The 144,179-nt window shown below is 44.9% G+C and overlaps 1 pseudogene; it reads left to right on the top strand.

Annotated features, from left to right (window-relative positions):
• The first annotated feature begins 105,103 nt into the window (after positions 1 to 105,103).
• Positions 105,104 to 105,212, top strand: LOC138285976 (5S ribosomal RNA; annotated as a pseudogene).
• The last annotated feature ends 38,967 nt before the right edge of the window (positions 105,213 to 144,179 follow it).

Here is a 144,179-nt window from a genome sequence, read left to right as displayed (position 1 = left end):
GGTTTTCGTTTTTTATCCTGAAAAGTAACACTACCGTCTGCAGTTTTACGTTTCAGGAAAATAAACAAAAACCTCGAAGTTCAAATAAAGACAGAACTCACGTTAAAATAATAATAAAAGAATGTACGGCTGTGGGTCTGAGAAGTGTGGGTCAGTCGTTCCTGCACACAGAGGTCAATTGCCTTATGTTTTAAAAAGGCACAAGGCTTTTCAAAACACACGATAAAGAATACCGTTGCAGCTCAGGCTGCACACGTTACACAATCGGTCCATGTTTAACAAAATATATTTTCACATGTGTCTGGCTCACTAAGTTACTTTTTTGTAAAGCGCATACACCGTTTTCAAAAACCTTGGCAGATACATTAAAAAAATAAACGTTTTCGTACCCATACCTTCATCTCGTAAAGAACAATGGCGGCTGCTGTTAAGTGTAACGGCTCTTTTCACACTCTGTAACTTGAATTGGAAGAGGTGTTACAGAGTTCATTTTTCACTTTACTTAAATAATTTCCAGGGTTCACCCACCTTGCTAGGAGACAAGCATCTGTTTTATATTTCAATAAAGAGATTGGGTCCTTTTGCTGGGCATGTGCTTCTGAGAACAGAAGTGGAGATTCTGAAAATAAGCAAGAGCCCACCCACCATGTTCATTCTCTACACGATCTAGAAAGCAGTACAGTTTTTACCAGAAATGTGGTATGTGAGGCACACTTTGACAAAGAATAACAAGGCTTGTAAAATGTCAGTTTCATTTTGAAAATATGACTAAATAATTGGAAGAATCGAAAGAAGCGTAAAAAGGTCTGACTTTTTAACACATTTTAAATTTCAGCAACCAACTGGGAACAAAAGGCTTTTATTATATTACTAACACTGCCATGAACTTCATTGTACAATAAAAGTACTAAAATCCTGAAATAAAAAGTTTTACATTTACAAGTTAAACATGCTCACTAATGTGTTTGAGGAAAAACAAGCATTGCAATGCATTAAAACAATCAGGACTCATCTGTACTAGTAAGATTTAATTTCAATAAAAATTGTACATTGGCGTTAAATGTGATGTTACAGTGTGAGAAAATATGTGCTGCTCCCTTGTACCCTAAATGAAGAACTGTCTTCTATTTCTACACAGGGTTGTGCTCCATTTACGTATTTTTCAGATCCATCTTTCTTGATACTGTCAAAAGCATTTGCTAGTACAGTGGACCAAACAGTTCTATCTTCAGATGAAGCTTTCCAGTAATTTTGCACAATGATTTCGCTTTTGTGGCCAGTGACTGCCATTATCTGATGTGCTTCAAAACCATTATCTGCAAGCAATTGCACAGCTGTAGCGCGCAGACAATGGTTTTTGTAAATACGATTTAATCCTGCTTTCCTGCTGATTTCTTTCATTAGTCCTCCAATTGTATTTTTCCCAAGAGGCTTATTGAAATACCACATAGAGGCACTTGCAGCATCCGCCACCGTAAGTTTATTTGGTTGTACATAGAAGCAACTGCATTCTCTGGGCAACTTGGAAAGGTACAATTTCAAAGATGTCACAGGACACATTGCACTGTCTGGTTGGGCATAAATGCGCCCTCTGTTTTGATATCTAAGTTTATCATTTACTTCCTTATGATTTTTTGTTTGTTCATTGAAGGTTAACGATGCATACTCTCGGTTGTGTTCATCTACTAGGGATGTGAAAGCATTTTTAGGCAACTCTCGCAATCCTTCCCTGCCGCATCTTGCAAGGTGAAGTTGGGTATCAAAAAAAACTTTGTACTGCAGTGAAATAGGTCCATCACAGTTCAAGATACCACAGTGTTTTATCCGTGACAAGTCCTGTGCTGATATGAATTATTTTCTAATACTGACATCTTTGCCTTCTCTACGTTGTTTTTTTAAAATTGCAACTAACACATTGTTAGCGGGTGCAAACACCGCATCATGCATGATATTAACAGCTCTGGTAAAAGGAGGATTATTAATTTGTCTATTTAGTCCAGCTCTTATTGATATTAGGCTTTGATTACTATAGCATTCCCCTTTAGCATTTCTTACCTCCGCATAAAAATGTCTCAGAAGGCTGCAGAGTTCAGACAGTGGTTGCATCTCAAAATCAGGTGCGTGCCTATTTTCTACCAACAAGTCTCTGAATATTTGAGTTGCCCATTTTGTTGCTGTTCTAGTCTTGCTTTCAGCCCTCTGCTCTTCAAGTACATCCAGTTCATGTGCAGCAAAGATTTGGTGGCGTTTTCCAGGCTTCTCTTTTAGTACTCCAGCTGATTTATTTTCCCATTCATCAATGGAAATATGTCCAAATAAATTGAAAGAAATGTGTTGAGGCTTTTCCAAAAACAGAACATTCCTTGGAGGATTTGCCATAGCTACTGCTGAGCTCTTCACCTGGTTCTGACTGTTGGGTTAACTGCACTTTAAACTGTAGAATGGATTGCTAGTGTCAGCTTGTGGAGTTTAGAACACTCAGGTGAGAGGGCCTTTACCAGTGAATACAGATCTCTGGAGCTGCATTGTCTTCAATGGAGTTCTCAACATTTCAATGCTCTAATAAGTCATCTTTCTAATATCAATTTTGCCTCCTGTGTCGTAACTCTCACTTTGATGTCCTTTAGAATGTTTCCATAGTCCATGTCAAAAGGTTGACACATATTTTTCACAAGTTCTTTGTATTGAAAATATTGGCAAATGTTGACATTGCCAATACTTATTAGTGAGTTTTGAGTGTCATCATGTGAGAGAGTTTTAAAAACTGGCTGTCCTTTTACTTGAGTTAGCTGTAGTAGGTCTCCACAAACTTTCAAATGCTTTCCTCCAAAAAAGGTGTTGTATTCTATTTTTAAAATCTCCTGCATTCACATGTGAACAAAGGCAAGCATTAGGTTTGAAACCATGCTTTCCTCGTCAATAATCAAATGTTTCATCTTCTTCAAAACTCTTGCACCTCATGACAAGCTTCCCCAGATAACTTCATGTATTCCAATTGATTGTCACGTTTTACTGGTAGCATTAGTAGTCTATGTAATGTTATTTTCTTGAGTACCCTCCAATAGGTGCAGTTACTACACATGATAAGTTTAAATCTATGATTTTCTGCAAGTAAGCAGAGATAACTTTAATTTAAAAAAAAATCCATTACTAGCTTGACCACTAATGTATAAGAGAATTGGCTCGAATGATGAGCAACTGCAATCCTTTTTCTCATGTTGTAATCCATGTTCTATTTTTATTTTCACTTCAATGTAAATGTCTTTCTGCTCATTGTTTAGTTGTCCAACTAACACCTCTAGGTCTATTGATTGCAGTCTAACTTGTTTCATGGTGGTTTCCAATTCATTCATAGCTATTGCAGCTTCATTTTCAATAATAGGCTTTCCAAGAGGATCCTGACTTGAAGGCGCTGAACTCTGGCTCCTTGGAAAACTATCCTTTACTATCTCAGCAACAATCATTGCTTCTTGCTGTATCTCATCATTTAACATTTGTAAGTAGTTTTTGAACATGGGACACACAATATTAGCTTTTACAGTATTAAAATATTCCTCATAACAGTCATAATCTCCAGGTAATTCCAATTCAGTATGCCATGGTTTAACAGTTGAAGTGCTAAATAAAAAAAATCTGTATTCTCAGGAGTTTGACAGCTAAGTTTTTGATGGTTAATTACATTTTGTTTTTCATGTTTGACTAAACATCCATCACATCCATGAACTGCATATTTTCCTTCTTCTATATTTTCAGTTACATTACTTCTATATCTGTAGTTTTAAAGTCATAAAGAAATTTCTCTTCTAGATGGGTACTTCTTTTTCAATAGTATGTATCCAACATACAATACTTGATTTTACAAGATCTATACTTTCAGGGTCAACCTCTGCCAGCTACTGAATTTCAGGGAAAGATTTCAGTACTCTCTTTCTTATACTAGATAGGACAAGACTTACTGTCAGCGACTAGGAAAACAAGATCTCTATATTTCCCTCTTATCCCCTGCAGGACGAAGACCATCACTGTAAGGGAAGTTTACATTCTTAAGAGGAGGAGCAGCTAGAGGATAACTTATGAAGAAAAAAGGGGTCAGACTTGGAGATGGTGTCTTCACAGTGGCAACTGGAAGCAGAGCCAAGAGAGAGCAGCTCCAAGAGGCCGGAAAAGGAACAGCTGCTCTGATTCTTCAAGGGCCGACTGGAACTGAAGAAGACGGTGGGAACTGCCCCCTTCGCTGTGACCCAGATCAGGGGATGACAGAAGGGAATCAACCCAAAGCAGACCAAGAGTCGACTCAGAAGGCTGTTTGACTTGGAGCTGCATCTTCCCGCCACGCTTCAGGAGGAGCGTGGCTCCATCAGGTGTGTGGCCTGGTGCGGGGACTGGGATAGATGCTTCCGGCTATCTGACCACCACAGTAGTTCTAATGAAGAGAAAAAAATTACAAGGTGGAAGGGGGGGAATTCTGCCTTGCATGTCGAGGAAGGGTAGAGCATAAGCCTTGCTACCCCATTAGGGCACCGTATACATTTCTTTATCTGTTTCTTTCTGGTCCCAGACCTAAAAGGGAAACAAATGTTTTATTCTTCCCTGCCCATCTACCCCTTTGAGCTTTCAATGCACACTTATGGTGTTTCTGGTGATGGTATTAAACTAAGGAGAACCAATTGCCTATAACTACTTACTGTGCTTCTCTCAAGGGAACGGCAAAAGGACCTCCTCCTTGGAACCTAAAAGAAAGAAGGAAAAAAAAGAGCAAGCATTAATCTTCATCTGATGTTTATGTTGAGATACCTTGTGAAAAATAAACATAAAAAGTGCAATCCCTAACTAGAGTGTGACTAATTCCTGAGAAGCGCTACCAAAACCTCACACTTACCCAGACAATTCCTTTTGAATTTGAGAGCAAACTTGCTGAACCAAGTCTGTCAGAGGCCTCATAGGACCTCATTTCCAAATGGGAAAGCATTTTCAAGCTAAAAGAATCAAATTTCTTGTTAAGTGTCTTCTCTACCTTTTAAAATAATATTTCCTTTGGGCCTGTATGTACGACGACAATACTTTCCACATCTATGTGTTCGGAAACACAGTACTTCCTCTCTCATACCTTTTCCAGCAGAGTGTTTTGGCATACTACATGTCACATATTGTTCTATAAAAGACAACACAGACTTGTCAGTCTCTGAAACAAATTTTAGTGCGTCTTTATTCCACAGCAGCATGTGAATGTGTAGAGCACCTCTTGTCTAGCATTCCTTGCTCCAAAATATATCACTCATTTCTCCAAGAGGAGGATTGCTCTTGTTGCAGATAAAAGCAAGAATAGCTTGAAATCTGTGGTTGAAATACCTACGCACAGTAGCAGGATCTAATAAGCACAGTTCTCCAAGTGTTTTTACACTAATATCTTTCATATTAGAGTTTGCTTCCCTGAAGAAATGAATAGAGTAATCCCACGCATAGTCTGCACAACTAAATGTAAAAAACCAGGCTCAAGGTCCTTGGTTCCTGAGCATACACTTCAGTTATCCATGATGCCAGAACAAATATTCCTTGGTTCCCTGTAGGCACGCCATTAAATTGATCAAGTTGCACTCTAATTTCCCGTCCTTTTCATAAACTTTGTTTACAAAATCTCTTGCAGATATATTTTGAAGACCATTTCCTATTTTTAGAATATGATTTACTGCATATGAATGTCCAGAAAAGTCACTAGCAAAAAGTAGATAAAATATATATATATATGAAATACACTGTCTAAATCGTTGGTCTTCCGAATACAATAGTGTAGATTGTCATTCAGCTGCCGGTATTTGCATGGGTCGGCCATAATACCGACCTCGTACTCCACTGGGAAACAACTGTGGAAAACATCGAGCCTCTTAAGTTTTTTCCACACGTTATTAGGATCTCCTTTAGCTTGCTTCATTTGGAGAAAGTCATTAGTATCTCTGATGACTTCTTTGGAATGTAACAGATGGATGCTGTAGTGCATATATATTTGTTCTGTTCAGGATTGATACATTTTTTCTATTTGCCCACTCCCTGGCAAAGTGTCATCATTAACATTTGGCACGTCAGGTTCAACATTAACATTCTTATAACGGGGCGTGGTCAAGATGGCGGCCGTGGCGGATGCTTGAAATCGGGCTCCGCTTCGGGTCTTTACAAATATCGTGTTTGATGCCTCTGGTGCACCAGACACATGCCATAAATGGTGGCGGAAGTGATCTGGAGGTGCCTGGAACGGTTGGTGTGGTGTACGGTGGACAGGGCGGTGTCTGGGGGCGCGAGAAGTGAGAGGCCTTCCCCAGGAGCCAGGACCTGAGAACTGGGAGACGCGTGCGTGGGCGTGGCATGCCGGTGAGGCACACCGCGCTGAAAACAGACTGTGAGGGGAAGCAGCGCTGAAGGGGGATCAGCTCTGCGGAGGCGAAACGCAGTCCGACTGCGGCTGTCTGGGCGCTCTTTCGCCTGCTGGGCATTGCCCTAGATGCACGACTGGAGAGAGAAACAGTGTGTGGTGAGGAGTGAGCCCTGGAGGTCCAAAGATTGGTGGAGGCTCGGTGCAGATGTTATAACTGAGTGGCTGGCTTCCTCCCTTTCTTGTTTGTTTCCTGGGCCTGCCCTGTAATATTGTTGTGTGCTTGGCTTCGGGAGTCTATCTACACTACATCTTGTGCCCAGGAAGTAAAGGGCGGTGGCACACAAAAGACCAGGGGACTGTATATGGAGACTGCACGTGGATGAGGCTGATCGGAGGCTCAGAGACAACTTCACAGTGGGTACAGTTGCTGAAAGCCCAGGGATATTGTGCTAAGTGAAACAAACCCCATTGGCTGCATGAAAAAGGGAATTTGAACATTGCAAAAGGGTGCATTAAAGAGCACTGCATAATGATACCAACACTCTGAACAAGCCTGCACTTGATGGTTGCCTGCCTGAGTGGTGACAGTATTGGTTTTCTAGGGTACTCATGCACATTTGAAGTTAATTTTATTTTGTCCACGGGGATATTGATCTATCTGGCAGCGGTGAGTCGAATGGTCTTTTCAACACGGTGGCGAAGTGGAAAGTATACTGGGAGTAGGCAGCTCAACCTAAAGGAGTGACATTTTGCGTGGATAGAATGATGGGAAAATCTAAAACACCCAAGCCCCAGGTGCGATCTAATCATACAGCTCTTCCATAGGCACCACTTGCGGTGCTGAGTCTACGCTCTTTGGATAACACTTTGCAGTCACACTCGAGTCAATTCCAGAAGATCTTGCAAGCTATCATGGACAATAAACTATCTTTTGAAAACAGAATAGAAACGGTTTCCCAGGACCTTAAACTACTCAGAGTGGATCACCGCAGCCTGGTGGAGAGGTTGGGGGTGACGGAAACCATCCTGTGCGCCATAGATCCTATGGTATCTGACAACCAGAGGCAAATACAATGATTGGATTTGGAAGTGAAACGTGTGGAAGATGCTGAAGGCAGATCTCGTCAAAATAATGTTTGGTTTTTGGGGTTCCGGAAAGAGTGGAGGGGAACAGCATGGAATTGTTTGTGGAGCAATGGCTCATTAAAGAGGTGCTGAATGGCACAGCACCAAAGTTCTTCTCTGTGGAAAGGGCGCACAGAACTCCGAGTAAGCAGCCGGCTCCGGGACTGCCGCCCGCCCGCTAATTGCATGTTTTCTCAACTACAGAGATCATGATGCGATTCTGCAGCACTTTCGAAACAAAGGCCCGATACGACACAAGGGGGATTCTATAACTGCCTACCTGGACTTCACAGCAGAAGTGCAGTGCCAACGTTACTCCTACATGAAGATAAAACAGCACCTCTGTGAGCACAATATCAAATACGCCCTGATGTTTGCTGCTAAGCTCCGGGTGATTGCTGAAGACCGCACTCATGTCTTCGCCGCGCTGGCTGATGCCTGGACGTGGATGCATGCCAAGGGTATTGCCCAACCATCGGAGGCAGGTGGTGAATACGGAGAGTGACTGACTTTGTCAGCTCGCAAGAGATCAAGGAGGAGACCAAAGGCGCAGCCCATGAAAACACAAGCAGCCTGAGAAAGAGCGAAGGTGCTGAGGGACACGACGCTGCACACTCATAACTCTTTCACTATGCTCCGATCCACTTCTCGGGAGCAGACGGACTCGGACTCTGGTGGATCCGACTCGACCATCAAGGACATGCTGAAGGCACCGGTGGTTATGCCCAGTACTGCAGATGAGTTGTAATGATTGAACAGCCTCTTCCTTATCGAGTGGTGATGTATCATGGTCTGAATCTGAGTCTGAATGTATTTGTGGTGTCATGATATGGGCCCTGGGTCATTTGAACAAGAGACTTGGGAATGTGAATGCCACTTGGTTGGCCTTTGGATGGAATCCCTGACACTGTGATGATTGTTTTGGCTACTTGTACTGGTGGCGGTCTCCTTTTCGTTCCATGGACTCAAGGGGTCTTGGTAGTGGTGTGGCTGAGGCTGATGGAGGCGTTACTATAGACAACTTTTATCCTGTAATAGGGGCCCTAGTAACGGGCTTCCACAGACAGTTACCATGTTCCCCCAGATGGTATCCAAATGGACAAAGTTTTATGCAATCAATGCATGTTTTCTTTTATGTTACTATTGGTGGTGTCAAGAGAGGTGTACGTACATCACCATTTTGAGGGGCTGTGGGTATTGTTGGGGGGCGGTGGGTTTTGTTCAACATGTTTAACTGGATCACAATGCATGTTTTCACAATTACCAGACAGATACCTTTTCCATGGGCTACAGTTGCATGCCCTTATTGGGGGTCGGTCACAGGGCAAAACTGGTGCCATACACCAAGCAGGACTATAAAATCATAACATGGAATGTGCGAGGAATGGCTGCACTGGGTAAGAGGCATCGTATATACACTTATCCTAAGCGGCAAAGGGTACATTTTGCCATACTGCAGGAAACACACTTGTTTGATGGCGATTTGCAGGCTCTGAGGAAACGCTGGCGAGGGCTGATTTATGGCATGTCGTCTTCGGCATATAGGGGAGTAGTTCTGTGGATAGCTCCTGGGGTACCATACGTTCAGCATACGCACAGGATAGGTGAGAGTGGCAGAAACATAGGGGGTCATTCCGACCTCGGTGGTCTTTTTTGCAGACCGCCGAGGCCGGGGGAGACAGAATACCGCCATTGCCGGCGGTATTCATGCCTCCCTATTCCGACATTTCCGCTGGGCCAGCGGACAGTAACAGCGTTACCGTCCGCTGGCCCAGCGGAAATGGCACATCAACATTGCCGCCGGCTCGTAATAGAGCCGGCAGCAATGTTGATGTGCAGTGGGTGCAGTAGCACCCGTCGCGCATTTCACTGCCTGAAATTCGGCGCGACAGGGCTACGCCTGGGGGCCCCTGCAGTGCCCATGCCAAGTGCATGGGCAGTGCAGGGGCCCCCAGGGGCCCCGTGCGTCCCCTTACTGCCAGCCTTTCCATGGCAGTGTCTACCGCCACGGACAGGCTGGCGGTCGGGGACTCATAATCCCCAGGGGATTATGCCCGCCAGGCAGAAACCTGGTGGGAAAATGGAGGGGCCGGCGGTATGGCCGTGGCTTTTGCGCCACGGTCATACTTGCTGACGGGACACCGCCAGCCTGTTGGCGGTGTTCCCGCCAGCAAACCGCCGGCCGGCAGGGTCGGAATGACCCCCATAGTGTCAGAGGGGCAGCTGAATGGTAGACCATTATCTATAGTGGGGGTTTACGCCCCCAATAGCGCATTAAGTGAATTCCTACAAATACTGACCCCCACCCTGTTAACTGACCCTGCAGTGCCTGCCATCTGGGGTGGGGATTTTAATTGTGTCCCAGATGTACTGATGGATCGTTCGGCGCTGCCCTTGCAGGGTGCAATGGGTAGGCGCAATTCTAGTTTGCTGATGGCTTGGGCTGGCGAAATTGGGATACACGACATGTGGGAGTATTCCTTCTACTCCTCACTACACAAAATACACACCAGAATAGACTTGTTGTGGGGAACCTCCACCGTGTGTTCCTTGATAAAAGACTCGGAGTACCTGGCTAGAACTCTGTCCGATCACTCCCCATTGCTGCTGACTATACAATGGGGTAAAAAGCATTCCACAATACCCAGATTACAGAGGGAGACACTGTTGGACCATCCCTTTAGAGAAGAGCTAAGCACCTGTATTAAGCAATATTTGGGACTTAAATAATGGGTCCACTGACAAGAGGGCTATGGAGTGGGACGCACATAAAGTTGTGGTGAGGGGACATTGTCTCTCGGCCTCCTGTGAGGCGCGTCGGTCATTGCATGTTGAGATTGTCACCCTGTAAAATGACATGCGGGCATTGGAAATAGCAGTTGCACAAAATAATGGGTACTTTGAATCCCTTCGCGCTAAACGTGAGCTGTACAAGGAGGCGCCGTCATGATTATAATTATCACCTCATGTGACTACAGGTGGAGGGTGATAGAGCGGGGAGAATGTTGGGATGGCTGCTGACAGAGGTCCAACAACAGACCATAATTGGGGCTATACGTTTGATTGATGGAACGTTGGTCACCTCGCAGGAAGCCATTAATAATGCTTTCACAGAATATTACATGGGGCTGTACCGTGGGCGGGCGATCTGCGAGGCTCGCCGATTAGAGGCCTTCCTCTACGGGGTGCCTTTTCCACAGTTATCAGCAATGCATACGGCAGCATTAGATGAAGCCCTCAAACTCGAAGAAATTGGTGTAGCCATAGCACAAATAGCCCGCAATAAGACCCCGGGTGTGGATGGCTTTCCGATATAGTACTATGCTATTTATGCACAGCATTTGTCGCGGCACCTGTTGTCAGTGTTTGAAGGGGCGAGGACCCGTGGGATGCTCCCACTGTCTCAGAGAGAGGCGCTGGTAGTGGTGCTCCCCAAACCTGTTCGTGATCCCACAGATGTGAAGTCCTATAGGCAGTTATCTCTTCTTAACTTAGACTGTAAAATCTTAGGCAAGGTGTTAGCAAATAGGTTCGCCCCTCTGATACACACTCTGATTCATGAAGATCGAAATGGTTTCATACCGCGGCGTAACCCGTTTTTGAATATCCACAGACTATTAAGCATCATCAGCGATACTCCACCAGAGGCATATGGTAACTGTAGGCCCACACACTAAGTAACTTTGCACCCAACCTTCACCAGGTGAAGGTTAGACATATAGGTGAGTTATAAGTTACTTAAGTGCAGTGGTAAATGGCTGTGAAATAACGTGGACGTTATTTCACTCAGGCTGCACTGGCAGGCCTGTGTAAGAATTGTCAGATCTCCCTATGGGTAGCAAAAGAAATGCTGCAGCCCATAGTGATCTCCTGGAACCCCAATACCCTGGGTACTAGGGAATTATAAGGGTGTTCCAGTATGCCAATGTAAATTGTTGAAATAGGTCACTAGCCTGTTAGTGACTATTTAGAAAGCAGCGAGAGCATAACCACTGAGGTTCTGGTTAGCAGAGTCTAAGTGAGACAATCATCACACAGGGAACACATACAGGGCACATACTTATGAGCACTAGGGCCCTGCCTGACACATAGACTAAAACAACCACATCATATCGTTCTATGAGGATGATGCATTGATTTACCTGGAGGATGGTTGGACCACACTGCCTGCAGTGATGTCCCTGCTGGATGCGTATGGAGAGATCTCAGGACTGAGGGTTAAATGGTCTAAAATGTGCTTGTTCCCTCTGGTTGACTTGCCTGCGAGGATGAGAGAGACGCTTCCTACGGGAAGGCTGAAGTGGTGTTTTGACACCTTTAAATATCTGGGAGTACATATATAACATAAATCTGAGGACCTGAGGGATGGTAATCTGGGCTACGCGCTTTGCTCGATGAAGGGCTCGCTCCGGTTTTGGTGCTCGCTCCCTCTCTCCCCTCAGGGCAGGGTGGCAGTAGAAAACATGCTGGTGCTCCTGCGACTCCTATACTACTTTGCGGCTTGCCCATAGTTGTACCTAGGAGCTTCTTCCTTGAGCTGAACATATTATTGTTGGGACTTATATGGGGGAAAGACAGACCCTGGGTGGCACTTTCCAATCTGCAGCGGCCACTACGGGAGGGGGGCTGGGCGCCCCAAACTTCAAACATTACTATGCTGCAGCACAGCTACAATGGGCATTATACTGGATACATAGGCCTGAGTCATCAGAGGCAGTGTGGGTAGGTACACAGCTACAGGGCATTCCTATTTACACGTGGTTGACGGATCGTGCAGTGAAACATAACACTGGTAATTCTTTGTTGACAACAGCACATATCTGCTGGAGACAATATGTACAGAAGGGAGGAACTGGTTCCCCATACTCACCCTTCATTCCCTTGGGCCACATACCAAGAGGCGCACAATTGCGTAAGCCTCACTCCCTCACACCATGGGCGGAAGCAGGGATATAGACAGTAGGGGATTGTTTTGATGATGGTGTTTTGATGTCATTTGAGGCTGTCAGGGGCCTTACCTCGGTGGGATCTGGACAATTTATGTCATATTATACCATATGTCACATGATTAAAAAAGCATGGGCGGAAGGAGACCAGGAGCCTGTAACCTCTCCCACACTACACTTTATGTTCTCAGACAGCGGCCTCTCAAAAGTGATTACAAATTTGTATAAAGCCCTAACAGACACAGATGGAAATAAACTTGAGGTTTGTGAGACAGAGAAGGAATGCAGTTCTCCCTGTGCCTTTGACCCCTGAGACATGGCTAGTGGCCCTTCAGCAGGTACAACGAGTGTCACGTAACCCTAGGTTCCACTATTTTCAGTTCAATTTTGTGCACCAGACATACCTGTCCCCAACCCGTATCCACCGCATGTACCCTACATCTAATCTGACATGCCCCCGATGTGGATCCCAAGCAGCTCACTTTTATCATATGGTGTGGGATTGTGGACCCCTTCATAAAGTTTGGCATGATGTAGTTACAGATATCACTGACATCACGGAACATGTGTTCCCATTGGAACCAAAATCTTGCCTTTTGGGGATAAGAACCAGAATCAAGCAGCATACACATATCTACAGGTTCGCCAACCTGGCATTCATTATGTATAAGTGATTGATTGCTATGAATTGGAAGGTGCCCAGTGCAACGGATATACATAAGTGCCGTGCTATGACACTGCGATAGGCATGGATGGAGTCACGAGTGCTACGAGATAAGGGACAGGCGCACACAGACCATGACATTTGGGAGACACTTGTTGCCCAGTTGGAAATCAAAAATGATGAGCGGCCGCCAAGAATCAAGGAATCAAGGTCACTACATCCATAAAGCAATAGGTTTTGGAGGTTTCCTGTGAGTTGGGGGGTGATGGGAGACTGGGGAGGACTTTTGTATACGGGAATGTGATAGTGATAAGCACACGAGAAGGTTAACAAAATTGATTTTACCTAACTGCTTGAATCCGTGTTTGTAACCAGCAGTGCACTTAATTGGAGGCACGCGACTACACGCTTGTGATGTGTTGTGAGAATTAACTCACTGGGTGAGAGGTACAACAAATTAGTCGCACTCAAAGCATTCAAGGGATGGCACATGGTATTGTAATGTACTATGCAGCTGCTTCTTGCATATATCGCTTGTTGCTCTTTGATAGATCTGTATTATGAAACAGCAAACAAATGCTCTGTTGACCTATGAGCAATGGTATGCATTGACCCAGTTTTTGATATTTTGATATCTTGATATTTGAATTTGTGACTGAATATCTGTTGGAAATAAAAAAAATATATATATAAAAACATTCTTATAACACACGATATTTTGTACCAGATATAATGCTGCTTGTTTAACTTTATTAACATCTACTGACTTGTGCCAAATTGTTTTATTCTTTGTTGGTACACCGTTTACCAAGATAACAAGTGGCTCTTCTTTCTCTTTCTCTATTCCTACAGTCTCAACATTTTTTTAAAGTCTAATGGAAAATATACTACTCTTCCTTTAAGGCCTTTCACTAACTCTGTTGGATGCAATTTACCTGTTTTTGGTTCCAAACGTATGATCACTTGACATGGATGTACAGATTGTATAAGGATTGTATACTTTTAAGTCTTATAGTTTTTTTTTTTTGTCCTCATAAACCCCGATTAAATCAACTCCATATCATTCAACCAAGCAGATGGTCACTTTCATATATGGAGATACACAACACCCGGGTGAGGGGGTGGGGGGTAGCCCGTGTCTCTCTCACTGATCTCAAAACTAGACCATTTGAGAGTTGTATTGGCCTAACCTTAATCATCGGACAAAACTTGGATTAATAATACAATTTTAACAAACCATATTATACATCATTGTCCCATAGTCGTGACCATACCTCCACCTTGCCTAGCCTATTAGAGGCTTTAGATATTACCTTCCTCCTCGAGATCCCATTAAGTGCTTCCAACCAATCCCTATATGAAGGGGGGGCAGAGGACACCCATTTACAACATATTTCCCTCCTAGCCAAAATTATTGCATAACATATTAATCTTTTCTTAACCCTACTCCTGACCTCACCTTCTTTCGGTACACCAAAAATAAAAAAATTACCAAGGGGAGACTCGGCAAAATCTGCTGTTCCACTACCCTCGTAATAACTTTACAGACTTTAATCCAAAAACCTTGTACCAATGGGCAATCCAAAACATATGAATATCTGAGGCTTTGGTAGACCACATTTTGCACAGTTGGCCAAGTCCCCTCCTCTCATCTTTGAGAGCTTCGCTGGAGTAACAAAAATCCTATGGACAGTAAAGAGGTGATTCCTTAATAGGGGTGCTAACTTAGCTTCCTCATATACCATACACATGGAGTTACCCCACCAACTTTGAATTTGATCCGCAGGCATGTCCTCCCCCCAAAGAGAGTATGGCAACTTAAAATCCCCATCCTCCGTCTCCACCAAAGCCCAATACCAGCTATAAACCTTCCTTGCACTCGTCTGATTATTTATTATATTGTCCACAAACTGGTTTTAGGCTTGCTGCAAGCTTCTGGGACCAATTCCTCAATTGTATATACTTCAGTCTAAACAAATTCCCATCAGTCTGTTCTATTAGATCTTCCCAAGCAAGTAATAGACCATTACCGACTAAGTCCCCCCAATATTGAAACCCTGCTCTCTTAAGAGGTAACTCTAGCACATCCATAAGACATTCAGGCGTCCCTGGGGAATCCCAAAGCGGAGCACAAAAAGTGTAATACTCAATTCCTGACATTCACCATACATTGTACCATACTTTAGCTGCATCTTGCAATATCTTCATCCTCACTTTATTAAAGAACTTGGGGTCACCAAATGTATACAAAAAATGTGTTGCTGCACCCTTTACTGTTGTTACCATACGATGGAACATTTATCCAACTGCTGAACAATCTGGGTTGGAGAATAGCATTCTAACATTCCTGAGATGAAATGCTTATGCGTAGTATTGTTAATCAGGAAGAGAGAGACCTCCTTTTTCCTTCCTCCTTCGCAGTTTCTTCCATGCAATCCTAGAACCTTTCTGTGCCCTGATAAACGAGTTGACCTTTTCTTGAAACCTGCTCAAGACTTTACCATCCATTAATAGAAGAATAGAGTTAAAAAGAAAGTTCAACTTAGGCAGGATCATCATCTTAACCAAGTTTACCCTCCCAGTCTTGCTGACTGGAGAAGTCAAAACGCTCCTCTATAAATAAATAAGCAGCAAATTCTTGCCATTTTTTTCTGTTTTCTCCTTCAGTTTTGGAAATTACATCTACTTTCAGTGTTTGACTGTTATAGTGAGTCCGTCTACAGCAAATGCAAACACATTCTGGCTTTTCAGAACAGACTGTTTTAATCTTTATAATCTCTTGTTAAAAGTTGTCAGTAGCAACAGCTGTGCTCTCTTCCTCAATACCTGTACCTACAAATTCCTAATTTTCCCTAGACTCCTCTTTAGGTCCAAAAACCCAAAACTGCACATCATCACTAACTTCCCCTACCTCTTCTTTGGTACCATGCAAAAGTACTCTGTTTATTTCCCCTAAACATAATGCCAGACTCTTCACAAGGTAAAGTCTCCTTACAAGACTTCGCGTTTTTGAATGGTGCCAACATCCTAAAGTGATGAAAGGTGCTTTGGCACACTTTCCTTGACAAACGTGCTAATGAATGTCCTAAAGTGATGAAAGGTGCTTTGGCACACTTTCCTTGACAAACATGCTAATGCATGTCCTTGTAAATTGGTATTCTTTCTTACTTTGCAAAGATCTAATCCTTGCAAAAATTTTATCTTCTGCTTCAGACTTCTATATGGAAAATCCTGTACAAAAACCCTTAATAAAGCTATAGATTTCTGCTGAATTCTACAAATACTGCTACAATTCCATTTGTAAACAGGGCCCTGTATACGCCATCCCTGAACCTCTGCAGCTGTTACCTCTTCCATATCTCTAGAGACCAGTTGAATCTACTGCATGAACTAGTATGTTGTCCTGCAAATAACATTCTTCATTAAAGAAAGATTCTGAACTGGAGGTATGGTTAAACTCACCAGAGCGTTTTGCAGAAATTACTTTTATTGATAAATTATTTCCTTTGGCTGCATCTCATCATCCAGGACACTGTTTTGTCTAGAGTTATCATTCTTTTAAGTAGAAAAGCTTTCACTTTAAGGAAAATGCTTTATCTACCACATCCTCAACACATTTCTTTTGTTTCAGCATGTCTATTCACTTTTATACTGCTTCATACTTTTCAGTAAGTTCTGAATTACTCTAGCACGGACCATTTTAGCTCTAATTTCTTCGAACTGTTGCTGTCTTCTGCTCATGGTACGTGTTTTCTTCAATCTGTCCTTACTTTTCACTTAGTATGATTTTTTCACATCCTTGCTTGATTTCAAATCTTTCTTTTTACACACCTCCTAATGCACACTTTGTAATTTTTGCAAACAAATTTTAGAAGTTTTTTTAGTTTTATTACCAGTAGCTCCTTTGTCTTTTCCTACTTGTCCACACATTCAACCTTTACTTTTTCTCTTGTACGTTGATAATGTGTTTTTCCTCTGTTTTTATGGCCTTCGTTTTTTTCAGCATTGTAGATGTATGTTTTTAATACACATAGATGTCTGAAAAGATAAAAAACATGAACATATTTACATTTACGTGGAATACTGCCCAGTGATACCTAATTAACATTTAATTATTATAGAAACAGAGAAATCACTATCTTGGAGAGGTAGACACTCTGCATGTGTTCCTTTTCATGTTTAAAGCACACCATGAAATCCTCTGATCTTATTGACATCAGAGTAAAAATCATTGCTGTAGTGTATGCATTAGTATTTCATTGAATATCTCACTGTTTTAGTAGAAAAATCGATCTGCCCTCATTTTCTTTTTGGAAATAAAACTCCATCTCTGGCCGTCACTTTATAGAACAGTATATGCAGATATATATCTACATACACCGTTCTAGAAAGTGACGGCCAGAGATGGAGTTTTATTTCCAAAAAGAAAATGTATGAATATATGTATATTTGTATACCAATGTACATACAAGTGTCCTTTTGCATTTCTCATTGTGCCCATCATTTTCATCAGTTTACCTATCACTTTTCAAATTATAGGCATGAATGAATCTCTATCTCTCTCACTCTAATTATTATTACAAACCTGAAGATATGACTGTTTGCATAAGCGTTTACCTGGCTGTATTATTGTTACACTCCGTATCTACATACATATCCTAGTGTACACAAGACTGTCTGCATGCTTTCTAAACGTCTATAATGCAATGATACTTCTCATTTATCTTATTTGGGAAACAAAATATTCCATTGATGTTTCGTGGGATAGTCCCATGCAAAAGATGTACACTACATCATAATTTCTTGCATTTATTATTTAGCAACCCTGGAAATATATCACAATGCTACAGCACCTCATAACTAATGTACAAGAGGAAGAACAGTGACAAATCACATTTCTTTCTTGATTTACTCATGTTTGTATGTCACATGTATTATACACTACACATAGAAATAAGAAAACACCTTTAATTATGTTTCACATATACATAAATTATATACCTCTTAAATAGTTGCTGCTGACAGTTACAATATTCTCACAATATTTCTTTTACTGTTTTCTTTCTGTAATCATGAAACCTCAGCATAAGAATGGTACTCTACTCTCACACCAAGGGTTATTTTACCATGGCGTCCTGCTTAGTCTTTGTAATATCTATGTGAGCTGCTTATCATGGTGTGATGAGGTGAGAATGATTTTAAATGGTGAGTTATTATGCATAAGAAGATCAAGGGTAGCATTTCACCAGATGGCCTTTTGGCTTTTATACACTCAGTGGGCGTGTTTTTCCTTGGTAATAGGAAAGGATTAATTTTCGAGTTGCTTGAAAGGTGACTAGATTCAAGCAACTGAATTAAATGCTAATACTCTCAGGCTTACAAGCTATGATCTTTGTATATTTATAAACTGAGTGGGTTTGTACAAGGATTTATTTTCGAATTGCGTGGAAGGCAACTTGATTTAAATGCCTGAATTAAATGCTAACATTGTCAGGCCCATATGTTATGATCCCTGCGAAGAAATACTTGCCGGATGATTGTGGCCTATGTTCAAGCCTTTGAATCTTGTTATTAGTTGAGAAAGAGGTTTAGAGAACAATTAATTCTACTTTTAAGAGGGTTTTTCTCATGAAATATTGCCTTGTGATTTTATGAGCATTGGGATTGAAAATTATTATAGTGAATAAGGGAGAATAATATGGATGTTTATATTTGATATAATGTCTGGTAACACACACACACATATATATATATGCTTTTTCTTCCTTACTTCCTTAAGAGTTACTATACACTGTTGAGAGATGTTTTATGGTACGTAAATGACATGGGGGTGTGAGGATATGTTCATTAATGTTATTGATTAAGATTGGATTTGGGGTGGAGTATTGTTAAGCAAAATTTATGGTAGCAACTTTATATAAAAATACACGATGGCACATATTTTTCTTTGCCCCCCCCTTATTATAGAAATATATGGCATGTCTAATAAAGACAGTCTTCATAACTTTGGTTGGCCCCCACCTCCTCCACCCCCCTCACTTTTTTGTTGTTGTTGGAAATTGTTGTTGGATAGAGATTAACTATAACATGTGGAAGATACAAGTCTAATTATTGATGTCCATATTAAAAAATGTTCTAGTAAACTGTTAGTTATCTGGTGTAATTGGTTACAATAAGGTTACTGAAAAAAGGAGGCATATAAGGATCCATGGTTAAAAAGCTCTTTATGTTTATGCCTTAGGTAAAGGCATATGTTTATTAGTGATTTGTATGTCTAAAGGGGATAGTATATATTTAAATGTTTTCTTCATAATTCTATGTAGATGTAAGTTGATACTATTTTTATATGTTTTATAATTGTACATATTGTCTTTTTCATTGTTGAGTGTTAGTCTCTGATGTTGTATTCTACTGCAAATACAAACTATGGATATATGTTTGTAATTTACAGCCCTGTGGAAGTTCACAGTTGGTGAACGAAAAGCGTTGCTGTCTTCGTGTTTGTTGAAGAAAATAAAGGCATTATTGGAAAGATATGGTGGACGATTCAAATTTGATTTATAAAAAATCTTGTTGGTGCCTGGCCAATTACAACATATACTCTTCTGATTCTCACCTTAGGAGCAGCAGAAGCTTTGGTCGGGGCAAGACTCTATAAAATAGTTTGGGAAAAGGGGGAGGTGCGGTTGGACTACTTGGCTCGCTGCTCTGGTCGCATGATAAGTGTTTACATTTTGTCCACAGATTGACAAAGCTAGGAAACATGTTAACAAAACAGTTTCAGCACACCTCAGAGACCATAACATTGGTTGTATTTACAATAATAATCTATGCTTTGACATGCCAGCAATATATAGAAGAGATGGTGTGCATTTTACAAATGAAGGCAGCATGGTGCTTCTGAGTAACTTCTAACACGGCATCAGCTCTTATCTGAATTAATCATATACAGACAAATTACACAAAGGCTCTTCTAAAAGCCACCGTAATTTTTTTAACTCTAATTAATGACTTTAAATACGTAGTTCTTTTTTTTTTGTTGACAAATTTTGAAGCTGTGACTCCATCACAGCTTTCTGCTAGTGCAGCAACGGGGTCACAACACCCAGATGATATGCCCAAAAAATGTTTCAACTTTTTGTAGATGAACAAGGGATCCCTCAGACATCTTTTAAAACCCCCATGGAGTTAGAGTACATCAACTCGATCCCCTATATATCTCTCACCCCTATTTTCATCCTCCTGGACCATGCCAAGCTACATAAATTGGGGGCCACAACCTTAACAACAGGTTATGGCCAATCAATTACAGCATGTATATGTCAACCTTACGCTGTCAGAGTAGGTATGAGAGTGACTTCATGAGTGTATGTGTGCGTGAGTGAGTGTCTGTATCTGAGAGTTGCTACATTAGTGTCTGACTCAGTCTGTGAGTGAGTACATGAGTGCCTAAGTGGGCCTAGGAGTGGGTGCATGAGTGTCTGAGTGGGTCTGTGGGTGGGTGCGTCAGTGTGGGTCTGTGAGTGGGTGCAGGAGTGCCTGTATGGGTTCATGAGTCAGTGCATGAGTGCCTGAGTGGGTCTGTGAGTGAGTAGCTCTGTGTCTAAGTGGGTGCATGAGTGTCTGAGTGGTTCTGTGAGTGGGTGCATGAGTGTCTAAGTGGGTCTGGGAGTGGGTGCATAAGTGTCTTAGTGGGTCTGTGAGTGAGTGCACACACACCCTTTAATGCCCCATGGGGTAATAGTACCTCTAGACTGACCCCTTCTATTATTATGAGCCCATATTTCCATGCCCCTGGGCCATGCTCCGGTTCATAAAATGGCAGCTGCAACTTTCTGCACAGGTTGCAGCCAACCAAGCACAGTATTCCTTGTGGCGCGCGGATTGGAGTAGGGGTCGAAAATCCTTTGCATCCCTAGATATACAAATTTGGAATTTCTTGAATTTCTCAAAAGCCACTGAACTGATTTACACCAAATATCAAAAAGGGCTCTTTCTGGACCCAGAGCTACCTTTCTGCCAAATTTGTTGTAATTCCGTCCAGTGGTGTTTGTGCTATCACTGTTTAATTTTTCCTATGGGAATTAACATTGCAAAACGCTCTCAATTTCACCCCCCCTTTATCTTGGCCCCCATCTGCTACTAGGTTATTTTTATATATATATATATATATATATATATATATATATATATATATATATATTCACTCTCTTCCTTCTTTAACGGAAGAAAGGCACTTTTTTTTTTAATTCGCTTGTGGAGTGCCATTCTACCGTTAAAGAAGGAAGAGAGTGGAATACTAAGACACGGTGGCACGCGTCATTTGTTTGGCACCACCGGCGGTCAAACGCAGAGAGGCCACGCTGCAATAAGTATATATATATATATATATATAGAGAGAGAGAGAGAGATAGAGAGAGAGAGAGATAAATATATATACAGTATATATATGGATATAGATATAGATAACAGTCCTTAGCATTTTGAATCTATCTTCGAGACTGATTATCATGGAGGTGCCGCTTGCTTTCTTTACGATGCATTTTGATCGGCCAGCACTCGGGGACACACATTTCATGTTAGTCCCTTAATCAACCACTGGCATATTCATTTTTAATACTTGTTTTTGAACCCCTTTCCGTTTTTCTTTAACTTAATTTGCTATATGGGAGGATAATTCAATATTCCCAGTATCTTTCTTTCTTTAAAATACGATTAGTGGCTTCTCTTCTTGACCATACACATCGACATTTATTCCCTCTTTTTTCTTATTAGGCTTACTATACGCCTTTGTGCATTTGCACATTGTAAATAGCTTCCGTTTCAATTGGACACTACTCTGGTATGTTTTTTGACCTCATAAAAATGTTTTCTTGCTTATCTTATTTTGTGATCACTTATGGGAGTTCTGACACTTGGTAGAGGGATTCTCTATTTGAACTTTCAATACTTCATGTGCACTTGTTCTCTATGAGGAATCTGCTCCATCACGTCCTTTTCACGTCTTTTTATTCATACCTTCTTCACGCTGTATTTTTGGACTTTTTCGCTGATCCTTCGTATTGATCTTTTCTCCTTGCCGGTTCTTTTGATCATTTATGAATTTATATTGGTTTAGAATAATATATTATTCATATACTTCCTTATTGTATTATTGATGTACTTCTACGTTATTCTTTACAAAGCAATCTTGTTTTGTCACAAGAATGTAAAGTAGTATTTTGTATGTCAATATGTTGTGATTTTGGTGCCTCGTTTGTGTTACCATATTATCCTTTTTTATGGCTATATGTTACTTTGCAGCCCTGAAGAAGCCCATTGATATAGGGCGAAACACGTTGGCTGCTTCTTTTTCATGAACTTCATGTCGTAACAAGTTCTCTACGTCAATAAAAGTCTGCGAAAAGAAACTGACAGAAGTCTTGCACCATTATTAATTTAACAGTATTGGACTCTTTCTGCTTACTGTGTTCTATGTGGTGTTTTGGAGTGGTGCACCCCCTGAATGTTTTGTATTGTTGGGGCCTCATTTGCCCCCTAGGCTCTTTTTGCAGCAGGGGCCTTGGTGGAGTTGCACATCACAAATACTAACAGCTACTATTTTCTATATTGTGATCTACTGGACACTCATAGGGATTGATGCGTTGTCTCTGGGCCTGCTTCATCCCGTCTTTTTAGCAAACCAAGTACACTTTGGTCTTTGATGATGTAAGCTGTGGTAATGGAGAGAGGTCATTGTTTTTCTCTTCAGGCATTATATTTATTGATGCACCACTGTTGACAATGAAAGATATTGAACATCCATTTATTTTCAATGTAATCTTTGGACAGGGTTTGTATGATTTTGTTGCTTTGGTATGTCGACCTTTCTTTGACTGACAGTTTTCTTTACATGCAACCAGTCCAACATGTGAATGTTTGTCTGAGGTAAACATCGATATGACACAGTCACTGTCTTAACTTTCACTTATTATTGAAGTAGAAGAACTGTTTGCCGTGATATAGATGACGATCAACTCCATTCACCATCTATTTGCCTCAACTGATGTCACCGCTTGGCCTTGTGGGCGTGTCTTGAATGTTGCACCTTGAACGTTCTAGTGGCCACTTTGTCGTCGCGCCGTGACTCACTTCTTCCTTTGCTTTATAAATCGTCACAAAATGGTTCTTTTTATCACAGGCTTTAAATAGCTGTCCAATGGCGGGCCATTTTTCTTCATGCTGAAACGAAAATCCACACATCTAAAACACAACTTCTTTTTACGTGTAGACATACTTTGTGTCCTTCGGTCTTTTGTTTTGAATCACTTTTCACACTCATGACTGACTTGCTCTCGGCACCTCCAGTCTCCATGTCAGCAGCTTGTTTCTCCACATGTTCCTGAGCTCTAGCAGCTATCAACACTCGCTCCAGACTAGAAGTTTCTCTCAGCATTCTGAATTAATTGGACAAGCAGCCATCAATAACTGTATGCCACATGTCTTCTTCATTGTTAAATTGATTGAACTTACAGTGTCTAATGAGTGTGTCAAATCTTTCCACAAATTCATCAATTGTTTCACCAACTCTTTGACAATGTTGAATGAAAAACTTATTATTCATAATCAACATGTGGTACTGGATTGAACTTGAGATTCAACTCTTTCTCAATTTGACGGTATATTACTTCTCAGTTCTCTGCATTTTCTTTATGACTTCTTTCACACCATCACCAGCAAGATTTGTGAGATGTTTGATAATCTTTCTATTAGCAGTCTCTTCAAGTGCATCAATGAAATCTTCAAATGTCTCTACCAGGTATTCCATCTATCACCAATATTTTGCTTTTTGGCGGTGGTTTCAGGAAGGTGGTAGCATGGTAACTGTCCATGGGAGTCGCTGACATTAAGGCTGGAGCTCTGTCAAATGCTGATGGCTTTCCTTAGGAATCTGTATCATCACTGAGGACTGAGGATGGTTCAGCCTCCAGGTCATCCAGGGCAGTCTTTGAAGTTTTGACCTTCTTCTTGCTCTCCGTCGGGGTCCTGTCACTCTTGGATACCTCTGGAGTTGTTCTGGGCTGCCACCTGGTAGCTTTGATGGTGTGCTGCTGCAGGTATAGGACAGCTCAGTAAGCACAACCACATTGTTTCTTCTCGGATCTCCCCACACGTAGCTGAGGTTGTAATTCGTTACTTGTTCTGTCAGCCAGTGCTATTATTCGTAATAATGTATAGCAAGTTATGATTGTCTTCAACTGATCTTTGTGAACCTGGTTGAATCCACCATCAGCATTAACGCTCCATACAATGTATAACTTTATTTTGTGTGGCAGCGGGGTACCTTTTTTTGTATGATCTTGGTTGTTGCTTCTTGGCCAACAATGCATAGACTTCTTAGTCTTTTTAACAAAGCTTTCTCTACATTCACATGCTGGAGTAGCGCTTAGAGTCCATAAACCACAACCATCGACTCAGCACTTTCACAAAGGCACACATGGCACACACAAGCAGTTTGCCTGGGCCATGGCAAACTCTCCAGGATAGAACATTCTTCTTTGGGTTACTCATCCCTTATCTCATCTCCATTTGTAGCATCTTCCCCAGCCTAGGTACCCGCCAATGACTAGGCCATACACGGAGCTGTAAATCATGTCTTTTATTCCTCTGCGTGTACCTGTGAAATCCAACATTCTAAACCAAGCTTTCATTTCATTACATTCTAGTGACTACGTCACACTGATATGGAGTTTGATGGGAGCCAGAAATGTTCCATTCTAAAGCATTCAAGATACAACACTTACAATTTGCTCAAGTGAGGAAGCTGTAACGTAGTGGTGAAGTTCAAGTCAAACATCTGCGCTTACACACTAAGCCTCAGGGCTGATTGACAAGTGGGTAATGAAAAGTGGCAATCAGTGCTGCAAAACTCCGACATGGAGGTTTGGGCCATAATGGACAGGTGCCCAGTGGGCAAGAAATATGTGCGTGATGCGCCATACACCAATCTAGCACAGGCGTGAATCTAACTCTTCCAAAAGTCATTGGTAGGGCAGGCATTAGCTAGTGTTGCCCTAAGTACACCTCCCCATTTTCAGCCTCAGGCCTGCAAGCTAACCAACCACCTGTGCACTGTAAGACTGCCCCCAAGATATAAAGGCCTAATAAGAGTTAAGGCAAATCATGAACAATTGAAAAATAGCACATTAGATTAAATCATGACCACTATTTGGGCAATCATAGGCATTATTTTGTCACATGACTGTACAAAATACTGTGAAGTGTGCTAGAAAAACCCAATTAAACAACACCCAGACCCTCATTACAAGGCTGGCAGTCATAAGACTGCCAGCCTTGCCATGGCGGTCCTCCCGCCACAGTGGAGCCGGAGGTAAGGACCGCCACATTACGAGTTGTGAGGCTTCGCAGACGCCAAGCTTCCACAACTCCGCCTGGCCCGCCGGTGCGGTTGTACCGCTGTGCCCGGCAGTGAGCACTTCCAACCCAGCAACAGGCCTCAGCCTGCCATCTGGATTACGAGGCTGCAAACCGCCAGGCTTTCCATGGCGATCACCCCGCTACGAAAACCCTGGCGGTCACACACCCAGCGACAGAAATCTTTATTCCTGTAGCCGGCGCACACATACAAATATCTCCACACATGCTCACATCCCCCCACTCCACAAACACCCCCACACCCCTTCAAGCAAGCATGCATTCACATACACACCGATTCAGCAGGCCCATACTTGCACTCAGACACCCCACTCAATAACATTCATCCACAGACAATCCCACCCACTCGCAGACATGCAGACACCCCCCATTCATGTGCACATACACGCACACTAACATTCACATTCAAATACATGCACACATGCATTCACCAGCCACCTCCGCATTCAGGCAGTCACAATACCCCCCTCAGCATTCACGCACTCACAGTACCCCCTCCTCATACTCGCACCCACGCACTCACATACAGACACCCCACTCATCTGATATCATTCACACCCCTACCCCTCCACGCATGCATACATTGCACACTTCCCACTCTGTGCACATGCAACCACACACACAGGCAGCCCCCCCACTTTCGGATGCCCACTTACCTTCTCCATTGAGGAGGGCATCGGGGAGGGGATGGATCCTGGCCGTCTTGCACTGCCAGCACCACCATGTCAGCAAGACTCCGCCAAGTCGTATTACGGCTTGTAATACAGCAGCCAGAGTTATGCTGACGTGGCTGTACTGGCAATGCACCCGCCTCTGCAACGCAAACCTCCAGCACGAGCGCTGACGTCTTTCTACCAGTAACATGGCGGATGGCTTTTAGCACTCGTGATATGGTGGTCTGCTGCCGGGTTTGGCTTCGGCGGTCTGGCAAAAAGACCACCGAATTCAAAATGAGGGCCCCAGTCTTAATTTTCAAAAACAAAAGGACAAGCTTAAAATTGCTAGATGGTGTGCCTAAAATATGGCCATCTTTGAACACTGAAATCTATAAGTACAAAGAAGGAGACAAATGAGTGAAACTAAATATCCTGCCATAAAGTTTAAAAGCATATTGTGTTGATTGACAAGTCATGCTCTATGATATTTACTGTGAATAATTTCCTTTAAAGTATTTACAACGGTTAAATGATTAAAGAGAAATGCTACTATTTTCTGGTTACAGCATTAAAGTAAAGCTTTGGGGCATGGCCTCAACAGGTATGAAGTGAGAGGAGGAATTGCTGGCTCTCAGCTAAGCACCAGCCTCCTCGTCCCGAACCAGTGTCCATTGAGTCTCTGTCTCTCCATCATCAAATGAGGAGGGGGGAACAACAGTTAATGTTGTGCTCAAAAGCGACTTGATGGTGACGCAGAAACATTGGAGCAGCAAGATCAGACATTGTAGTTAACATAAAATGGTGTTTTATAGATGAAAAGACTGTTCTGCCAGAGACGAAGTGCGGTGAGGCCCAGGAGTGTAGAGAAGAATTGGTGCCCTGTTAAACATCCGAAAATGGGTAGTGGCAGTGGAGAAGGATAACATCGAAGCAGAAAAGTGGCCCGCAGTATAAACCCCAGAAGAAGTAAGCAGCCGATTCAACTCAACAATAAGGGGTCGGGGAAGTAGGGAGATGGTGCAGGAGGACCAAAGACGCAAACAGAAGAAGCAGTTGGTAAAAGGGACTGAGAGCTTGGCACCTATGCTGGGAGAGCCCAGGACAAGGAAGTGAACTCAAAAGTGTGATAATCAAGGATCCCAGCCCAGACGGCAAATCCAGATCTCAAAGGGTCATGCCAGGGTTCTGCCAGGGTTCTGGAAGGAAAGCCAACTTGGAGACAGATAAAACCACAGCCATTGACTCTGCATGCAGCAAAATGGTCTGTGTGCAGAGACAGCGACAACTGATTGGTGAGAGGCTGAGAGGGGACACCCCAGTATTGACACTAGGACACTAGAAAGCAAAAGCTGGCACTCACTATGGTAGTGGGGATTCATTCCCCTCTTATAGACATGACAGGGGTACCATGGCTGCCACCTAGTCAGAAGCAAAGAATCTGACCCCACTTCTACAAATGTGATGGCATCCATTAAGGGTTGGAAAAGGGACACCAAGGTTTAGGACATGTTCAAAAGATCTTCCAATCGCAAGGGTGACCAACAGCATAAGTAGAAGATGGGCTGTTCCCATAGAACAGCCCGCAACCAGCCATAGCTATGGCATTAACAGAAAACAGCACAGCAGTGACAAAAGACTTGGTAGAGACTGTGCCATTCTCTGAAAGAAAACCTTGCAGCACTCAGAGCCAAACTCTGACTGGACTTTCAAGAAATGTAAACAGACATACAAAATGTGTGAGAGCTTTGTACCAGAAAGATTCAGTTAACAATAAATCACGGAGTTGGAATTCCACCTGCAGGAAATGTTTTACCTGCAAGACCGGAACTTAAACATACAAGAGACGTTTGCCGACCTCAAAAACTGCTCCTGCTGCATTAATATTTGAACTAGGGAGTGCATTGTGGAGCACAAGGAGTGACTATCAATGTCTATGTCCCTATAACAACTTCAAGTGAACAATCAGGAGGAAATCCAATTTGACAGGAGCCACTGGGCCTTGAACTTAGGGCAATCAGGCGGTTGGATCTCAGACATCTTAACAAGGGTCTACCATTTTCAGGTGAGAGAAATAATTATGGCAGCTGCGAGAGACACCAGAGACTTTTACTTTCAGGGGCTAATGACCACACTTTCTTAGCTCATGCAATACAGCATACATATGGGGCCATCCATTTCATATCTTCTTTGAATGTAATAAATAGTCTATCATGTCATATCACTCAGAGAAGCTAAAGAAATATGGAACTTGGAGATCAGCCATTGGGAGTTGGCAGTGCATACATCCAGGAGGATTTTGGGCCCACCACATCAACAGAGACTAAAAGGAGAAACAGAACTCTGCCAAGCCCACAAGAGAGACTATGAGTAGGTAACAGATGGCACCAATTCACCAAAAGTAGGTAGCAGGTCTCACCTTTCCTACGGGAAATGGAAAGGAGTCAGTGTTGTCTACAAAAACTGTAACTAAAGAGCCAAAGACGCATGTCTGACCAGTCCCCGATGACATATATAGTTTTTTCGGTTATTGATACAAATAGCCAAAGGACAAAAATACAAATGTAAAAAAACATATACATAAATAAGTACATAGATAAATATTTAAAAAATTCACAGAATTATGCGAACGCATTGCAATTTTGAGACATGATTCCACAGCAAGACAAACTGAGGCATCTGCTACCATATGCAAAAAATAAAAAGCTTTTCTGCACTGTAAAAAGCCCTGTTCTTTTGAAATGGGCAATAAAAATCTTCACCTGAAAGGTTACTAAAATTCACAAAATAATGAAAAGTGCAACAAAGTCTGAAAGAAAACGCCATGACGAGCCCACAAGAATATTTTTCGGATAAAATGGACCCAAAGGTGAACAGAGATTACACCTAATAGTGCCCGATCGAAATCTTGTGACAAGTGCCCTTTCCCTCACGTTAATAACATGTGATGGGTAGGGCTCAGTCCCTTGGTACATCTTAATCATAACAACATCTCAAACAGATGATTTCATCAGTTCACTTGCTTCTCTTTTTGCCACAACCAGTTTCTTAAACTCACTCCTAGCCCAACTCTTCTCTTGTTTGTTTAATGACTGCAGGGAAGTGAATAACTCTAACTGATCCAGGTTGGTTGCAATATTTTTAATATAATTTTGCCATGGGATTTTCAACCCTAGATCACATGACAGGCAGTCAGTTATAATTTCCCTGTTGAGAGTTGTGGGCTCACTTACCCAAATAGAAGTCCAAAGGAGCAAAGATGCAAGCCTAATATCATCCTCTACATAGCCTAATCCTAGTTCCTCGTGTAAGAACAAGTGTGGGCTGCTAGACCCATCTCCCAACAACCACCTACAAATATTTCTTCTTACAATTGCAGTGATGGGCTATTCCGGTAACCCCAAATGGGTGCCCCCTATGTTAACACTGGTAAACATTTTAACATGTACACGTCAAGTATGGGCAGAATAGATTTATTGCCTACCCTGGATGAAAATTCAAAGACTGAGCTCACTGCTGCATTAAATCAAGTACATTGCTTGGATATACATGGTAACCAGTTTCCTTTGTCATGAAACGTCATACCCAGATAGGGGAACTCAGGACCACAGCTAATGTGCTGGCCTTTAATTATTACCGGACCTGGTTTACTCTGAGACTTACCACATACTATATAGGGGGATCTTGTAGTATTAAATTCCAGGTCCAGATCATCCATAAATTTCACCACAGCATCCACCGCCCCGTAAGCCGTTCATGGTTTGCGACATTAACACCGTGCCATCGGCATAGAGCAAAGCTGGCACACACCTTCCATTGACAACTGGTATGTCCTTACACTTGTCCACTAAAAAAGCATACAGGCCATTAGTAGATAAAAGTAATACAATTGGAGCTACAGCACGCCCCTGACGGACCCCTCTAAAAATATTTTAAAATTCTGTGCAATCACCTTCCAAACCATATCTTACAGAGGCTTTAGTTCCACTATGGAGTACTTATAGGACAGCAACTATGGAATTGGGCACACCCATTTTATATAGGATCCCCCAAATTTAAGTACAGTTGACTCTATCCCAGGCACAACTAAGGTCCATGAAATTCAAGTATATGGTACCTTTCTTAGCAATCGTATATTTTCCAATTAACAGTTGTAAATTTAGACACTGCTCCTATGTCCCTAGGCCATCTCTGAACCCAAACTGCACTGGACTCAGAATGACCTTTTTCCCAGCCCAACTCTCAAGTCTTCACAAGATAATACGGCCCACTATCTTTAACACTGAGTCTAAGAGGGAGATAGGTCGGTAACATTCACCAGGAGTGAGGGATTTCATAACTTGCACCAGCATTTAAGATGTTAACAATAATGGGAGCCCAAAAACTGTAATTTCCTTTATAAAAATCTATAGGTATACCATCCGGCCCGGTGCTTTATTTGCCAGTGATATACTAAATTAGAGGGAGGTACAGGAGGAGGCAGTGGGTGTGTTAATCGGTCGATGGGATGGTGTTACAGGCAGTAGATCACGAACCACTTTCTATTAGTAAAATGGTGAAGTTACAAATGGAATTGCAAGTGAGATTGTTATTGGGGTGTCTTATAGTTGGTCAGCTAGGGAGTTCCACAATGTGGACGTAAGCCATGCTACAAGGTTAGTGGGTGGATTGGGTGTAGGATATTGCGGAACACATGGTGAAACAATTGTCAGAGACTTGAAAATATAAATCCTTGATTCACGCGGGCGAGCGCTCCAGCTAAAGGTCTCAGGGGTTATATGTCACAATATTGACCACAAAAACATAATAATGCAAAAATATCACTTTAAAAACAGATAACAACAGTACTGATGTTTTAAAACCCCAATGGAAAGAAAAAAAGGCTCAACTACAGAAATATTGCCACCCAAAACACTGGAAAACCACCAATTTTGAAAACAAAAATAGAGAGTATCAAAATATAGAGGAAACATTCAAATATACAAGAAAATATTGATAACCAAAATATTGTCATTTAAAACATTTTAATAAATAACAAGTATAACACGAAGACAGACAAAATGTTATACTTCATCACAACAAAATGTTACTGTCACGACTCACGTGCTGCTTGCGCCTGGAAACCGCAGATCTTGTGGCGTGGGTCTTGAAGGTTCGGCTTTGGCCCAGAAAGGGGCGACTCTTTCTAGTAGCCACAGTGCTGCAGGCAATGGAACCGCCAAGAACAGACCGTGCCCTTTAGAAATAGTGCCAGAGGGAAAAAAACCCAAAAGGGGAAAAAACCTCCAAACAGTGGATTCCTGAAACAAGAACAAAAAACCAGGAATAAAAAAAAAAAAAAAATGCAGGTAAACACGAGTTTGACAGGATTCAGAACCGAAGGCTAAGAATCAGGAGCGAAGACACAATCAGAGCAGATAGTGTTGCAGCGCAAGGAAAGGGAGAAAACAGAGCCCTTATATACCAAGAAACAGGAAATGACCAAACAGGAAGTAAAGACGCCATCTTAGATAGGGAAGAAGTACATAGGACAGAATAGAACAGAAACCATAGAAAATAGGGAACAAGGAATGCTGGGAAGAAAAAGGTAATATGGGAAGGGGGGAAAGACATAAAGAAAGGACAAGAAAAATGCCTCAGAAAGCAAAGAAGAAAAAGAAGAAAAAGAACAGGTAAGGAGGGGTCAGAGGGAAACAGGGACGCAACAGAAAGCAGAGCGAGGCCCCAAGTAAAATCTGGGGCCTCGCGCGGTACACAGCAGGCTCGGGGCGCGCCGCGTCCTGGGGACGCGCTGCGCGGTGCGAGCCGAATGTTCGGCTCGGCGACAGTAGGTCCCCCCCCCGAAGGTCCAGGTTTGAAGGGAAACAAACGATGAAAACGAGAAATCAGAAGAGGGGCGTGAACAGAAGATGCATCTTCCCAAGAGCATTCACTAAGAGGATATCCCTTCCAGTGAATCAAATACTGAAGACGTCGGTGAAAAAGGCGAGAGTCACAAATTTCCTGAACCTCATATTCAGGCACATCATTCACCAACACAGGAGGAGGACAAGGAAACTGACGAGAGAAAGGGTCAGGGACAAAAGGTTTGAGCTGGGATACATGAAAGACCGGATGAATTTTCCAAGTATGAGGCAAGCGAAGACGAACAGTGACAGGATTGATCAACTGAAGAATACGGAAAGGCCCATAATAGTGAGGTGTGAACTTATTTAGAGAAAGGCGAGAGGGCAAGAATTTGGAAGAAAGCCAGACTTTATCTTGAGGGTGATAATCTGGAGTGGGTCCACGTTTCTTATCTGCGATCTTCTTCATATATCTCTTGGTGTTCAATAAATTAGATCTAATTAGCCTATGGAGTTGCAAGAGACGTGTGGAAAAAGATGTAATTGCAGGCAGAGGAGAGGTAGATTGAGGAGAATAGGAAAAGAGGTAGGATGATAGCCATAGGAACAGAAAAAAGGAGTGACCTTGGAGGCACTATGGACAGTATTGTTGTAGGAATATTCAGCAATAGGAAGATAAGTGTTCCAGTTGCTTTGGGTGGCATTACAAAAACAGCGAAGGTATTGTTCTAATCCTTGGTTCAAACGCTGGGTTTGTCCATTGGTCTGAGGATGGAAACCGGATGATAGTGCTATATTGATGTTGAGTGTCTTGCAAAAATATTTCCAAAACCGGGAAATATACTGAGGTCCTCTGTCAGATATAATGGTATGTGGAAGTCCATGGAGATGGAAAATATGGTCGATAAATATCTGGCTCAATTCTTGAGATGTAGGTAACTTCTTTAGGGCAGTGAAGTGAGCCATTTTAGTGAAAGAATCAACAGTGACCATGATAACCTGGTTTCCAGCTGATGGTGGAAGTGAACACATGAAGTCAGTGGAAATAGTATGCCATGGAGTTGGTGGAACCGGCAAAGGCTGTAGTAAACCTGCAGGTCTGGTACGGGGAATCTTGACTTGAGCACATATGGGACAAGCCTGAACGTATCTTTCGACATCTGATTTCCAGGTAGGCCACCAGAAAGATCGCGAAAGAAGTTCTTGCGTGGCCTTGATGCCTCTATGACCAGCAACCGGTGAATCATGGCACATCTGTAATGCCTTGTTCCGAACTCTGTTAGTAGGGAGGAATAACAGATTCTGATGATAATAGTATCCTTCTTTCTTGCATAAAAAGGTTCTTAATTTCTCTATTTCGCTATTAGACAGGCTGGAGTACTCCAGTTGTACCTCCTCCAGAAAAGATTGAGCAACTCCAATGATCTTACTAGGCTCCAGTAGAAACTGAGACGGGGAAGGAGTACAGTCTGGATAACAGCGAGACAGAGCATCAGCCAGAATGTTTTGAGATCCAGGAATATAGGTGATGTAAAAGTCATACTGACTGAAGAAAAAGGCCCAACGGGCCTGGCGACTATTCTGGCATACAAAATTACGTAGACATTGCAGATTACGGTGATCTGTTCTCACCTCGAAAGGCTCCTTGGAACCCATCAGAAACTGTCTCCATTCGATGCAGGCTGTCTTCAGAGCTAACAACTCTCTTTCTAGTACTGAGTAATGTTGTTCAGCTGTAGAGAGCATATGGGACAAATAGAAAACAGGATGTTCAAGACCATCATCCTCTTGTAGTTGGAGTAAGACAGCTCCAATAGCTCTTTCGGAAGCATCGGTAACTACAATAAACGGTTTGTTGGTATCTGGGTGTCTTAAGATGGGAGCTTGAGTGAAAGCCTTCTTTAAATCTTGAAAAGCTGTCTCAGCCGCCTTAGTCCAGACAAACCCCTGCTTTAGATTTTCCTTCTTTAAAGTATGAGTTATATGGCTGGTCTGTTTAGCAAAGTCTTGAATGAACTGCCGATAAAAATTTGCTAATCCTAGGAAACATTGTGTTTCTTTAATAGAAGAGGGAGAAGGCCAATCGAGAATTGCTTGTACCTTTTCTTGGTCCATAGCTATGCCGGTGGGACTTAAATGATAACCCAGATATTTGACTTCCGTCTTATCGAACTCACACTTTTCGGGTTTACAGGATAGTTGATGTGTTTGGAGTCTTTGGAGGACTTGTTTCACATGAGAAGAATGGAGATCGGGATGTCTGGAAAAGATAAGGATGTCGTCTAAGTAGATTACGACTGTCTGGTTCAAGAGACCAGAAAATATTGAGTCCATAAATCTTTGAAATATTGCAGGGGCATTCGTAAGACCAAAAGGCATGACTTTGTACTCAAAATGACCAAATGGTGTCCTGAATGCTGTTTTTCACTCATCTCCTTCTTTTACACGTAAAAGGTGGTAAGCTCCTCGAAGATCCAACTTGGTAAAACATTGAGCCCCTCTGACTGCCTCTAGAATATCCTTGATGAGGGGCAAAGGATAACGATCCTTTATAGTTATTTTATTTAGGCCTCGAAAATCCAGGCAAGGACGAAGATCTTTGGTCTTCTTAGGTACAAAAAAGAGAGGAGCCCCTGCTGGAGAAGACGATGGAACAATGAGACCACTCTGTACATTTTCCTCCAGATACTCCTTAAGAACTTCCTTTTCAGGTTCCGTGAGAGAATACATCCTCCCAAAGGGGACGACTGTTCCAGGTTCCAAAGGAATAGCACAATCGTACTCTCGATGTGGAGGTAATACAGGTCTGGATGGCTTTTGAAACACGTCTTGAAACTCTAAATAATGTTCAGGAACTCCTTGGACAGTATTGATGGAATATTCCGTAGTACTCTTAATAGGTGTTAATCTGTTCGGTGACCAATATTTGTCGGAAGCAAAGCAGTTCTCTTGACAAAACTGTGAGGACAAGGAAATTGTCCGGGTTACCCAGTTTACATACGGATTATGTCTTGTAAACCACGGAATTCCGAGAATAATGGTATGGTTGGGAGATGAAATGAGATCAAAGGAGATGTGTTCCTGATGATGACCAAAATGTAAATTTAACATCAAGGTCGTAGTATCGACTGGACCTGAGGATATCAAGGATCCATCCATGGCGTGCACTTGTTCAGGAATGTCTTTGGGTTGTGTGGGAATCTGTTGATTAGTGGCCCAAGTCTTATCCATGTATATACCACTAGCACCACAATCTAATAATGCCATAGTTCTTTCTTGGCGGCCATCAGGTAGTTGTAATATGACAGGTAACATGAACAAGTATGTTGTATTGTCATTAAATGAACTGATGGAAGGTATAGCCGATGATCTCGTCCCCTCCCTTCTTACAGAGGACGGGAAGTGGCGTTTCCCGAGGGTCTTGGTGGACGTACAGGACAGGTACGAAGCATGTGACCAGCAGATCCACAGTATAGGCACAATCCCTTCTTCCGTCTGTCTTCCCTCTCACTCGCTGAGAGTGGCCCTCGAGTAGCATCCACTTGCATGGGTTCCCCTTCTATGTCTCTAGTAGGGGGACGAGATTCCTCAGAACGAGGCAGATACATCCGTGGAGTGCTTGGCTGGGAAGATCCTCTACTCCTTCTCTTCTCCATTCGTCGTTCTTGAAGACGATACTCGATGGAAAGTGCTTGATCCATCAGGCCACGAAGATCTTCAACTCTGGTGGAATGTACTAATTCATCCTTTATTTCTTCCTTAAGTCCTCTGCGAAACAAAGTTACCAGGGTACGTTCCACCCAAGTGGTCTCTGCCGCTAACTGACAAAAACGTGTAATATATTGAAGGACATCTTGGGAACCTTGCTGGATATCACATAATGCTTCCTCTGCCGAGGCTTCCAATCCTGGACGACTAAACATTTGTTTGAAGCGGATCACGAAGGCAGAATAGTCCGACAATACCGGATCGTTGGATGACACCATCGGGGTTGCCCAGGCCAAGGCAGGACCAGATAATGCACTGATAAGATATCCCACCTTTGTCCTGTCAAGAGAGAATTGGGTAGGTCTGAAGGCGAAGTACACCGTTAATGCATCCAGGAATTCACGCAGTTTAGTTGGTTCACCAGAGAAACGAGGAGTAGAGGCGGAGATAGTCGGAACATCGCCACTGCGGAAGGCCAAAGCCTGTCGTAACACAGCGTTCTCATTGCGCAATTGTTGCAATTCCTGAGCTTGTTGTTGAATAGTAGTCAGAAGAGATGAATCAGGATCTGCAGCAGCCGCCACAGTATCATCCATGGTGTCAGAAGACGTCGGAATGGTTGGGCGCTGCAATCTGTCACGACTCACGTGCTGCTTGCGCCTGGAAACCGCAGATCTTGTGGCGTGGGTTTTGAAGGTTCGGCTTTGGCCCAGAAAGGGGCGACTCTTTCTAGTAGCCACGGTGCTGCAGGCAATGGAACCGCCAAGAACAGACTGTGCCCTTTAGAAATAGTGCCAGAGGGAAAAAACCCCAAAAGGGGAAAAAACCTCCAAACAGTGGATTCCTGAAACTAGAACAAAAAACCAGGAATCAAAAAGAAACAAAAATGCAGGTAAACACGAGTTTGACAGGATTCAGAACCGAAGGCTAAGAATCAGGAGCGAAGACACAATCACAGCAGATAGTGTTGCAGCACAAGGAAAGGGAGAAAACAGAGCCCTTATATACCAAGAAACAGGAAATGACCAAACAGGAAGTAAAGACACCATCTTAGATAGGGAAGAAGTACATAGGACAGAATAGAACAGAAACTATAGAAAATAGGGAACAAGGAATGCTGGGAAGAAAAAGGTAATATGGGAAGGGGGGAAAGACATAAAGAAAGGACAAGAAAAATGCCTCAGAAAGCAAAGAAGAAAAAGAAGAAAAAGAACAGGTAAGGAGGGGTCAGAGGGAAACAGGGACGCAACAGAAAGCAGAGCGAGGCCCCAAGTAAAATCTGGGGCCTCGCGCGGTACACAGCAGGCTCGGGGCGCGCCGCGTCCTGGGGACGCGCTGCGCGACAGTTACTCTTCAACACAAAATAAAAAGTAAATATTAAAAAAATATATTAAACCAACAAACATAAGTAAACACGTAATTAACATCTTCCATATAAGGTAAACCTTTTAAAAGAACTTCCTAACTAAAATGCAAAGTAATAAAATTCAAAACCAAAATGACTGACAAATAGGAAACCAGAAGTGATTTAAAAAGTGAGTGAGCACAGAGACACCAAACACAAAAACTGCAGAACAGCTAGTTCATTACAAATGACAATGTAATTAAAAATAATAAACTTTAAAAATATATAGTTTTAAAATTATATATTTAAACTTCCCACACTATTCCACTTAAAAAACGAACAACCCATTACATTTGGTTTCACTGTAATAATAAATATATATACATGTATTCTAATTAATTTAGTAATTAATAAATGTATACATATTTTAAAATATATTTACAAATATTTTTTAAACACTTCCACCTAGTTCTCTATAAAACTCAATATCCCATTAAATGTTATTTCAAATTAATAAATATGTTAACTAATTATTCAAGTTCATTAACTGATAAATATTTAAGTACATATTTTAAAACATATACATTCAAATACATTTTCAAACATTTTCCCCCATTTCCCTATAAACTCAAAAACCTAATCATAACAGTAACATGTCAACAAAAAAGCAAAACTTTCAGACCATTGTTTCATCTCACACTGGGCCATCCTAAACAGAGACCTGTATTATGAAAATCAATTTTGATCCAGTTCCAGTTGGACCAGTCCAGTCCAAACTACCAGACAAGATTCCCTCCAGATGGTTTCAACCTATCACCATTTGTGTGTTTAATATCATGCCCTAAGTTGCCAAAGGTATACCCAGACGTGGGTCTTCTGCTCTCTGTGCCACTAGAACCAAGCTACCCCTGACTGAAGAGCCTCAGACAGGGCTAAACTGGTCTTGTGTTGTTTGTGTTCCTGTTCAGGGATGGCCTAGGCCGGACTGTTCTGATCGGAGCAGGGTAAAGGCTGATTTGGATGTGGCTGGATTTGACCTGAGGTGGCATGGTAGGCAAATGAATGATGGGTTGAAATTCTGTCTGAGTGTTGGCCAGTGGTTGGATTTATTGCAGGAATGCCTCCCATCACCTTTTGTGGTCTTGACATCATGTCCTAAGTGTCCAAGGGTATGCCAAGATGTGGGTCAAGTGCTCACTTTGCAATTGGAACCAGGTTACTCCCAACTGAAAATTCCCAGAGTGAAAACGGTCTTGGGTTGCTTCTGTTTGGTTCAGGGTGGACCTGGCCTGGCAGTTCGGGCTGGACTGTTCCGATTGGAGCAGGATCAAAATATATTTGCATAGGAGTACATTCTGAGGTAACATGGTGGGCAGAAGAACAACCAGTTGGAATGCTGCCTATACAATTGCCAGTGGTTGGATTAATTGCAAGCATTCCTTCCATCAACTCTTGTGTGTTTGATGTCACACCCTAGGTGGCCAATAGTATGCCTAGATGTGGGCCCTGTGCTCACTGTGCCACTGGAACCCAACTGAAAAGCCCCAATCAGAGTGACACTGGCCTTTGGTTGCTTATGTTCTGGTTCAAAGGGACCTGGCCTGGCAGTTTGCGCTGGACTGTGCCTATTGCAGCACAGTGAACACTGATTTGCATATGGCTGTTCCTAACTGAAGTGGCATGGTGGGCAAATGAACGCTGGGTTGGAATGCTGTCTATGGGATTGTCAGTGAGTAGACTTATTTCAAGCATTCCTCCCATCAATATTGTGTGTTTGAGATGCAACAAAACAGTGGGACTATTTTGAAGGAAAGTAGATTTTTCAGGACACTTAGGATCACTTTGGTACTGCATGTGTATTCTTAATAACCTACAGGACAAGATCTTACATTCAAGAGTGGGAGGGCAAACATGGACATCTGATCCCTAAATGTGGAAGTTGAGGTAGTTTGTTATTTGTTTCCAGGGCCCTAGCCTATAATAGCTCTAAAAACACTTTTCTGATCTTGACTCTAAGGGGAGCAAAGGTGAATGGTCAAAGATGTTTCAGGGAGATCGGGTGGGTGGTAGAGACTCATAACTCCACCATAATACATAGATGCAATAATGTAATAACCAGCCCAATGCTTGTTGTTTTAAGAATCAAAAAGTATGCTAATCACAGAAGAACCTAATATGGTACATATGTAGCGAGCAAATTTACATGGAGGCACTACGGCATCTAGGGGAGTTCGCTACAGAATAAAACAAGGAAGTAATCACAATTGCAACTCCAGTTTAGGCTCACTATGTTGCAGCAAGCCATTCCCTAGCATTCTGTGACTCATAGGTCAGTCTGTAACAAATGACTATTCAGTTCTTGTGTGAGGATAGCAATGTTACTCAGATTTTCCCGTCTAATTCTGAGACACAAAAAGTTTACAGTCAATGTCTATCAGTCAATTACCTGAATTGGTGCGCTCACAATTACCAAGCATGGGTGCACCTCTGGACAGGGCTGGTTCAAGCAATGCTGCCTCCTTCTGTCCTTAGCCAGTGGCAGACACAAAACCTACTCCATGAAAATACCTCCAAAAGTCAGGTTAGAAGTTGCGATAGAAGAATATTCCTCCTCCGGTCTTGGACGCTGATCTGTTCTCTAAAGTGCAACAAACGTACAGTGAGCATACGACATCTGCATGTATAACTTGTGCACTTGCAGTGCACTGCTTATGACCTCACCTATTACATCGGTCAAGACATCTTCTATAATATCATTGATAGTATCACTGATGACATCATTAATTACATCAATGCGCATGTTAAGTGTGCAAGATATAGTTACTTCACTTTACTATAGCTGGTGATTTTTTTGGGGGGGGGAAAATGGTATTTTTAAAGTGACATTTTCTTTTCACCTAACTATATCGTCGCTTTAACTTTAGGATTTTTTTTCTGTAAAAAATATATGAATATATATAGATATATATATATATATATATATATATATATATATATATATTCACTGAAAAAACCAAAGGTCAAAGTGATGTTATAGTAAGGTGAAAATAACAGTAACAACTTAACATCTTAACCTCAAAGAAACACTGAAATTCACCAGTTATACTTATGTCTAGTAACTATAACTCATGATCTAAGGTAACTAAGGTAACTGTAACTCACGCACCCACCATGCACAGTCTTCTCTTCAATTATGTTATTTCAAATGTTACAGTGATGTTTTCAATGATGTTATAGAACGTGACATGAGTGATGTAATATGTGGGATAATTAGCAGTGCAGGACGAAGACGCGAGTTATGGTTACATTAGGACACAAGTTATAGCTACTATGACTGGTGAGAGAGCGTAGTTTTAATATCATATATTATAGACGTGAAATGCTTACATTTGACTAAAACATTCTTAGAATATATTAAATAAAGGTATAAGTTTTGCTCATATATGAACGTTAATGCTAAAATAAATAATAATCTTCAGTTATATGTAGTATTATGAGTTGAACTGCATTCATTAAAATCGTGTGTCTTAAGTTAGCATGAGTCGCGAACTAGCTGTGTAACTCTCATTTAAAATCTATTTTCCTGCTTTTCCTGTATGCGGACTCGCAAAAGAACTATGACCCAGCTATTGTTCTCTTCTGTATTAAATAGTAACATGAACAGAACTTCTCATCCGCATTCTAGTAGCTTTTAGTATAAAGATATGTGCTTCGAAACAGAAATGGACACTCTCAAGGACGATGAGACGAGGGGAGAAGAACTCCTGACCCGGGACGTGTGCCAAGATGGTGAAGTAACCCCGGACGTACCACCTACGAAAATGCTGATTATAAAGACCAATTGGAAGATGAGAAAATATCTTAGAATGACAAATGCATTACTTAATGAATAATTTGATTGGTTACCAATGATGGGGTGTAGTTATTAACCAATAGAATTTTGGGGGAATGGGTTAAGAAAAGGGGATTAAAACTCATGACACGGAGGACGAAGTTCAGTTAGGAAGGGATGACATCGATTGCATCCAGAAACTCTGTCACTCTATTTGGTGATTTGAGACTTAGACAAAAACATTACAGTCCATAGACTGCCCTATTACACTGTCCTCCATATGAGGAGAGTGACCCATGATTCTCTTTAGATAGATTGACGGTGAACCAACTAATGTCCTGAAGACGAAGACTGATCCTGCATGCTGACTTAGCTTGAGGAGGGTAAATATTATTGCTAACAGAATCTCTATGCTTTTTCTTTCTAGGTACCAACTGCTGTATGTTTAATTAAGTATCTTAGTTAGATGTTTTTCTAAATTGATGTTCTAAATTGTTTCGCATGAAGCCCAACGTGCTAATGCTAATTTGAGGTTAGAAGAGGTATCCGATTGACTGACGGAACTGACGTGACTGACATGAAGCTATGCTGAACTGATATTCTGATGTTTATCATGCACTATGGTTTAATCTCTGCTGTTATATCTATCCTATGATTCTGATTGTTGCATTGTCGAAAGTTCAACGTAGTTGCCACTTTGTGATTATGCTCTTATGCTTCTTGGTTTTGAGATTAATACGTTTATTATTAGATTGTAATCAATAGGGAATAAATTCACAAAATCTTCCTTCAAGGTGTGGTTATTTGAGTCTGAAAATTAATAAATGCGCTAAAGGTTCATTAATGGTTATTGTGAAATATATTTGATGCTTGGTAATCTCGTTTTACGGAGACTCACCACTGGGTCAAAAGGTTCATCGACCTAAAACGAGTCCTGATGTGTATAAATTAGCATAGACGGACGCGTTAACAGTTTTGGTAGCAGAGTTCGGGTTTGGCCCTTGGGAGCCCTAGGACGGAGTTTTTGTGGTTAAATTTGTTTTTTTAATGATGAAATTTGGCAAAACGATGAGTGGCTAGGTACACCATAGGCTCTCCTGGGATCTCGGAGCCTGCCTAAGATGAGTTGGGAATGTTCTTGGCGCCATGGTATGTGTGGTTAGGGTTTTGCGCTTGCTCAAAAGCTTATGCAACTTGCAGGAGATTGTGAAGATTGTGTGTTTAGGCCAAAGATAAGTGTCGTTTAGCAGGAGTGGGCGTACTCCACAGTATGAGAGTAGGGAAGTCGGCGTACTTCACGTGAATGCAGCGCTTATTGTTTAAAAATTATCCACGTGGTTGGTCAAGGTACGGACCTGTTGAGGTCTAAGACTCCGGAGTAGGATGAAAAATATGGTTTATGTTGTAATCTGCGTGGTTTAATAGGTCAATCGGGCGTGGTTGACAAGTCAAGTTTGAGTCACAACGTATGTATGAAACCTTCGATGGAGATTTGACAAACTCTAAAGTGCACCAGAGGGAGTCATTGACAAGTCGAGAGTAGGATTTGCGGGTCGAATTCTGCTTGCGTATGTGGGATCTGAGAAGGAGAGAGTAGCGGCTGAGGCTTCAAGTGAAATCTCTGTAAAGTTCTGAAGCGAATGCGTTATCCTTCCTGTAGTAAATCAGCAGATTTGTATTGTCATTTAAGGTGTCTGCAATAAATTGTATTAGTTTGTGTGGGATATGAGAAGTTAGTGAGGTGTGGATAAGCCGCAAGACTTTGTCAGCTGCAGTGTGTATGAGTGTGACGTCAGGGGTGCAGCGCTGGGATAGGTCAGATGTTGAGAGGGGTCGCGCACGGATTGGCTGCCGTCCGTGAGAGGCAATAGGGTGAGCAAAGGGCAGGTGAAGAGTGTCCTGGGAACTAAGCCGTTCCTGATTAAATTTAAATTTAAAATGAACTTTGTTAAGGCATTCAAAAGTGCTTTGAGGGGAGATGTATACATCGTTGCAACAGATGGGGAACCTACACCGCCCGAAGGTACTCCAGCTTATACTGTTATGGAAGAAAAGGGTGTTGCACCGTGTTTGTGGTTAAAACAATGGCGCAAGTTGACAGAAAAAGAAGGGTGTCTAGCGTTTCCGGAACATGGAACGTTCAATCAAAGAGTTTTAGAAAACTTGAGGTGGATGCTAAGTACACAAAAACCACCCCGAGACCAACCCAATATGAGGCACTAGCGATCTGGGATTTAATGGCTCTTAAACACAGGCAGGAAAGGTTTCACAGGAGATTGACAAGAGCAGAAAAATCCTATGCAGAAGCAAGATGGGACAACGAGAATAAGATGTGGAGACGGGGAATTGTAGATGGGTTAAAGCTGTTTCCAGCGATAACACAGGGAGAAGAGACACAGGGAAAGAAAGCTACTTGCAAAACTAACAGAGATTTGGACAAAGTTAAGGAACAAAAAAGGTCCTGGGAAGAAGAGGACGATTCAGAGGATGAGGAGTTTATGGATAGATTACTACATGACAGACCACCACCTTATGCGGTGAGTGATAATGTTCCGAGCACTAGCTTGGATCCTGGAAACCAGACACAAGAAAAGGGAGTCACTGATACGGTACAGACTAGTGATACAGCTTCGATACAGAATGGTGACAGTGTACCTACTGCTCCAGACATACCGAAACAGTTGCAACTTCCACCGCAGATAAAAAGAATTTATCCTGATGTTCCAGTGCTTGAGACTACTACGAACTTAGTGGTGCCGCCAGACCCGATATATACAAAACCAAGATTGGTTCAGATTGAGTCAACCCCACAGTTAGTGTCACAACCGCCACAACTGATACCGGGGTATAACCCAGTAGCGGGTCCTTTAAAGGAACCTGCACCAGGATTATTAGAGCAGACCTATGGTGTTGAAGCTCCCAGAAGCCTGGGATCAGGTCAGACCCCTGCCGCAATATCACTACCTATCACTGTTGGTCCCCCAGTACCATTATATGCCCAAGAGAGAACAAAGATATGTGAACAGGGAGTTGTGGCCAATGAAATTATAAGAGGAGGGTCTATTAGAACTCCACAAATAATGGCCCAGGGAGGACATGTTTTCGAGCAATCAAGACCTTTAATGGACCTGAGTCCAATAGGGGCACCTCTTGAGGCAATGCGACAAGCAGGGTTGGGAGTTTTGACTCCCCAAACTATGAGTACAAATACCTCATACACTCCAATGATACATACAGGGAACATTTCACTGCAGGGTTTTACAGTGCAGCAGTTAAATGAGTGGTTAGAGAAAACCTGTACATCACAAAAGACTACAGCAACTAAGGTAACCGAAGTCAATCCCGAAAAAGAAAAACAAAATGAATACCTGAATCTGGTACGGCTAGGTGCAGAAGCTGCTGAGTTGGTGGAAGGAACCATGGGGGTAAACAGGTTAGAATCTTACACTGAGGCGGAATTTAGATACTTGTGCCCTAAGATTACTAAAGAAGTGGGAAAAATACACCAGAGATTAACAAATTTGGCAGACAGATACAATATCGATATTGGGAATACGAAACATTTGAAACGAAGTTGCAGATTAGACTTTGACACAAAAGATTTCGAACACATGAGATCCGCAGGTATGAAGACACACCTGAAAGAATTGCTGCAGAGTGCGCAAATCTGGGGAGCATTAGAAAAGTGGGAAAACAGATGGGCAAAGAAAAAGGATAAAGGGAAGAGGGATAGTCCAGGATCTATTGAAACGGCGACAGCACCCGATCTGGATTCAGTAAAAATCTTGCCTATGAGAGAAACAGCTGGTGGTGTTTTAGTCCATGTGCCATGGTCCAGGGGAGATATTTTGTCCTTTACAAATGATTACCCGAGGTTGAGAGAGAAACCGATCGAGTGGTATCAGCAGACAGATAGATTCGTGAAGCTTGCAAAATGTCTCTGGGAGGACTTGAATACTTTGTTTGAGATTGTTGTTCCACCAGATTTATGGCTTGAGTGCAAAAGAGGGGTGGATTGGCCCACAAAGGAACCGGCAAGGGGCAAGGTGACAGGAGCACCTTCTGAAGAGGTGATGAAATATTATCATAAAGTAATTGAGTTTTTTAAACAAAAGGTGTCACCGAAGGTGACCGATTGGCAGAAAATTGACCGGACTTCGCAAGAAGTTAAGGAATCAATACATGCTTATTATGAGAGATTGTTAAAAGCATTTAAACATTACAGTGGTACTGAAACGATCGAGCCGAAAGACATGAATCATCTTGTGTTCAGATTTGTTGAAGGGCTGAGACCAGAGGTTGGTCAGATGATTAAGAATCATTTAATTTGTTGGCAAGCTAAACCGATTGACGAGGTGTTGCAGTATGCGAAATACTGTAGTGATGAAATTGAGTTAAAGCAGAAAAAGCTAAAGGAAAAGGTGATGCAGATAAGAGCTGCACAGGCTGGAATTCAGGGAAATGGTGTTCAACAAATTATGAATCAGCACCCGCAAATGAACGGAGGGTTTCAGGTACAGCCGAGAGGTAGAGGTCGAGGTTTTGTGAATCGAAATTCAGACATGAATAATGTTGTCATGCAAAATGATGGGCAAGTAATGAAGAGGATGTCACCATGTCACGCGTGCGGGTCATGGGACATTGGAAGCGGGATTGTCCAAATATGGTGCATGATGGTACAGTTCAGCAGAGCATGAATGTTGGGACACAACAGAATCGACGAGGTCCAAGAATGAGACAGCAAAATCAGAATTATCAAAATAATTTGGCACAGATGTCAGGGGTACAACCCATACAGCAAATGCAGACGCCACGTTTCCAAACTGTGTCAGTACAACCAATACAACAGCAGATTCCTATGGTACCTAGACAGCAAATGCAGCTACCTCTAGCCCGATGGGTCAGCAACAGGTGATGCTTCCTCAGCAGGTCACAGGTCAGGTGTCGAGTCAAAACAATACTGTACAGCAGTTCCCATTACGAGGTGAAAATGAGACGAATGACGATTGGTCAGATGACAGTTCAGACAGTGAAGAGTGTAGGCTTGCAGCCTCACTAGAAGTAGATCAGAGAGGCCCATATGTAGAAGGGAAAGTAATGGGCTATAAGGTTTCATTTTTGGTTGACACCGGAGCTACACGCTCTACAGTCCGTAGTGTGGAAGTACCAAGGTTACCTTTATCAGGACGCACAATACGAGTGGTTGGTGTGGCTAATCAATATCTGACCAATCCAATTACCGATCCAGTACAGGTTGAAATTGGAAATTTCCAAGGCCTGCATAGGTTTGTTGTATGCGACTCAAGTCCAGTATCCCTACTGGGAAGGGACTTACTATGTAAAACTAAATGTTCAATTACCTGTTCCAACGATGGAATAGAAGTTCAGACAAACAGTGATGACGAAGGTGAAGAGGACCAGCTTATAGGAGGAGGGGAGATGAGCGAAGATTACCCTCTAATTACCTTATTCCCAGTGTTCACATTAATTGACTTACCTGCTGACCTACAAGGGTCCGTAACAGAAAAAGTGTGGAATTTGACAGGAAAGGAGGTTGGATTGATTAAAGGAATTAAACCAGTCAAGGTGCAGATAAAACCAAATGCCGTATTCCCACAAGTACCACAATACCACATGACTCAAGACATGCTCATTGAGGTGACACAGATAATTGCAGATTTTCTCAGGCAAGGAGTTCTAAAGGAAGTTTTGAGCAGTCCATGCAACTCACCTATTATGGGTTTGAAAAAGCCCTGTGGGAAGATTCGGATTGTGCAGGATTTGAGAAAAATAAATGAAATTGTGATAAAATGCTGCCCTGTAGTTCCTAATCCAGCGGTAATAATGTTCCAAGTTCCTTGTGATGCTGAATGGTTTACCGTAGTAGACCTATCACAGGCATTTTTCTCAATACCACTGCATGAAGAAAGCCAATTTTTGTTCAGTTTTAAGTTCCTAGATAAGGTGTACAGTTGGTGCAGAATCCCTCAAGGGTTTTCCGAATCTCCATCTATCTTTAATCAGATCTTAAAGAAGGATTTGGAACCTCTTGTACTGCCTTTTAATTCAACTCTTGTGCAGTACATTGATGACTTGTTGATTGCATCCAAGACCAGAGACAGTTGCAAATATGATACCATTGCATTGTTGAACCATTTGGGAAGAAACGGGCACAAGGTGTCACCTAAGAAGCTGCAGTACTGTCAGAAAGAAGTAAAATATTTGGGACATTTAATTGAGAAAGGATCCCGAAGAACATCAAAAGAGAGAATAACAGCTGTCATACAAATTAATCCCCCGACAACAAAAAGAGATGTCAGGATGTTTTTGGGAATGGTGGGTTATTGCCGCCAATGGATACCCAATTTTTCAATCATTGCAAAGCCTTTGATAAAATTGACAGGGAAAGATGTAAAAGATGAGCCATTTACAATCACTTTGACAAAAGAAGAACTTGAGTCATTTGTGGAGCTGAAGGAATGCATGTGCAGGGCCCCAGTATTAGGGATGCCCGATTATGAAAAACCTTTTCTGTTGTTTTGTCATGAACGTGATGCTTGTTCTTTGTCTGTTTTAACACAGGTCCACGGAGATGCAAATCGCCCTGTAGCATATTTTTCAGCTACTTTGGACCCTGTCGCAGCAGCCCTACCGGGTTGTTTGCAAGCAGTTGCAGCAGTTGGTCAAAGCCTTTCCCAATGTGAGGGCATAGTCATGGGATATCCTCTAACAGTTTTGGTTTCACATTCTGTTGAAATACTGTTGACAAGGACGAAAACACAGCACATGACAAATGCACGACTTACCAAATATGAGACGATTATTTTGGGGTCACCAAATGTCACATTGAAAAGATGCACAGTACTGAACCCGGCAACTCTGCTTCCCAATGAAAATACAGAAGTCAAAGAAGGGGAAGAATTTGAGCATGATTGTCTTGAGGTAACTGACCTCTGTACCAAAACTCGCCCAGACATACAGGACACCCAATTAAAAGAAAACGATTGCATTATGTTCGTAGATGGGTCCTGTTTAAGGGATTCAACTGGAACATTAAGAGCTGGCTATGCAGTATGTACAATGGCTGGCATAGTCGAAGCCTCCTGGCTTGAAAAAGTATTTTCAGCACAAGTGGCAGAATTAATAGCTCTTACAAAGGCCTGCCATGCTGCTGTAAATTTGAAAGTTACAATTTATACGGATAGCAGATATGGATTTGGAATTGTACATGATTTTGGTCAGATCTGGTCACAAAGGGGTTTCATGACCTCTTCCGGATCACCTGTGAAAAATGGAGAACAGATAAGAGATTTGTTACATGCGATTCAGTTACCTCTTGAAATTGCCGTGGTAAAATGCAGTGCTCACACCAGATCACAAGACTTTGTGTCAATGGGAAATGATTATGCAGATCAGGTAGCAAGATTTTGTGCATTAAATTGTATCTCATTCAAAGAGCAATGGGAATTGTTACCTCAGCTTGAAAATGACACAACTCTGAATCTAGCATTGCAAGTGGTTGATACTCTAGATGAGTTAAAAACACTACAGAACCGTGCTAACAAGGAAGAAAAACGCTCCTGGCAGAGAATGCAATGTACACAGAGAGCAGATGATATATGGGTCTCAGATGATGGAAAATTAGTCTTACCTAATAGTCTACTGTCACAATTCGCCCGATTATATCATGGGCAAGCACATTTAGGAAGAGACGCCATGATCAGATCTTTCAAAGTTGATTGGTTTAATCCAAAATTCAGACATGCTGCAGAAATCATTTGTCACAGGTGCATCATCTGTCAACAGATGAATGCTGGAAAAGGAACAGTGGTAAATTTGAGCCACATTGGAAGAGCTGGAGGTCCATTTAATAGAATACAAATGGATTTCATTGAGATGCCTGTTTGTGGAGGATTGAAGTACGTGTTGGTGATTGTGTGTGTTTTCAGCCATTGGATCGAGGCATACCCTACACGTAGAAATGACAGTCTCACAGTTGCAAAACTATTACTGAGGGAATTAATACCACGATTCGGGTTCCCGGTTTCTATAGAATCAGATAGGGGAAGACACTTCGACAATGAGGTGATCAAGCTTCTGTGTGCAGCACTCAACATCGTGCAGAAGTTACACTGTAGCTATCGCCCTGAAGCATCAGGACTAGTTGAACAGATGAATGGTACCTTAAAATCAAGAATAGCGAAAATGTGTGCAGCAACGAACATGAAGTGGCCAGATGCATTACCGCTAGTACTGATGTCCATGAGAAACACACCAGATAAGAAAACAGGATTGTCACCCCATGAAATCCTCATGGGTAGAGCAATGAGGTTACCAGCGGTACCTGCCAATGCACTAGTGAATATTACAGATGATATGGTGTTGGATTACTGCAAGAATTTAGCTGACGTGATACACTCTTTCTCTCACCAGGTAGAAGCTAACACGTTACCACCAATCGGCGAACCAGGACACTCTCTGCAAGCTGGAGATTGGGTGGTTGTCAAGAAACACGTAAGAAAATCGTGTCTTGAGCCGCGTTGGAAAGGGCCATATCAAGTGATATTGACAACCACTACTGCTGTGAAATGTGCCGGGGTTCCCAACTGGATACATGCCAGTCACACAAAAAGGGTAACGTGTCCTGTTGAAGAGGAACTTGAAAATTCCAGTACAGCAACTTCAAGAGAAGAAGTCTCAGAGTCAGAGATCAGTCAAGAAAGATCTGAGACTACAGGAGAGCCCGCTGAGAACAGCCGCGTCCCTCACACTATCAGAGAGATCTAGAGAGGTGACGGAGTGCCAATCTCAGTGGAGGCAACAGGAGAACAAAGAGACGGAGAGGTTCTCCCAAAAACAGACGAATACAATTCAGAACCTGAATACAGTATTGAACCAGAAGAAGAGCGAGACGGAGTAGCGACAAACACAGATCAGAACGAATCAAGCTATTCTGATCGAATTCCAAGCCTGCCGAGAGAAAACACCATATCACGAGAGGAGGGTGCTGTCCAGAGTCCTGAAGGAGATCACAGACACAAGACTCACAAAGGTGATACATGGCCAAAAAGGTCACCCTTTAGAATAAGAGAATTAACGAACGAGTCAATAATAGAAGAAAGTGATACCTCACAGGTGGATGATCTGAGTGAAGGGGAACAGCAAGGTGAACGAAGATTAAAAAGAAAGAGAATAGCAAATCTAAGGTACACAGGTCCTGAATGGGCATATGCTACAACCTCTGAATGGCAACAAGAATTCTTAGCATTCTGCTTTGATCGAGAAGTGCCAGGCCAATACTACGGTACCTGAAGGAAAACATCAGGAAAACTTTGTGGAAAAATATATTAAAAGGAAAGAGACTCTATAAACCTACCGGAAAGAGACAATCAAATCTGGATTTGACATCAAGAAAACCTGATTACGACAAGCTGCTAACCTGAATTGACAAAAAGGGTCCTGGAGTGAAAGAAGACGCTGTAAATACGCATAGAGAGTTTGCCATCTTAAGTTGATTGTTGATCTACTATTCTGATTCTATACAAACATGGCTTATAGTAACAAGGGAAGTAAAGTGTGTGGTTGGTTAGGATTTATGATAGGTGTTGTATGCGCAATAATGATTGTGGGAGTGATTGTGGGAATGCCATGGAGAGAGAGAGAGACTATTAATGCAACTTCAAAACCTGAAACTACCACTACAACTAATAAATTATCACCGTGGGAGAAATTCGAACAAGATACTAAACATCTACATGAGGGAACTAATACAAAGGGGGAACTTTCTACTAATGTCTTCTATCGCTTATTGAATGAGTACGTGGAGACTATGGATACGAAAGATTGTTATGTGTGTACTAAAATTCCTTCATCTGTGCAGGAGGGGGTCCCTTATCATAGTCTCCCTCTTACTTATGGGATTAGTTGTAGTTTGTTACTAACAAGATTCTATAATCAAGAGCATGTATAATACTTTTATTCGAATCTAGACGTTGTGTTCTCTTTTGTGCCTGTAATTGAATTCCTAAATAAGCTAGCTAAAGAGCATGACATAAAATTAGTTAGAGGATTCTTTGAGCCAACACTAACATTTGGAACCGCTTACGCACACCGCAACAATTTAACATGCTTACTGTCTCCTGTAGAGAAAAGCTTTTTAGATCACAAAGATGATAGACGCAAAGAATAAAGGAGAAACTAGAAAAAGGCTTAGAAAAACATACCTATGCAAATGATTACGCCTTCACTGCTATTAAAACACAAGGCAAGTTAGCTATAGATGCACTACACGTAGGTAGGCTATGTATATACAGACCGAAATCTGATAATGACAATTTGTTTGTGGGTACGAGTGAATGCAGGCATGTGTTTTTGTTTCAGAGTAAATGGACCTTCATGTTATATGGACAAGACCCAGCGATTCCTGGAATCTATTACATCTGTGGGTTAAATGCATATTATCGTCTCCCAAAGGGATGGTATGGGACATGTTATTTGGGAATAGTTTTCCCAAAAATATACCAGATTGATGACTTAAAACAAATACATAAATCTTCTGAAATACAACATTCAAGACAAAAACGAGAATCAGTGGCTGCTGTCATTGGTGACATATTTGGAGCAATAATCCCATCAGTTGGGGTTATCCTAAATTCTATGAAAATTCAAAAGTTGTCCACTATTGTGGATAACATGCTGACAAACTTTACAGGAGCAATATTATTAATGGATACTGAACTTGCTGCAGAAAGAGCTATGACTCTTCAAAATCGGCTTGCTTTAGACATTCTTTTAGCCAAAAATGGAGGTGTGTGCAAAATGCTTAATGAGCGTCACTGTTGTTCCTACATACCTGATAATAGTAAGAAAATTAGAAACATGCTTACTAACCTGACTAGAGATAGTACAGATTTGAGGGAACTGAAAGAACCTGGAGTTTGGGAAAAATTTTGAAAAGGAATTGCCCGGGTAGGAAACTGGTTTACCAGTATTTGGAATGGTGTTCTTGCAAAAATTATGATGGGCCTACTAATAGTTTTAATTTGTCTACTAGGATTATGGGGAGCATGTAAAATTAATGACAAAATTAGAAGAAATTTATCAAAAAGAGCCATACAAAATGAAGAAAGTGAAAGAGAGAAAATGTTCAATAAAATATGGGAAAGTTCACATAAAGGGCAAGATGTTGAAATGCGCATAATGCGCAAGGTGAAAAACTGAAAATGAAGAATTGTGTGATGACGTGCGTCATCAGAGGAGGGACTGAGAGAGCGTAGTTTTAATATCATATATTAAAGACGTGAAATGCTTACATTTGACTAAAACCTTCTTAGAATATATTAAATAAAGGTATAAGTTTTGCTCATATATGAACGTTAATGCTAAAATAAATAATAATCTTCAGTTATATGTAGTATTATGAGTTGAACTGCATTCATTAAAATCGTGTGTCTTAAGTTAGCATGAGTCGCGAACTAGCTGTGTAACTCTCATTTAAAATCTATTTTCCTGCTTTTCCTGTATGCGGACTCGCAAAAGAACTATGACCCAGCTATTGTTCTCTTCTGTATTAAATAGTAACATGAACAGAACTTCTCATCCGCATTCTAGTAGCTTTTAGTATAAAGATATGTGCTTCGAAACAGAAATGGACACTCTCAAGGACGATGAGACGAGGGGAGAAGAACTCCTGACCCGGGACGTGTGCCAAGATGGTGAAGTAACCCCGGACGTACCACCTACGAAAATGCTGATTATAAAGACCAATTGGAAGATGAGAAAATATCTTAGAATGACAAATGCATTACTTAATGAATAATTTGATTGGTTACCAATGATGGGGTGTAGTTATTAACCAATAGAATTTTGGGGGAATGGGTTAAGAAAAGGGGATTAAAACTCATGACACGGAGGACGAAGTTCAGTTAGGAAGGGATGACATCGATTGCATCCAGAAACTCTGTCACTCTATTTGGTGATTTGAGACTTAGACAAAAACATTACAGTCCATAGACTGCCCTATTACACTGTCCTCCATATGAGGAGAGTGACCCATGATTCTCTTTAGATAGATTGACGGTGAACCAACTAATGTCCTGAAGACGAAGACTGATCCTGCATGCTGACTTAGCTTGAGGAGGGTAAATATTATTGCTAACAGAATCTCTATGCTTTTTCTTTCTAGGTACCAACTGCTGTATGTTTAATTAAGTATCTTAGTTAGATGTTTTTCTAAATTGATGTTCTAAATTGTTTCGCATGAAGCCCAACGTGCTAATGCTAATTTGAGGTTAGAAGAGGTATCCGATTGACTGACGGAACTGACGTGACTGACATGAAGCTATGCTGAACTGATATTCTGATGTTTATCATGCACTATGGTTTAATCTCTGCTGTTATATCTATCCTATGATTCTGATCGTTGCATTGTCGAAAGTTCAACGTAGTTGCCACTTTGTGATTATGCTCTTATGCTTCTTGGTTTTGAGATTAATACGTTTATTATTAGATTGTAATCAATAGGGAATAAATTCACAAAATCTTCCTTCAAGGAGTGGTTATTTGAGTCTGAAAATTAATAAATGCGCTGAAGGTTCATTAATGGTTATTGTGAAATATATTTGATGCTTGGTAACCTCGTCTTACGGAGACTCACCACTGGGTCAAAAGGTTCATCGACCTAAAACGAGTCCTGATGTGTATAAATTAGCATAGACGGACGCGTTAACACTGGTAAATTTCAGTATTTGTTTAGTTTAAAATGTTATGTTGTCACTGAAATTTTCACCTAACTATAACGTCACTTTAACCTTTGTTTTCTTCAGTGAATTTCTTGTTTTTTCACTTATAGTAATATTTTATTGACATATGTAAAGCCAACCCTCACTATGCACAGTGCCCTGCCGAAGGCACTGCATGGTGTGCGATTAGCCTAAAGGTCTGGCCTGTGGTCAGGCCCTGGGTCCTATCTATGTGTACAGCTCCCTTCCATGAGTCACTTTGGGTCCTGGGTACCCAAGTCCCTAGGGCCTTTTTTTTATTAAGGGGAAGAGGTGTGTTCCCCCACTTCCCAAGCCACTATGTGCCTCTGGGACTCCATCCTCCAGGACATTTTTTACATTTTTGTTTATTAACGGGAGGGGCACATGGACCCCCTCCTTGAGCCACTAAGGGCCTCAGCGAGCACATTGCCCATGACTTTGTTTTTACTAAGGTGTGGGGCATACAGACCCCCCTGAGCCACTAAGAGCTCCAGGAACCCCATCCTCTGGAGGCCTTTTTTTAAATTAGGGCATGGCACCCCTCCTCAAGGCAATAGTGGCCCAGCCCAAGCTCCTGCAGGCATGAAACTATTGTGTCCCTAAGGTAGGCTGCCTGGGATATAGTAATTGAGATGGTCCTCTAGGGATGAGGTCCCTTGGGCCTTTACAGGCTTGGGGAGCGGGGCTGTATGCCCCCTTCCCTTCAGTATGAAATCTGACCCCAGTGATGGGGTCCCCAAGGTCTATTAAGGCTGTGGGGGCTGTGCACCCCCTGGCCAGTATTTAAGTGATGGCTCCAGAGGCATTGGGTCCCTGGAGCCCATTTGTGGCTCAAGGAGGAGGGCTGCACGCCCCCTCCCTTATATGGTTTTTGGCTCTGGGTGTTGGGGTCTCCAGTGCATATACAGGCTCAGGGAGGGGATACCATGTGCCCTCTTCCCTGTTTAATAAAGAAGTTGCTTCTGGGATGGGGTTCCAGGGCCATAATGGTCCTGGGGAGGGCGCCGCCTCCCTTTTGTTTATACTTTGACCCTGAGGATAGGGTCCATGGGGCCTCTATGAGGCTCGGGTAGCGGGGTCACGCGCTTCCTCCCCTTTGTAATTCACAACAGCACATGGCTGGCATTTTATTATTTGTTTTGTTTTGCGTGCCGTAATACCATGGATGTCCAGCAAGAGTACTGTGGGATTTTGGCCCCGGGGGTTCCCATTGGAACACCATAACAGGGCCTAGTGGGGCAGGGTATCTCTTTCCTTCCCCTTATAATGTTTTTTAATTTACCATCAGGAGAGGGGAGTAAGTCCCCGTCTCCTGTAATGGCTGCCTGCAACATTTTCTTCATGTAGCAAGCAGCCAATCAGAGTGCTGGGTCCCGCTGGAGGGTGTCTCCTATTTGAGTGAATTGGCCCAAGGGGGGAAAAACACCCCGGGCCAATCAGAACACTTTCGTTTTTTAACATTGGGTTTGAGAGACTCTTGCAAGAGTCCCTCGATCCCAATCATCCTATATACAAATATTTTAGCACTTTAATATCTCAAGAATTATTAAATGGATTTACACCAAATAACAAAAAGCATGCTTTCTGGACCAAGATCTAGCTTCCTGCCAATTTGGTGTAACTACTTCCAGCAGTTTTTGCCTTACTGCTTCTCAAACAAGTCTGTTGAAAATGAATGGGGCTTTTGCATTTTAGTACCCCCCCCCTTTTTCTCAGTCAATGCTTGACAGATTACCCAGAAACGTTCAATGCACAAACTAGGCAAAACAGACCACTTTTTAAAGAAAGTTTCCTGAAGATTAATCAAATGATGCCCAAGTTACTAGCAAAACAAAAAAGGAAATTTCTATGAAAATGTTGACCTAACTGTAACTACCCAGTGGCGACTGCCACTGTGTAAGATAGATAGATAGATAGTGTTTTACTGATAGCAAAGACTCACACGCGTACTTTGACAGACTGCACCCCCTGCCCACCACAGTGAGGTGAGCTTGACTCGAAATCCGCGAGGAGTGTTGGTGAAAAAACAGGTCTTCCCTTTCCCCAGTGTAAAACAATTCCAATTGACAAACGTAAAACAGAGATATAAACATCAAACTGAAATAACCAACAGTACAACACGAAACAATAGGAGTAAGGCTGCAAAACGCATCTGAGCTATATGTCCTTGATAAATACATTCAGGTATTATTGCTTCATGAATTGTCAGTATAGTGTGGGGCATGCACAATTAGGTTCCTTTATAAGATGTTTCCCTTCTACTTCCACCAATTATTCTTATTCATTCGACTTTATATTGTAAATAGTGTAAGCCAGCGCTTAAGGTACCACGGGGATAGAATATGAAATGACTAAATGACATGAAGCACTTGGCTCTTTAACTTAAGCACTCAATTATACATAATAGTGTTATCATATAATTAGGTGGGAAATAAATATAAGAAGATTTTAAAAATAATTTTGCCAGCTGAATAGCTCTAAGGAAAGTTAAAGAGTAATTAACTTTAATTAAAAGAGAACTTTGGATAGCTGTTCAGTGATACCTTACTGATACAGTGTGCGGATCTGCTAACGAGTCTTTGCAGCCTGCATTATTTGAAATGTTCGTTTTGTGCCTCAGAACAACCAATACGTCATTTAAACATTTGGGCCATAGTTACTTACTGTGCATCAGACTACCTTGAACCGGCGCCATATGTAAATCTGAAAGGAGTGCCTGTAACCACCGCCAGAGCGGTGGGGAGAGAGTGGGAATTACAAAAAATGTCCTGGCGCCTTTGAGCATGTGGGCCTTCTGTGCCTGGGGAGCCATGTAATGAGTTGGATCACATGAAGTGAGAAACAGCAAATGTGTAAGCAGAACACATTGGTCAAACCGTGGCTTCAGCTGTTCCTAATACATTCTCAAAGATGCAGATTTCAAATGGCCAAAATTATTTTGGTATTTAGTCACCGAGGAGGCAGGCAGGCATTTGTGAACCCGTCTTGCTGCTGTATTGGTGTGCCTACAATGAAATAGATGGATTTACTTTAGGAGTACATGCGGTATTAACATTTTGTTAGTGATTTCTAGATTATATTTATTTTATTTACAGTTGTTGCCACCAGACTTAATAATTCTTACGTAGTGCAGTATGTATCTGTAATGTTTTGGAAAAAAAGCAAGTTTATCAATTAGTCAATGTTTAATGGCAAATTGGTCGTATAATTACAAATACTAAAACTTTTGCAGCTATATAATTTGTGTGACTAATGCAAAAAAAATCTCCTGGGTTGTAGACATAAGCCAAAGTCTAAAAACATTGGACTCTAACAACACTCTAGGTAAAATATTACTACAAACCTCCTATAACAAAGTACCATGGTTGTCAAAATATAGTTGTCATTTGCTGATCTTAGAGGTGTTATCCTTCTTCTTTTTTGTAGTAGCTATGTATTTATGTATGTATGTATTTGTACATGTTTAGGTGACTAGCTGGGAAGCAACGGATCGATAGAAGAGGGACCGGGAGATTGCAGGTCCAGTGTACAGCCTCACAATATAAACGTTATGAAATTCAGAGTACACTGTTCCTATCTAAAAAGATTATCAGGGTGAAAAAATTATATATATATGTATATATATATATACAGGAGCAAGAACCCTCATGCATCACAATGGATGACTGGCTTCATCATTGGGACAGCTCCTCGTTAGGCTGGTACTGCAATGCCTAACGGGCTCCCCCCAAGGGGGAGCTCTTACCCGGGGTGCTCAAGTAGTCGCACAAAAAATAGTTTGTTTAAAAGAGGTGCCCAATTCGAAGAACCCAAAAATAAGTGGAGTGAATAGAATGAATTAAAATTGGTTCATCATCAACAAATATCACTCATACTTTAATCAGTTTTATGTGATGAAGACCAAGATTAAAAACAAGGTGGAGAGTAAGGGTGATAAATAATGGTCACCCACTCTCAAAACAAATGAGGATAAACACTATATGGTATCACTCAATGACAGGTCTACATGTTTCGCGTCGAGATGGTCCAGCCGGATCCTATGACGCTTCCTCAGGACCAGCCAACTTCTGGTACACTGCGCAGGCACCCAACTGAAAATAAGAAGACAAGCAGTAAAGTGTGCACAGAACTCCAGTTGGTAGCCTTAGAAGCCTGATATTCCTGTGTTGCAACCCACTGCTCGCTGGCAATCCAGTAGCAATTTTCAATTAGTTGTCGCAAGCCCTATGAATGGGCATGATATGTGTGTGCTTCAGCTTCACGGGAATATTTCTGACATAGAAATCTAGTGTTTAAAGAGGTTGTTCACCAGGTACCAAGAGCACAACAGTGAATCAGTGAATATCTCAAATGTTGGTGAGATTTTCTTTAGCTTCACCACAAACTCTTCTACAGCACCACTCCTGTTGGATCCCATTGTAGAAGAGGGATTTTTATTGTGAGAAATTTCACATGGCAGTTTTCAGGTCGAAGCCTACAGACAGTGCAGCTGTCTGGTTGCAAAAAGACTCCATGTGGGCATTCTGAAAGCTTCCCTGGGAATGCATTCCACCCATTGCTTACCACTGGATTTGTGGTTTGTAACTCACAATGTCTGGCTATCTATTTGCTGGCTTTATTTGTTTTAGACTGTACAGCATGTCTTCATCCCTCCAGAGGAGAAAAGCTTGTTCACGATAGCTCCTTGTATTCTAGCATGAGTCCACACTTTCTGTAAACAGGCCTTCAAAGTGTGTTCCTATCTTGTCACTTTTGCTATGCATTCAATGTCAGAGGTCACATCAGGCTCTTTCTTCCTAAGTGTGTACTTTTCTTTCTCTAACTTCAAAGTGTGAGGAATTATTTGACCCTCTTGCCAGTACTGGGAAAGAAAAGGTTTTTTTCTAGCACACAACAATATTTATATGTCAGTAAATGAACTGTGCAAATATTTCAGAGAATATCTGAATTAGGAAACGCAAATGAAGCACATTTCTTGTAATTTGGTACTGAGGTGGAAATAAATATTCTAATACTATCAAACAAATCAGTGGCCTAGGTGTTGCCATTTCCACACACTATTGTTCATGCGCTGTATAGTTTTGTCAGTAAAACTGTATGTGCAGGTGCAATGGTCATTTCAGTTGACATGTGTTGTCTGTAATGGCAGGTTGACACTATACATGCATACTCCACACTATGTCAGTCTACTCTAAACCACTCCACTCTACAATACTCCATTTTACAACACTCCACTCTATGACACAACTTTCACTGCACCACACTGTACTTCACCACACTCCACTCCACTCTACATCACTCCAGGCCACTTCATTCTAGGCCACTGTACCCCACTCTAGGACACTCAACACTAGGAAACTCCAATATGGGATAATCCACTCTACGGCACTTCACGACAGTCTAGGCCACTTTACTTCACTCTACGCCACTCCACTCTAGGACAGTTTACTCCATTCTATGCCGTGCCACTCTACCCTATGCCACCCCTCTCTATGACGCTTTGCTCCACTCTACACCCCGCAACTCTATGCTACTCCACTTTACGACCCTCCACTTTATGACACTCTGCTGTACTCCTTTCTGCACCTCTCCACTCTATGCCACGCTAATATACTACACTCTATGACACTCTACTCCACTCTATGCCACCGTACGCCACTCCACCATTCACGCTATGCCACTTCACTTTAGGCCACTCTACTCTACTATATGCCACTCCACTCAGTGACCCTACTCCATTCCACTCTATGGCTCTACTCTATTCTCTGACTCTACTGCACTCTACGTCACTCTACAACAGTCTACTCTATGCCATTCTACTACACTCCAGTCCATTGTACTCCACTCTACAACACTTTGGGGCATATTTATACTCCGTTTGCGCCGGAATTGCGTCGTTTTTTTTAACGCAATTTCGACGCAAAACTAACTCCATATTTATACTTTGGCGTTAAACGCGTCTAGCGCCAAAGTCCATGGAGTTAGCGTCATTTTTTAGCATGGACACCTACTTTGCGTTAATTATATGCAAGGTAGGCGTTCCCGTCTAAAAAATCGACTCCGAGGCATGTGCGTCGGATTTATACTCCCGGGCAAAATTCACGCCCGGGAGTGGGCGGGTCCAAAAAAATGACGTACGGCCACTTTTGCGCCGTTTTTTTTGCGCCTGCAAAAGGCAGGCGTTAAGGGACCTGTGGGCTCTGAAGGAGCCCAGAGGTGCCCTCCCATGCCCCCAGGTACACCCCCTGTCACCCTTGCCCACCCCAGGAGGACACCCAAGGCTGGAGGGACCCATCCCAGGGACATTAAGGTAAGTTCAGGTAAGTTTTTTTTTTTTTTTTTTTTGTGGCATAGGGGGGCCTGACTTGTGCCCCCTACATGCCACTATGCCCAATGATCATGCCCAGGGGACAGAAGTCCCCTGGGCATGGCCATTGGGCAAGGGGGCATGACTCCTGTCTTTGCTAAGACAGGAGTCATTTCTATGGGGGTTGGAAGTGAAAACAAATGGCGCAAATCGGGTTGAGGTGAAAAAATTGCCTCAACCTGACTTGCCCCATTTCTTGACGCCCAAGCCCCATATCCCCCTACGCCGGCGCTGCCTGGTGTACATCGTTTTTTTTAACGCACACCAGATGGCGCCGGCGGCTAACGCCGGCTAACGTCATTCAATAAATACGGCGCCCGCATGGCGCGTCAGAATGGCGTTAGCCGGCGCTAATTTTTTTGACGCAAAACTGCGTTAGCGCAGTTTTGCGTCAAAAAGTATAAATATGGGCCTTTATTCCACTCTATTTCCCTCTGCTCTATGCCCTCCACTCTTCGACACTCTTTGACACTTCAGTCCATAACACTCCACAACACTCTTCGCCACTATATTCCACTTTTTGCCACTCTACTCCACTCTATGCCACTATATGCCAATCCAATCTATGCCACCTCACTTTTGGCCACTCCACTCTACGTCACTCCAATCCACTGCATGACTCTACTCCACTATACAACACTCCACTCTATGATCCTACTCTACTCAATGACTCTACTACACTCTGTGCCACTCCACAACACTCTACTGTACACCACTCTTTGACACTCCACTATCCAATACTCTACTCTACGACACTTTATTCTACCTCTACGCCCCTCCACTGTATGCTCCTCCACTCCTCAACACTCCAGTCCATGACAATCAACATCATTCTACTCCACTCTTTGCCTCTCTACTCCACTGTTTGCCACTCTACTCCATTATTCGCAACTCCACTCTATGACACTCCACTCTACACCACTTTCCTCTACACCACTAACTTTTAGCCATGCTGAACATCAGCAATTCTGGTCTACAACATGTCAAAAAACATTAACAAAGCCAATAGCTCTTACATAGGAGCAACCTTTTGGCTTTGCTAATGCTTGTTCACATATATGCACACCCTTCCTCAAGTTGTAGATGTTGCTGCTAACAGAGAGAGAATTTTATCTTCCAAGTGATTTTTTATTAGTGTGAGGTATACTTAAGGAGATCTATTGACATTCTAAACACAGATGCATTAGCTTACACATTTGTGCCAGTATACATAAACTTGGGCCTTACATACACTTATATTACTGTGTGCACACTTTAGCTAATGCACACAAACATGTATCTGCATCAACACTTACGTGTGTGTTGGATATGGCCCTTTTTGCAGGGTCATCCCTAAACTTTTTGCCTCCTTCCTCCTAGTTTTTCTGACCTGTTTTTGTTGGCTTTAGGACTCTGCACTTTACCACTGCTAACCAGTGCTAAAGTGCATATGCTCTCTGTGTAAATTGTATGGTTGATTGGTTTATCCATGATTGGCATATTTGATTTACTAGAAAGTCCCTAGTAAAGTGCACTAGAGGTACCCTGGAATTGTAAATCAAATGCTACTAGTGGGCCTGCAGCACTAGTTGTGCCACCCACATTAGTAGCCCTGTAAACATGGCTCAGACCTGCCACTGCAGTGTCTGTGGGTGCAGTCTTGCACTGCCAGTTCGACTTGGCAAGTGTACCCACTTGTCAGGCCTAAACCTTCCCTTTTCTTCTATATAAGGTACCCGTAAGGTAGGCCCTAGGTAGCCCCATGGGTAGGGTGCAGTGTATGTTAAAAGCGGGACATGTACTGATGTGAAATACTGCTAAATTCAGTCTTCACAGTTGCAAAGCCTATCTCTCTCATATGTTAACATGGGGGCTGTCTTTAAATATTACTACAGTTTAGATTCCCTTTGTGAGCAGATAGAAATATGGAATTTGGGCTCTCTGAACTCACAATTTAAAACTACATCTGTTAGTGAAGTTAGTTTTTAGATTGTTGGTTTGAAAATGCCACTGTTAGAAAGTACGCATTTTCTTGCTTTAGCCATTCTGTGACTCTGCCTGTTTGTGGATTCCCTGTTTGGGCCAGTTTGACAGTTGGGCAGTTTGTGAATCCTCTCTAGACAGTGGGGTGTAGCCTGGATATCCTGTTGAGCCATCTGTGCTAGAGTGGAGGGAGGAGTGGTCACTTACACCTGAATGGGCTGTGCCTGCCCTCTCACAATGCAGGCTCCAACCCCCTGGTGTGTGTCTGGGGCCTGGCCTAGGCAAGGCAGGATCTTGTGAACAACAGAGATTTTCCTTTGAGGTTTGCCTACTTCAAAGGCAGAAAGGGGTATAAGTAGTGGACCCAAAACCCCATACTTTAGATTTCTTCAAGATCACTTCTGGAAATTGATGCATCGCTCTCTTGCGAAGGAGAAAAAAGACGCATCACCGACCCAACCACAGAAGAAACGACACACGGCCACCCTTGTGAGGAAGGAATCAATGCATCACTGCTTTTTGTGACGCACGCTCATCCGTGCAACTTTATTTTTTACGCTAACCAGGTACTTTGTGCAAAATCATCAGTTTCATTGTTTTCTATGGAATTAGTCTCTTAGGCCCTCATTATGACATTGGCAGTAAATCCCACCTGCCGCCTCGGTGACGGCCGCCAGCATACCGCCGCGGTGGTGGATATCCGTTCGCCAGATTATGACACACACACACCAATCCAACAGAATATTGCCACATACACAAATCCGCCAGCCCAAAGATCAGTGGTAAAGTGTTGTTACCAACACCCATACCGTTATGCCAACAATACTACGGCCACCACATTTTGACCCACGATTCACCATGGCGGACATTCAATGCATCACAGCAGCCACAAGGGGGTCAGTACAGTGGGCGTAACTACAATCATTGGTAGGTGACATGGGATCTGGGTGGTGGGTGTGAGTCAGTGGGTGCCCCCTACTGCCAGGTCAGACATTGCAGTGTGACCCTGCTCAATAGTAAATGGTGTATAGCATATTCATGTCACCTAGCTTGGTTGTATTCCATGTCAGACAGGGCTTAGTGGGTCCCAGGAGGGCTGCAGTTGGCATTGGTTGGCCCTCATCTTGCTGTGTCACTCAGCCAATTGATTGCCAGTGTGGTGCATAGTGCTCAATCCTGAACCCTGTGTGTGATGGTAATGTGTATGCCAACTGTGGTGTTGGTGCTGTAATTAACCCAGTGTTCCCTTTCTCTCTCTCTCCCTCTTTTTTCTTCTGTCATCCTGTCAATGTGTGCATTAGCATCATCTGATGGAGGAGCAGGGGCACCGGTGACTGAGGGAGCTGCATCCCACAGGAACCAGGAGGCAGAGTCCTCCGACGCTGAGGGAACCAGTGGGACGGAGGGGGAGGAGAGCACCACGGCAGAGACAGGAGGTGACAACACTGACTCTGATTCCTCCTCCAAAAGGAGCTCCCTGGTGGTGGTGGACACCTCTGGGACCACCCCAGCTCCAGGTACAGCCACCACTGTACCAGCACTGCCCTCCCAGTTGTCCCTCACCGAGTTGCCTGTGCCCTCTCACCCAGGAGGGTGGGCATCTCCTTCACCCCAGGCACCTCAGACCCTGCCCCAAAGAGCCCTGCTGCCCTGAGGGAGGAGGCTACTGACCGCCTGAGAACCATCTCTATAGGGCAGTCAATCATAGTGAATGCCATCCAGGGGCTGGCATCCCAGATGCAGCAATGCGATCCGGCCCAACAGAGATCGGTCCAGGCTCTGGCCTCCTCTCTCATGACAGACATTGTCCCTGTTCCTACCCTCCCACCTCCAACTACCACTTCCCAGTCCCAGTCTCCTCAACCTCAACCTATCCCATGCACACATATAGACAAGCATGCACACAAAACATCAGACAAGAGTAGCACAGCCAAACAGAGGCAGCACACGTCAGGCCACAAGCACTCACACAAACAACAGACAGTTGCACACAACAACATCCACTGTCTGCCCCTCCTCCTCCTCCTCCCTCACAGTCACATCCGCACTCACACCTGCATGCATTCCTTCAACAGCCAGCACCACCATCACCACACCAAAAAGCACACACACCTCACTAGCAGACACCTCCACAACATCTATCCACATGTCCCCTGTGTCCTCTCCCACCCTGTCTGTCCCCTCCTCCTAAGGGACACAAACGCAGGCACTCAGACAACCAACAGCCATCCACATCACATCAGCACACTGCCCATGCACCTGCACCCAAGTCCAGCAGACGTACTCCTCCAACAACCACTCCCTCAACGTCCACTTCCATCCCTCTTCCCTTATCCCACCACTCCGTCCCTAAGAAGCTTTTCATCGCCCAACTTGACCTCTTCCCTCCCCTCCACCCCGTCCTGCCAGTAAGAGCAGGGTCCCAACGACCCAGCCCAGCACCTCAGCCAAACAGTCCACGGGGACAGTAGAGGCACCTCCTAGTCGTGGAGGCAAGAAAGTGAAGGATCCCACTCCACCTGCCAGGAAAGGGAAGGATTTCACTCCACCAGCCAGGAAAGGGAAGGATCCCAACCCACCAGCCAGGAAAGGGAAGGATCCCACCCCACCAGCCAGGAAAGGGAAGGATCCCACTCCACTAGCCAGGTAACGGAAGGATCGCACTCCACCAGCCAGGAAAGGGAATGATCCCACTCGACCAGCCAGGAAAGGGAATGATCCCACTCCACCAGCCAGGAAATTAAAGGTTCCCACTCACCCACCAATGACAGCAGCGGTTCCCACTCAACCACCAATGACAGGAGAGGTTCCCACTCAACCACCAGTGACAGGAATGGTTCCCACTCAACCACCAATGAAAGGCAAGAAGCCCTCACCTCCAGCTGAGACACACCAGCCCTCACCTCCAGCAGAGGCTGCCCAGGAGACACTTCTCCCAGCAGAGACAATGTAGCCCTCACCTCCAGCAGAGGCTGCCCAGGGGACACCTCCCCCGGCAGAGACATTTCAGCCCTCACCTCCAGCAGAGGCTGCCCAGGGAACACCTCCCCCAGCAGAGACAATGCAGCCCTCACCTCCAGCAGAGGGCATGTAGGCCACCTTCCAGGAACTGTTGTACAAGAAGCCCCCTCCAGAAGCAGTGGGCGAGTTCCCCACCCCAGAGACTGTGACCTTGCACTCCCCAGCATTGGGAAAGAGGCATGGAGCCCCCTCCAGAACCAGTGGGCAAGTTCCCCACCTCAGAGACTGTGACCTTGCACTCCCCAGCATTGGGAAATGGGCATGGAGCCCACTCCAGAACCAGTGGGTAAGTTACCCACTTCAGCTGAGGTGCCCCCTGCCCCATTCCTCCTGAGGTGCCTGTCCACCTCCAACATGTTGCCCCTGCACAGTTTGGTGCGGAGAATGTCAGGATCAAGTTGGGGCTTAGACGGTGCCCTGTGGCCATGTGGGCCTTTTGTACTTTGGGCTGCGCATTGGCCCTTTCTGGACAATTGTTCATGTATAATATTTGTGACTTTGGCACTTATGGTGGTTGTTGGCATGCTAATACATTTTCAACTCTGCCTTACTGTTGTCCTTGCATTTTTATGAGGTGTGTCCTATGACATTGTTTTTCGTCTGCAGCTGGTTGTGTGTATGGTGTGTGTGTGAATGGTGTGTGTTGTGCGTGTGTGTGTCACTGTCCTTTTCCTCCCCCCCACTTGTGTGTCAGGCGGCTGTACTCACTGTCGACCGTCTTCATCGGTGTTGATGTTCCAGGTGGAGCATGGTGTAGAAAAGCATAGGGAAGACCTGCAGTTCCAGTTCCATGGCGACGTTGATCTTCTCTGTGTCTCTGATGGTGAGTCTTTGGTCTTCTGTGTTGTGTTTCCGCCAGGCTTTTAAATGGCGTTGGTACCGCCCCGGAAATCGTGGCAGTGTGCTGTGTCATAATATGGTGGGTGGTATCTTGTCTTCCTCCTGGTTGTTGATGGCTAGAGCCGTGGTGAGTGGTGTTAACGCCCTGGTTATAATCTGGCGGTAATTACCACCAGCCTGTTGGCTGTATTACCTCCCCTTTAGCAGTCACCACCAATGTCATAATGACCACCTTAATCTTTTGAAAATTCATATTTTTACTTGTGTATGTTGGATTTTTGTCGTTTTGGTCTTGTTTGATTTAGATAAATATTGCCTATTTTTCTAAACTGGTGTGGTGTCCATTTTGTAGTGTTTCACTGCATTACTGTGTGTGTTGGTACAAATACTTTACACATTGCTTCTGACTTAAGCCTGCCTGCTCGCACCAAGCTATCGAGGGGTGGGGAGGGTTTAACCAGGTGTGTTTCTCCTTTGCCCTGACTAGAGTAAGGGTCTTTGCTTGGACAGGACCTGACTGCCATCCAAAGACCCCATTTTCAACAGTGTGCAATAGGGAAGCATATGACCCATAACATAATTGTGCGTAGAAAAAGTAGACGTGCAGAAGTGATAAATGCAATATGCTATTAACGAGGCGTTTGCTGTAGATCATCTGTGTGGAGGCTGAGTTGCATGAGACTTATACTTTGCAATGACGTGAAGAAAGAAATATATTTGTTAATACACAACGTATGTTTTTGGTGAAGGAGAGTGTTACAAACTGAAGAGTGTATTTAACAATGTGCCGGAAAAGAAGGTTTTCAAACTAGGGAGTTTTTTGCAGATTCTGACATTTTTGTTCTGCAAAATCGCTCCTGTGTTTTCCTACAAATGCTTCTATAGAGAATTCAATGGGAATTCAAATAAAGAGTCAAGAAAAAACATTTTTCATTTCATGAAAATTTTGATGAAATTATCATCAATGCATTGAAATGTCATTAGAATTTCTAGAAATATTGTAGAAATATGTATGGAAATGCAGATAGAAAATTCTAGAAATTCCTTTAGACAATGCAATTTCCACGACTTCTATGATACTGTTAGTATATAGTCCATGACGTTTACAGTAGACATTTGTGGATAGTTCTGCGGAAGAATGAGTTTTCACATTCCATGGTCATTTACACATGCTAATTGCTTATGTTCGGAATTTCCTCAAAAATAATAGCTTAGTTTCTATTTCACAAGGATTTCCAGCAGAGACCAGAAAATCCACACTGCTGGACAGAGAAAAATACAGTTCTGGGAAAGATTCCATTTATAACTCCCTCAACAAAGCAACTCCGAGACTTTAAATGGCTCCCATTTGTTTATTCCGTGGGTGGGAGGGGGAGACGTGTGTCACTAAATGTCAGAAAAATACACTTCACTCCTGGTCAATAGAGCTCTTGCTAGTTCCTTTACATTCTGAGACTTAGGGCCTGATTATGAGGCTGGCAGTCCACAAAACGCAGGCCTCGCGATGGCGGTCGCACTGCTGAGGCTGTGGCGGCCCAACCGCCACATTATGAGGTTGGCAGGCAGACCTGCCAACCTACTGCTGCTCCTGCCAGGATCTCAGATCCCGACACGCTGACGACGGTCCAGGTTGTAATCAGCCAGGGTGGTGCTGAACTCAGCGCCGCCCTGCTGAGTACAACATTGCTGTCTCCCAGGCTTTTTATGGCACTACCCCTGCCATGAAAAGGCTTGCGGAGTACAGATGCAGGGGGCCACAAAGGGTATGGGCAGTGCAGGAGTCCCCCTACCCACCACCTTCGAAATGTGCACTGTTTGCTGTGCAGACAGCGCGCATTTCAAGGGTGCTGGTGCCCCCTGCATGCAGCAGCATTGCCGCTGGCTCTATTATGAGCTGGTGACAATACTGCCGCACCTTGCTCACTGGGCCGAGTGGAAAGGTTGCAATGGAGCCGGCGGGAGATCACCAGCACAGCGGCGACCAATCCCTCGGGAGTTTGGCAGACAGGTGTTTCTGTCCCCCAAACTCCTAATCAGCCCCTTAATGAAGGAACACATACAGTGGCCTCAACAATTAATATGTTTTAAACAGGCCAAGGTGAGTAGCAATAAGCTGGCTACCTATGGTTGACAATTCTTTATCACATATTTTGCAAGTTCAGTATCCTAAACTATGAGGTGGCGGCAATGTACAATAACCCCATGTGTGTGTATTAATATGAGTATACTGTTTAAGATGTGATTGTACAGTGAGAAAAAAGTACACAGTAACACAATGGTTGTAGGTCCCTGTTGAGGTTACCCTTACTACGAGTGATACAGTTTTTGGTGTGAAGATACAGTGGCTGGAATCTCTAATTTTCACGGATACCCAACCATTATGAGATTTAAAAAAACCACCCTTGAAAATAACTTCCAGACACCGCTTTGCCTGTCCATTTGTATATACAATTTATGCTCATATTTTCGATTCTGGATCCATTTCCAGTCCCTGTTCTGGTTAAAATCACCACGTTTCTAAGACCGGTTGTTTCGTGTCAGGAAGCTCCTGTTCTAAGCCTGTGCACTTGTGGTGAAGTGGTTCTTGCTCTGAGACAAGCACTTTCCTCTCAGGCGGTACCTGGAGTAAGACAGGCGCTGTTTGTGAGGTACTTCCTACTCTAGGATCATCCGTTTCCTTTCACGCTATTCATATTTTACAAGTTTAACACGCCTGAAAGAAATGGCTCAATTTTTATCTTCTCTGTATTAAGGAATAACAAATGGGTGACATTTCTGGGTGAATTTCAAAACAGGAGAAATCAGCTGTTTGTGTGCCTGTGGAGGAGAAGCATGGTTGCCTGGTAGATAAAATAATAAGCACAGCACAGTTGCCTTTAAGAGCACTGTGAGAGTTCAATCAATACAGTTACCTTATTGATAATTTCATTAAGTTAAATTTGTTGCCTGGACCTCTGGCAATGCTGGTGGAAGCAACTTCCCCAGCAGGAAAGCATCTATGCTGTACCAACCTGCAGGATTCACAGGGCACTCTAGCATGCAAGTGCACCACACAGTCACTCCTACAAGGGACCTGCTTTGCTGTACTGTAAGGTGCTGGGTAGTGCAGTTAACCTAATGCTATTACCACTAAGGTAGTTGCATTTCTTGTTCACTGACAGTAATGGACACTGCACAAATAATTAGTGTGACCAGAATTTTAAAGTCAAAATTAGGGACATTTAATAAAAATAAGATAAATATTAAAATTTTACTTCAACCGAGCGTGCAGAATGGCAGCACTAATCAGCATAAAATTAAAGCAGAGGTACTAGGAACATAAATAAAATGCAAGTTTTTACCTAGTGTCATGCCTATTAATTGAATTGCTTTCTTATACCAGCTGCTAACTATTCCTGCTTTGGAAAACATAAAAAGGCGCCTCCCACCGTTTTCAGTCGACCTTCTTTAAAAAGAGACATGAGCTAAATTTCCCGAAATCTCCCGGGACAGCTGGTGAAAAACCTAGACTGTTCCCAGTAAATCCGGGACGCCGGGCCACTCAACAAATAATCCTAATTCTGTGCATTCTTTACTACGCTGAATGAGGAACACTTGTGCTGAAGGATGGTCTGTCTGCTTGAAGCCATTTTTTTTAATTCAGGGGCATGTGGATGTGAAGCGGCGGGGGGGAGAGCCGTTTAAGGGCCTGGCCAGTCAATATATTTGTTGCCCCGCTACATTTCATAAATCTGGCACGGTGACATTACAGTTGAATTGCTCTGCACGTGTGAAAGCTTCATTTATGTCGAAATAAGCATCCTGCAAGCTAAAGTTGAAGAAATGTTCTGCTTTTTTAAATAAACATTACTAGAGATGGAGATTTTTCTCTCACTTCAACTAAAACGGCTGTATTTGGATATTCTTAGATATTTTGTTAAAAAGATAAGGCCTTTATGCGTTGTAAAATAATACTGATTCACGGTTTAAAAACTGGTATCAATGTGTGGGGTCTTGGGGCCTGGAAGAGCAGTCAAAAGAAGTCTGAAAATGTTGTGTTAGCAGTCCATCCTAGCAATCAAACGGAGAGGGTGTCTGATCCTCCCTTTAGGGACGTTATGCGCCAAGAAAGGCTTTCAAAAATTGCAAATATTTGATTTTAGAGACAATAATTCGTCATAGTGGCTAAAAAAGCTCAAAGTTTTACATTGCCGCTTGTGGAATAATACATTAATTCAGAGTCTGACACAGCACCTAGGAAAAGTAGTGCCTGCAACATGTGCATCTACAAAAGTTGCACATGGGGCAGATTTATCAAGGTTGCACTTCTGCAAAGTGACACATTGGCCCTCATTCCAACCCTGGCGGTGTGGAGGGACACGGAAGCACCGCCAACAGGCTGGCTGTGCTTCCAGGGCCATTCTATCGCCGCGGTCAGAAAAGGGGATCCGGCGGTTTCCCGCCGGATTTCCCCAGGGCCGGAGAATCCTCCATGCGCCGCCATGGGGATTCCGACCCCCTTCCCGCCAGCCTGTTTCTGGCGGTTTACACCGCCAGAACCAGGATGGCGGGAACGGGTGTTGTGGGGCCCCTGGGGGCCCCTGCACTGCCCATGCCACTGGCATGGGCAGTGCAGGGGCCCGCTAACAGGCCCCCAGTAAGATTTTCACTGTCTGCTTTGCAGACAGTGAAAATCGCGACGGGTGCAACTGCACCCGTCGCACCCCTGAAACTCCGCCGGCTCCATTCGGAGCCGGCTTCATTGTTGCAGGGTCTTTCCCGCTGGGCCGGCGGGCACCCTTTTGGTGGTCGCCCGCCGGCCCAGCTGGAAAGTCGAAATGACCCCCGCGGTCTTTTGACCGCGGTGCGGTCTTTCGACGGGGTTACTTTGGTGGGCGGTGACCCCCATATTAATGCACAGCAGAGGAAAGTCTTGATAAGTATTTACTTTGCATCGTAAAACTTTTTTTGCGCTGGAAAGCTGCCTTAAAAGTAAAGCTAATAGTATTTTCCTCTGCTTTGCACTACTTTGCATCAGTGAAGTAGTTAATCAGTGGTACTTGAGCATTCCAATGTTACCACCCATACTTTTAGAAGCAGAGCTAAACCTTTAAAGATTGTCAGACCTGCCTTGGTGTCGAAACTTAACACATCTTTAACGTAGGCAGTAGGTAGAAGTGTATTTATTTCACAAAAATATCACTCATTGCAAGTGTGCTGCACTGTGCATTACACTTTCAATGTCTGACATAAGTAAAAGTATTTTGGCATAGTATTTTTTATTGGAAGGATATTCTTCCAGTACAAAAATGATTCTAGACATGCACACACCTTTACACTATGGTGCAAAGTTATATGTGTGGCATTAGACTACCTGTTTGTGTGCCAGTCTGCCAGTGCATAGGGAAAAAGCAGCGTCAGGCCATATTTAGTAAATATGTCTCTACAGTCTATGTTGCTCTCACCCATAGCACAACACAGCACAACACAGCACAGCACAGCAATTTTGTTTGCTACACTGTGTTGCATCATAATTCACTAATAGTGCCACTATGTGACTTGCTTTCACAGAAGAATGGAGTAAGTATTCTTTAGCCTATATATTCCAGAAAGGAGCATACGTAACCCTGCCTACTGGGGGTGGTGGAGGAGGGCTCCATATGCCCCTATATTCCCGTGCGCAGTGCGGTCCTAGGAACAATTTAAATAGTTTAATTCACGCCTACATAATTTACAACTGAGCCACATAGCATGAGGTAAGGGTAAATGCTTGGCTGCACAGTTTATAGATTCATTTGTAGATTGTGCAGTCATACATTGCAGCATAGTTTACACCAATGTGTGAATAGCCGCACACAAGCTTAATTTAGAGGTAATTTAGAGATTTGTGTAAGGGAACTTCCAACACTTTTCCGATCACCATTGTAATGTAGAGGTGTATAAGCTGAAGAAATTGGGTGTGGGAAGTTGTAAAGAATGTGCAGCCTATGTATGAAGGTTTTTTTGTTGAGGGGGTGAGTACCCACCTCAAGTAATAGCCACAGTCCTTGTCAGAATGATTCCTTAAAGTCACTAAATTAACATAAACTGAACCACCTCTTAACTATGGGACCCGACAGACAGGTAGAGGCAATGTGAAAAGTATTTATGCTGTACTCAAACAGTAATTAAGTAAAAATGCAGCAGAAGAACAATTGCAAACCATATTAGAAAAATAGAGTACCTTTTAATAAATACAGTGATACCAAAGTGACAATAATCCAATAAGCAGTATCAGAGTCATGAATTTTCAAACATTAAACAAAGTGTTAAGCTCCTACTGTGGTCATCTGATTGCACTTGAAAGGGACATGGGTACATTTTAAGACTGACCGTGATGGGCTTGTGGGTCAGCTACAGGGACCAGATTCATCCCGGTAAAACGTTGTACCTTCAAACTTTGAATGGAAGTCGAAAATCCTCAGTTTGGCAAGGCAGCAGGATATGGCAGGAGAGGACTCTGCATCATCAGAGAGTCACTGGATGAGGTCTCAGTGTAGCCACGACTCAAGGTCGGAACGCTTGGAGCAGGAGAATTTTGAATTTCATGCTGTGAGAATGTCCGTTGCCAACCAGATAATTTTAGTACCTTTGTGAAGATTTCTACCTTCAGACTTAGTTACTTTCTTGGAGCTCCAATTCTTCCAGCAGGCAGAAGGTTGCTGGCTGTAGCCAACGATGGCACCACAAGGCCGGATACCTTCTACACAAGGTGGATTTGCTGCAGCAGAGAAGAACGTAGCAGGAGCAACCTGAATCTGATCCAGCAGCAGTGCACCTTCCTCCGATTAGCTTGGCAGGTTAGTCCCAGTCCCCTGCCGGCTTACAGGGAAAAAAAGTTGACAATAAGTTTCTAAGTCCAAGTTTTCAGGTACTACACTTTGACACTAGATAAGGGTCCAGGTCCTTAGGGACAGTGCTTGGCCGTCAATACTCACTCCAGCAGAGGCCAGAAGCAGGGTCCAGGTCAGGTCCATTTGAGATTGGTCAAGATAGGAATGCAGAAAAAGGACTCTTGAAGCTTGGTGTATCCTATATCCCAAACAGGCAACCTTATGATCCTTGGAGTCCACTTTTTTGTCCTGGATACAAGTGGGAGAGCAGGCCCAGTCTTCAGGGCTCTTCTCAGGTCACAGACAGCAGGATTAGTCCTCTTCTGTCCTTCCACAGGTCTAGAAGTTATCTCAGGATGGTGCATGGGGTGTCACTTTCATGCCCGGTGCCACCCTACAGGCGAAGGAAACTTCTTGCTACTCCCTAACCAATGAGGGAAAAGTTCCCAGGGGTGACCCTACCCAATTTTGCAGCTCTTCTCCACAGTGCCGTCTCTGCCCAAATCCAACAATGCAGAACCTTTCTTCCCTGTGCAGAGCTGCTGTGCTCACCCTCGAGGTATGGTCATGGAAATGAGCAACCCCTCCTCTGTGGTCACTGAAAACTGGTGCTAGGGGCATGTCTACCTGACTGGCTAGGGGTGCACAGGAAGAGGCAGGTCCCAGAGTTAGCTACATCTACCTGTGACAGGGAAGGTCCCTCTGAAGTTACTTACATTTCTGGACACAGCCCAGATGGTCAGCCTACGAGAAACAGAACACCTCCCCACACCCAAGGCTTTTTTTCTTAGCACTTGGAGCAAGTTCACAACTCATTATGTGAACTATACATCTCCTGGGTGACAATTGGAAGCTCATGCAAATGGGCCTCTAGAGGCTCTATGGAGATAAAATGTAACTTTAAAAAAAAGAAAAAACACATTCCAAAATATTTATTACAAATCATTACAATTAATTGAGTTTGCGATAACTATTTTAAATGTCCAAGAAGAAAGTTTTGTAGCTGTTTCATAATAGGAGATAGCAGTATTAAACTTAATATTGTAGCCTAATGCTTTCCTATGGAACAACTAACCCTGTTACAGTGAAAATAAACTTTATGGCCTTTTCGTTGTAAGGACATGTTTAACATTAAACTTTTATGTGTCCTACTCTTAAATATCACGTAACCCACCTTAATGGGCAGTAAGGCTTAGGGGTGACTTAATAATATCTAAATTGGGGATATAGGCCTGTCAAAAAAGATTGATTTTGATAGGTCGAACTGGCAGTTTAAACCTGCACCACTGTGTTACAGATGGCAGTCCTGCAGCCATCTTTGCCCTGTCACTGCAGTGGGTGACACACTGCGTACTGTAGGCCACTGATGACATTTAAATTATAGGCCATATGAGCACTTTATGTAACATACAATAGGTGCTTATATGTAAGTTAAAGATGTCAGTTATGCCAATTGCATCATGTGGAAAGGGGAGCACAGGCACTTTACCACTTGTTACAGTGGTAAAGTTCACAGAGTTCTAGTGTCCCCAAAAATCTGATGTACACCATGCAAAATATGGTGATTTCCAACACATAGAGCCTTGGGAAAACAAGAGAAAGGCAGATTTATTCAATATTTTCGGAATGCAGTTCTGATAGGTATGATATGCATAACTGAAATATTCCAAAGTGGGAATGTGTCCCAAAAGTGTTGCTTTGAGGCATCCAAATGCAATATAGTGGCCATGCTGAGAAGTTTTGGCACTGTTGACACAAGGAAGAGTTGTGCTGCTTTGAATTGTTGTACTCTCCAGATAAGCTGTAGAAGTTCTGATGAGAAGTGGTGTTATTCCTAATAAAAAGTACAGCAGTCAAGGTAAAAAGTGTAGTTACTATCCCACCAGTTGAATACATGTATCGCAGTAGTGCTAAGAATCATTTGCATGGTTCCTGGAACATTTTAGAGCACTGCTGAGTTTTTCTATCCAATAAAAGTAATGCAGCCCTGCAGAGAAGTGTTGGGCCACCCATTACAACAACAGTACCACTGTGGTGCTGTAAACCAAGGGCCAGATTTCTGGAAAAGTGGCATAGCGCAGTGCTGTGCCAAAATTGGCAGTGCCGTGCTGCGTCACTTTAGAAACACGGGGATGCGCCGTATTTAAGTGAATACAATGCACCCCTGTGCTGTTCCCTGCGCTGGCGCAAAATTTAGCTGCTAGCGCCAACGCAGGCATCCGTGCACCACCGTGCAAGGATGTCTGTGTTGAGGGGTGTGATTGTTTATGTGCGGGAAGGTGTCCCTTCCTCCACATAAACAATCACTAATGGTGCTTTGCCACTTCTGTGTATGCTGCACAATGCAGCACACACAGAAGTGCCAAAGCGTAATTTCCAAATGATTATTTTTGTACAGGAAGGGACACCTTCCCGCACATAAACAATAATCTCTGGCATTTTGCTCTTTCTATAAAAGTAATTTTCCTCGTTGCACCCTGCTAACGCCACCACTGCCTCAGGTTTACGAAATCTCATAAATCTGAGTATGTGTCAAAATGCATTGGGTGTTGCTGTGGCACGCCGACAGCAACACCCATTGCTCGCCCCTTCCACGCACAGAGCTGTGTGGGAAGGGGCCGTATTTACAAGGTGACATTAAGCCACAAAAAGTGGCTTAACGCTACCTTGTAAATATGGCGCAGTGCTTAGCGCCATAGGAGTGTGACAATCATTTTTGCTCCTGTGGCGCTAGAGACCTATAAATACGCCCCTAAGGCCCAGATTTATACTTTTTGACGCAAAACTGCGCAAACGCAGTTTTGCATCAAAAAGTAGTGCACCGGCCTGCGCCATTCGACAGTGCCAGCTGGGTGCCATATTTAAGGAATGGCGCAAGCCGGCACTAAGGGTGGTCTAACGTCAAGGAAAATGACGTTAGCCAGGTGGGGGTGGCGGTATGGGGGAAGGGGGTTTTGCACCAAAAAATGACGTTAGGCTGATTAGAGTAAAAAAAACTGACTCTTACCAGCCTGGCATCATTTCTTGACACAAAACCTCCCATACCACATGACTCCTGCCTTAGAAAAGAAAGGAGTCATGCCCACCACCCCAATGGCCAGCACAGGGGACAAGAGTTTCTTGGGCATGGCCATTGCACCCAGTGCCATGTAGGGGGGGCCATTTCAGGGCCCCCAATGGCACTTAAAAAAAAAATGCACCTCTACTTGCTGATGCTTACCTGGGATGGGGTCACCCATCCTCACTTGTCCCTCTGGTGTGGGTGGGAGTGTCCCTGGGGCCTGGGAGGGCACCTGTGGACTCATTCCATGGTGTTCCACCATGGAAATGGACCTACAGGTCCCCTAACGCCTGCCTTGACCCAGGCGTTAAACAATGGCGCTAAGCAAGCTTAGCACCATTATTTAGGCCCACCTAGGTCCTGTGCACCATTTTTGCACAGGAGGATAAACAAGGCGCTAGGGCCTTAGAGTCATTTTTTGCCTTCCTTGTATCTCATTGACACAAGGTAGTTTCCCGCTAGCAAAGAATGACTTTAACTCCAATATTTAGATGCTAGCCTTGTCTAGCACAATAATATAAATATGGAGTTAAGTTTGTGCTGAATTAGCGTAAAAAAAATGACACTAATTCAGCGCAAACAGAGTATACATCTGGGCCTAAGTATGTTACAGCCTTCCTCAAAAGTGCTGCCACTGCCTAATATATGCATGGGAGCCTTGCTAAAATGGTTTTGGCTCTCTCCAATAGAGGCACGGCCGCCGTGGCAAAAAGAGCTTGTGTTGTCATAAAAAGTGTGGTAGTCTTTCTGCGAACAATTGGTCCAGCAGCATTAGAAATTTCCGATGCTGCTGACGAGTGTTGGTACTGTTGAATAAGTGTATAGATACCATGCTTATGAGGCATGTTTGCGCTGCCCACTAAAACTGTAAATACCTTGTTGAGAAGTGTTGATGCATTCTAGTAGAAATACTGAACCCCTTCCAAGTGGAGTTTCCACTCTCCAATAAATAACTTTAATGAAAGTTGTGCTGAGGGGCTATGGTACGTATTGCCCCATCAAAATAAGCTAGCTCTGCTGAGAAATTGTAGCATTATTTTTTCAGAACAAGTTTTATTGGATTTAGTACACACACAAGACCTGAAAGCACTTGAGGCATTGTTGATGAAACCATAGCAGCCATTTGTGAGAAATGCTGCACTAAAATTGTGACAACATTAATGATTGTGGAAGGAAATGCCACCTACTTAGTTCATCAGATTCCCGAAATCAAAACACCCTACCCCTAATAACCAAGGCCTTGTCCACAGTGATGGTGAGATCTCATGAAATATATTTTTGATTACCTGAATTAGCAAAACATCCCTGTACTTTATGGAGTTATAGTGCAGGCAAAGGAAACTGCAATTAGAAATTAGGGCTGTTTCTACCGAAGGACAATGAATTAGCTATCTAGAGGGCACAACCTTTAGCAAAGTAGGTGTTATTTCACCCCTGGAGGTTGGAACCTTTTGCATCCTGCCATAGTGGAAGCCCTGTGCAAGTGGCTGCAGAGTCCCTTTTAAAATTGAGTTTTATTTATAGCCAGTTTTATCAAAGTCACTGGTCTAACATGCTTTAAAATACGTTTTCAGCTATTTTCAACATGCTCCTACGAAACACATCTATAACTCTTTGATTTGAATGTACCGATTGCCACAACTTTAATAGAAAATCCTAAGGGGGATTAACTGCTCCCTTTAAATTGAAGTCCAGTTTTGTGCATTGTCCCTTTTTCCCTCAATCTTAAAATATTGCATTTTGCAATTAATACCAGTAGAATGATAACAATAATGTGCAACACCAGTGTTGCATATCCTGAGATCTCTGACCCAGGTCTACGTGGTTTGGCTTCCCCATCGACTGGTGTCTGGACTGAGTTCAGTGCACTGTTCCTTGCGGAAGAGTCCAGGTTATTGTAGCCCCACACAACCCCATTAAACATACCAGCTGATGTGGTGTGGGGCTTTATGGGCTACTAACAGTCTTGTAAAATGGTCAGGGGAGCAGTGGTAATTCAAACACAACTTTGTTCTTTAGAATGGTACACTCAACCACTGTACGAAGAAAAGACACAATATACATTTAAAAGTGTTTTATTTGAACAGTCTCATTCTGTTGATTAGTACAAGAGTAATATCCACACAGATTATAATTAAAGCAGCACTTATGCATGCCGGTAGCAAAAAAATAAAATGAAAAGTTTTAACATAATTAGAATGCCCCTGGCAGCCTATCGCCCTACTTCTATGTGCTACACTATGAAAGCACGGACTAGCTAAATAGACTCTAGAGTTTCTTAGGGCCCAACACACTGCATACCTATTGACAGTGGATCACCTGTGCTTTTCAGACTTCAGCTGGGAGAAAGTGTTCCTTCAAAAGGAAAACAGAAATGAGCTGCACTCAGCTCCTCTCCTTTCTATATCAACTCTCAGAGTAACATTGAATGCTGCTGCGGTCTGGAGGGGTCTCTCATGATGACCTCCCTCTCTAAATCAGTGGTCAATTCATGAATTTTATATAGGACTGAACACTGAATTTTCACCTAGATCGGGGGACTTTCCATTAATCCGAGACTTAACTCTATGAACCAGCATAATTAAAATATGTCAACTCGGACTCCATTTATATTTTAGGCATCCATTGTTAGAAATTGAAACATAGATATCATGTAGCTTGTAACAGACTTGCATCTCCTTCTATGTTAACAAAGTTATTGTTTCGATGAATTAACACTTTCACAAATTTTGCGAAAGATAATGACATGCTGAATATGGTCCAAAGAGAGACAAGCTAGCTTTAATTGCTCAAAATGCAGTCCAGGTTTGGGAGCTTACAACACCATAACATGTATTGTATTATTTAATGTTTCTGCCATATTATACCATATTCTTAAAACAGTCCTGGTAGGTGGTCCCATGTCCTCTATTTAAGTCCTACGTTTGTATTTTTGTCTTTAATAGGGGCCATGCCACTTCTAAAACATGCTTCTGGCTATGGCCAGCATGAACCAGTGTTATTGCGGGAAGTTTTTCATACATTTACTAGAGCTTAGAAATTGATGATGAACACTCCTGGAGAAGGAAAAAATGGTTCATTTTTTTGTGTATATATCCAGCACTACCTCACCTCAGAGCAATATAACTATATTTTTTATCGGTATAAAATGACCAAGATGAAATGTATTCACTTAATATGTTATCAAGGAAACAGTACTGGTGAACGTGCAGCATTGTGAATTTTGGTAATATGTGAGAAATGTAATATTTTTAAATGTTGAACTGCAGTGAATAACATATTATAGTTTCTGTATCTTATGAACCAGCTTGAGATAATCTTATCACTGTCACCTTTTTTTAATGATCTACAGTTTATTATTTAATTGAACAGTGCACGCCAATACATTTTTATCAAATAAGATAACATTTTAATTTACTTATAATTTGCTGTGTGTATAATTAACAATGGTAATGAGTGGTTTCCACAGATGTGAGAAGTTATCTTGATGTGTACCACTCTATCTCAGTCTTCTGGATCAGCTTTAAGCGTATTTCAGCTCAGGAGTGGACTTACTGTGCAAGCAACTTCTCCAATTCTCGCATTCCTCTACCAGCAAAGGAGTTAGGTGTAATAACTAACGTTAACTACGTATAGTTCATACAGATCATCAACCAAAGTTCAAAGGATTCCTGAGGCAAATATTATCACCTTAGTCTTTTTCCTCACCAGCTCACATGTAGTGTTTTGCTAACTCTTCAACACCTTAAGACTAAGAAAGATGTTAGTTGGCCACTGATATGCCAAATCGTGAGTAAAACAACAAAATCTAGCACTAGACAAAATATTAATATCTTAGAGAAATGTGATGTATAATATAACACTGATTTATATTAAAATATGGTAACATATGGCTTTAAAAACATAATTACGATTTTTGCACAAGTTTAGCCAGTCAACTGCCCACAGGTGGACAGCACTCTCACGAGTGGCAAACCAGCCACAGACCCCAACCCACTTTTTTGTTGTTTCCAAAGGGCTCCCGCTGAACTTCCGCAGGGTTCCCAGAGAAGTCCACAGGAACACATGGGGTGCTATGCTAGCCCTAGTAGGACTCCCACAGGACCATTATGAGCCATAATTGTTGTTTACATTTTGCTTCCAGGAACGGTCCCTCTGGGAACCCCCCTCCCACATGAAACAGGGGGCCAGGATATTTCTACCCTACCCCTTGATATACTGTTTAATTCTATTTTTCAGGACACAGGGATGGGATCCTTGAGGCCTGTAATAGCAGCTTCAACATTTTTCTTCTTTGCAGTCAGCTAATTACATCGCTCTCTTCCATGGTGATTTGTGTGTTTTGTTCCTGCTGGATTCACGCAGTAGTCATGTGGGCATTCCTGAGCACTAGATATCGCTATTGCTTACACCTAATTTCTCTGAAACTGCTGAACAGATTTACACCAAATCACAAAAAGCACACTTTCTGAATAAATATCTAGCTCCACTCAAATTTGGTATAATTCTTTTCAGCCATTTTGTTCTGTATCATTGTTTAATTTTTCTTATTGAAACTGAATGTGGAAAAATTGTTTTGGGATCCCCCCACTTTATTCTCAGCCCTTGCTTGATGGATCCCTCTGAAACTTCCCAGACAAGAACAGAGGTGTATGAATCTTTTATTTAGAAAGTTTCATGGAGTTTCATCAAATGGTACCATAGTTATTAGCAAAACAATTAATATTCTTCCCATGGAAACTCTGACTCAAATATAACTGCACAGTGGCTAATGCCAATGTGTAATATATATTCACATCACCATGAATAAGGTGTTACAAGTTTTCAGTAAGAACATGTCAATGTTAGATTTAGGAACAGCAGGGTATTAATGATATTCAATTATCTTTTCAGTTTGCACAACTCTATTACAGACCATAATTCATCTCTACCCAAGAGTGTAGTTATGGCATTTAAGGTTTGTTATAGTAAGGATAGAGAGATCCCAGTTTATGTGTGTCACTGTTGAGCTACTTGTTGTTCATATCTTCAGTTTCCAGGAATTTCTAGTTTCAAATACAACTAATGAGAGTTGGATAGACATAGATAGGATTCAGGTATGTGTAGTTACAAATATAATTACATTTAGTTCTCAAAAGACTGAACACTTAAGATAGCTCTTTATAATGTAAAAATTCCCTACATTCTGCAGGTATCATTAACCAGATGAGCTATGAGGCAGAAGTGGTGGAGTTCTGTGACTCTGTTTTTTCTCTTACCCCATTCCCCAGCCTCTAGTGCTGGCCCTCATATTTTTGTATATGTCATTAGTTGTTGAAGGGATGAGAGTCTGAACTACACATTGCTGTGCCCAGCACCGACCCCGTCCGACTATGCCAGAAACTTCAGAATCATCCTGAACAGCATGCTAACCTTGACATCCCAGGTCAAAGCTGTCTCCTCTAGCTTCTTCCTCCTGTACACGCTGTCCAAGACCTCCAGGTTACTTCCACAGAACTCAAGATGCACAGTCACTCAAACTCTCATCACCAACCAATTGGACTAATGCAATTCTCTCTACTCTGGAATCGCAGCTCACCTCCTCTATAGACTTCAGGTCATACAGAACATAGCCGCCAAACTCGTCCTCAACCTCCCCCGAAGAACCCTAATCACCCATTATCACCCCTCACCTCAAGGAACTCCACTGGCTCCCAGTCCAAAAGAGATATCAGTCCAAGCTACTAACCCACACATACATAGCCCTTCACAACTACAGTCCTGCCTACATCAACCACTGCCTGAATTTCCACCAGCCCTCCAGACACCTCCATTAATGCAGAAGCGGTGGGTGCTTTCTCCTGCATCACAGCAAAGATGTGAAACAACACTCCCACACCTCAGGACCACCCCTTCACTACCAGAGTTCTGAAAATCATAGAAGACCTGAATCTTCCATTAAACCACTGGTACCTGCCAGTGCCTGTATACCCTCACAAATGACTAGCAGCGTCCTAGAAATTGCCTGATTGATTGATCAATTGGCAGAACCCTGCTGTTGGCCAGTTGAATGCAGGTTTCTAATATACATTATAACATACATGTAGAGTGACTTGTCTATGAGGTATGTAAGGTAAGCTGGATGCAAATGTTTCAGCAAGGTATTTTACCAGTGGAAACCTTATTACATTGCGTCTGCCTCCTGGAGACAGACAAAAAAGGCAGATTGAGATGGTGAGGGCTTAAAAGAATGTGCACACTGGCAAACTAAGTTTTTTTCTTCTTTTATATGGTGTATGTAAACACTTATTTTGCACATAGTGTAAAGCAGGGATGTCAAGTTTATATGCAGATGACCTGAAAGAGTGTGTGTAGTTTCTGCTCAGGTTCCCAGCCTTGATTTCTCTTCCTCATCCTTCCTCCTTCACAAGTTGTATTTGTTCAGTAGAATGTAGTGTAAAATAAATAAACAAAATGAAATGGTGCAGACCTACTGCTTTTGTTACCAATTCCGATTCCTGGCCTTTTGGTATTCAACTACTGATTCAACAGCATCTTCGCCTGGTGCATGTCGCTGCATAGAGTACTGGGCCTTCTCTGATTACCCCCAGTGTAAGTGTACAGTCACGCAATATCCCACTGGCCCTGCGGCTAAGCTGGTTAGTTGTTGGTATAATTATAATTTGCTTGTCTGTCTCCCACCTATGCTCCTCAAAAACCTTGCGCTATGTTCCATAACAAGATAACCGCACTATGGCGGTCACCACTTTTGACATGACAACACTTACTATATAGGCTAACAACAAATTCAACAGCCTCCCAACCACATCCTATACACTGTGCAGTCTACGTGGTCAACACTTCAGCACTCCACCCACGGTGCCAGATTTTTCAGATCACCATTGGCAATGCAAATAAATTCCATTTGTCTTTCCTGTGTGATGAAGCTTCTTATGTAGGTATGGTAAAAAATCGGCATGTACCAGGCCTTCCTGGACCTACGTAACTGTTATAAAAAACACAGACATCTTGAGTAGTGTGATGTTGTAAATATGGTGAAAGATGACTTTGTGAGCGATTCATTTGTTAAAAGAGTTGGCGTGTTTGTATATGCTGCTCCTTTAAAAAGAGGGGTTAAAACTGTTAAACATATTATTGATATTCAGAGTGGTTGAGGTGCATGTGCTCAGAGTGGAGGAGTGATGTAAGCCGTACAAGGCCCAGGGGCACATTCTCTCTGCTGCCACAAAAGGGGTTAGTAAGTCACAGGTCCTAAACAGCAAAATGCACGACGTGAAGAGCTAAGGTGCAGGGTTTTTCTACCCCATGGTTTTAGGATTAGGGAGATGCACGCAGTGAGGTGCATGGACAGGGGTGCCGTTGCCACCATGTAGCAGGATCAGAGAGGTGCAGGCAGTGAGGCTCAGGGATCAGGAAATTGTCAGCTGCCGTGTACAGGATTAGACATATGCAGGCTGTGATCTCGTTGATACGAGAGCTGTCTGTCACAAGGTGGTAGGCTTAAAGAGATGCAGACATTGAGGCAGCATGGAGTTGTCTGCTACAGTGCTTTTAGGTTAGAGAGGTGAGGTGTGAGCACTGAGGCGAATGGGCACATGAGCTAGCTGTCACCAGAATTGAAGAGATGCAGGCAGCATCTGCAGTACACTTCAGGATAAGAAGGTGGTGGTGTTTAAGGGTTTCCAAACACCTATTTTTTTCAAAGGCCTCAGGCAGCAGAGTCATGCAAGATAAGCAAGAGACAGTTCTCTCGGAGTAAGCTAAGGAAGATACCTTAGGACAGTTAAGAAACCATTAGCCGCCAAAACCTTCTTGCTTAAAAGAAGCAGGCAAGAAAACCACATTTTGTGTGTTCTCTTAATGTTAACTGGTTTTATCACTTTGTATAGATTTGCCACTCTATAGCCCCCGATAATATGTATATATATTTATATTAGATATGTGAAAATTCAGGCATTTCACTGGTACACAGTTTTTCTGAAGGTTTATTAACCAAAGTGATGGGTTAATTTACAGGTGATTAGGGGCAGCCAGGGATGATGTGACCAAAGCTGACTGCTTGCATTATCAACAACCACTCGAAGAATACTGACATTTGGAATTATCCATTTCTGGGCCCATGAAACTATTGTTTCTATGTGGACTAGAGTGATGCTAGGTCATTTCTTCACCTGCTCAGGCTTACAACTGTCCGAAGGAATAGTGGGACTACATATTGTTCATTCTAGGTCCTCGCCGTAGGGGCTGCCAAGATACTCATTCTCAGCTTCCTTTGTACTCTTTCTTAGAGTTATTTGCCACACCAAAGCCATTTTCAACAACCTGAAACTTATAGGGAGTAACATACCTTCCTGTGGGTTGCTTTTCTGCCGCTCATTTGACTCCTTGTGGATATACTAAGGGTGGTTGTAATATGGTTTCTCCTTGCTGCTCGCTCTTGGACACCTGAATATATACTAAGGCTGGTTGTGTAATGGTCATAATGATGGGTTCCTCCTTCCCGCTACTAGGTGAACAGCTCAGATCTGACACAATGGCTAATTGTATAGTGCCCATTCCTATAGCTGCTCCCGGCCAATCTTGGGTGAAGGCTTTGAAGCACACAATACAGCTGGTTCCGAAGTACCAGCTCCTATTAGTTGCTTCCTGAAAGTCCTAAGTGATCTTCTGAAGCATATACCATGGTGAGGTGCATGATGGTTACTCTGCTGCTGTTTCTTGGAGGACTACATAGAGCAGATACAATGGCTGGTTGTTAATGCCCACTGTTTTGAGTGGACAGCACAAAGCATATATCATAGCCCAAGGATAACACCTTCCTTCTCTGTGCAGTTCCCACAGTCCATATTCAGCATGGCTTAAACTCTAGGATGGAGATCATTAATAAGATGGTAGGTATGAACAAGACTGATTTGTGGGGCCCTCACGATGGGACACTGTACTGCCGAGCAACAGAGCATCACTTCCTGTTCCACAGGCCCTCCCTCTTCCTCCTTTGGCATTTTGGCTAGGAATAGTGAAGGATTTGAAGCACACAATACAGCTGGTTCTGAAGTACCAGCTCCTATTAGTTGCTTCCTGTAGGAAAGTACCATCTTGCCTGGCATGTTACCCCCATATTTCACTGTATATATGTTGTTTTAGTTGTATGTGTCACTGGGACCCTGCCAGCCAGGGCCCCAGTGCTCATAAGTGTGCCCTGTATGTGTTACCTGTGTTATGACTAACTGTCTCACTTCGGCTCTGCTAATCAGAACCTCAGTGGTTATGCTCTCTCATTTCTTTCCAAATTGTCACTAACAGGCTAGTGCCCAATTTTACCAATTTACATTGGCATACTGGAACACCCTTATAATTCCCTAGTATATGGTACTGAGGTACCCAGGGTATTGGGGTTCCAGGTGATCCCTATGGGCTGCAGTATTTCTTTTGCCACCCATAGGAAGCTCTGACAATTCTTACACAGGCCTGCCACTGCAGCCTGAGTGAAGTAACGTCCACGTTATTTCACTGCCATTTTACACTGCACTTAAGTAACTTATAAGTCACCTATATGTCTAACCTTTACCTGGTAAAGGTTGGGTGCTACGTTACTTAGTGTGTGGGCACCCTGGCACTAGCCAAGGTGCCCCCACATTGTTCAGGGCCAATTCCCCGGAGTTTGTGAGTGCGGGGACACCATTACACGCGTGCACTACACATAGGTCACTACCTATGTGTAGCTTCACAATGGTAACTCCGAATATGGCCATGTAACATGTCTAAGATCATGGAATTACCCCCCCAATGCCATCCTGGTATTGGGAGACAATCCCATGATTCCCCGGGTCTCTAGCACAGACCCGGGCACTGCCAAACTGCCTTTCCCGGGGTTTCACTGCAGCTGCTGCAGCTGCCAACCCCTCAGACAGGTTTCTGCCCTCCTGGGGTCCAGCCAGGCTTGGCCCAGGAAGGCAGAACAAAGGACTTCCTCAGAGAGAGGGTGTTACACCCTCTCCCTTTGGAATAAGCTGTCAGGGCTGGAGAGGAGTAGCCTCCCCCAGCTTCTGGAAATGCTTTGATGGGCACAGATGGTGCCCATCTCTGCATAAGCCAGTCTACACTGGTTCAGGGATCCCCCAGCCCTGCTCTGGTGCGAAACTGGACAAAGGAAAGGGGAGTGACCACTCCCCTGACCTGCACCTCCCCTGGGAGGTGTCCAGAGCTCCTCCAGTGTGCTCCAGACCTCTACCATCTTGGAAACAGAGGTGCTGCTGGCACACTGGACTGCTCTGAGTGGCCAGGGCCAGCAGGTGACGTCAGAGACTCCTTCTGATAGGCTCCTTCAGGTGTTGCTAGCCTATCCTCTCTCCTAAGTAGCCAAACCTCCTTTTCTGGCCATTTAGGGTCTCTGCTTTGGGGAATTCTTTAGATAACGAATGCAAGAGCTCATCAGAGTTCCTCTGCATCTCTCTCTTCACCTTCTGCCAAGGAATCGACCGCTGACCGCACTGGAAGCCTGCAAAACTGCAACAACGTAGCAAAGACGACTACTGTGACCTTGTAACGCTGATCCTGCCGCCTTCTCGACTGTTTTCCTGGTGGTGCAGGCTGTGGGGGTAGTCTGCCTCCTCTCTGCACTAGAAGCTCCGAAGAACTCTCCCGTGGGTCGACGGAATCCTCCCCCTGCAACCGCAGGCACCAAAGAACTGCATCACTGGTCCTCTGGGTCTCCTCTCAGCACGACGAGCGAGGTCCCTTGAACTCAGCAACTCTGTCCAAGTGACTCCCACAGTCCAGTGACTCTTCAGTCCAAGTTTGGTGGAGGTAAGTCCTTGCCTGCCCACGCTAGACTGCATTGCTGGGAACTGCGTGTTTTGCAGCTACTCCGGCTCCTGTGCAGTCACCGAGGATTTCCTTCATGCACAGCCAAGCCTGGGTCCCCAGCACTCTAACCTGCATTGCACGACCTCCTGAGTTGTCCTCCGGGTTCGTGGGACCCTCTTGTGCAACTTCAGGTGAGCTCCAGTTCACTCCACTTTGTAGTGCCTGTTCTGGCACTTCTGCAGGTACTGCTTGCTTCTGAGTGGGCTCCTTCTCTTGCTGGGGGCTTCCTCTGTCTTCTCACGCAAGTGGCAATATCCTGGTCCCTCCTGGGCCACAGCAGCATCCAAAAACCCTAACTGCAACCCTTGCAGCTATCAAGGCTTGTTTGTGGTCTTTCTGCACAAAAACACTGCTGCACGACTCTTCACGGCGTGGGACATCCATCCTCCAAAGGGGAAGTTTCTAGCCTTTGTTGTTCCTGCAGAATCCACAGCTTCTACCATCCAGTGGCAGCTTCTTTGCACCCACAGCTGGCATTTCCTGGGCATCTGCCCACTCCCGACTTGATCGTGACTCTTGGACTTGGTCCCCTTGTTCCGCAGGTACTCTCGTCAGGAAATCCATCGTTGTTGCATTGCTGGTGTTGTTGTTTCTGGCAGAATTCCCCTATCACAACTTCTGTGCTCTTTGGGGAACTTAGGTGCACTTTGCACCCACTTTTCAGGGTCTTGGGGTGGGCTATTTTTCTAACCCTCACTGTTTTCTTACAGTCCCAGCGACCCTCTACAAGGTCACATAGGTTTGGGGTCCATTCGTGGTTCGCATTTCACTTCTAGAGTATATGGTTTGTGTTGCCCCTATCCCTATGTGCCCCCATTGCATTCTATTGTGACTATACATTGTTTGCACTGTTTTCTATTGCTATTACTGCATATTTTGGTATTGTGTACATATATCTTGTGTATATTTGCTATCCTCATACTGAGGGTACTCACTGAGATACTTTTGGCATATTGTCATAAAAATAAAGTACCTTTATTTTTAGTATATCTGTGTATTGTGTTTTCTTATGATATTGTGCATATGACACTTGTGGTACTGTAGGAGCTTCACTCGTCTCCTAGTTCAGCCTAAGCTGCTCTGCTAAGCTACCTTTTCTATCAGCCTAAGCTGCTAGACACCCCTCTACACTAATAAGGGATACCTGGGCCTGGTGCAAGGTGTAAGTACCCCTTGGTACTCACTACAAGCCAGTCCAGCCTCCTACATTAATTTGCGCAGCGGTGGGATAAGTACTTTGCAACTACTTACCACTTTTGTCATAGTACTTTTCATAAGAGAAAAATATACAAAACAAGTTCAGTGTATGTACACCTAACCAAAAAGTTTTGCTTTTCTCCTCTCACTTCTTTACTAAGTGCTGAAAAGTACCTCTAAAACTTTCAAAAAGTTCTTTAAAAGTTTTTTTTTTTTCTGTTCTTTAAAAAGTTCTGAAACTTTTTTCTTTCTTTTTCTGTCGTTTAAACCTTTTCTATCATGTCTGGTACAGGCCAAACTCTTGATCTGGCCAGCATAGCTTATGACAACCTTAGCTAGAAGGAAGCAAGGAGTCTCTGTGTTGATAGAGGTTTAGGGGTAGGGAAGAATCCCTCAAGACAACTATTGGTTAATATGCTCATTGAACAAGATAAGACCTTAGTTGGCACTTCTGGTGAAAAATTTGCTGATGGTTCCCACTCTGATTCTGGGGCACCCCTAGCAAAAGATTTGGGAGGGAATCTTTCCAACCTGCCCCTTAGCAGGCCAACTAGCATAGCTGGTACTAATTTGAATCACAGTAATAGTGTTGTTTCTCATCACAGTAGAAGTGTCACTTCTGTAGGCCAGAATGTTAGTGTGCCATCTGTTAGGGCCAGGTCTCCCTCCGTTCATTCTCACCATTCTTCTGTTTCAATGCATGCCCAACCCACCCACCCTGATGACAGATTGTTACTTAAAGGCCATGTGGAAGGAATGTGGTGTGACATACAAGTTCACCACACCCTACCATCCACAAACAAATGGACTGGTGGAGAGGTTTAACAAAACTCTCAAAGGCATGATTATGGGACTCCCTGAAAAACTCTACAGGAGATGGGATATCCTGTTACCTTGCCTCCTTTTTGCTTACAGGGAGGTACCCCAAAAAGGAGTGGGCTTCAGCCCCTTTGAACTCCTATTTGGACACCCTGTAAGAGGTCCTCTAACACTTGTTAAGGAGGGTTGGGAACAACCTTTAAAAGCTCCAAAGCAAGACATAGTGGACTATGTACTTGGCCTCAGATCTAGGATGGCTGAGTACATGAAAAAGGCCAGTAAAAACCTTCAGGCCAGCCAAGAGCTCCAAAAGCAATGGCATGACCAGAAGGCTGTTTTGGTCCAGTACCAACCAGGGCAGAAAGTGTGGGTCTTGGAGCCTGTACCTTTTCTATCAGCCTAAGCTGCTAGACACCCCTCTACACTAATAAGGGATACCTGGGCCTGGTGTAAGGTGTAAGTACCCCTTGGTACTCACTACAAGCCAGTCCAGCATCCTACACTTCCTGAAAGGCGGGTCCAGAATTCTGTGTGCTGATTGTTTTTGCCAGGTGGCAGCATGGCTGAGGAGATTCAGAGCAGGAGCTGAATTAAATGCCCAAGACGAGTGATTTGGAAAATGAGAAACGGAGTTCTGGGAACCATGCAAGTGCAACTCTGAAGGGCACAGTTAGCAGAGCGGAGTGGTGGTGCGGTGAGCAGCATGGCGGATGGTGCCACAAGTGGATGAAGCAATCTCCAGCAGGGGGCAATACAGTTGTTAAGCTCGGCTTGCTTTTCTCTCTGGTAAGCTAGTGTCTCAGGGGAGTACGCATGTTCAAACTCCTCCCAGACGTGGAAGAGACCGTCTTACTCCCAGCCGCTTACCACCTTCCCTTCTACCTTGGAAACACACACTGGAGGCGTTACTGGAAGTTACAAACAGCCACAGTTCATTACAATATATATAATCACATGGTTCATAAAACATCGCACAACTGATCATACGCACCATGTTCAGATATTTCTTTTCAGTATAAGTTCTTTAGTCCTTCTTCTTGATCTGCTTGTCATCTGCTAATTTGCACAGTCTCTTATGAGTTGTGACCCATGGGGGGTTTCAGCGTATGCCATTGACTAGGCTCCCCTTGCTGCAAAGTCCCCTTGGGAGTCTCCTGGTCTTGCCCGGGCTGCAAGTGCTGTGTCCGCCCACTGCTGCCCCCTTAACCAGTCATTGCTTGCACTCCTCGTGCCCCTGCCATTAGGCATCCCAAGGGCACTTTCAGAGTGACCCTTCCTCTTAGGCTACTGTGCTTTTAATGGCTGACCGAGTGTCTATCCCACCACGCTGCTCATGGTTCCATGACCGCGAGCAGCTCTCCCCTCCTTTGCACTACAGAAGAAGCCAAGTAGTTCTAGCTCCCCTACTATGTTGAGTAGGAACATGTCCATCCCAACTCCTGATATGTGTACCCCACATCTGTGTTAATGAGCCCGTGCCTAATGAAGCCCCATGAGTTTGCCCTGCAAAGCTTGGACATGGATATGTTCAGTTTTCTCAGTGACCGTTCTACCACTCTGTGTTTTCTTGCCCCTCTCCATTCTACCCTAACTATGATCTCGGACCATAATATGTCCGCTGGGTGCTAGAGTCTCGCTACTGTGGTAAGGCCTGATGCCATGGTGGCTAACAGATCTTTCCTACCCAGACAAGTGAAGTTGTTCTTTCTTGCCAAGCGTGTTTTATCTCCAGGTAGCAGCTCATCCCATCTCATGCTCGGGCAGCCCAGCCAACCACTTTTGTGTTGCTGAACTACAGCCCCCCATAGATAGGTCTTGCCTGAGCTCACTGCTTTGCTCTGGATATGAATGAATGGTCTTGAATCCAAACCGTCTGGCATCACTCGTACGGGTCTGCAATGGAAAGAAATGACACTTGGGGGTTGGTAGGTCTTACGTAACTCTTGAATGCCCTCAACTCCTAGCGCCCTATCCACTTTATGCGATTCTCACTAAATCCACGTGCTGCTGCCATGGTTGCCGCCCCTTTCTAGAAAGACTGGGACCTGAAGGAGTTGGGGTGGAGGCCGGCTTTGACTAAGGCCAATCTCATGACTGTGATGAATTGAAAAAAGCTTAGATACTTTCTGCCTAAAAAGTGGTTGCCTTGGTGAGATTCTGTTTGCTGTGTATTCATGCAACCTGCAAACGGGGCCTTCCTATGCAATTCATCCATAAGGATTTTGCCTTACCCTTGTGGTCGGTTTTGGACCTCCGAAAGTGGACCACTGCATGCCTTGACCAAAAATTACATCCTCACCCGGATGCAGGCTTTGCCTGGGTGTTTCCTGGATGGAGCTACGTGTTTGCTCACTCTGCAGGCTCCAAAGAAGGCCAAACTGAATGCTGCTTTGAATAGTGATACCTCGTATCCCAGGCTGCAAACTTCATGGATGGCTGCCAACAGTTTTTTGAGTACTTGAAAGTCAATGGAGCATCTCTGATCCCATTCTCTGGGGCGCAATCTTCCCCAACCTTTCATGGCTGTCCTGCATATGAAAGAGTTGGTAGGGTCTTTGCCTCCAGCCAACTTGGCATAGTAGGCCACTGCGGTGAGGTGTGCTTGGGCCCAAGCTCTGGTTTTACCCATGGAGTATGCCCAGGCTATAAACCCCTGTACATCCTGTTCTGAAACTGTACCCTGAGTAGACACCCCCATTGTCCTCTGAAAGGTTTCCCAGCACTTACAATACTTCAAGTTTGTTTTGGGGGTGAACGTGTTGTCCACTAAAATCTTAAAATCAGTTCCACCAGGTCCCACAGATGACTGGGTATCAGTGTCATTTCTGGCTCCACCTTCGGTGATAGCTCCCTGAATCCCTGCCATTGAAAACTAGACAGTGAGTCAGCTATTTTCTGAGACTGTGATGGGTCTAGCTCTGATTGCTTTGTTCTCCTACAATTGGCAGCCCACCAGGTGTCGTAACAAGCACACCACCGCGGCGCATTGTGCTGGTCCCAAGTTGATTGCTTGCACTATCACATGGATGTCTGATCATAGTGTGATCTGTCTGTTCATTAGTTGTGCTCCCCAAACTGTGAAAGCCACTATGATGGAAAAGAGTTCCAGGAGCAAAATGTTGCATGTTATCCCTCTGTTATGCCAGCTTGGGGGCCAGCACTGAGCTGTTCACACAGGGCCTAGTACTGCACTGAAGCCTTCACCCCCACTGCATCCGTGAAAAACTCCAGCTGCCTGGAGGATACCCAGGGCTTCCTCCAGATCAAGACCCAATTAAAATTGTCAAGGATATCTAGCCATTGATCTAAGTCTTGCCTCACTTCTTTGATCAGTCTAACTCTGTGGTGTTTCTGATTCAGGCCTTTCCTTTACCATGCCAGGCTCTTGGTGAAGGGCCTGCCCGCAGTGATTGCCCCGCTGGCGAAGTTGAGTCTACCTGTCAGCTGTTGTAGATCACCCAAGATGGCCTTTTTCTTTCTGCTGAGTGCCCCCACGCAACGCTTGAGCTCCACCACCTTTGCCTGTGGGATCCGGCTGATACCTTCCACTGTGTCCAGCTTAATACCCAAGAATAGCAGTTTTGTGGCTGGTCCTTCCATTTTTTCACTGGCCAGGGGCACTCCCAGCTCTCGTGCTAGTTCAATGAAAGATTGAAGCAATGTCCTACATACAGAAGTGTACCATTTCTGAATGAATAGGAGATCAGTTAAATAATGTGTACACTTCCTTCTTGTTTTGCGCGACCTGAGCACCTATTCCAGGAGCCCACTAAAAGCCTAAAAATAGCACAACCCATTGGTAGACACTTGTCGTAGTAGAAGTCCTCTTCCAGCATGATCCCAAGGAGGTGGTAACTGTCAGGATGTACCGGTAGGAGCTGAAAAGCGGCTTCGATGTCTGCCTTTGCCAGAAGGGCCCCCGTTCCCTCCACTTTTATCAGGTCGATTGCATCATCCACAGTTGTGTAGGAGATGGAGCAGCTACTCTGATGTAACCTGTCCTTCACGGGCCTCCCCGGTGGTAATGATAGATGATGTATCAGTCTGAATTTCCCTTGTTCCTTATTGGGGACTGTAGCCGGGTGCCGGAACACCCAGCCACCAACAATGGCGGCCCCCATAGAGAGCGAAGCCCGGGGGCACCACAAGGGCGGAACAGGAAAACACATCGCTTGGGAATCCTGATATCCGGATTCCCACATTAGAAAAGCCGGGAGAACGACCACGGGAGAGAGAGGACGACCTGAGCGAAAGAACAAAGACGGACAAGGACAACGCGCAAACGGGAGGAAATCCGGACCAGGAAGACGCCGTAACGAGAGAGAGGCAGCGCGGAAGACCAACCGAAGAGGAGAGCCGCCCAGAACAGCTCACCCCCATTGAAGATCTCAACGGAGAGAGCCCAGAAACACAGAGACTCTGCCACGTCCCTGGAGGGGCATGGCTCCAGCAGGTACGGTCCTGCTTCAATAGCAGACTGAATGCTCTAGTGGGGAAGGAGGAGGGGAAGAGAGGGAAGAAGGGGGTGAAAGGGGGGGAAAGGGAGGAAGGGAAGGGACTTAAAGAAAATCGTGGGCACAAGCCGTTTTGGAAATAATTAATTTTCCTCTGCATGATTCCCTCATCCACTGTTCTTGGAACTGTCAGGAGGTAGAGGCCACAATTGCTAAGAGTGATATCGTTTTTTTTTCTGTCTCACTAATATCCACACATAACTTTAAGAGACGGTGAGAGGGATGGAAGTTTGATGTCTCCTGTATTGGGACCTAATTCTTTGCGGTGGTTGCACTACTGGGTACCCCTTTTCTTTCCCCCAATACACCCTTTCCTCACTATTTCATAACACCCTTTCTAAAACCCTCTCCCCTAATAAACCCATCCAAACAACAAACCCAGAAGTTACGACTTACCTTACCTTCTTTCTTTTCCGGTGTTCCCGACGACAACACTTCCACCACAAGAACTTCGACGGGACCGCTGAAGACCTGGAAAAAAAGAAGAGGAAAGAAAAGATTATTATACTTAGAAAGAGAGGGAGAAAAAGACTCATAGACTGATAGAGAGGACTTGTGAAGTACCAATAAAATACACAACTGTCACCGACCTAAGTTCTGAGTTGTCTCGTCTGTCCTTACCGCTACGCCCACTGCCACAGGGACCAATACCAGGGGAAGACTATGAAATTGTCCATGGGTGCGCCTCTAAAGGGGCCTGCTACCCTACCAAGAAACACCTCTTTTTCCACCTTCTGTCTTGCTACCTCCCGATTGTCCCAAACCGATTTCAGATTTTGGCATAGGTGGCGTTTAAGTGGGCCCTGGTATCATATGGTAAAACCTGCAGTAAAGTCTTTGGCTAACAGCTGTCTATCTCCTTTCTTTGGATAGTTGACTAGTTTCCTAAGAAGGCTGATGATTTAGATGTGGGTTGGGAGATGGCGCTGCGTGTTTCTGCCTCTCCCGAGCCCCCTTGTCACTTGGTATCTTTGTGGTCTCCCATCAATTTCTGTTTTTTACAATCCACTGCTGAGTGCCCCCCACAATTTCAACAGCAGTGTCTAAACTCACAGGACTGTCCCCACTTACATTCATCCTTGTCATTTCTCCAGCAGGTTGCTGTCCTGCTCCTGTAAGGCTTACTCCCTGCTTGGTCCTGCCTTTGAAGCCCCGCAAGAAGTCATATTTTCCTTTCCCCCCGGTTGGGCGAAAACTGAGCTCCTGATTGGTCACCCCTTCCATGGCGGCTACCATATGGGTGGCGAGCACTTCTACGTCCTGCTCGTCCCATTCTGTGACCGGCCAGGTTTGCCTTTTTTCCCTGAACCCTTCGTCGTATTGTAGCCAACCGCCTCCTTGATATTTTTGTTGTGTCACGTTCACCCATTGTTCACATAGGAACGGAGCCACCATGCTCCCTGGGAATTTCTCAACAAAAACACAAGCCACAGTCCTAAAGGCGCAGATCCAGTTCTCTATTGCCCTCTCTACCCTTGGCCTGCATCTGTCCTTCTTGTCTCCCTCCTTCTTATCTTGCATTGTCAAGTCTAGTTCTGCCTTGTGTACTTCAAGGAGTGAGAAAATATCTATGAGCTCCTGGTTTCCTTTGCCATTATTGGTAGATCACCTGGGGCTGGCCGAATATATACCCTGGATGGCTTCTCTGGTCCATTGTCTGTGTTTCCCCCCTTTTCCCTGGCAGGCCTTGCTTCCCATCCCTGTTGTCCCCTTTGTCCTTGCTTTGTCCCCTTTCACTGGGCACGGAATCCTGTGGAGTTGCTGCCATTCCCTTCGGCCATTTTTGCGTTGTACTCCAATACCCCTGGGGTGTGGGGTGACGTTATGTTATTATCTCCTATGCCTCCCCCTGCCTGGTTGAGCCATGAAGGCATGCAGGGCCAGAAAAAGGGTGAAAGCCCCATTGTGATATTGTTCCCCATACTCAGCCAGGCTCACCATGGGGGGCATATTAGTGGAGTTGTAGTTTGTGCCTGAGCCGGCCAAGAGTCCCCTCAGCCATGTGCCTGCCTGGCTAGTTGTCGAGGGGTTTTGTGCATCCCTGTGGGCCAGACCGTTGACTGCCCCCACTTGTGTCCCAAAATTTTTTATTGCTGTGCTGGCCACCCCCGTGTCTTGCTATCCGCACACGTCAAGCTGCGCACATGGCTCAATGTTCTGTGTGTCTGTTGCATGTTGTCCTGTTCTGCATCCGCCGACATACAAGCTTCAGGTGATGTGGGTCGCTCGGATTTGAGCACCTCCTTGTCGCTAGTATCGCAACTTTCTTCATTGCTGCTCCAGGTGGCTGTTTATGTGGGGGGCTTGACTGCCCTTAGGCCACTGCTGGTTCGGCTACCCTTGCCCCGGCCCCTATGGTACCTTGTCTTTCTTTCCGCCATTCTGGCTACAGGCCTGGAACCAAGGGGGGCAATATTGCTCTCTTGTAGGGGCTTCCTAATGGGTTTTCTGGACATTGCTGTCTCTTGCTCCTGGTGCGGATTCTGCCCCACTGGCTCGATGACCTGCACATTCACACATTCTTTGCCTTGTCTGGCCACCAGCCGCCTGTAGATCGTCGTCCAGCTCTGGTGAGGTGGTTGCACGTGCCCTGTCCCTTACTTTCTGCTTGGGCGCTGGTTCCTCTTCATAATCCTTGAAACATGCAGAGTGCTTCCTTTCTTGCCTGTTCTCAGTGCCTGGTCATTGCCCTGCCAGGTGTGGTGCTCTTTTGTTTTCTTTCCCTGGGGCAAAAATATCTTCTTTGGCACACAGGGAGGCTTTTTTAATGGTGCTTTTAACTTTCTTGTTGCTGTGCCTAATTTGAAAATGCACTTGGAACTCCCAAGACTGAACGCTTGGTCTTCCAGAGTGAGAAGCTAGGACCTTAACCACTAGGCCGAAATACCCTTGAAAAAATCAAGACTTGAATCCTTGGTCCTTCAGAGTGAAAAGCTAGGACCACCAGGTTACTTGCCGCTCTGCATGAGCTTTCTGTCAGGCTAGCAATCTAAAATTCCCTGCTTCCTGCCGATGCCTGACTGTCCTTGCTCCTTTCAAAAGTTGGAACTCAGCAGAGCTCAGGACGGCCCGGTCAAATTGCGGGCACTTCCAAAGGCCTCTTCGCTCCCAGGAGAGCTTCTGTTGACTCCCAGGGTGGGGTTCGCACTCTTGCCCTTAATTGAGTCTAAAAGGGCAAAGGAAAAATTGTCACCAATTACCTGTCACTCACAACAATCTTCTGCGATGCCCCACAGTAAGCCTCCTGCGCTTACCCTCCACTACCGCCTTGGCATGAGAGCACCACCTCCACCAAAGTGCCTGCAGTGCCCACACTCATCATCGCTCTTCGAGTCTGCAGACCAGTCCACTGTGATGCTCGTACAGCACGGCTCCAGCTAAAGAGTTGAAGAGTCCCCTGGGAGCTCAAGAGTCCAATGGCGACGGCAACTGCAGCTTGGGTCCAGTTGAGTGATAAAAGGGGCAGCTTGCCCCCTTTTGACCTGGTCCCACTGCTCTGTGATTGGCGGCTTTAAATAATGACTGCCAGTCACAGCCCAGCCCGTTCCCGGGCTTTACGGCCTCCTGCCCAGCTGGTCTCTGTCCTTGGGAGGCATTGGCCACTGGCCCCTATTGGGTACGGCTTGCCTTCCCAACCCACACTCTTTCTCTTTTTTCCTAGAAGAAATCAGAGATGTCAATTGGCAATCAATTGATGTGAATAGAGGCTCCGCTTTCCCCCAGGTCAGTTGCTTATTTTTCTTTTCCAAGGGGAAATGTGGGATGTACTATGTGCTCCAATAAGATCCTCAAGAGCCAATAATGGACTGGATATTTCCCCCTCTTTTGTTGGTAAAGATTTACAGTCATTGGTCAACACACCTTTTTTGACGCAGTTGCTGCTGAAAAATCATCTGTAAGGCTGAGATTTGGTTGGATATCCCTATATGATCTGCGGTCCCTGGGGCTCGCTGTGTCCAGCTGAGACAGACATTTTCTCAACATATTAGAGGCTACTGGGGAGCGGCCTGCTTGAGCCAAGGGTAATTTATGAGACCATCAAACAGACAAGGTTCACTCAAGATAGGTTTGATTTTGGTTATGCCACCCAAAGGGACCATGGCCAGAGCCATGAAGAATTTGAAGCACCAACAAGCAGTTGTTTCTAATTCAGTAGTTGTTGATAATAGTTTCATCATCTCACAGCAGCATTTAAGGGGTGCTCTGAGGCATCATTGCCCCCATTTGCAGCATATCCCACCCTGGCTGTCACCATACCAGCCTCCCTAACATTACGGAGACTAGCCAACAATGATCATCCTGCAAATCAAAATACATCAGAAGGTGGCATAGCGGAGCCCAGGGATATGCCAGAATCTAACTCCACTATATGACATCAATTAAAGTGCGATGCGGTTTGGTAACATTCTTGCAGCATGTGAGACAGAGATTATTGAAGTACTGCAAGATTTGACAAAAGAAAGGGTTGTATGCCCTAAGATGGCTCTAAGCAATGCTTTTGCTATTAATAATATTAATATTACTAATAATAGTAATTCTGCCTGCTCAGGAAAGCTTGAGGATAAGATGAAGCAAGTGCTAAGTCTAATTTAGACAACGTTCCACTCTGGAAACTATCACCAACTTTTCAGGTTCCTCTCTTGATTTGGCCGACCCCCAGAGGGGGACTATGTAAATAATATTATTATTAATATTCTATTGGAACAAGGAAGTGGGGCCGATTTTCAAGTACGTGTTGGGATGACAGGGATACAGACAACATATTGGACGATATGGTAGACAAATTACCCTGGTACGTTATGAATGATCACGCCCCAAACTTTCATCCAACAGTCAACCCAAGGTCAAGCAACATTGCATAGGACATCTGGAAGTCCCTTCATTTCATTTCCTGAATGGAAGTGGGAGGAGCCTGACGCAGAGGATATGGTTGGGATGCAGTGCCTTTAAAATTGAACTTGAAGCTAATCACACTTTAGACGCAGAGGAAGAAGCAGTTTTCCCCACAATGTCAGATACGGAAAAAAGAGGGTGAACAAAGGAATGCAGACAAAGCTGGCTGTTCCCTCAAAAGAGTACCACCACACATCCATTGAGAGGTCAACTCTCAAAGATGGACACCTAGAAGAGAGAAGTCCATATCAGGAGAAGGATACGTGGAGAAGCCAGGAGGCCACCAGCAACATGCAGCACCCAGCCACGCTCCAGGAGGAGCATGGCTTTCATGGGTGCGGAATCATCTCCTAGGGAGACACAGGAGGTGTGTGTGGGAATAGGTAGGTTCGGGGGAGTGCTTGTCCTAGCAAAAATTGGCTTGCATGTTCAAGTCACAGCATGGGCAAACCGGATGGACTTTCCTTTCATACCTTCTTATTTTTTTTCATAGATGAAGGAGAAATTAAGTTGTTTTTTCCTAATCTAGTAAGTTCCATGGGGTTCTTTATTTCTTTTCTTTTTTTTCTTCCTTTTTAGGGGCGAGCGGAAAGTGCTCCGTCCCCAATTGTAATCTCTCTTTGGGCTTCTAACCACGCCCATGTCACATCAGTCACTTTCATTGGTTCGTGGGCTTGCGTTTTAAAATCCACTTGCTTTCATTAGTGAAAGGCATGCACACGTCATGCCTTTTCCGGTGTTTAGCCCTCCTCGAGTGCACCGACCAACCACTGAAAACATAATACGAGGCTTGATGTTTTCCGTATGGTTTCTGCACTACTTTTTCTTGTTATTTCGCAGTGCGATCTTACTGGCCAGTAGTTGAGCACTTTGCATGACATTGATCCTGTTACATATGTAATTGCACTTTTGCCGGTCACATAGATAAGTGCACTTTTGCCAGTTACATGAATAATTGCGCTTTTGCCGATAGGTTTCACTGCAAGTCAATTTTTATTTCCCTTTGTGTGTCTGCTTTATTCTGATGGCGGCCGTCGGGTCGCTTATGTGAAACTTTTACTTTTCAGTTTATATGGCAAGAAAAGTCCTGTTAGTTATGTGAAACTGGTTTACTTTTCATTTTCTGTTTATGTGGCAAGAAAAGTCCGGTTAGGAGTTTACAATGCTAATAGCTCTAACTCGAGCAAACGCAAAACCCATTGCATTGCAAATGCTTATTTTATTTGTTTATTGTGTAGAGTGATAGTATTCCCCCACCACAACAAGGTGGAGAGAAACTTTGTGCATATAATTTTTTCAAGCACTCGGTAATGGGGACAATTGTTTGAAGGTGAATGGTTATTGTTAATCCCTCACTAAAACCAACTCCACTCATCCACTTACCAGTGACCTTTCTCCTTCCTTCGAGTGGTGCCTTGCATCCCAGTGGTTCCCAACTTCCTGGCAAGAAACAAAACAAAAGATGATTTTTCCTGGGGGATATATCGTCCTATAAAATAACTCTAAGAATAAACATGATACCTAAAACATAAACTGTAGTCAGAGTCATAAGTTCCACTTGCCCAACAGTACGTAAAACCATAATGTCTGAAGGAGCAGGTGCAAAAGCCAAAAGTAGATCTGCAAGCCTTACAACACTTGCTATGGGTATCCAAAACCTGACAGACAGGCAGTTAGAGAAGGCTGACACTTATGATGTGCTCAGCCATTGTTCGGAACTGGGTGCCTCTACCCCTCTGCTGCTGCTGCTGCTGAAGGCGGTTCTGGGTGAAATTAAAAGTTTAAGATACCAGCAGTCTGATTTTGCAAATGGGGTTAAGCTGCACTTGGGGAACATAAAGGGACAAATGATCCAATTTGCTGAACGCTGTGAGGAATTGGAACAGCCTGTTTCAAATAGCGAGGACAAGTTAGAACATGTATTCTCTCAGAACCTGAGGCTCAAGAAAGAAATTAGATCTTCTTTGATGAGCAGGAGCAATTGGAAAACCATTTGAGGCGATAAAAACTTATAAGTTATTTGTCTGTCTGAAGGGAAGGAGGACAATATGGGCACAATCGCATTTGTTGACTCGTTGATTCCATCTTTTGTTTTCTACGAATCTCCTGCGGATCAGACAATAATGTAAGTGCACAAGGTGCATTCTCATATTCCGTATAAACACTCTCACACAATTTTAGTCAATTTTGATGATTATAGGGTCAAAAAAAGGTTTTGGCCAAAGCTATCAAGGAAAATAAGTTTTCAAAGAGAACTTGTGTTCATAATTTCTTTGGATGTAATGATTGATACTACACAACGGCATAGATAATTCAAGAATATAATTGTTTATATCATTTCAGGCTGTTGGTGCCCAGTTACTGAAGATTCCAATGGCTAAACGTAAAGTTTTGTAATTTCCATGTCTTTTCGCAGATATCATTATTTTTAATTTCAACATATGCTGAGGCCCAGTAACAAAACACGACAGCTCAATTCTGGGTTTCACATACAACATTGAAAAACTACCTATTTAGGCCTCATGCCGGATACTAACTTTAAATCTAGCACTTCCATTGAGTATGAAGTGCTATAATAGCCTCTGATTGTTTTGACTCTTAATTGATTCTTGGGGGTCTTCATCAGGATGCCATTAATCTGGAAAGGGACTAATAATCCCTATTGTAGTGGTTACATTGGCTGACATCCTGGGGGAAATTATGACAAGGTTTTTCCTTGGTTTGGTCAAATGATTATGAAAAGCCTAGTTGTTTCATTATGTTAAAGGGTTCATGACATCCCTTAATTTGTTGAGGTAAGGTACCCAAGGTGCAAGAGTCTGTCTAATGTATGTTTGAATTGTCCTATAACTACAAAGTCACTGGCCAATTAGCCTAGTTGTATGTCGATGCCATAAACATGTCTCTTCCAATTGAAGACAAAGCTTACCTGTGTGTTTCAAAGTGTAGCAACAAAGGAAAATTATATTTGCTCTCAGGTGAAGCGAAGTGTGATTTCATCAAAACAAAAAAAATGATTGGACCTACCAACTGAGCTCCCATGACATTCTCTAAAACTATGAAAAAGAGAGAAAAGCTAACATTTTTCTTTACAATTGGGGCACTATCTACAGTTAAGCCACAGTTAAGCCACAATGTGAGTGTCATATGTGGCTTAAAGCAATTGGATTGAGAGTGATATGGGCGGGGCTGGGTTTTGCTATTTAAAAACTAATTGTGCCTGCTTTTCTTGTGCAGATTTTTTTTTTAAATCAAGCAATATTTGTAAACCTCTACTTGATGGCTCAAGATAAGAGTTACTAAGGGGGAGATTCTCACACATTTTGCACTGGGTTTGTGTCAATAAAGTGATGCTAACTAGCACAAAATGTTTTTTTCCTGATTCACTTTCCAACAGTAACGCAAAGCAGTGCGAAACACTGTTTTGCATTACCTTGCATCAGGGAGGCGTTACATGAGTGGTACATGGGCATTCCAATGCAACCACCCATGCTTTTTAATGTTAAACCGTATTCACTTACATTAGTAGACAGGGTTTAGCACCAAAAATGAATGCCGCTGAGAAGCGGGCGTTGAGCAGAGAAATGTTTTCATTACCTCCATGCTTTTCCGACTTTGCATGTGTACTGCACTGTACAACACACATACAAGTAGGAAAATGTTTTTCACTTGTCTAAGCATAGTATTTTGTACCTCCTTGTACAGAACCTGTGCTAGACTCAATCACATACGCTAGCACTATGACGTTAAGGTGTGTGCTTGGCACACTGCAGCTCAAATCAGCGCCTGAGCTAGGGACAGGGGAGAAGAAAGCCTTATCTATAAGAATATGGAACTCTCCTGTTCTCTCCTTGTCACGCCATTCAGAGCAGCATTTTTGGCTGCTGCGCTGCGTTCCGTGACATCTTTCAGAATCTGGGCCTAAATGTTAATGACATGTTCACGTCACGTCAGTCAGTCAGAAACATAACGATATTATGGCTTAAATGGAACTGTTCCATCAGAAATCCGATATATAGTTCATCCACTGTATTTGCAGAGTAGGCAATTTATTCACATTTATGGTGTTGATCAGAAAAAAGAACATTATTGGAAAGTTCCACCTTAATACAGTCATATAAATTCCCTCATAAAATGCTGCATATGCTTAGTTTATGATAGAGTAGATTTTTCTGATCCTGAAGTAAATAGATAATCGTATTTCAGTTTATTCATCGTGGCTAGAAACACACATTAAATCACTTTTGGACAGAACATTTGTTAAATTATGTCTTATGGGAGTGTGCAATTCTAAAATCTTCTATAAAAAGCTGTATGTCTGTGTGTGGTTTATAACCTTATTAAGAGGGGATGTGGTCCAGCCATTCAAGCAAAGTTGATGGCTGGGGTACTAATATACTAAATCAGAACAGATTAAACACTCCACAGTTTCTCCATATTTATTGTGTGACCTTGTAGCCTACCCTCCTCACCAGGCTTATCTTTTCACTCCTGTTTTTTGAAGCAACCCTATGAAGCACAAACAAATCACAAAGTACTGTCACCTTATGGTTTAAACGTCCTAGGCATGTAAATGCACTAGAGCAACTCTCGCACTCTGGCGCACACTGCCATCAAATTTTTGTACTTATGGAGACCCTTGCTCACCTCTTACCCGTCTTGAATTCACCTGCTTTACTCCCCGTCCCCAAAAAAACGGAAAGCTTTACAGCTTTTCACCTAAGCACGCTCCACACCAGGCAGGAGTTGTTCATGCTGCGAGCTCACCCTCCTTGCCCCCCAGTTTCCCCTCCTTGAATGTATAAATCTTCCCCATACATCTGCATGGCAATGCTGCAATGTGTGAATTCCAGGAGGCCAATATTAACCTGACACTGCTGACCTTAGTTCTCACTTTGTTTTGCCAGTTTCTGGCATGTTTCATGACCAAATTGTGGGAGGGAGGCCGTGCAACCTTCCTTTTGCTGACTATTGCTGTTACATGCTCTTTGGCCATTGATGCATGTACTTGACTTGTAACGTTATGCCTGGTGTACACTTGCGCTTTTATTGATGACATGTCATGCTTTGTATTGCACTTTGATAATCTGTCAATAAACAGTTTTCTTGCAAGAAAAATCACAGTGTACTGGAGATTTGTATCAGAACATGCACTGAGTGCATGAGCAGCACAAGCGTGAATTTGATCTTTTGTATAACTACCCTTGTCTTTCGCCTGTCCACTTTGTAATACATATGCATTGGTATTACAGAATATGCCTATCGGCCAAAATTTATAAGAGGAAATCTGCATGGCTGGCAGAGGAGATTATCCAATTGCAAGTGCTGGAGGGGGACATCATGTGTGTGTGCAGGGGACAATACATTGCAACTGGCGGAATCCCCACTTCCACTGATCAATGTGCCATTACCCAATCTGCAAAAGCACTTTTCCCTATGGACCCCATACTGTAGATAAGACTGTGGGTGGTTTATGTTTTTCACTCTGTGTGGGTGACCATTGAAAGGTTGCCACAAGGTCCCATAGGCCCAATTGCAGGTTCAGTCAAAACCAGTGCCTTTAAAGGGACTTATCCCCCCTATCACTGAACCCAGGCTGGAAGTACCTAAAGTTGCATACATACATCAGTATTCATGAACATGCTTTGTGCATGTGACTTAGCAAACCCCAGCCCATGACTTTGGGGGCAACAGACACACTGACAAACATCTGTGACTAACGGCCTAATTTAGAATTTTGAACACGGGTTACTCTGTCACAAATGTGATGGCTACCCCATCTGCTGTATCACAAGTGCATTATACACCAAATAACTGCAGCAAACAGTAAATAATATAACCTAGACACAGTTTGCAATTGAGGATCGACCGTGAGGGCATGATACATGACGTAAGAGGCATTTAATATCCTGAAAGAATGCTGATGAAAGAAGGCAAGGATCTTGTGGACGAAGGATATTGATTATGCTCCAGATGCATAAAGAAATCTGCTGAACTACATACATGAATTGATTGATTGAGAAAAGGGGGTGTCTTTAAATATTAATCTAAAGAAATTTGGACTCTAGATGTTGGCTTGGCATAATAAGCATCCAGCACACCCATATTAGAATCCACCCTGCTTGGTTTCCTGGTCGCCGAAAGAGAACCTATTGTTTAGTAGATCCTGATGAAGGAGTGTAGAAAATGTGTAAGCCACGAAACGTAATATTACATGGAAACCCTAGAACATCTGAAGACTAAGGCCCTCATTACGAGTGTGGCAGTCAGTTCAGTTCCGTTACTTTATTTCGGTCAGCCAAGACCATAAAAGTACAAAAAAACAGTTAAAAGAGCATTAAAGGGACACATCCATACAAATCAACACAGAAATATCAAGACCCAATTAAAAACAAGCATTTACAATGCAGCAGATCTCGCATTTCTCCGAGTTAGAGCTATTAGCAGTTGTAAACTCCCAACTGGACTTTAATTGCCACATTAAACCAATCACCAAAAGTGCAATTATCTACGTAGCAGGCAAAAGTGCAATTAACTATGTAACAGGGTCGATGTCATGCAAAGCGCTCAACTTCTGCCAAGCGAGATCGCACTGCGAAAAAAGATAAAAAGTAGTCCACAAACCGGATGGAAAACAGCGAGCCTCGCATGTTTTCAGTACTTGGTCGCTGCGCTCGAGGAGGGCTAACCACCGGAAAAGGCATGACGTATGCATGCCTTCCACTAATGAAAGCAAGCAGATTTTGAAAGGTAAGCCCACGAACCAATGAAAGACACTGACGTGACATGGGCGGGGCTCCGAGCCCTTTTCTAACTACTAATGTGTCTTGCAAGCGAAACGCATGCGCAAGCGCATGCGACGCAGACTCGACCCTAAAAATGGTGTTCCATGTGGGTTGGGGCATTGGGCCTCCGGCAGTGAGTGCATGTCCGACTTCCCAAGGGGAGCCTGTGCAGGTGCGATTAAGAGCAGCAGGCTCCGGGCAGTGGGCTTGGTGAGCAGAAGAGAGCTGAAAGTGGAGCTTTTCCTACCTACGGTCATACCACCCTGAATGCGCCCTATCTCGGAAACTAAGCTGGGTCGGGCCTGGTTAGTACTTGGATGGGAGACCGCCTGGGAATACCAGGTGCTGTAGGCATTTTGCCTCTCGCAGACATTAGGTGTTGCACGTCTTAGCTCAATTACACAGCTTCCTCGCTAATTTCATTTTCCACTTTTATTTCCTGCAGTCTTTTTTTTCCTGTCTTAAAAAAAAAAAAGAACAGCAATAACACTAAAATACACACTTTCCAAAGGAAAACTTACAATTATTCTGCACTTTACACTCGGTCCAAGCTGAAGAAAACATTTGCTCCACGACGGGCAAAGGGATCCCTAGCTAAGGCTTTGCTTTCCTGCGGTAAGCATATGCGTGAGGTCTTAAGACCAGATCTCACTTCTTGTGATGTCATTTTCTGTCAGGTTATGGGTTGTGATGCCCCTACCTGTGATTCCAGGTGCAATTCACACGCTGTGGTGTCATGTGCCATGATGTCACTTGCATAGTGTCTAACTTGGTCAGTCCCCCCCACTTATTTTCTTTAAGACTTGTGCCATGAATAAGCCTTAGCCCCCAAGAAATAGTGCTTGAGCCCACTATTGGCAACCAAATGGAAAAAATCAGCACAACGTGTCGGAAATGTGATAAAAGGACGATGATGTATTCAGTGTGGAAGAATGAAATGAGATGCAGACACTAGTGTAACAGAGTCCATAAGCAGAGCATTCCAGAAACAGGGATAAAAAGAGGAAAGGTGCATACAATTTGAGTTGTTGTAAAAGCATTCCAAAGCATTTTTCCAGCATTTCATGGCACTGTAACAGGTGTCATTAACTCAACGGTCCATTTATGGACCACAGAAAGAATGGGTAAGAAAGGCGTGTGCAGAATAAAACCTGTTCAACATAGGAAAACATCCCAGCAGAGAGCACATTATTCACTGTTGCGTCCTAAGCATTAAACTATAGACCTCTGTCCATTTCAGTTTCACTTGTATTGTAAGAAGGGGCATTATTTTGCATGTTGTTTGAGAAAGGATTCCATGATGAAAGATCTGATTTTTCCAACAACTCCTAAATACCTGGTTTGACAAAAGTAAAGAAAAGACTGGCCACCCTCTGCCTGTAAGGCATGGCAAATATGTTGCAGATGGCACTTACAGAGTGACAGAGCCTCTCCATTAAGTGAAAAAAGTTTAAGAAGAGGTAAGTCATTGGCTTGCCTTCCCGTTTATTTCTGGATTTGTTAAGGTAGTGTAGAAGAGATTTTTCTCCCGACCAGAGTGAATGGAGGTGTCGCCACTCAGTGGGATAACGAAGAGAGAACTCCTGCATAGCAGCAACTAATCGTCCTTGGGAGATGAGAATGAACGCTGCTGTTCAGAAGCAGCGTCTCCCTTGGTGACTCCTCCTTGTCATGCCCTAAGGAGGGGTCCAAGGAGGCGCAGCACATGCTGTGTCAGGTCAGGGTTGTCCATTGTAATTGAGTGTGTGAAAGGCGCCGTCTGATAGTCGTGCTAGGTTGGGGAGGGGCTGCTGCAATGTGTGAAGATGAGAGAATCGGATGTAACCCAGAGCATTTTAAATAGAGGAGTTAATGAGCATTTTCAATGCAACGGGTCACGCATTTGCTCAAGTTAGAGTTATTACCGTTGTAAACTCCTAACTGGACTTTTCTTGCCACACAAATGAAAAGAAAAAAAACGCAGCACGATCGCGCTGGGGTTTACATAGCGCGATCGCGCTGCGTTTTGTTTTTACATTTGTGTGGCAAGAAAAGTCCGGTTAGGAGTTTACAAAGCTGTGGGTCGGGTGGGGGTGTCATGGCAAAGGGAGATTAATTGAACTGAAAGATGCGCTGTGCACAAAGGGTGAAGCCGAAACTGAACACGAGCAGCTGAGATCAGCGACGGGCGCCGAATGAGCAGGAAACAATAAAAAAATTACAAGCATTTGGAATGTAATGCTCTCGTGTTTGCTCGAGTTAGAGCTCTTAGCATTGTAAATTACTGAGTGTTCTTTTCTTGCCACACAGACTGAAAATATAGAGAGCGAATGGGAGCTGGCCCTGGAAAAGCCCCCCTCTGCTGTTGGTTTATGTTTACAGAGGGAGCTGGTGAGGAGGAGGGACTGAACAAGCACCCACACCATTGAGGTGAAACAGGCTAATGCCCCAAAAAAGTCCCTTACAGAAGAGATAAACAGGACATAGCGCAATTACACAGTCCTTTGTGCTGCTCCCAAAGTGAAAAAAGGTAGGACAAAGAGGCAGAACTGACCACTAGCAAGCAAGGATTTTTGAAGGACACTGCAACTAACAAATCAAAATGCTGGAACTCACTCTATTGTATACTTTAGTATACAGCAGGCTGAACGCTAACGCTCAACCTAAAAAAGGGTAAGTATAAAATGCGGTCAGCAAATGTGGTCTTGAGATGCATATGTGCACATATGGGGAGCAAATACAAGCATGGGAGTACAGTAATTCTCAATTTAAATATACAGACTACCCTCAACACAATCGCCAACCCAAGCATCTTTGAAGAATAAATAATAAGCCTTAGAATGCATGTATAGTCCAGTAAGAGGCAGAAACAAATTTGAAAGACAAATGTGCTTAAATTATGTCATCTATCTGCCCCCAATCACCCGCCAAAGGCAAATGTCTGAGAGTGGTTGAGTTAAAATCCTGTCCTTGAGACATGATTAAACAGCCAATAGGCCTCCCGAGGATAAAGTGCAGGTGCAAATGGACAACATATAATCAAAACCACACATGCTCATAACAATGAAATAAAATATTTTAAAAAGAGGAATAGGTATTAAAATGTTCCCCCTGCTCAGGGAGCGTCAAGCAGGAATGCTTTTAACAAGCATTAAGATGTAATCTACCCAGTATGCTCCAGTTGAAATAATAAAGTGCTCATTTTAAGGTTAATTTACAAAATGTTGCGTGGGTAGCCATAGTCCTCTGAACCACAGGATCAGGGATAGATTCGTGAAGAAGTGTTATTTATAGGTAGGGTGCAACCCAAAGGCACTGAGACTGCAGTCTGAGAAGCCAGCATAACATCAAAATTGAGCTTTACTTTAGTGCTCTTTTTAAGATTTATATACAAAATGTCACCTGGCTATTCTTAGCCCTAGTCCTGTGAACCACATGATCAGGGATGCATTCGTAAGAAGGTGTTATTTATAGCTAGGGTGCAACCCTATAGGCACTAAGACCGAAGTCTGAGAAGCCAGCATAACATCAGAATTGAGCTTGTCTAATGCACCATGCATGCTCAAGGTACTTTGATAATGCAAAAACTATCTCTGCCTTTCAGTCGTATTTGAAAATTCTCAGAGCCTCCCAGTACTGTCTAACACCCAAAAGTTTACTAACTGCGATTATCCATTTTCTATGTGGCTGTAGGTACTGGGGCAAAACACAGAAAGTGCTCTTCAGTTTCTTTTATTTGAGGGCAAAAGAAGCAAAAGGTTGAGGAACCTGACTTATCCCAATTAGCCATTATGTATCTTAATGGTTGAGACACATACCTAAATTGAAGGAACAACCGCTTCGCAGTGGGAGGATAGATTTCATCCATGAAATCTTCGTATGATGGTGAACATTTAACATTTAAGTTTTGCCCAGTTAGCTTCCGGTCTTACTACCGCAGACCTGGCATTAAAGACCGCTGCATTACGTGTCTGGCAGTTTGGCCGAAGCCAAACCGCCACAACACCGCCAGTCCCACCGGTCCGGTCGGACCGCCACGGCTGGTTGTGAGCTCGTCAAGGCCAGCAGCAGGCCTAAGACTGCCGGCCATATTAGGAGGCAGCACACCGCCAGGCTTTTTGCTGCAGTCGCCCTGTCATGAAAACCCTGGCAGTAACACACCCTGTGGTAGAAATCCCCATTCCTGTCACCGGCACACGCACCCCCACCCGTCCAAACAATTGCAAACACCCCCCCACCCATCCACACACTTGCAAACACCCCCCACCCAACTGCATGCATACTTGCAAGCACCCCACACCTGTCCACACACTTGCAAACACCCCCTCACCTGACCACACACATACTTGCAAACTACTCCCCAACTGTCCACACACTTGCAACCACCCCTCCACCCAACTGCACGCATACTTACAAACACCCCATTCGCTCTCACACTGACATACATGCACCCCCACTCATCAGCACACCTTCACACACGCACCCCACTCACCAACGCACTCCCTGACATGCATCCCCACACACCCGCATACTCCCTGACAAAAACACCCACCCAACGTCACGCATAAGAACAAACACCCCCACACGCCCACACAATCACTCCTTCTCCGCATCCATACACACCCCCACCACCTCCATGCACTCCCATTCCATTACACACACACACATACACGCACACATCACACACACCCTTTTGGTCGGTCCACATACCTGTCTGGGTGAGGTGGTTGTCCGGGAGGTGAGGGTATCGGCTGTTCCACCTCTAGCCCCGCACCGCTGTGCAGGGTCCACTGTGCCATATTAAGTATCGTAAGACGGAGGGTAGAGTCCTTGCGGTGTGGCGGTGCTGGCAGTGGAACAGTACCTCACCAGCCGTCGGTCAGGCCAATGGTGTCGGATTTCCACCCTTAAATGGTCAGAATCCTTGGGTGACTCCAAATACGGCGGTCTTTGGACTGCCAACAGTCTTCGTGCGCCCAAGTCTTTCCAAAAGACCGCCAAAGTCAGAATGAGGGCCTAAATGTATAATGGTCTGTATATTGAGCAAAATTATTTAACATACGTTGTTTTCTAGGGTTTCTGAGAGAGAGTGTGTTTTATGAGTGTGAATGAATGTAGTTCAGAGAGAGAGATGATGATTCAAGCGGGGGGTGCTGAGTTGTATACATACGTATGTATGTATGTATGGATGTATAGGGTCATGCTCATCTCATGCTTTAAAAGATACTTACTCTAGCCGGGTGGGTGTAAGTGCAGGTTCTTATGTTCCATCTACTTATGTTCAAAACATCATGAAAGGTCCATTTGGGTCTTTGGGTACTGGCTCTGGCCCGCCTGCTTTGGAAATAGTGAATAGTTTGCCTGTGCCCACTCGAGATCTTTATGATCTCTTGGAATGTGGCTGGCCTTAGGGACAAGCTGTTGCAGCCCGCATGCTGTGAGTTTGTGGAGAAGTACAATCTATTCCTCTTTCAGGAAACCTGGACCCTTGAACGTTTATGTAAAGTGGGGTACTTGCCATTCCAAATTCCAGCAATAATGAGTAGAAGTGGAAGACCCATGGGTGGTGTAACTATATGGTTTAGGCCCAGTTTATACTGCAAGTTCCGCCAACTAGCAATTGATTGCCTGGATATTTTAGGTCTTGAAGTGAGAAGGGAGAGGAAGTAGAGTGTAATGATTTTTAACATATATGCGTGTGGGGTCTAGGGTGCACGTGCATGTGCATCGGGAACAGTTCTAATTCTGGAGGCCTACATGGCTAGCCATCATTCAAATTCAAATATGATACTCGGGGTGTATTTCAATACAACGTTCAAACCGTTAAGTGCAGATGATATTGGTATCACTGCTGAGAAGGACGAATCTTGGGCTTTCCCCCAACTAGAGGTTCAAACACTTAAAAGGTGGACTTAAGCTGCCCTTTAGTTGAAAGCACTTTTTATTGAGTTGGGGGTTAGGGCCACAAATAGCAGCACTAAATTTGACTCTAAGGGGGCCTTATTCAAATATTCATCTTTTTAAAAGCCTAATTGATTATATTTTTGTTGACCTAGGATTATGGTCCCAAGTAGTCGATATGGTAGTACAAGAAGGATTGGAGAATGACCATTATCCCCTGTGCCTTACAAAGCTTGCATTGTTTGATAAATCAGTAACTGACCTTGCAAGGCTTCCCAGTACTCTGAATGTGGTACAAAGTTCAGATAGACACCGTCTTAAAAGGAGTCTGGCTGTTGTGAAGCCAGAAATGTTGTCTGACATCAACAAAGAGGTACAGGCTACTTTGAATATTATTGTAAAATGTAGGACAACAAGAGTGAACATATAGACTTTAGCAAGTTGTAAAGAGGGCTCTTTAAGAGGCTAACAGTTTACCTGCCATCTCCTCCTATTCTTAATAAGAAGCCCTAAAGAACAATAGGCCCTAGATGGTATAGTAAGGATTGCAGGTGTAAGAGGTGTGCTTTGACTAGGGCAGTGGTTCCCAACCTTTTGACTTCTGTGGACCCCCACTTTATCATAACTGGAGCCCAGGGACCCCCACTGAATCTTTATTGCAATTCGGGGACCCCCCATTGAGTCATTACTGACAACTGTGACCTAATCTGTTAATATTATTTAATTTTATAGGCAGTCGCTGACCCCCTGAGGAGGCTTTGCGGACCCCCAGGGGTCCCCGGACCACACGTTGGGAACCAGTGGGCTAGGGCAATAAAGTTGAAAAATGTAGTCATAATAGTAACTGCTAGGAAGGACTATAAGGCCTCTGTGTTTAAGGCTCAGAAGGAGTGGCATAATGATAGGGGGAAGAGGCTAATGGAAGCATGTGTAGCCAGAGACCAACTATGCTTCTGGATGCTACTGACCAGTGGCCCAAATTTTGAGGGGGACCGATCTACAGGATTATATCTCGCCATCTCAAAGGATCACCCATTTTGCAGCTCTCTATTATGAGGAGACAGTCTCATCTAGAGAGAGTATTACATTATATAATGGCCTACAGAATTTTAATTCTCCACCTTTTACTAAAGAGGATGTACTTGATTATTTGACCACATTTGTGAGTGGTAAGGTTCCAGGTCCAGATGGCCTACCCTTGGATCTAATTGTGCATGGTATTGATATATGGGCTGAATATATAGTAGCCTTAGCAAATGCGAGTTCAATGGGGCCATCTATACCTCAATCCTGGCAGGGTGCTGAAGTATTGTCAGTATACAAAAAGGGCGATAAATCCCTACCGGTCAACTAAAGGCCCATTCGCCTTCTGGATTGTATTCAAAAGGTTTTTGCATGCATGGTTTTGGCAAAAATGCTAATGTTGATCTTAGACCATGATATCATGAGCCCACTCCAAGCTGGTTTTAGAGTGAAGACTGCTACAACGGATCAGGTCTTTGCGTTTGTTCAAATTTCTGGATGTTTGTAAGGATCGGCAGAGGCAACTTGTTTGTTGCTTTTGTCGACCTAAAATCAGGTTTCAAACTGGTCCCTCGTTTGAAGCTGTGACAGGCTCTGAGGGCGATGGGCATGTCTTTGGATATTTTGGGGGTCATTCCGACCCTGGCGGTCCATGACCGCTAGGGCCGGGGACCACGGAAGCACCGCCAACAGGCTGGCGGTGCTTCCAGGGCCATTCTGACCGCGGCGGTAAAGCCGCGGTCAGAAAAGGGGAACCGGCGGTTTCACGCCGGTTTTCCCCTGGCCCAGGGAATCTTCCATGGCGGCGCTGCTTGCAGCGCTGCCATGGGGATTCCGACCCCCTTCCCGCCAGCCTGTTTCTGGCGGTTTTCACCGCCAGAACCAGGCTGGCGGGAACGGGTGTTGTGGGGCCCCTGGGGGCCCCTGCACTGCCCATGCCACTGGCATGGGCAGTGCAGGGGCCCCCTAACAGGGCCCCACAAAGATTTTCACTGTCTGCTTAGCAGACAGTGAAAATCGCGACGGGTGCCTCTGCACCCGTCGCACCCCTGCAACTCTGCCGGCTCCATTCGGAGCTGGCTTCATTGTTGCAGGGGCTTTCCCGCTGGGCCGGCGGGCGCTCTTTTGGAGGGCACCCGCCGGCCCAGCGGGAAAGTTGGAATGGCCGCCGCGGTCTTTTGACCGCGGAGCGGTCGTTTGGCGGTTACCGCTTGGCGGGCGGCGCCCGCCGCCCGCCAAGGTCCAAATGAGGGCCTTTGTCTCTTGTGATTGGGTTACTTGAGAATAATTTTGCGACGGTTTGATGGAGACCAGAGGACCAACTTACTGATAAGATCCAAGTGCCAAAAGGTGTAAGGCAAGGGCTTGTCTTGACACATACTCTTTTCACTCTTTATTTAAATGGGTTAGTTGACTATCTTTCTCTGAGTTGCATGAGAATGCCCCAAAAAATAGGTAAAGTTAAGACCCCAATATTGCTTTTGTGGGCGAGACTCTTTTGATTTCAAAAACACTCAGTGGTCTGCAAATACTTACAAATACATTCGCAGCTTTTTTGCCAGGAGCGTGGATTACTAATCAACACCACTAAAATCGAACATATGTTTTTTAGCAACTCCAGCTCTAAGAAAAATAAAAGGGAATGTAATGTCTTGGGGGAAATCTTTAGAGAGGGTCAAGGAGTTTGATTGTTTAGGTATCAAACTGTCGACCAATATGTCCTGGAGCCCACATATAAAAAGGGCAGGCCTGAAGCACAGATGGGTTGTTGGTGTCATTTTGAAAAATATCGAGGTTCATTTACAAAGCCAGTTACTTCTGACTACAGGTGTACGAAGCCAAAGCACTTGGAACAGCAGTGTATGGAGCTGATCTATGGGGATGTAGTGATGTCTCCGTGTTAGACTACTCAGAAAATATCTTTTTCAGATCACTGGCTTTTCTTTCGTCTAGTATACCATTACATCCACTGGCTTTGGATACAGGAGTTAAAAAAGTAGCTCTTAAAGCATTACCGTGGCCTTTGTTATTCCGGTGTAGAATAATTGCCACCCCGTGGCTGGCTAAGTATGCTGTAGCCATAGCAGACATCATTAAGATAGACAGATTTCATAAAATTTCTTGGCTGTCCTCGATTTCGAGAACTCTGGTCTCATTGGGCTACAGAGACATCTGGCATCAGTGCTTAATTTGTGCTTGTTGTTTCCAGGGCGGAGCACCGGCACTTATTTTTGAGGGCCGGCGTTTATGCTTCTGCCTCAAGCATTTACTGCAGCAAAAGACACATATGGGAAAGACGAGGAAGAGGAAAACGAAAAAGCGTCACCAAGGTAGACAGCAGAAGGCTACAGGAGTGCGCTGAAGGGGCAGGGAGTGGTTTAAGGTAGATTGAAGAGGCCCGAGATGGCTTCAGGATTACGCGGCCTCAGTATTCTGTGCTCACACATTTAACTGCAGCAGCCTCGTGATTCAGAAGAGAGCTGTGAGCACAGGCACCTTTTTATTTACAAATTAAGCACTGTCTGGCATTATCCCGCTGAATTTTAAATTTCCTCTAAGTAGTTGCTGAAGAAACAGTATTGGGCACTCATGCTCCAGAGAGATGAGCAAAATGTGGGAGGCATCTCAATAACGGGTGCTTTTATGATGTATAATTCAGCGCATGGGTTCGAGAAATACTGGGACTTGATTTTGGTCATACTAGATAGGAAGCTGTCCCAATTTAGGGTAGGAACGCTTCCATTAAATTCATGTACTACAAAATGTCTGGTCTCTCCAGCTGAAAAAGGCACCTTTTGCACAGGCCAAATTGATCCTGTGTAACATGTGCTGTTCGTTTGCCCGGCATATTCTCAGTCGCTCTCCGTTTGGCTGGCACCTACGTATAGACGTCTGGGCACTTTTAGTCATTCTGTTGCTTTGAGGCTATTGAGATCAGACCCTTCCACATTTTCTGTCAGTTCTGTAGCAACATTTCTGGGGCTGATGTGGGCTAAGAGAAGATCTACTTCCAAACAATAATGAAATTGTTCTGGTTTATAGGATTTTGCTTGTCATCAGCCCTACATTGGGTTTGATATTAAGGTATTTTAGCTCAGGGTTTATTGTTGCAAATGAAGTTTTACAATTATTTTGTCTGATTGTGAGATTTTATAATATGTAATGTTAAATGTATTTTGTGACTTTTATGGGGTTGTTAAATGGTCCACTAATCGATACCTTCAAAAGAACTGCACTTTGATATCCCTAGCAATTAGTTTGTTATAAAGTAAACTGCCTTGTCTCATAATAAAACATAGCTTTTTGTATACAGTGCATATATGCGATAACAGATTGAAGGTGACAAAAAATATAATGGTTGAGTGGAGGTTTCAGAAGTTGAAGATGCTTTGCAATGGAACCGATAGCTAAGCAGAGGAAAGATACAAAAAGAGCCAATTACATTGATTGAGAGATGTATGATAATCTAAAATAAACCAAGATTTGATTCACACTGTCTCAAATCAATGGCTGATGGGACTGACCAAACAAGCTAATGGTTCAAGTGGGAGTGCTACCGTTACATTACAGGAATTACATTGGGAGTCATTACATTACAGTCATTACTTTGGGAGTCCTTACAAGCCAAACCTCCACAACGACGCCAGTCCCGACGGTCCAGTCAGACCGCCACAGCCGGGGGTGAGCTTGTCCGGGCCAGCAGCAGGCCTAAGACTGCCGGCCATATTAGGAGGCAGTAAAGTGCCAGGCTTTTTTGCTGCAATCACCCCGTCATGAAAACCCTGGCAGTAACACACCCTGCGACAGAAATCCCCATTCCTGTCACCGGCACATGCATCCCCACCCGTCCAAACAATTGCAAACACCCCCCACCCATCCACACACTTGCAAACACCCCCCACCCAACTGCATGCATACTTGCAAGCACCCCCCACCTGTCCACACACTTGCAAACACCCCCTAACCCGACCGCACGCATACGTGCAAACTACCCCCAACTGTCCACACACTTGCAACCACCCCTCCACGGACCGTGCACATAGTTACAAACACCCCATTCGCTCTCACACAGACATACATACTCATCAGCACACCTTCATACTCAGACCCCCGCTCATCCGCACACCTTCACACATGCACCCCACTCATCAACACACTCTCTGACATGCACTCCCACACACCCGCATACTCTCTGACATACACACCCACCCAACATCACGCATACGAACAAACACCCCCGAAAACCCACACAATCACTTATGCACCCCTTCTCCGCATCCATACACACCCCCACCACCTCCATGCATGCCCCCATTCCATTACACACACACACATACACACACACATCACACACACACACCCTTTCGGTCGGTCCACATACCTGTCTGGGCGAGGTGGTCGTCCAGGAGGTGATGGGTATCGGCTGTTCCACCTCCAGCCCCGCACCACTCTGCAGGGTCCACTGTGCCATGTTAAGTATCGTAATACGGAGGGTAGAGTCTTTGCGGCGAGGCGGTGCTGGCAGTGGAACAGCATCTCACCCACCGTCGGTCAGGCCAATGGTGTCGGATTTCCACCCTTAAATGGGCAGAAATACTTGGGTGACCCTAAATACAGCGTTCTTCAGACTGCCAACAGTCTTTGGGCACCCGCAACTTAGGCTGTCTTTCCAAAAGACCGCCAAATTCATAATGAGGGCCTAAATGTATAATGGTCTCCATATTGAGCAAATTTTTGTAACATACATTGTTTTCTGGGGTTTCTGAGAGAGAGTGTGTTTTATGAGTGTGAATGAATGTAGTTCAGAGTGAGAGATGATGATTCAAGTGGGGTGGTGAGTTGTATACATACGTTTATATGTATGGAGGTATAGGGTGATGCTTATGTCATGCTTTAAAAGATACTTACTCTAGCCGGGTGGGTGAAAGTGCAGGTTCTTATGTTCCGTCTACTTATTTTCAAAACATCATGGAAGGACCATTTGGGTCTTTGGGTACTGGCTCTGGCACGCCTGCTTTGGAAATAGTGAATAATTTGCAGGAATTACATTGGGAGTCATTACATTGCAGTCATTAGTTTGGGAGTCCTTACATCGCAGGTAGAATTTCAGTATTTTACATCACAACTCTTTACTTCATGCATGAGTCACTTTTTATTATTTTAAGTGACTTAGGGCTCTATTTAGAGTTTGATGGATAGGAACACTGTCACAAAGTGAGATATCTCCTTTCTGCTTTATAACAAGTACATTACATCTTAATGCACTTAAGTTATAGCAAACTGGCTATCTGTCCACCAAACTCTAAATCAGTCCTATAATTCTAATAACATGTAAAGATGGGATTGTAAGGGGTTTTCAGGATTCAGGGGTGGAGTGTGTAAAGGAGTGGTAAAGGGTGTATAGGGTTCAGGAAAAGGTAGTCTAAGAGGGTAGAAAGAGTTTATAAGATTCAGGAATGAGTAGTCTATGGGGTAGTGAGGGTGTTTAAGGTTCTGGATGGGTTGTATATAGGGGTAGTAAGAGATTTTTTAGAGCATAGGAATGAGTTGTGTATTGGGACCTTTAGAACGTTTTAGAGTTCAGGGAAGGATGGTCTATGGGATGGTGAGGTGTTTTTAGGATTTAGGGATGAGTTATGTATAGGCATAGTAAGAGTTTCTCAGCGTTCCGGAACCAGTAGTGTATAAAGGCATTAAGGTGTAAACTAAATTTAAATTATATACATTTCAACACATTCATTTATATTAAAAAAATTATATTTAAATATTAAGTATATGTTTAGTATTAATTTATTACAAAGTAAATTTAATTACTTTATGGAAGTTTTAGTTTGATTAATTAATAAGAACTATTACAAATATATTGAATAATGTTAAGAATATATATTTATTATATATTAAACATTAATATTTTTAATATATGTATATAGATTTTTTCACTAAGAAAACAAAGGTTAAAGTGACATTTTACTTAGGCATACTAATAATATCTCAGTTTGTACTAAAAAAACGTAGATATTCACTGTTAAAAACAAAGGTAAAAGGCAAGGTAAAACATACTATTTTAAACAAACAATATCAGTGAAATTCACTATTTCTCAAGCAACTAAAACTTGTGCCTTAAAGTAATTATAATATGCACCCAACCATGAACAGTGTTGTCATGAATTAAGTCATTTTAGATTTTGCAGTTATGTTATCAATTATGTTATAGAACATGTCATGAGTGATGTAATATGTGAGGTAATGTGAGGTAATGTATCATGAGGGCTCGAGTTACAGTTACTTTAAGGCATGAGTTATAGTTAATAGAGATAATAGAACTGATGAAGCTTAGTGGGTTTATTAGATAGAAACAGTATATTTTAACAAACATTTTCACCTATCTATAACGTCCATTTAACCTTTGTTTTTTCAGTAAATTTCCAAAGTTTTATTTTAAATGCAAAGTAAGGTATTATTACCATACCTAACTATAACGTCACTTTAACCTTTGCTTTTTTCAGTATATTTGCAGTTTTTTAAAAAATATAAGTAATATTTTCTCACCATATGTAACCCTAAACCCACACGGCAATGCCGGGCATCCAATTGGCCATATGTCTTGGCATGCAGCCAGGGCCCTGCCTCCAACACTTTGCGGCAGGCAACTCCACACCACACACAGCCTTCGCCATGTGTGGTGTAAGGTTGGCCACAGGACTGGCCTTTACCCCAGTCCTCGCTGGTGCCCAAACTACCCTCTGTGCACACCCCTTGCACAGCAATGTGCATGCTCAATATAAGACTTGTATTTTTAAGTAAGGAAGGGCTACTGACTCTGTCAAAGAGTCGGAACATGAAAATGTAAAGAGTAGCCCTATTTAGGGGTCAAAATATCAACATATATAAAGGACATGTATTGTCTGTCATAAAAGATCAACAATTATAATGAAATGTATATTCAATTAATTCAACCAGTTCACTGTTTAATAAAAGTGATTGTCATTGGGCAGTTAATAAAGCTTCATTAAAAACCTTTTTTCAAGCTACAAAGTGCAGTCATAGAACCAACCACAAGGGGGCTCTGCACTGCAGTTGAAGAGCATAAAGCTCCAACCAGGAATGCTTTACAAATATATGGTAAGCTCTTCTGGGGTCATGGATTTAATGATCTAGGACACTTACTAATTTATGTTGCTGGGGGGCTGCTGCACTTGCTGCAGTCACCCACAACATTATGAAAATGCTTGGTGGTGCCCCTACCGCTTCTAGGGACACCACCAACCTTGAACTAATATTTTGACAAGGCCCTTGCAGGGCATTGTGGACGATCCTTGAAAAGAGGAGTGAATACTAAATGAGTGTCTCCTGTGCTAATTTATTATTTGTTTTCATTTACATTTTGGGTATCCCTGTGACCACTGGGACACCTAGATCTTTAGGTTATGTTGGGGGCTGCCCAAGGTTCCCCACGGCCCTTGGGCTGGCGGTGCTTTCCTGCCCATTCCGACCGCGGCTGTAAAGGCGCGGTCGGAAAACCGGGTCCGGCGGGTCCCGCTGGATTTCCCCCGGCTGGGCGAATCCTCCATGGCGCCGCCATGGGGATTCTGACCCCTTTCCCGCCAGCCTGTTTCTGGCGGTTTTTACCGCCAGGAACAGGCTGGCGGGAACGGGTGTCCTGGGGCTCCTGGGTACCCCTGCACTGCCCATGCCACTGGCATGGGCAGTGCCGGGGTCCCCTAACAGGGCCCCAGCCTGCTTTTCACTGTCTGCCTAGCAGACAGTGAAAAGTGCGACGGGTGCAACTGCACCAGTTGCACATCTGCAACACCGCCGGCTCCATTCGGAGCCGGCTTCTGTGTTGCAGGCCCCTTTCCCGCTGGGCCGGCAGGCGCTACCTTAGGTAGCGCCCGCCAGCCCAGCGGGAAAGTTAGAATGGCCCCAGCGGTCTTTTGACCGCGGGGCGGCCGAATGGCGGTTCCCTCCAGGTCAGAATGACCCCCTAAGTCTGAGTCCAAGATGGCTGCCGCCACAATATTGCTGATGTAGTGACAGCCAATCAGATCTTTACTTGAGATCTGTAGGCTCCACGGCATGAAATATACAACGTTTATGATCCTTAATAGCTCAACAGGTATTGGCAATGCTAATAGGTCTGGCTTTAAAGGACTATTGTATGGTACTGTAAAGCATTACAACTAAATAGCATCAAAATGGATATGTTTTTGTGTGGAACCAAATCATATCAAATCAAATCAAATCATAACTATTTATAAAGCGCGCTACTCACCCGTGCGGGTCTCAAGGCGCTAGGGGGAAGGGGTTAATGCTGCTCAAAGAGCCAGGTCTTGAGTAGTCTCCGGAAAGCGGAGTGGTCCTGGGTGGTCCTGAGGATGGTGGGGAGGGAGTTCCATGTCTTGGCCGCCAGGTAGGAGAAGGACCTCCCTCCCGCCATGGTGCGGCGGATGCGAGGGACGGCGGCGAGAGCGAGGTTGGTGGAGCGAAGAGGACGGGTGGGTGTGTAGAAGCTGAGGCGGCGGTTGAGGTATTCGGGTCCCTTGTTGTGGAGGGCTTTGTTTGCGTGGGTGAGGAGTCGGAAGGTGATCCTTTTGTTGACCGGAAGCCAGTGCAGGTGTCTCAGGTGGGCGGAGATGTGGCTGTTGCGGGGTATGTTGGGGATGAGGTGGGCGGAGGCGTTTTGAATTCGTTGCAGACGTTTCTGGAGTTTAGCGGTTCGTGGCAAGGGTGTGGGTCACGGTCTTTCTGGTGTCGGCGGGTATCCAACGGAAGATCTTTCGGAGCATGCGGAGGGTGAGGAAGCAGGAGGATGATACGGCGTTGACTTGTTTGGTCATGGTGACAAGTGGGTCCAAGGTGAAACCGAGGTTGCGTGCGTGGTCTGAGGGGGTCGGTGCGGTGCCAAGGGCCATGGGCCACCAGGAGTCGTCCCAGGCGGTCGGGGTGTTTCCGAGGATGAGGACTTCCGTTTTGTCTGAGTTCAGTTTCAGACGGCTGAGTTTCATCCATTCTGAGACGTCTTTCATTCCATCTTGCAGGTTGGTCTTGGCGCTGGTGGGGTCCTTGGTGAGGGAAAGTATCAGTTGAGTGTCATCGGCGTAGGAGGTGATGATGATGCTGTGTTTGCGTACGATGTCGGCGAGGGGGCTCATGTAGACATTGAAGAGTGTCGGGCTGAGCGAGGAGCCTTGTGGGACGCCGCAGATGATCTTGGTGGGGTCTGAGCGAAAAGGTGGGAGGTAGACTCTTTGGGAGCGGTTGGAGAGGAAGGAGGTGATCCAGTCCAGGGCCTGTCCTTGGATCCCGGTGGAGTGGAGGCGGGTTATTAGGGTGCGGTGACAGACGGTGTCGAAGGCAGCCGAAAGGTCAAGGAGGATGAGGGTGACTGTTTTTTCGTTGTCCATCAGGGTTCTGATGTCATCTGTGACTGAGATGAGGGCGGTTTCTGTGCTGTGATTGGCTCGGAGTCCGGACTGAGAGGGGTCGAGTAGGCTGTTGTCTTCAAGGAAGTTGGTAAGTTGCTTGTTGACGCTCTTCTCTATGACTTTGGTAGGGAATGGGAATGAGATGGGGCGGAAGTTCTTCAGGTCGCTTGGGTCCACCGTAGGTTTTTTCAGTAGGGCGTTGACTTCAGCGTGTTTCCAGCTCTCGGAGAAGGTAGCAGACGAAAACGAGCTGTTGATGATGGTCTGGAGGTGCGGGGCGATGATGTCGACAGCTTTGTTGAAGATGAAGTGTGGGCAGGGGTCCGAGGGGGCACCGGAGTGGATGGAGTTCATGGTGGCTTTGGTCTCTTCCGTGTTGATGTGAGTCCAGGAGTTAAGGGTGATGGCTGGGGTTGTAGGTTCTGTGGTGGTTGGCTGGGTCTGGTGTCCGAAGCTGTCGTGTAGGTCGGTGATCTTACGATGGAAGAAGGTGGCGAGGGAGTTGCAGAGGTCTTGTGAGGGCGTGATGGCGTTGGCGTTGGCGGTAGGGTTGGAGAGCTCTTTGACGATGTTGAAGAGTTCTCTGCTGTTGTGGCTGTTTTTGTCCAGTCTGTCTGTGAAGAAATTTCTTTTGGCGGCGCGGATCAGTTGGTGATGTTCGCAGGTAGCGTTCTTGAGGTCAGTCATGTTATCTGCGGTGTGGTCCATGCGCCAGGCTTTCTCGAGGGTGCAGCAGGTTTTCTTTGATTACTTAAGGGTGTCGGTGAACCAGAGAGGTTTTTTGGTGTTGGTCTGTCTTGGGAGGCGTCTGAGGGGAGCGAGGTTGTCTGCGCAGTTGGTGATCCAATTTGTGAGGCTGAGGGCTGCGTCGTTGGGGTCAGAGAAGAAGGTGGGTTGGTTGTCGTTGAGAGTGGAGAGAAGCTGTTCCTCAGGGATTTTGTTCCACTGTCGACGTGGGATGGGTTGTGTGCGGAGGTGGCGAGTCTCGCGTCGGAAGGTGAAGTGGACACATCTGTGGTCGGTCCAGTGCAACGCTGAAGAGTGGCTGAAGGATACGTGGTTGCTGGCGGAGAAGATGGGGTCTAGCGTGTGTCCAGCGATGTGGGTGGGGGTGTTCACCAGTTGCTTGAGGCCGAGGTTGGCGAGGTTGTCGAGCAGGGCGGTAGTGTTGGGGTCATTGTTCTGTTCCAGGTGGAAGTTGAGGTCACCGAGGAGGATGTAGTCCGGCGAGGCAAGGGCGTGCGGGGAGATGAAGTCAGTGATGGAGTCGCTGAAGGGGGCACGTGGTCCAGGGGGTCGGTAGATGAGAGTTCCTCTGAGTGTGGTCCTGGGGTCGGTGTGGATCTGGAAGTGCAGGTGTTCAGCGGCGAGGGGGGTGTCTTCGGTGGAGGTGGTGACGTTGATGGAGTCCTTGAAGACGATGGCGATTCCTCCACCTACTTGGTTGGTGCGGTCTCTCCTTGAAATCTTGTAGCTGTCGGGGATGGCTATGGCCATGTCGGGGGCCGAGGAGGCGTTCATCCAGGTCTCAGTGATGAAGGAGACGTCCGGTGCAGTGGAGTCCAGGAGGACCCATAGTTCAACGGTGTGCTTGTGGACGGAGCGTGCGTTGATCCGGATGCATTTGAGGTGGTTGTTGGCGCCTGGGCTGGTGGGCGTGGTGTTTTCGTTGTGGAAGGTGAGTTTGCAGGTGTGACATGCGAAGGGTCCATGGGTGTGTTTCGGGTTGGCTTGGAAGCAGGTGCTGGAGCGCCCCGGGTTGAGGGTGTGGAGGGTGACGGGGTCGTAGCGGTGCTACGGGGTTTGGGAGTGCTGGTGGCCAGGGGTCGTGGCACTGGGCGTGGTCCAGGTACCAAAGTACTTTAGAATCATTTTGATGTAGGTTGAAAGGTCAAGAGACTGTTGCACTGTCAAGCTAGACCTAAATGACTGCCAATCTCCCATCTGTGCTACCGCCAGAGAAAAACATAAATGATCTACTTTTCTAAAATACCTTAACAGCATTACAGTGTTATGCATGTGCCCCTGGAAGTTTACTCTCAGGCAGCTGGATAAATAAACAAAATGAACGTAGCTGTGTGGAGAGCAAGCAGTTTTTTGTGGAGCCACATGACGTCTGCTCAATCAAAACATGTACTCCTCACTCCCAACATGTGGGCGGAGCCAAATCCACTCTCTGGTGATGCTCACATAACTGTCTGAGAACTACTGCACTGTCAGGCCTGGCCATAAAAACTAGTAGATGGATTTATACCAAACCACAAAAAGCTCACTTTCTGAACCAGGATCTAGCATTTTCTTCAGCTGTTTGGGCTGTAGCTGTATCTAATCTAATCTGTCAAAAAATTAATGGCAAAAAAGAGCTTTGTGTCTCCACCTTTTTCTCTGCCCCCACTTGAGGGAATCATCATGAAACTTTCCAGTTAGGAGCTGAGGTGGAAGAACATTTTTGGGGAAGGTTTTGTGAAAATTCATCAAATGGCAACAACGTTATTAGGAAAACAAAAACTGCTTTTCTGAACTATACCTATAACTACAGAGTTGAGATCATCACTGGGTGATATATTTATTTTACCTACTGGTGGCACCAGTAGGTGGTTATAGTCAGCACCTAGTTCCCATATGAAAAGCGAATTTTGTTTTGACGGGTAATCCATCAAGCGGGGCCAAGAAAAGGGTGGGTGCCTCGTGTTTTCCCCATGAAATTTCCCTTAGGGATTTTGAACACGACTACTGTGGTTTTGTGTACATCTGGTCAGTAGTTTTTAAGATATAAAGGATGAGAAAATATAGATATCTAGGGACATGGATCCTCTGGGGATCCACCACAGTGGATCTACGAATTTACATACCACTAGCAATGTTTTGATTGTCTAACTGCAACCTGACAGGAAGTAGCAGCCGCCATTCTATTTATCAGGAAACGGTCCCTAGTACTGAAAAGTAGCATGCAAATTACATGAAGGGGTCAGGGTAGAGGTTCCTTGACCCCAAGGGTCTGTAACAGAGGTGTCAAAAGTAGGTATGTTGAGCAAGAAATTGCCTTAAAACATTTTTCCCATGTTCAAGATCAGTGGATATGCTGCAAACTCGCACTGCCCCAGTGTAAATTTTGCTGTGAATTAAAAATATATATATACTCACACAGGCCCTCTCAGACATAGTCAGACACTCTCACACCTACTCACAGACCCACACAGACACTCTCACACCCATTCTGAGACCTACTCAGACACTCTCACACCCACTCACAGGTCCACACAGACACTCTCAAACCCACTCACAGGCACTCATGCACCCAATCACAGACCCACACAGACAGTCACACACCCACTTACATACCTATACATTCACATCTGTACTCACAGAACCACACAGACACTCACACACACAATGAGAGACCCACACAGACACTCAGACACACTCATAGACCCACACAGGGACTCATAGGGCCAATAACAGACCTACAAAGACACTCACACACCCACTAGCAGACCCACAGTCACACATCTACTCACAAACCCACAGAGAGAATCACACACCCACTCACAAACCTGCTCATACACTCACAGACCCACTCACAGACCCACACAGACACTGTCACATCCACTCACAGATACTCATACATCCACTTGCAAACCTACACAGACACTCACACACCCATTCTCAGATCCGCACAGAGACTCACACACCAACAGACTCACTGAGACACTCACAGATCCACACAGGTGCTCTCACACCCACTCACGGACCCACACAGACACTGACACACCCACTCAGACCCATGGAGACACCCACACACCCACTGAGAGACCCATACATACACTCACACACCTACTCAAGACACATAAAGAGACTCACAGACCCACTCAGACACTCTCACAGTCCCTCATAGACCCACAGAGACACTCACAGACCCACACTGACACACCCATTCACAGACTCATTCAGACAACCAACACATACCCACTCACAGTCCCACTCAGACTCTCTTCCACCCACTAACAGACCCACACAGAAACTAACACAGTCACAGACCCACTCAGACACTATCACTCCTACTCACAGACCCCCTCAGGCACTTTCACAATCACTCACAGTCACACAGAGACACTCACACACACTCACAAACACACACCAACTCACAGACCCATTCACACATACACCCACTCACACACCCACTCATAGGCTCACACCCACCCACTCACAGACCCACTCAGACACTCACATACCTACTCACAGACCCACTCAGGCATTCACACACCCACTCACAGACCCACATATACACTGGCACACCCACTCACAGTTCCACACCCATTGATACACTGATGAAACCACTCACAAATCCACTGAGACATCCTGAAGTGTTGCAGGTGTGTCTTGGTTGAGTGCTTTGGTTTGAGAATCCCGTGGATCCATGTGTGGTTTAAAAAAATTGAATTGAAAAAAAAGCACTCTGTCTTTGGTAAAGGGATTGTTTCTGAAAAGAGCCTTCTGCTTATGATGTGTAGATAATAACTACACATAAAACAGAATGCAGTCTTTCAAGCTCTGGAGGAACACCCTGTTGTCTTTGTCTGTCAAATGAACTCCATCATTTTTATTTATACCATCCATATCAACGAATACATTTTTGTGGGATATAGAGCCCATATTGTGATCTCTAAGGAATGCAGAAACAGTTTTATTCACGTTTCCTAGACTTATCAACAAGTGGACAGAGTTCAGTTAAACACTTCCACTTTTGCCTGTGGCAAATGTTGGAGAATACCAATACAGTGTGTGGGGAAAGTGCCATTGATTTGCCAAAGGCATCTTTCATTAGGATTTCAAGTCTTGCCTAGGTCATTGTCACCGCAGTGGACAATCATGTGGTCTAGATGTTGGCAATCCATAATGCTATCAACCAAAGGCAGCAATTGATGCCACTTTAACCCTCTCTGGCCAACCCAAGTAACATCCACATTAAATTTAGCACAGAATCAGCAGCACTCAAAACAATGTTCATAATAAAGATGTCCCCCTGTTGAGTTGGTTGTAGTATATGGAACTGTGCTCAACTGACTACTTGGCTGTATTTATGGATCAATGCTCAACCGATCTCTTTTGATGCTCTTGGCTACTAATTAAAGGAATCCACTACAACCAACTCAACTGGAGGACATCTATATTATGAACATTGTTTTGAGTGCTGTGGCTTCTGTGCTAAATTTCATGGTTAGTGTTTATTTGAAGCACTACTGTATGCTCTTTGGTAGCGGAGCATCTTACTGCATAGCACCATAACCCACCCCATGTTTGCACGATCTTTTTACATGAACTGCTATTGACTATACTTGCTCAAAGTGTGGGAAGTGCACCCCTTTTTACCACCACTACCCACCCCCTCTCTTGTCTAACATCCACATTAGGTAAGCCCAGATCCCTGTCAATGCCACTGTTTCTAGCAATTTCTCTGGCCCAAAGCACAAAACTATGACCCACAATCCACACTCTGAGCACTTTGGAAGGAAGCTGGAGTAGCACACAGGAAAAGGCTTATGCTGAATGAGACAAATTTACACACCCTGGCATACACTGAGACACACAGTAACACACCCAGGCAAACAGTAATGCAGCCATTGACACATCCACGCACACATTAATGCAGAGACTGATACACTCAGCCAAACACTAATATAGCCATTGATCCATAGGCACACTTTGACGCAGACTTTGACACATGCAGGCACACACTGATACATCTATTGACACACCCAGCCAAACATTAATTTAGCTACTTACATCCTCAGGCACACAGTGAGACACACACAGTGACGCACCAAGCCAAACAGTAATGCAATCACTGAAACACCCATGCACACATCGATGCAGACACGGACACTCCTAGCCAAACACTAATACAGCTAGTGACACTCTGAGCCACACAACGATGCAGACACTGAGACATCCAGCCAAACCAGAATCCAGCCACTGACACACCCATGCACACATTCATGCAGAAACTGACACACTCAGCCAAACAGTAATACTGCCACTGACACAGAGGCATTCTCCAATGCAGGCACTGACACACCTAGGCACCCACTGACCCAGCCACTGACACACCCAGCCAAACACCAATACACCTAGTTACACACCCAGACACACACCGATAGAAACACTAACACACCCAGACAAGCACTACTGCAGCCACTGACACACCTATTGAAACACTGATACAGACACTGACACACTCATTTATAAATGCAAACTATTATACTTAGAGTGGCTGGTACATAGTGACATAATCCTTTATGTAGCTACTTAATTGCTTAAACCATGTATGTTAATAGTATGTAATGTAAACCTAAATATATTGTTTTTTTTGCTTTTCAGACATCTACCTGCATTTACAAATATAGAGTGATAATGCAAAACAAACAGAGAAAAGAAAGAAACAGGGGAAAGAATACTATCTCCTTACAAGTCAAGGTGAAAAGGGACACAATGCGAGAATGTGCTCAAAGATAAAAGAGCTGCTTTTCTCCGCACCGACTCCAGCGTATTAACCCTAAGACTAGTCAGGAGTGCCCACGATGTGGGGACTTGGACGCCACCTTCTATCATATGACGTGGGAATGCCCGCCGGTTTTTCGGGCCTGGCATGCCATAACCACATTGACTGCTGAACTGCTGGAATTCCCACTTTCCCCCAAGCCTGAAACCTGCTTGTTGGGTATCCGCCCGAGGCCTAGAGGGAGGAAACAGGTGCATAGGTGCATTGAACTGTTATTCGTGCTGTTCAAGCGCCTTCTGGCGATGCAGTGGAAAGTACCGAACACGCCGGACACACGCCCTGGATGGGTGACCTGCTGAAATGGGCAAAAGCGGAGGCACAAGTATTACACTCACTCCAGTTGCAGATTAAAGGACTGGACACGTGAGATGCCCTTGTCGTATCACTCGAGACTAAAGATGACACCCACCCCCCGATGGAGCCACAAGCGGCACTATCCAACACATACATTTCACACATCAGTTGCATTGATCAGATGAGACGATATTAAGGTATACACATTGGAAGACGATCCGGCACACCGCCCTATACCCCAATCACTGAGATAATACATAACTAACTAGAGCACCACGAGGCACACACCATGAGCCCAGTTCAAATGTTGCCTGTAGCTACACCATACACCATACACCACACGCACAGCAGAATAGGGGACACCGCGCACCATTCATAGTGTTACTTATCCGGATCAATATTACCCACAAAACGACACAGAGTGCAATATTACCTGTAGTGTCTAAACTGACAGGCCATCTGTAGTTGCCCTCCTTCGGCTAAATAACTGCCAAATATTAATGAATTAATCATTTAGCTTGCCAAGACATCTAGTTGCCAGGGGTGTCACCCACCCCCGCCTTTCCGGTCCCTCTCCCCACCAGAGATCACCCCTAAGCTGTAACAAACTTACTTCCGTCTTATTGTTCCTATTCTTTCATCTAATATCTTCCTAATTTTTCTATATTGTTTTCTCCTTGCTATTGTAGATATATATGTTGTATTATGAAGATGATAGCGCTACGGCGCTCAACTATATATGATGTTGCACATTAAATAACAATAAAGAGATTTTTTTAAAAAGATAAAAGAGCTGCTGGTAAGAAAACTAGGCAAAAAAAGGCAAAGTTTTAAATCAACTAAGAAAGGAGAAGGAGTAGGTGACAATAAAACTAATAATTCGCATAAGAAAACAGGTACTTTAACAAGAAGACAGACACAGTTAAAGGACATACAAGCAAGAAAGTTTTTTAGTAAAGTAATTAGGAATTTGAAACAAACTGTGAGGCAGTACAAAAGGAGAAGGGAAGCAGTCAAATAAAAACAAACGATTAAGACTATATTTAATAGAGCATTGGCCCTGAAGCAGTAACTATTTATTTTGCTACTGAACAGAATGAGAACATTGGATAAACAGTGTTGTCTATGAAGAGAAGAAGCCAAAAAAAGACTTGTAAATAGAAATATTTTCTGTAGAATTTTCAGAGGAGAATGGAAGCATATGCCTAGGACTGAGCCTTTCTTTAATGAAGGAAGCTACTTCCAAGAGAACACATTAATGCATGTAGTTGGAACAACTTGTCAATGCTGTGAAGTGAAAGATTGTAATCCAATTGTGAAAGAGCAGATGGTTCTTCGAAATGTAGAGCAAGAGATATCTGAAGAGGTACAAGGTAGGCACAGACATGTTCCCATATATAATTGGAACTGTAGTAGTTTGTAGTGTTCGGCATGAATCAACTGACAAATGAAGAAATGTCCTAGCCAATTTCCAGAAATAAGTGTGAAGCAGAAAATGGCAATTTTGCAAAGATTCAATCAATCAATCAAGGGAGACTCATAGAGCTCGAACTTGTCACCCCAGGGGTGGGGGGGTCTCCAGGCGTTGGTGGGATGGTGCCCCTCATCCGGCTGGCGATGGTGGTTGAAGAGCCAAGTCTTGGGCTGCTTTCTGAAGTCCTTCAGTGAAGGGGAAGTGCACAGGTGTAGGGGAAGTTGGTTCCACGACCTGGTGGCAAGGTGGACAAAGGAGCGACCTCTCAAACATGCAGGAGAGGTGGGCCTGGGCGAGGGAGGCTCAGCAGAATTCTCTGGTCGGTCGGTGGAATGTGAGGCGGTGGTTGATGTACTTGGGTCTGGCATTGTGGTGGGCCTTATATGCGTGTGTGAGGAGCTTGAAGAGGCATTTTTGCTGGCCAGGGAGCCTGTGGAGGGCCCTGAGGTAGGGAATGATGCTAGTTCGTCTGGGGAGGTCGAGGACGAGTCTTGCTGCCATGTTCTGGATGGTCTGGAGGCGGTTCATAAGCTGTTTTGTTGTTCCGTTGAAAAGAGTGTTGCTGTAGTCAAGTCAGTTGGCGATGAGGTCCTGGGTGACTGTTTTCCTAGTAGAGATGGGGGATGGATTGAAAGATCTTTCAGAGCATGTGGAGGATCTTGAAGCAAGTAGATCATCTGGCATTGATAGTTGGGTATCAAGGATAATCCCAAGGTTGTGTGTGTGGTTGGTGGGTGTGGGTGGGGGACAGAGGGTGGGGGGCCACCACGTGTCATCCCTGGGAGAGGGCTTGCTCCCGAAGGTGAGGATCTCCATTTTGTCTGAATTTAGCTTGAGGCAGTTGGCCCTCATCCAGGTGGCGATGTCGGTCATTGTGTTTTGGAAGTTGGTTTGAATGGTGGCGGATAGGATGAGCTGGGTTTTGTCAGTGTAGGAGGTTTAGATCCTTGCAAAGTGAGGAGGTATAGGCCCTCATTACAACCCTGGCAGTCGGCGATAAAGTGCCAGTAATACCGCCAACAGGCTGGCGGTAATTACCACCAAATTTTGAGCATGGCAGAGAGATCTCAGATAGACAGCCACTTTACCACACCGACCGCCATGGCAGAAACAACAGGCACCACGGTAGTAGCTGCCTACAGCCAGGCGGAATTCACTGTTCCACCCACCCCCACCATTTTAAGACCCTGCAATCCGCCACCTTTTCTGGGACGGTACCAACAACATCAAAGCCTGGCAGAAACCAATCTCAGAAGTCAAAGGGCTTACCTGTGGAGACTCAGGGAAGAACCACGACGCCACGGAGCCCGAGCATATTCCCAATGATGATTTGCATCCTGCTCCACTATGAACACCAACCATGGTGAAGACGACCACGGTGAGTACAGACGCCTAGCACACAGGGGAGGGGGGAGGAAAAAGAGAGTGACACACACACACACACGCAACACACACCCCCACCCCCACCCTCAACACCATACACACAATCAGATGCACAAGAAAACATTTTTACCCCGTACCCCTCAGGAATAATGCAAGGACAACACCAATAGATGAAAGTGGGTGTAATAATATAAATACATAAAAAATATGTGCATCCAAAAAAAACGTATATACATATGTACAAATCAAGGGGCATAGCCCAGACCTCAACGTGCGTGGACCACAGGGCCACATCACAAAGTCCAAGGCCCCACTTGTCTCCTGCAACAACACGGAGAGAGCACTGCAGGGGCATCAGTTGGAAAACAGGCAGGCACCTCAGGGGGACGGGGAACGGGGGGGCACCTCAGCCGGCAGATGGAACAAGACCAGTGGTTCTGGATGGGGCAACATGCCCATTGCTCTTTGACCTGGGGAGTGCAAGGCCACAGTCTCTCAAGTGGGTGACTTGCCCACTGGCTCTGGAGGGGGCAACATGCCCATTGCTTGGTCTTGGGGAGTGCAAGGCCACAGTCTCTCAAATGGGTGACTTGCCTACTGCTTGGTCCTGGGGAGTGCAAGGCCACAGTCTCTCAAGTGGGTGCCATACCCACTGGTTCTAGAGGGGGCATCATGTCTTGTGATCTTCATCCTGGGGAGGATGGGGTGAGTGGGTGCCACACCCACTGGTTCTGGAGGGGGCATTGTGCCCTGTGATCTTCATACTTGGGAGGATGGGGTGAGTGGGTGCCATATCCGCTGGTTCTGGAGTGGGCATCGTGCCCTGTGCTTCTGATCCTGGGGAGTGCAAGGTCATAGTCTCTCAGCTGGGTGTCATACCCACAGGATTTGCAGGGGGCAGGCCGCATAACAGCCCATGGATGCAGGTCTAATGAATGTCCTCAGGCGGTGACGGCTGCTCAGTGGTGGCAGTGGGGCTGCTGCTGCTGGTGGTGGCGGTAGCGGGGGGAAGCTCCAGCCCATCCCCTGCAGCCTTGGTCAGCTGCTTAGTGGTGGCAGTGGTGCTGCTGCTGCTGGTGGTGGCGTTAGTGGGGGGAAGCTCCAGCTCATACCCTGCAGCCTTGGACAGCTGCTCAGTGGTGGCAGTGGTGCTGCTGCTGGTGGTGGCAGTAGTGGTGGGAAGATCCAGCCCATCCCTTGCAGCCTTGGACGGCTGCACAATCATGGTTGGTGGTGTGGGGTCAAATTGAGGCCCTGCACCAGTCCCCTTCTCCTTCCTGCCTGCTGGCACAGGCCCCTTGCCCTTCCTAGCTGCAGCTGGGGATGGCTCCTTGTTCTTCAGGGCAGCAGCTGGTGCAGACCCCTTGCCCTTCCTGGCATTAGCTGGACATGTCTCCTTGCCCTTCCTGGCAGCAGCTGGGGATGGCTCCTTGCCAGCACTTGGGGCAGGCACCCTTTCCATGAGGCTGCCTGGTGCCCTGGATCCTTTACCACCATGATTTGCTGTGGACACAACTGGGCCCGTGGACTGGGTGGCTGAGGTGCTTGCCTGGGTTTTACACACCCTGTCCAGATGAGAAGGATGGGGGGGGGGGGAGGGAGAGGGAAGAAGTCAATGGTGGAGAGGAAAAGCTTCTTAGGGATATTGGGGTGGGAAGAGGGAGAAGGTTTGGGAGGGAAGGAAGAGGGGGTGGTTGTAGGAGGTGTCTGTCTGCTGTGTTTGGGTGGAGGTGCATGGGCTGGGTGTTGTTGGGAGGTGGATGACTTTTGGGTGTCTGAGCGCTTGCGTTTGTGTACCTTGGGAGGGGGGGCAGACACAGTGGGAGAGGACACAGGGGTGGTGTCTGCCAGTGAGGTGTGGGTTCTGAGAGGTGTGCTGGTGATGGCAGTAATGGCTGAGGATGTAGTTCATGCAGGTGTGAGTGGGGGCACAACTGGAAGGGAGGTGGAGGAGGAGGGGGACACAGTAGTGGAGGGAATGTTGGTATGTCTACATCTGGATGGTGTTTGTGTGAGTGCCTGTGCGATGAAGTGTGGTGTTTGTGTTTGCCTGAACCACTCTTGTGTGTTGTCTTGTGTGCATGCTGGTCTGCCTGCTTGAGATAGGTTGGGGTTGAGGGGAATGGGATTGGGTAGAGGAGGTTGGAGGGGGGAAGGGTAGAAACAGGGACAATGGCTGCCATCAGAGAGGAGGCCAGAGCCTGGATTGATCTCTGTTGGGCCGCCAAGCCAATATGAGTGCCCTCCAGAAATGCATTGGTTTGTTGCATTTGGGCTGCCAGCCCCTGGATGGCATTCACAATGGTTGACTGCCCAACAGAGATGGATCTCTGGAGGTCCAGAGCCTCCTCACTTAGGGCAGCAGGGCTAACTGGGGCAGGGCCTGAGGTGCCTGGGGTGAAGGAGATGCCCACCCTCCTGAGTGAGGGGGCACAGGAAACTCGCTAAGGGGCTGCTGGGTAGGCAGTGCTGGTACGGGGGTGGTGGCTGTACCTGTAGCTGGAGGGGTCACAGAGGTGTCCGCCACCACCAGGGAACTTCCATCGGAGGAGGTATCTGTGTCTGAACTGTCCCCTCCAGTCTCCGCCGTGGTGCTCCCCTTGCCCTACGTCCCACTGGTGCCCTCAGTGTCAGTGGACTCAGCCTCCTGGAACCTGTGGGAAGCAGCTCCCTCCATCGCCGGTGCCTCTGGTCCTCCGCCAGATGATGTTAATGCACATAAGGACAGGATGACAAAACAAAAAGGGGTGGGAAAGACGCAAAGGAAACAATTGGTCAATGGCTGCACCAACACCACAGTTGGCAAACACAGCAACCTCACACACAGGGAACAGCCCTACGCACTATGCAGTGCACTACCAGTAACAATGCTAGTCACCAGGGCATGGGGAGGGACACATACCACCAATTGCAGCATACCCCTGACCCACACAGCCCTGCCCAGTAGTGGATGCCTACTAGGTAGTTAGGAGGAATTTCACTTCTGAACCCTGCCCAACATGGGACCTACTCAGTGATGTCAGGCCTAGCCTAGAGGCACCCACGGACACACATGCCCCACCCGGGTACCACCCTACCATGTGTAAGTTGTAATGATGGGCACTGTACTCACATCCTTGTGGCTGCTGTGATGCCCTCAAGCACCCATCCAGCTCCAGATAGGCCACTGCCAGTATGCGGGCCATCAGGGGAGTCAGGGTTCGACGGGCACCCCTTCCTCGTTGGGAGCCCATCCCCAGCTGAGCCTCCGGCATCTTCCGTGCCCAGCGTCTCAGGTCCTCCCACAGTTTGCGACAGCGGGTGCTCCGCCTGCCATAGACTCCCATGGTCCCCACGTCCTTGGCGATGGCATGCCATATACCATTCTTTTGATGGGCACTGACCTGTAGAAAAACTACAGACAGAGAAAGGTATTACTCAGCCCGTCCTGCCTGTTACACTCATGGCCCACCATACCCCTTCCCATCCTCATTAGCACAGACATGGCCTAGCACACAAGCTGCACGTCGCCCAGGGGACATACACCCTCCCCGACACAAGGCCTTCGCACACACCACTCCATGCATTCATACCCCATGCATCGTGCTCACAGTGTACTCACCTGTTGGTCTGGAGGCCCATACATCAGTCGGTACTGGGGTAGGACCCCATCCAACAATCGCTCCAACTCCGCCGAGGTGAAGGCAGGGGCCCATTCCCCAGTCACACGAGCCATGGTAAGTTCCAGACACAGGTCACAGCAGCACATGCAGTGTAGGTCCTCTCCTGTTGAAGATTAGGTAGCAAGTGAGAGAACCGATAGAAAATGGCAGTCACGTCCACGGCGGTACATACTGTCACCACAGGCGTACATCACCATTGGCCACTGTACCCCATTGGGGCCAATAATATCCAATGAGGCATTGCACAGTGGTTCACAACTGCCTCCCGCAACGTCGCACAATGTCAGCGGAATTACCTCACTTCCACCAGTCCATCCACACAGGACAGGCGGATGCCATTTCACGGGGGAGGGAGGGGGCAGGCCCTGCATTACAACTGCGTCACAGTTCACCATTGTACAATCTGGACAAATGCAACAAATACTTTTCACAATTACATCATGCATTGTACTGTTATAGCTCCAAAATACAGTTTATGACCACCTCCTCACTCTTTTACCCCCTAGATTGCAACCACTGCAGATGAATAGGAGATGGAGACATACCCCCGTGAACAGACCCCTGGTAGACTTGGCAACAATGGAGGACAGGCACATTATCGTCACCTACAGACTTGACAGGGCCACAATCACAGAGCTGTGTGTACAACTGGAGCCTGACCTGATATCTGCTATCCGTCACCCCACTGGGATCCCCCCTCTTGTGCAAGTCCTATCAGTGCTTATTTTCTGGCAACTGGTTGTTTCCAAGTGACAGTGGGCTTGGCAGCAGGAATGTCACAGCCAATGTTCTCAATAGTGCTGACCAGAGTGTTGTCTGCCCTGATTAAACACATGTGCAGCTACAATGTTTTCCCCCAAGTAGATGATTTGACCATATTGAAGGCTGACTTCTATGCAATGGGACATATCACCAACATAATTGGAGCGATTGATGGAACACATATTGCATTTCTCTCCCCCCCCCAGCAAAATGAACAGGACTACAGAAATCAAAAAAGTTTTCATCCAATTAATGTGCAGATGGAGTGCCTGGCGGACCAGTACATCTCCCACGTCAATGCGAAATATCCTGAGTCTGTGCATGATGCCTTTATCCTGAGGAATAGCATCATCCCAAATGTGATTGCCCAACTACGGAGGCACTGTGTGTCGCTAATAGGTGAGCCCTGGTTCCAACCCAGTGGATGTTGGTGTATGGGTATGATGTGGGCCATAAGGGATAGTGTGTGGTTAAATGTTGTCCCTCAATATTTGCAGGTGACTCTGGTTGCCCCAACCTATCATGGCTCCTTACCCCTATGAGGAATCCCAGGACAAGGGCAGAGGAACGTTACAGTGAGGCACATGGGTGAACCAGAAGAATCATTGAAAGGACCTTTGGTCTCCTGAAGGCCAGGTTTCGGTGCCTCCATCTAACAGGTGGATCCCTGTGCTACTCACCCAAGAAGGTTTGCCAGATAATCCTCACATGCTGCATGTTGCATAACCTTGCCTTGAGATGCCGTGTGCCTTTTCTTCAGGAGGAGAAGGCTGGAGATGGCCATGTGCCAGCAGTAGACCCTGTGGACAGTGAAGATGAGGAGGCAGAGGATGAGGATGAGTACAACAGAACTGCAGTGACTCGCCAATATTTCCAATGACACACAGGTAAGACAGAGGTACTTCACATTTCTTTGTCATTTTATTGTTTGTGATTGTCACTGGCAGGTTGTGATTTCCCACTTCTATGCCCACTCACTGTACCATTTGGTAACTCTTTTTGCAGATGTTGGTCCCCCCCTATTGCTACTGGTGTGTTCACTGCAGCCAACTACAGGTCTATTCTATGTGCACATTACTATACAGTTGAATTGCAATGCTTGAACCTTGTTAAACAAATACATACTTAACTCATTTGACATACTCCATACTTGTATTTTTTCAAAGTGTGTTTTTTGCAGTGCTAAGAAGAAAAGGAGGAGGTGCAATGGGCTGGGGTGATGATGGAGGAAAGTCCAGGGTATAGTCCAGTCTATTTGTAGCACAGGTGCATTGTGGAGGGGGGCATAGGAAGGGGAGCAATGCAGTTCAAGGTGGACAGGGTGACAGAGTGGGACACAAGGGTGATAATCAGGAGAGTCTTATTTCCTGGCAGGGGTCTTGGCAATAGTCTCTGACTTCTGCCTGGATCGCAGGGAACGTTTGCAGGGTGGTTGCCTTTCTGCTGGGGGAGGGGTGCTGGTGGCTTGTTGGTCCTGTGGTGGGGCCTCCCGTCCACTAGCAGCAGCGGAGGTGGAAGATTGTTCAATTTTCTGGCTAGTGGCAGGGACCCGCTGTTGTGAGGCTGCCTCCCTCATAATGATGACAATGTCTGCTGGCTCCCCTGCAATGGAGACCAGGGTGCTGTTTAGGGCCTGCAACTCCTCCCTGATCCCCTGGTACTGCCCCTCCTGCAGCTGCCTGTTCTACTGCACGTAGTCCTGGATCTGACACAGCGTATCCTGGGAATGTTGGCATGCTCCCAGGATCTCAGTGAGTGCCTCCTGGAGAGTCGGTTCCCTGGCCCTGGGCATGTGGCACACAGCAGTCCTCCCAGTTTCCCTGTTGTCCTGTGCCTCTGTCCCTTGAACCGTGTGCCCACTGCCACTGACCCCAGGTCCCTGATTGTCTTGGGGGCGAGGTATGTGTCCCTCCCCATGCCCTGTAGTGGTGGGCACACTGCTGATTGACTTGTCCTGGGGACAGAGGTGTGTGTACGCTGGGTGGGTGCTGTGGTGGTGTTTTCTGATGGGGAGGCTCTGTGGTGGTGTGTGACTGTGGCTGGGTTACCGACTGTCCAGAGGTCCCTGATGGGCCAGGTTGGTCATCCAGATCCACGTGTCCAGAGTCACTGTCATCACCGTGGGCCTCTTCTGTGGTAGGACTGGATGTTGCTGGCACTTCTTCTCAGGTGACATTGGGGGGATGTGAATGCAGTGTTATTGTTTCTGTGTGTGACATATTGTGCATCGGTGGGTTTCCCTGTTTGGTTATATTTGCCCTGTCAGCTTTTACTTGTGTAAGTTGGTATGTGGTGGACTAGCTGATTCTCTCCAGTGTGCATTCTTTGGTGATAGATGACCATACAGGTCTGTGAGTGGTGTCCATGCATTGGTATGGCATTCAGGGCTTGGCTTTGGGATGAGTGAGATGTGGCGGTGGGGGGTGTGGGAAGTGTTGGAGTGATGGGAATGAAGGTGAGGGTTGAGGTAGGTGATGGCATGCAGGTAGGGGGGTGATAGTAATTAAGAGTTGACTTACCACACTCCAGTCCTCCTCCTACTCCTGCCAGGCCCTCAGGATGCATGATTGCCAAGGTTTGCTCCTCCCATGTTGTTAGTTGTGGGGGAGGAAATGGGGGTCCACCGCCAGTCCTCTGTAAAGCTAGTTGGTGTCTTGTTGCAATGGAACGCACCTTCCCCCGTAGGTCGTTCCACCTCTTCCGATGTCGTCCACAATCCTCTGCCATAGCTCCATCTTCCTATGAGTGGTCTTGCTGTCTCGCTCTGGTAGCAATTATTTGTATTTGTAAAGAGATGTGGGTAATGTGGGTGTGTGTATTATAGTGGTGTGGGTGTGGTGTGTGTATGGGTGTCAGGTGTGTGTAGGTTGAATTGTCCCATGTGGTGTTGTTTTGTTTGAGTGTGTGTATTTTAAGCGCGATGGTATGTACCGCCAATGGTTTACTGCCATTGAATGTCTGCCGTGGTGATTCGTGGGTCATAAAGTGGTGGCCGTAGTTCTGTTGGCGTAATGGTGTGGGTTTTGATACCGCCAGTTTATCACTGACCTTTGGCATGGGGGACTTGTGGCTGTGGCTGTATAGTGACGGATTGGTGTGTGTGTCATTGAATGGTGAACGGATATCCTCTGCGGTGGTGGTATTTTCGCGGCAGTCAGCATGGTGGTAAGTGGGACTTACGGCAAATGTCATAACGAGGCCATAGTATATTACAATGACATTTACTACCCTGTCCATCCAAGAAGAAGTGCACAAGCTGTAGTGAATTCTAGTCTGTTTTAATGGGAAACAGGAGTTAGCTTAGCCTTTGACTTGCACACTCGTACTCCCATCACCTAGTGACTTTTACCCTACTTAGCTTGCTCTGTTTTAATGCATTAATTTAATTAAATATTTTAAGATGGCTGCCTTGTTTTTAGTTAGACCAATGTTTTAGTTTTGCGTTATCAGTGGCACCGCACTAAGGCGTCAATTTAAAGCGACAAAGATAAACAAACTGTAGGTGTTCACATTAGGTACTTTCCCTCTTCACGCTTTTGAGGGAATTCTTTAAATAAATTACCGTCCCACGCATGTCTTGTTATCTATTGTTTGTGAACAGACCTACGTCAGGGGTCCAAGCAGATCTGTATAAATACTCCTCACTTAAACTGATAGCCAGAGGGAATCCGACCAGATGCCACCGCTGCTATCAATGCTGCATGTTGCCTTGTCGCTGACCCATTCTTCGTGTCCCTAAGGAGTCTGAGCTAGAGACCTCATTTCAAGGTAACAAGGGTTGGGGGGCTCCTTTCACAGACATGGCATTGGCAGATTAGGTTTAACATACCTAGCTCCCATCTAGGTTAGAGATTAGGTGGATGACATTAGGGTATGAGGACAGATTTCACACTTCATGTCATTTCATGTTATTGCAAGGTGGTGGGGGTCTTTGTATTAATGACTCTTGTCTTTACCATTCTGTTCATTATCCTAATCATTTTAGCCCATGCAACTTATCTCAGATTGCAGTTTTGTTAAATAAAACCTATTTGAAACCTCACTGCATCTTCTTCATTGCCTGTTTTTGATTGAGACATGCTGTTCATGTGAGAAAGGGGTAATCTCCGTTTAACCATGTCACTCTCAGAGAAGTCACACTCTTGAGTCCATGCGTAAAGGCCGCCATAAATCACCTTTTACTGTTTGCGTTTTTGGTGAGGTGCTGCTTGTGAGCCAGGAGGGTTGGGACGACTGTTGCGGTTATTTGTAGGATTGGCATAGTCACCTACAAACATAAGTACTGTCATCTTTAAACCAGCAGTCTTGCCTAGAGCAAGAGTCAAACTATGACAAAGCAATCATTCAGTCTATCAATCACTTGTAAAGCATGACTTAACTCATGGGGTCTCAAGGTGCTGCTGCGAGCGTGCTGCTGACTGAGGTTGAGTGGGAGCGTGTTCTATGTCCCGCTGCAAGATAAGAGAAGGATCTGCCCCCAACGGTGCTCTTCTTGATTCTGGGGATGGCGGTGAGTGAGAGTTGGGAGGCTCGGAGATGCCTGGAAGAGGTGTAGAAGGTTAGGCGGTGGTTGAGGTAGACTGGTCCCATGTTGTGCAGTGCCTTGTAGGTGTGCGTCAGTAGCTTGTAAGTGATGAGTTTTTTGACCAGAAGCCAGTGCAGGTCTCTGAGGTGGGCAAAGATGTGGCTGTGGCAGGGGATGTCCAGGATGAGTCCAGCTGCTGGGTTCTGGATTCTCTGTAGTTGTGTTTAGAGTTTATTTGTGATGCCGGCGTAGAGTGCATTGCCGTAGTCTAGTTTGATGCTGACAAGCACATGGGTGACTGTCCTTCTTGTCTCAGTGGGGATTTGTAGGAAAGTAGACATTTCCTAGCATGGTCACCCCCACTTTTGGCCTGTTTGTGAGTGTGTGTCAGTGTGTTTTTACTGTGTCACTGGGATCCTGCTAGCCATTGCAGCCTGCGTGAAATAACGCACACGTTATTTCACAGCCATGTTCACTGCACTTAAGTAACTTATAAGTCACCTATATGTCTAACCTTCACTTGCAGAAGGTTAGGTGCAAATTTACTAAGTGTGAGGGCACCCTTGCACCAGCAAAGGTGCCCCCACATAGTTCAGGGCCATTTCCCTGGACTTTGTGAGTGCATGGACACCATTATACGCGTGCACTACATATAGGTCAATACCTATATGTAGCTTCACAATGGTAACTCTGAATACGGCCATGTAACATGTCTAAGATCATGGAATTGTCCCCCCATTCCAAATCTGGCATTGGGGAGACAATTCTATGCATCCTGGTGGCTCCACCATGGACCCCCAGTACTGCCAAACCAGCTCTCTGAGGCTTCCACTGCAGCTACAGCTGCTGCCACCTCACAGACAGGGTTCTGCCCTCCTGGGGTCTGGGCATCCCAGTCCCAGGAAGGCAGAATAAATCATTTCCTCTGAGAGCAGGGTGTTACACCCTCTCCATTTGGAAATAGGTATTACAGGCTGGAGAGGGGTAGCCTCCCCCAGCCTCTGGAAATGCTTTAAAGGGCAAAGATGGTGCCCTCCTTGCATACACCAGTCTACACCGGTTCAGAGCCCCTTCTCCCCTGCTTTGGTGGGAAACTGGACAAAGGAAAGGGGACCACTCCCCTGTCCATCGCCACCCCAGGGGCGGTGCCCAGAGCGCCTCCAGTGTGTCCCAGACTTCAGCCATCTTGCTTTGCAAGGTGTGGGGGCACTCTGGAGGGCTCTGAGTAGCCAGTGCCAGAAGGTGATGTCAGAGGCCCCTCCTGATAGGTCCATACCTGATAAGGTGGCCAATCCCCCTCTCAGGTCTATTTAGGGTCTTTCCTGTGGGTTCTCTTCAGATTCTGCTTGCAAGTTTCCTTCAGGAATCCTCTGCAACAACTTCAGAATCCTCTGACCTCGGATCAACCACAGCCTGTTCCAAGAAAAGAGGTAACTGCAACAAAGTGTCTACAAGAGACACTTTTCTTCAGCAACCTCAGCTCCAAGTCAGCAACTGCAACATTTTCCACGGTGTGCATACTCTGGGGACTCCCTGTCTTCATCCTGCACCAGAAGAACCAAAGAAATCTCCAGTGAAGTGAAACAATCACCCCCCTGCTCCAAGCAGGCACCTTCCAAGGTGACGACCGGTACCCTGGTACTCCTCTCACGGTGACGAGCGTGCTCCTAAGGACACAGAGGGTGGACATCATCAACATAGACTGTCCTGAGGTCCTGCTGACCAATTTGGAGGAGGTAAGACCTTGCCTTCCCCGAGAATGACAGTACCCCTGTGTACTGTGTCTTCTTCGCCTCCTGAGACCTCTGTGCGCTCTTTGCAAAAGACCCAGGTCCCCAGCACTCTACCCGGTGATGCTCAACTCGCTGAATTCTTCTCCGGCGGCGTGGGACCTTCATTTGCTGTGCTGCATTGACCGCATTTTGAACCTTCTTTGAACCCAGATCCTGCAGCTTCTGGGAGTGCTGGCTGGCATCCTGAGGTCTCTCTAAAGTGCTGAGAGTCCACTCTTCCACCTTACACAGAGTTGAGGCCCCCAGGTCCCTCCTGAATCCATCCAGTGCCATTTTGATGAAAAACACACTTTTGCCATAGCCAAGTCTTTTTGGCATCTTCCTACAGGAAATCTCATCTGCAACGATCTTCACCCCGTGGGACATCTTTTGCATCATGCAGGAACCTGCTGGCATCTTACTAGGGTGCATTTCTGCGCTCTTCTACTAACCTCAGACTCTTCTTTAGCCCCCTCTTCTCGGTTGGCAGGGGCTTGAACTTATTTCGACTTCTGGACTTGGTTCCCTTCCTTTGCAGGTCTTCAGGTCCAATAACCCAGCAGTTATTCTTTGCAGACTTGGTTGGCTGCTGCAAAATCCCCAAAACAAGGTGTAGTGTGTCCTAAAGAAACTTGCAGTACTTTATTCATGCTTTTCTGGGTTCTGGGGTGGGGTAATTTGCTTACCTTTACTGTATTCTTACTCTCCTAGCGATTCTGCACACACTACGCTTGTCAACGGGGGAATTTGTGATTCACATTCCACTTTTTTAGTATATGGTTTGTGTTGCCCCAATACCTATTTTCTTCCATTGCATTCTATAGGATTTCCCACTGTTTGAATTGTTCTATGACTATTAACTTGTCTTTTGGTGTCTAGTGTATATATTGTGTATAATACTTACCTCCAGAAGGAGTATTGCCTCTAAGATATTTTTGGTACTGTGTCACCCAAATAAATACCTTTATGTTTGGTAACACTGAGGGGGTGATTCTGACCTCGGCAGTAAAAGGCCCTTACCGCCGGTCAGAAGTCCGCCATTCTACCGCTGCGGCCGCGGTAAACCGCCACGTTTATTCTGACCACCAACTGACAAACCACCAAAAACCCGACATCCACGGAAGGCCGCCTCATCAGCGGGCAGCGATAAACTGGAGAAAACCAAACCTCCACCGCCACGCCAACACAAACACGCCCATGCCATTCTGACCCACGAATCCACGCGGCAGTCTGTCAACCGCGGTATTCCATTGGCGGTACACACCGCCGCGGTCAAAATACACATACCCTTACAAAACACAGCCACATTGGACGATTCAAAATACACACACCTGAGACACATACACACACCACTCCCACACATCCAATACAATATAAAACACACACCCACATCACCCACAAACACCTACTACCAAAATTATCTGAGAGAAGGCGCAATACACTGAGAGAGAGCACAGGGAACGCAAAGCACAACACACACAGGAACACAACATCATCACCCACACCACAACAACGCACACATCACCACGCACATCACCACAAACACCACCCCACACCTCATCCACACCACCCCATGGCACCCCAAAGACACCCCAGGTTCTCGGACCAAGAACTCAGTCATGGTGGAGGAAATAATCAGGGTAGAGCCCCAGCTCTTCGGCACACAGGTGCAGCACACCACTATAGCAAGGAAGGCTGAGCTATGGCAAAGGATCGTAGACAGGGTCAACGCTGTGGGACAGCATCCCAGAAATCGGGACGACATCCAAAAGTGATGGAACGACCTACGGGGGAAGGTGCGCTCCATGGTGTCGCGACACAACATCGCTGTGCAGAAGACTGGCGGCGGACCCCCACCCACTCCACCCCAATTTACAGAATGGGAGCAAGAGGTAGTAAACATCCTGCATCCTCACGGCCTCGCTGGAGTACACGGAGGAATGGACTCTGGTAAGTCGAATCTCAACTACTTCACCCCCCCCCCCAATCACCAGCATGCCAACCCACAACCCCACCCTCACCCCCAATCTCAAACCCCCCAGCACACATCCTCCCTGCCATTGTCCCACCAGCACAACCCACCCTAAACAACACCAACCCCCGAATGCCAACACAAACCATAGACAGCCATCACCAATGCATGACCACTGCACAGACCCATCCACCCCCCCCCAACCACCCTCACAACACCTCCCACAAGGGAATGCCAGCACTGGGGGACAAGGGCACCCACAAAATGCACGCCATGGCACACACAAAAACAATAACCACACTATTTCATCCCTGCAGGGCCCGAACGCCAACACACCGCCACGGAGGGTCCAGATTTGTCCATCCCACCCCCAGAACAGCCCCCCAGTGAGGACAGCAGCTCTGTCGACCTAGAAACTGATGACCAGCCCGGACCATCGGGGACCTCTGGACAGTCAGTTCCCCACACACAGACACAGGCCACACCGGACCCAACCCCCTCTGGGAACACCAGCACAGCTCCCACCCAGCGGGCCCATGCCTCTGTCTCCAGGACGCGTCAATCAGCGGTGTGTCCGCCACTACAGGGCA

This window comes from Pleurodeles waltl, chromosome 3_1 (assembly GCF_031143425.1).
Source record: "Pleurodeles waltl isolate 20211129_DDA chromosome 3_1, aPleWal1.hap1.20221129, whole genome shotgun sequence".
In the NCBI taxonomy this organism is placed as follows: domain Eukaryota; kingdom Metazoa; phylum Chordata; class Amphibia; order Caudata; family Salamandridae; genus Pleurodeles; species Pleurodeles waltl.
This window is presented reverse-complemented; position numbering and strand designations above follow the sequence as displayed.